Source organism: Saccostrea echinata, unplaced genomic scaffold (assembly GCF_033153115.1).
Source record: "Saccostrea echinata isolate AGI-Se365-2 ecotype Australia unplaced genomic scaffold, CSIRO_AGI_Sech_v1 ptg000054l, whole genome shotgun sequence".
NCBI lineage: Eukaryota > Metazoa > Mollusca > Bivalvia > Ostreida > Ostreidae > Saccostrea > Saccostrea echinata.
Genome location: NW_026889803.1, coordinates 16,835,167 through 16,979,345, shown reverse-complemented (window position 1 = coordinate 16,979,345; position 144,179 = coordinate 16,835,167). Strand labels below are relative to the sequence as shown.

Genomic DNA, 144,179 nt, shown 5'->3' with positions numbered 1-144,179 from the left:
TGCAATTAGTGAACTTCAATCCTGATCGAGTGTAAACTCAATTAAATAGCAATCCATATCACGATTGAAGTTCGGTTTTTATGAACTGCTTCTGTCTTTACCAATAAACTTTCAACAGTTATTCTTTTTTTTTTTTTGAGACTTCTTTACATTAAAATGCACTTATCCAATCGAACAAGTGCCCAGCAATATGCACTAGTCTGTAATTTTTTTTTACCGGTGTCGGACAAGTGTTAATGTCAAGCCCTGAAACTTCAACTTCATATTCATCTTAATAAATTTTGGGCCTGTTAATTATACTTTCTTTCTTCCTATTGGAAAACTCGACATCAAAATTTCAAATGTCATTAACTGTTGACTTAAAGCTTACTGCTTTGCCTGTTCTTTTGGAGACTCTTTCACTGGCTCCTTTGCATTCTCCAGGGTTTTATTGGTCACTTCAGCCAAAACCCGTTTAGGTTCCATTCTGAAATCAGAATGAATAATAAAACAATGTGCTAAAGTGATGGAATTTAATGTAGAAAGGAGGCTATGAAAGGCACAGAATATTAAAGGCATCTCAAAAAGTTGAATGATAATATTGAGTAATGATTATTTCATGTCTAAAGAGACTTTTTTGTTTGACCTTTGTAGGATATGCAATATTGTTTCATTATCTTTTCTGTAGAGTAGGGCTTGAACAGTCAGGGGTGAGACTGAAATCCGTCATTTCTGAAAAATGATGGATAATCGTCATATTTACTAACTATGTATTTTCGTCATTTTTGTCAATATGACTTACTATCGTCATATTTTCTTTTTCAACTTAATTCTTCTATCCTGGTTACATAAAAGCAAAATTTGAATTCACTGCTGAAGGAAGTGTTTACGCAAGTTTCATTTCATCCGGGTCACTAATTACTGCCGACCACGTGCGTTAGAACATCAACATGAAGGTGAAAGTTATTATTTAGCGGTAAAATGTCGAATTTTGGTAGAACTAATTCGCCATTTTTACATGGCTTTTAGTCCTATAAAAACATATAGTACACTGTCTGGAAGAATAAGTACTTGTAGAGAGAAGTCTCGACAAAAAGTTAAAGCCATAAAAAAGTAGTGCGCCCCGTAAAACAAGCGAGATATTTCAGTGCGCCCAGACCCTCCATTTTGAAAAAAGACGGAATGTCTTCATTTTTGTCTTCTTTCCTATTTAATGCAAATAAATTGACAAATAACTCTTCCACTCTTATTTTTGCTTGGGAAATTTGTATTGTCAACATAACCAGTATTGTAGTCAACTGTGTTAGAGAAATGAAGTTTGTTTACGATGTTTTTTGTCCTTTTTTCGGTTGGTGGATCTAACATTTTTCAAAGAGAGGTAACTCGGTATTCTAGAAACACTCTAAATTTTTATGACTGTTTTTTGTCATTTTCTTAAAAATGATGAGTTTAAGTCATAATAAAAATTTTATTTTATGACTGAAATCCGTCATTTTTAAAATGACGGATTTCAGTCTCACCCCTGACTGTTGAATGATATATTGATTTTGTGTGAAGACGATACACATATTGATATGTATGTTGAAATATCAAAATATCGCAAAAAAATTCAAACTTATTTTATCTTTGTTTACTTAACATTTTGAGTTTAATATTTAAGATAAATTAAAATATGCTACATATAAATATTAGTATGAAATACATAATTATCAACACCACTTGTGTGAAATAATTTTTGTTTTACACCAGAAATAAAGTTTCTGTGAATAAATGATTCTTATTTATGAAGAAATGTTTTGTTCAATTCAATACAAAAAGATTTTAAAACAAATACAAAATACATTACATATCATTCCATGGCTCAAATACCATGACATGTATCAATATAAAAAAGTATCACCCCATCCCCACTGTAGAGTACAAATATGTATCCAGTGATGTAATTCAAGTTATTCAATTTAGATTTCTTTCATTCAACTTTTTGAGATGTGTTTAACATTCTGTACCCTTCACAGCCCCCTTTCTACACCACATTTTCATGAGAGCTTTTAATTACACATAACTGATGTCGACCGCATCAATAGCTTAGTATCTCTGAATTGTTTTACATAGTAAACAATACTGAAAGGGAAGAAAACATTCAAAACCCATTTCTTATTTTGGCTCCAAAATATGTCACATAAGAGTCCTACATAAATCATCTCATTATACTGAAAATCACACAGTAAGATGTAAAATCACCTGTAATTAGAGCTTATAGATACATTAATTTTTCAACAATACATTCAAAAACAGTCGGTATTATGAGAGATCGGGTGTAGTTCAGTTCTGGAGTACGCTCAATGTTTTCAGTTTTGAACTTACCTTGAAAACCGCTCTCAACAAAGTGCCCGGATGAAAGAGCTGACTAACATACGCAAAAGGCCACCATTTGGTATGCTCGCGTCATTTACGTTATGCAAGGGATTCCCTGAACATTTATTTCTTAATGATTTAATAACCTTACAACAGTTACGATACGGAAATGGGGGAATGGGGCATTAATTAGTTTTCTTTTTTCATTAAAAAATAATTATTATTTCTAGGCATAATTAGTTCGGATTTTTAAAGATTTCGGATCCAAGTTAAGGTTTTATAATGAGTGGGAAGACTTCCGGTTGAAAGTGAAAGTAACATGTGCTCCTTGTGGCCTTGTGACTAAATTAGTGAATATCTATTGAATATGACTTAATCGTAGAACATTGATATGAGGAAGAATAATGATCGATGGCTACGGCAAGTGATATAGATCTGAGGCATGAAGGAACTGTATTTGATTGCCCAATATGTCTAGAGAGGTTAAAAGTTCCCAAATATCTTCCATGCCTACACACATTTTGTGAACAGTGTATTCACTCATATATTGAAACATGTGTTGGAACATCAAGAAACAGTGATGCACAAACCTTGAATTTTGAATGTCCTGTATGTCGACAAAAAGTTGTTGCTCCGGAGGCGGATATTACGCCAGAGAATTGGGCAAATAAACTTCCATTAAATCACATACTGATATCACTGCTGGATAACAAAGACAAATTGACATCTACCTGTGATCAAGAGGAGAGTGTTTTATGTGAACCATGTAAACGTGTCAAAGAGAGAAAAAATGCCAAATTTTACTGCAGTAATTGTGATGATAGTCTTTGTGAAACCTGCTTTTCATACCTTCACAGACGCATTCCTCATTATAAAAATCATACCATTACAAATATCTCTGCATCTCCACATAAGATATTCTCAAGTTCCATATTAGAAGTTGATCACTGTAGTATTCATAAAAATAAACCTTTGGATTTTTACTGTTTTGATCATGAAAAACTGGGTTGCTGTGTTTGTTTTAATGCAGTGCACCAAAATTGCATGAATGTTAAATCTGTGGATGAAGTTGTAGAGAAAGTAAATCCAGAACATATTGATACTATTTTCGCAACAATGAAAGCAAAGACAGAATCTGAAATTCAGAAAATGAACAGAAACTTAGATCATCTCAAAGACCAGCATAAGAGGATTCAAACAGATGTAGTTTGTCTTGTAGAAGAAGTAAAGAGCAAGTTAGATGGACTTCAAAACAAGTTTCTGAAAGATTTTGAAGTGACACATGAAAATGAAAAGTCCAAATTGTCAAATACACAGATGTGTCTTGAAAATTTTTTAGAAACTCTTACAAGATCAGCTAAGACACTAAGGGCTACCAGCAGTGGCTCTAAAAGACAGATGTTTCTCACAGCTGAGTGGATAAAGACACAACTACTTAAAGATTTAGTAGACATTGAAAAACAGAACAAACATCAAGGTCATGTGGAATATGAATGGGAAGAAGATTCAGTGCTGAAAAGCATAAAGAACATTGATACTGTTTTTAATGTTCAAGTAAAAAAGGATAGAAGAAGCATCATTCCGGAACTGAGAAAGGGAGTGGACTCTTTGAAGAGTATACATGTAATAAGTTTACCAAAACCAAAGACATCACCGATGAAAGATCCAGCATCGATTACGGTGAATCATGTGGCATCATATTGCGTCAAATGCCTGGAAGATACAGTCACACCCTGGATTACAGGAGGGGTGTTCCTTGAGAATGGATCATTGATTATTGTTGACAAACATAATCACTCAGTAAAGGAGGTGTCTCCAATGGGATCTGTCAAAGTTTTGTTTTCCAAGAAAATGGAAGACATCAGAGGGATATGCAGCTTTGGGAGAGATGAGAAAATATTTGTTTCCATTGGTGAAAACATCTCTGAATTTTCAGTCTCTCCAAGTTTTAAATATTTAAAAGATTTTAAAACTGAAAAAATGGAAATGTATCAACTGATGTTAATGAATGACTGTATCTACGCTCATACAGGAAACCCATGGTGTGTAAGAGTAATTCAGAAAGATGGAACAATTTCAAAAACTCTGAGTGGTAGTAATTGTGGATTTGGATTTTTCACCCTCTCCTGCAATGCAAAAACAATTATTTATTCAAAATCAGGCTCTGTTATATGTGATGAAATTAATAGTGGTGAAGAGGTTTTTCACTGTTCACAAACTCAAACCAGAATTGCAAGGAAAGGTGCTAAAGGAATTGGTGTTGATATTTATAATAATATTTATGTTTGTGACTGTAAAGAAGGGTCTGTTGTACAGATTTCTAAAGATGGTCAGCAGATCAGAAGAATTTTACCAGCTTTGCATGTTATCAAGAAACCATATGCACTGTGTTTTGATAAGATTGGGAAGAAATTTTTCGTTAGTTCATGGCTAGAGACTCATAGTATGATTGAAGTGTATGAATTAAACTTGTAAGCTGATAAGATAAACACAGTAAAAAATATGAGGATTCTTTCTTTATGTTTTGAGATCTAAGATTTGGGGCATATTGCTTTTGTCTTGTCTAAATATCTGGAACCAAAGAGGTTAAAGACATTGTAATTCATAATTTGGCAAAGATAAAGATATACAAGAGAGCTTTCATATTTAGCAGTCACCTTGTAGGGATGCGCGATTTTATCGGTATACCGGTATATCGCGATTTTTTATTGCGTGATACGTATCGTGATACGGAGACTAAAGTACCGGTATTTGGTACATAACTATAAATTCCGGAAATTATTCATTTATTTGTTCAAACTATTGAATGACAATTACAGGAAGTGTACAAAATGTTGAAAACAGTTAAATAACGGCATTCAAGCATGTTTACATTAAATAAATAAAGATTTTAAAAAGTAATGTTATGCTTTTAGAGCATATTTTTAAGAAATATTAAGGAAATTAATTTGAAATTGTAGTAAAAATTGTGTGTAAAAATATCACGATTTATCGTGATATTTTTGGGAAAAAATCGTGATATATCACGATACGAAATTTTTGCCGATACCCATCCCTATCACCTTGTCAGTCTGTTAGTTCTCCTGCCCATGTGTCTATGTCTGGGGAAGGTCAATTAAGGTTAAGGTAAAACAAGATGTGTTTGTGAAAGACTGATGCCCCTGTATGGCAACTTACACCGAAGGCTAAATTTTCTCAAATGCAAATCAAATATGTCGGTACCCAAAGTAAGGTCTTGTCTTGAGAAATATATCTGTGAAATATTTAAGCCCTAGCAGCAACCATTGAAAAGATATCATATGGAAAAGGTTAAAGTTTTTCAAAAGTAATTCAAACATCAAGGTCAAATGGTCAAAATTAATGGTGCCCAAGGAAAGGCCTTCTCACAAGAAATACACTAGCTGCAATAATGTAGCCCTCTCCGATTTTTTTTTTTTTTTTTTTTTTTTTTTTTTTTTTTTGGGAGAGGGCTACAACTCCTTAGGATCTCCGTAATGGTGCAAGTGCGGGAGTGATTCACTACCGCACAGATTTCGGCTCAAATTATCAGTAAGTGGATATTTTATTAACATATTCTACCTGAACTCATAAAATGTAGTTATGCAAGACATGAATTGATCCAAAAATATACAGAACAATCCGTATATCGGTTATTTTTCGTGTATGTCAACATCACAACTTGAATTTATCCGCCACGTTTACTGACCTTGATCGATTTTATTTTGGGACAACCAATGAGAATTCGGGATCTAGGGGAGCGGATCGTTTAGGATTTCCCTTATTTTAAGCATGAATATCACTGTTTATGAAAAAAAGATCACATGGGATGCTTTTATTTATTGATGTTTAGTGATATTATACAACACAAACATTTATTAACACCGACATTTACTTTATCAAGTGATTCTAAATTTCAAGCGCAAGTCTCCGTACATCACGCGAGAACTGTCATGGCTGCTGAAGAGAACGACTGGTAAACACGCAGATTTATTTTACTTGGTTTTCGCTTATAAAGGGCTATGATGTTGATACTGAATAAAAATTACGTCTTATTGGAAGTAAGTTGAATGCAAAAACAATTTATTTTGCCTGCAGTCGCCCGTATCTAAAAAATATATTTGCACCATTACGGAGATGGAATTGTAGCCCTCTCCTGAAAATATCAGATTAAAAAAATCGGAGAGGGCTACATTATTGCAGCTAAAAATACACTTGTGAAATATGAAAGCCCAGGGTTAAAGTTTTTCAAAAGTAGGTCAAAGGGTCAAAGTAGTTGGTTTTCAAAGAAAGGTCTTGTCACAAGAATTACACATTTAAAGTATGAAATCCCTAGCACCAACTGTTCAAAAGTTATGGCAAAGGTTAAAATTGGGTAAGTATTTGCAAACCTGGGTCAAACTCCAAGGTCAAATATGATGGCACCCAAAGAGAGGTCTTGTCACAAGGAATACAAATGTGAAATATGAATGCCATAGCTCTAAGCAATCAAAAGTTATGGGCAAGGTTAAAGTTTTTGCGGACAAACAGACAGCTATGTCTGTTCTTTCAAGAGTTACACGGCGAGGTAAAACTTGCGTATTTTCCAGCATTTTGTGGTTATTTTTGTAATTCTGGGGTTAACCCCACAAGCATGCAGTTGGTTTATTCATGTTTGATATGACAGTGCAAGGTTAAAAAACCTAAAAATAGACTTGACCCCATAAGAACTTTCAGACATAATATTGGACTTGTCTGTAGTAAATATGGACATGCAGAACCTCGTACAAAATTCATCCCACTCTGTAGTAAAAAATATGAACATAAAACTGCAGTGTGAAAGAATGTACAGAAAGACCTTTGGACATACAGTCTAGACGAACTCCAAAAACAGCGTTTCCGGAAGTAAGAAATTGAGACAGAAAAAGACTCCGAAAAAAGAGTTCGCGCATGCGCAGACACACAAAAAATGGCGATTTTTCAGCAAAAATGATGGGTCTACAAAAACTGTCCGTGCAAAGTTTTGGAAAGTATGGCAATTATACCAGTACTCAGAAATGCTAAATAAGAGGCTTCGGAAGAGACCGTATTTGTCAGATTTTAGATTCTATTTGCAAATAAAGAGATATTTACTTTCAAAGTTGACGTTTCAAGTCAGATCAATTATGTGAAAAAATTATACGTTTGAGAATTAATTATGCCTAAAAAAGGGGAAATATATTTAAAATGGAACAATATATATTGTATCTGTTAAAAACTTTTACACATTTTACACATATATTATTATTTCGGTATTTTGATTGTGTTCGACATCTGAATTGAAAGCGTGAGTTCTCACCATCGTTATTTACCGATTTTTTTATCAAATACGAACATATATTATCATGAAAACATTTTTAAACCATTATCTATCAATTTGAAAACTTAAAAAATCACTCTTTTGAAAAAATTAACGTCACAACAGTCTTCTAAAAATGAACCTGTTCATATCTCTGCTCCGTGGTGAAAATTGTGCATTTTCTGATTAAATAAATACAATTTGGGTGTCTTCGAAATAAAATTTAGGCATCTTTATTGTAGGAAAAACATAAATTTTAAATCAAGGTGACAACATATTAATTAAAAAATTAATTCTTACCATCATCGGGATATTCTGGCAAAGTCTTATAAACACACTGTTCGTCTACTTTTCTGTATTTTTCTACATCGGTATAACAGTAGCATGTCGTTTTCTATTGAAATTATAAAGCGGTATCTATATACATTTATTGCTTAAGTAGTTATATGTTTCTGTTTTCCCGAAGTCAGTTCTATTTTTCCAGGCAAATCAGCAGAAAAATGTGTGATTAAATAAATGGATTACATAGAGAATGAATTATTTTGACGTTTTTATAATACTGAAACAAAAGTTAAATCAAGGCTTTGATCACAAAGAAACAGCTTTATACGAGGGTTGTCCCAAAATTTTATTCCTGAAAAATAATATTTCATTTAATTGAGCGATTTTCCTATGTCAACCCCCCCTCCCCCCCCCCCCCCCCCCCCCCGCCACCAATTTTATTGAATTTTAGTTCACATGCAGGTTTTACATGTTCATGCTATTTTTTTTTTTTTTTTTTTTTTTTTTTTTTTTTTTTGGATAATTCTATCTTTCAACTTGAATTGAATTATGTATCTACATGTGTGTGTTAGCAAATGTGTTGATAAATGTTATAATTGTTTATAAGGTTTGAATCTCTATTCAACATTAAATCATTTATTAATTAAGCTTTATGTACATGTTCATCATCAAGAACAGTGTGTTTTGTACTGTTTTATGTTTGTTTCAAATAAAAATGTTGAAAACTTATAAACACGTTTAAGTGTTTATTTATTTTGTAAATTAAACACGTTGAAGTGTTTAAAAAATGACGTTTAAACATGTTTAAGTGATTATTATCTGTTGCATCGAATAAACATGTTTAAGTGTTTAGGTTGAACGTGTTTATTAATAAAACATGAAATGTTTAAATTTTAAACACGTACGGGTGTTTATTTAGTAAACTCCTTGTGTTTATTCAGTGTTTAATCTTTAAACGTTTTGTGTTTTTGAAGTGTTTAGTATTTAAACAGAATGAGAAGGAAGTATTTAAATATTAAACCTCATGTGTTTAGAATTTAAACATTCTAACGTGTTTATTTCTTAAACACTTCACGAAGTGTTTAAATTTTAAACGTGTTAAAGTGTTTATTATCTGTGGCAATTTGGTGTTTTTTTTTAAAACACTTATTTTTTACAGTGTATACCTTAAATAATTTAAAAAGATTAATTAAGCAAGTTATTTCGAATCAATAAAGGAGAAAAATCTGCATATCAAACCGAAGGCGGACCTTTTATTATAGAGGCAGGCCGGACCTTATATGTTATCGTATTAGGTCCCCCCCGGACCTTTAAACGAGGCGGACCAAATATTATGCGACACCGGCAGTGTTGAATTGATGTCGTATATCCAAAAACACTTTATAATGCAAGAGTTGGAAAGCGATAAATGAGTCAATATCCACTGTATAATTTAATAAGTTTAATTATTCATTCAACAAAAATTAAAATAAAGTCACAATGTACTAAATACGGCCATTTAGCGGTCGTATATTTGAAGAAAGCGAACTACTATCCATTGTTTGTTTACATCGGACGCCATTTTGCCGCAATGCATGATGGAGCCAAAGATTTCTTTTTTGGAGTTCACGCCATTTTTGTAGTTCGTCTAGACTGGTTAAACGCAAAATTTGAAGGATGGAATACGGCCAAGAGAAACACTATCTTCCTGGCCATATTCATGGCAGAGCATAAAACCCCAAAGAAATAAGCAATTTTGATATTGTAGTTAGTAGCTTGCGTGCTTTTTATATAATGCTAATATCAAAAATTTTAATTCTGTTTTTGCCCTAATTACTTTTCGTCTTCTGTCCTCAAAATCCCTTCATTCTTTTAGCGTATAATGTTGATAAAGTTAATGAATTAATTTGATTGTTAAGAATACTCTTTAAAAAGTATTGTTAAAAGGCATATTTTTCCAGTATTGACATAAATTGTAAATTTTGAATAATTTGAACTACTGGCAATTTGAAGTCAATATGTAGCGAGGGGGAAATATTCTATACCGAAGCAAAGTTTTAGAGATCCATTTTCGATTAACAAACAGTAGGAAAAAAGACTTAAAATATGTAAATATGTAGACTTGATGTTGGGCATTTTATCTTAAATGTTATGCACGGAAAGGGGAACGTGGGGGTGGGGGTGGGGGGTGTTGTTCCATACCCACTTAAACAAAAAAATTTGACTTGCAAATACAAAAAAAAACCCAACTAAATTTGTTGTTAAAAAAACAAAACAAACTCTTCTTCTTATATATATATTATATATATAAATGACTTTCCTTGGCATTTTTCTTGGGGTCTGTGTTTTCTAGGGAGGGGGTGGGGGGACCAAGATAATCATTTCCTTACTTTCTTATACATATTTGAAAACTGAAAATTCGTGGGGGTGGGGTGGGGGGGGGTTGTCATTAAATTCACTTATAGCTATGAAACTCAAAATAACACCAATGTACTAAATGGAAGAATTGCTCTTTATTATATGTTGTATTATGTCTGTTATCTTATCTGTAATTATACATGTTATATGTTTATGCCTATTGGGCCCTGATCTGGTAATTCTATACCGTATATATTCGTCTATAAGTCGGATTTTTGGGAGTTAAATTTTGAACCAAAAGTTTAAGTCCGACTTATCATGCTTATATGCGAATCCTAGAAAATATGGAATTTTTCTGGAAGAGGAATTTACTAATAGTATAACAACTTTACGTTTGTAAAGATCGGAAAATATTCTAATACAGGAAATGAAGATCTAAGGTTACCACCTGCACATAAGACAAGTACTTAGAAATTTAAATGATCCTGTATTTGTTGAAATTGTTAATAAAAGATCAAATATGTCTTACCCCAGAATACACTTTGAAATACTGGCAAATACAATAGATTATTAATCTAAAATTGGTAACAGATTCTATCAAAAACTTGGATCCCACCCATCCCCATCCTCACAACGCCCAGGGGCGTAGGCAGGCCCGTAGCAACGGTTTCAAAAGTGGGGGTTGGGCGCAACTTCCCCAAAAAATCTGACAAGCAAAAAAAAAAACCTAAACTGACCACCAAAAGTGTGTGTGTTTTTTTTTGGGGGGGGGGGTAACTTCCCAAAATCAACTGACAAGCATAAAAAGGGAAATTTACTGTCCAAATCCTGGATTTTGCCAGTGTTAACATCAAAAATGGGGGGGGGGGCAACAAGCATCCAAAGGAAAATTTATTATAGCAAAATATACTCAGAAAAAAGTGCCCCCCCCCCCCGCATTCTACGGGCCTAGTAGTTAGAACTTTGAACTCTTTCAAAACTAAGTGTAGGCACGTGCCTAATGGCAGCTACGCTCCTAACCCTCTTCAGGGTCCCGAGTCCACACGGGTCCTAATTCCACACGTGGTAGTCCCACGACCACGTTAAGGGTCCCCTGATGTTGTAAGGATGACCCACCCCCGTAAATTAGCTTCAATTTTTTTAATTTCAAAATAATGATTATTAGAGTTATTAGAGATCTTTAGTTACAAGAGATTTGTAACATGTACATGTAACCTACACGTACACGTTTACTTCCTAGCAATTTACTTTAGCTACGCGTAACACCGGAAGTGCTTGTAGCAGACGTCGAAACCTCAGAAATGGGAGATTTGAGGTAAACAATAAACAAATTAACTTTGTAAGTCTTGAAATAAGTTATGAAACAGGAAACTAGAAATTATTTCCGAATTTTAGCGTATATTTAAAATTCGAAAATACACAAAACTTAAAAAGTTTCGTAGTAAAACGGGGAAACCTAAATTTATGGTCATAAATATCTATAAGTTTTCATAATTTCTTTTTTCAGTATTGAAAATCTACTATTCTTGCTAGATGAGGGGCTATTTAGGTTTGATGAATTCCTCATCTTAGAGTCCAGAATAGATCATAATAAATCCCCTTAGCTAATGCCAGGCGGACCGAGATTGAATTTTTCTGCCTTGAGTGATGAGCAATGTTTCTCTTTATTCCGGTTAGATCTTATACCTGTGTAACTATAATATCTGACTGTTAATACATATAATTTTTTTTTAAAATTAACTACCAGAAGTCCTAATTATAGTTACGGTAAAAAAAGTTTTTTATGTTGCATGTAGATTCAGCAAATGTGATGTTCGGCGTATGATAGATACTTTGAGGATTCCCAGCAAAGTTGCGTGCAAAAATAACAGCATAGCCACTGGACTAGAGGCATTTCCAGTATTTGGAAGGAGTGAATCTGAATTCAGTCTCATTTTAATTCGGTATACTATAGTAAATTATGTTTCCTATACATATATGTACTTTATCCTCGGTCTGGTCCAGTTTAATAAAAAAAATATGCACACCTCTGTTTAATTCAAATTATTCAGACGCTGAATTTCATCTATGCCACGCACTGAAACAACTTAAATTCTCTAAATCAGAGATGGATCCAGTTTACCAAAATTTACGACGACTTTGGCAATTTAAAAAAAAATAACTTAAACGTGTCATGGTACTTGTAAGTATAAAGCTTAAAAATTCAAATATAATAAAATATACTAGTAGGTCGGTGGAGTTTGATTAGAGCAAACAGTAGATAGAACGTTCTATCGTTGAAATGATATTGTCCTACGGACCCGGTTTAACCCGTAAGGGCTTGTCCCGAGACACAGATTATTCTAACTAAGCAAAGAGATATGCGCACTGCATTGCTTATGCAAATCGGGAAGTTATCATGAGCAGGTACATGTAAAGTTAACGATATGTATTAAATTAATTATAATACTTGTTATTTAGGGCGAAAGTTAAGCTTTTGGTCAAATCATGTACACAGGTACTCAGCCCCCCCTCCTTCTCTCTCTCTTCGAAAAATCACATGTTAAAAAATCGTCCAAGGAAAAGAAATTTGATTAACATATTTTGATTATTTTAAATTTTCAGTCAACTATTCGGGTTAAGATGTCCAGTGCAAAGTTGATTTTCTTTATTAACTTCAGTTTCACACAAGCGCATTTACCGTGAACAGTGTTCTGAGTAGTGTTATGAGTCAAGACTGAAATGGCTGACAATCCTCTTCCAGATATTTCACTGATTTGGAATATTTCAATACACGAATTACTCATAAAATGGAGAAAAATGTTTCTTTGTGAGTATTTATTATATTAATTGTTTGTTTTGCACGTGAAATGTATTTGTAATAGGGAGAGAGATTTGCTATACATGTGTAGTAAGTTTAACGGTAAAGTTAATCATCATATTATACCAGCGGCCAATGGATTCATAAAGAATGCATGGTTTAGTATAGATAAAGTAAGAAGTGAGTCTATTTTTGTTTAAGTCACCCCTTAGAATTTATGGGGGGGGGGGTGTTGTTTTTTTGTTACATTAATTATACACTTACATAGATTTGACGAAGTGAGCTTTTGTACTTTGGCAAGATTATTGTATTTACTACATGTACGCGTATTTGGTTTTATAAATTCGTTTATGTAACCCTGATAAATATAAATGGGAAAATAAGGTATAAGGCCTAATATCCAAGAATTTTAAGTCGCTTGATCTGATTATAAACAGGTCCGGCACAATCTCTTGATTTAGCGATATAGCTTGATTTAGCTATATAGCTTTATTAAGCTATTCAGAATAGCTTGATTTAGCTATTTTATCACACTTTTTTTCTCAAATGTATTATTTTCTCAGCATGCACTCTTCTGAAAATAATGCATGTAAAAATCACTCATAAAATTGTGTCTTCTTAAGAGACTTTGTACTCAAAGTTCTAAAAGTTTTGGGGCTATATAAAGCAATTGATACAGTTAGATCTCAAATGAAATTATAAAGGAGGTCAATTATGGTCAACAAAATAATTGATTGGTAATAATTCAGTACAAGGAGAAGCAAGCATACTTATCCATGCCTCAACGCACACAAGGTAGTGTACAATTACCCAAACAATGGAAATTCATATTTTGCTTAAAAGTATTCAAATGCTGCAATGTTGCAACTATCTTTGATTTTGGTTGTTGTTTTGATTGCCTATAGTACATATATGAATAGTCAAATACTTGCGACTTTTTGTCTATTTTGCACAAATAACATTTTTGTTAAAAATTGCATATAAATAGCTTTATCAAGCTATTTTGAATAGCTTAATAAAGCTATATAGCTATTTCAAGCTATATAGCTTAATCAAGAGATTGTGCTGGACCCGATAAATATCTATAATAAAAAAAAATCTGGTCGTTCGTGAAAAATAGTTCCTCCATGGAAAGTTTCCACTTTCGTTAAATTTTATTCTCAGAGTCGGTGTCTTTTAAAAGATATATTAATATTAAACTTTTAAATATATAATGTTGGGCCGCACACACACACAAATATTGAGAGAATGCAAAGCTTGCGCATGTGCAATGGCTTTGTATGCAAATCGCACGATGGAACTCAAACGAAAACGAGATACATGTACACCAAAATAACTGGGCTTAAAAAAAAGAAGCCCAGATAGAGAAAAAAGACAGAAAGCAGTGGATTTATATAGAAGAGAACACAAGGGAGGACATGCGAGAATCGCGGGGGCTGAACTGCAATTCAGAACATAATACAGATTATGTCAAACGGTAATTTCACGTGTTTCTCAACTCGGGGGTTGTTTAGCTTTTGGAAATCACGCTGTCTCGCCCATTTAAATATCTATAGCGTGTTCGTTTTGTCAACATGGTTTTTGACAAAAATTTCTTTTATAATATTTTCTTTAACCGAAATAAAACCAGTTGGATGATTGATTTTGATTTTTAAACATATTTTCTGCATATATATATATATATATATGTACTTTTATTGTGTAAGAAAAACATGCGTCTCAATCGGACCAAGCGGCTTTAACATCTGCTTATTTATACGAGAGGTATATATTTTAGCATTCTAAGGACATGGACAAAAACGTCTTAAAACGAATGCAAAAATATCAAGTATGTTATCGTAATATATGGCATATTTATAAGCATTGTGGATTCAAGTAAGTAAAAAATTAAAGTTAATTGCAAAAGAAGGTAGATGTTTTTTTTAAAAATATTATTATGAATATATAAATAATGAGCATTGATGACTGAATGTTTTTAAGCCGAAAGTTTAGTTTTCAGCCAAATTATTTACACCCCACCCCCCATCCCCACCCCCGAAAGATACTATATCGAAAAAAGATTATAGAATTGGATGAAGAAACTTTCATTATTGTAGTCACAGTTTACTTATCATTTTACAATATTAATTGCATACCCGGTTTTATCTATTAGCCCAAGAGTTTTAAAAACACGGATTTGTACCACGAGCAGCGTACCGTGAACATTGAACAGTATTCATAGAATATAAATTGCGGACAATTCTTTTCTACATATTTCTATAATTTCAGTGCTCATGAAGAATTCTTGATACGGATTACTTATACAGAGGAGAAACATTGCTTTTTGTGAGTAATTTTGATGTAAAATGTTGCTTTTGCATGTGATATGTATTGTGTAACATGGAGAGGAATTTTTAAGTAGGTTTAACGGTAAAGTTAAACGAACAATCATACAAGTGGCCAGTGGAAGTTAAATAAATCGCGTTTCTGTGTAAATGGTTTAACAAAGATATAGTTAGAAACGCCTTTTCCCATTTTTCTCCTCTTTACCTTAGTTTTTCGGTTTTTTAAAGATTTGGTTGTTGTGAGTTTGACAAGATTTCTGAGAATTATTTGGTTTTAAGGATTCGTTTGTTAATCCTGGTTAGCATTTTAAGACTATATGAGATGCATTTACATGTATTTATTTACACTGTATGTATTTACAGGAGCTACATATATAATTCAATGCAATGTATGAGTTTTTATTAGTTAATAACGAAGTTTTTAAAAATACCCTTATTTAAATGTTAAGCTTTTAACTAAGTTATGTACAGATGTAGTCCCCTTCCCCTCAAAAGATAACTATACCAAAGCAAAAAATCACATTCAATAATAAAAAAAAAAGCGCAGGACCATCATTAGGTTTCTGGAAAGGAGGTTGCAGGGGTATTGGGACAGGGGGTGTCTTTGAGGGGAGCAAGATTTTTTTTTAATGGGTACCATTTTGAATTTTTCTGTTGGATTAGAAGTCTTTTTAAAAAAACAAACTTGAGTGAACAAAATCTAGAGCATAACCCTGAACAGATGAAAAATGAATTTATTTCGTTTCAGAAATAATTTTTTTTTTTGAGATTTCTTTTTGAAGAAAGGGGGGGGGTTATGACCTTTTCTGAGAAAAACTTGAAATGATTTTAATTGACATATTTTTTATTATTTTAAGTTACAAAGTTGAATTACAAATATTCACTGCAGAATTGAATTTATCCGTTAACCTCAGAATTTCAAAAAAGACATTTTTGTACACAATTTTGATATCAATAGAATGATGGCAGACAGTCTTTTTCAAAATATTTCACCGATCCAGAGAATTTCATTATGTAAAGTACACAGAAGAAGGAGAAATTTCCTATTCTTAAATTATAAATTGTTGTTTTTGCTTGTGAATTAATATATTTAAATGCAGAGGGTTAACAGTAAAGTAAAAGAAACAATCATGTCAGTTGCCAGTATTAATATGAGCTGCATTTTTGAGAATTTAATTCTGTTGTTAAAATGTGCTATTTTGATGAATTCTTTCGAATTTAAACCTTTTTGTCAATTTGACTTTAATAAAGTATAAAATTGTTTCAGAAGAAAGACTAATGTACAATCGAATATTTGGTATTATTTTAAGGAATCAATATTGTACAGGACAACAATAATGTAATTTTGCTTTAATCAAAGCTTATAGATACTATTTCCATCGCAAATATGAATAACAGAAGTTTATAAACGTTCTTTTTTTCTGTCTTTGAAATAGTTAATTACAATTTTGCAGCAAAAATTCCGACATCAAAGTTGCAGCTCATAAAAACCTGTTTTTGTGAAAAAACTGTATAGTATAGATATAGTTAGAACCGAGTTTTATTCAGAGTATCAAACAAAAACTATTATCAAATAGGACTTGTGATTTCCCGAGAACAGTGTTAGCTAACGATATATCAGGGTTTTGGTTAAATGTAGCATGAAAATAGAGTAATTACTAGTAAGCTAAAAATAAATTTCACTATCTATCCCTCTAATCATGCTTCTACAAATGCTCTTCATTTTTCTGATAAATTTAAAAAGGTATGCATGTTTAAAAATGAACCCTTGGCGTGACATTCATGTCCTTTGGACATTGAACCCTGGGCGTGGCATTCATACATGTATCCTATGAAAACATTTCTAGTTTTATCCAAGGGATACCAAGGAATTTTGAAATTGATTTCTATTTAAGCTACTGACTTTCTGGTTGAAATTGCCTATTGTTTTTAATGTAACTTTGTTATCTATATATCATCTGTATAAACCTGGATGTGGAAACTAAATTCATATACCCTCTAATATTTTGTATAAGTGGATTCACATGCATTGCTTGGAGTATATAGTTTTTTTCACATCTGTCTTTCATCTTTCTTTCCTTGTTCTTTAATCCTTCCTCTGTCCGCCTGTCACACTTTGCTTTAAACCCTCCCCATTTTCTGTCAATTTACCTTATCAAATTCTTGAATGAATACTTTACACAACTTTATATACCCAGATAAGTCTCTGTGAGAGAATTTCAATCATTCTTAAGATATCATATTATGTAAATTTGCTGTCTCAAAAAATGAGATTTAATTCATTTACCTGCTAGTTTAAGCTAAGATTATTCTAGTTATAATAAAAAAAAAACAACAGTACTATTTAAGATGAATGTCAATTAAAAATAAAAATTATCCTGATCTTTCTACACTGGGATTTGATTCCCTGTTGTTTTTATCATAACTTGATCAAAGCATAAAGGTTTCTCCTTTGACATCCTGACTGAGACTCTGTTTTAACAGGAGGATGGTAACATTAAACGGGATCCCAATCTGAGGAACAATTTCCATAATTGTCAACAGACGGTGGGGAGCACGGCAGGGAATCAACTGCAGCCAAGTAGAGAAGAAACGGTAAGATTCGTGTGATAAATTCTGTCATGTTTGGATTTTGTTGGCTCTTTCTCAGTAAATTCCTTTGACATCTGGATATTTTTATTATCAGGAAGAAAAAACAGAAGGACCCAGGTCATCATCCAGGGAACCTCATAGAGAATTTTTTTTTCTTTTTTGATTAATTTCTTTGTCTCTTTTTCTGTCTCTTATCCACTATCTACTATTATATGACTAACCATTTCCATTCCCTTCCCCTACACCCTCTCTTACACCCTTTCCCTAGCTAAATGTCCCCATTTGATAACTTATTTTTCAAATAATTTTCTTTTTCTTTTTTTTTTTAAATCATGTATTGGTGAATTTCTGTAATATTTGTAGTTGTTTGATTTATTTCTAATCTTCTATAAGTTGTATATTTTTAGGAACTCAGACGAGTGACGACACAGGAGGACTAAGGCCAGACAAAAGATAAAAAGGAGCCCATTGTCCAGTTATGAACAGAAATCAAGATTGGCCAAAGTGGTATGTAATATATACTGCATCTGTTACAATTTTGATTTCCTGTTGTTATGCCACGCCATAAATATGAGCGGGGCAAATAGTGTTTGTCATGTCTGTCTTCCGTCCTTCCATCCTTCCGTCTGTCCTTATGTCGTGCTTTCTGTTTAGCTCAGTTCAAAGCTCAGTATCAAAGAAACTATCCAAGATATTTTTATCATGACTTCATACGCTGATAGATATTGATAAGAGCTACAAATGTATGCACCTTCATCAACATTTTTTGACCTTGACCTTTCCTTTGACCTTGACCTCACTTTTCTTAAATTAGTGTTTAGCTCAGTTTTAAAGATATCATTCAAGATAGTGAAATCAAACTTCATATGTTGATATATACTGATGAGAGCTATTTAACTGCATCAACCTTTTTTTACCTTGACCTTTCCTTTGATTATGACCTCACTTTTCCTAAATTAGTGTTTAGCTCAGTTTTAAAGATACCATTCAAGATAGTGAAATCAAAGTTCATACGTTGATACATACTGATGAGAGCTTTTCAACTGCCTCAGCATTTTTTTTACCTTTCCTTTGACCTTGACCTCACTTTTCTTAAATTAGCGCTTAGCCCAGTTTTAAAGAAACAATTCAAGATTTTTTTTTATCAAACTTCATATGCTGATACATACTGATGAGAGCTATTCAACTGCATCAAAATTTTTGGACCTTGACCTTTCCTTTGACCTTGACCTTACTTTTCTTAAATTAGTGTTTAGCTCAGTTTTAAAGAAACCATTCAGGACAGTGTTATCAAATTTCATATCCTGATACATACTGATGAGAGCTATTCAAGTGTATCAACATTTTTTGACATTGACCTTTCCTTTGACCTTGACCTCACTTTTATCAATTTGTGTTCAATTAGTTTTAAAGAAACCATTCATAATATTCTTGTCAAACTTCATATGCTAATACATACTGATGTAAGCTTTTCAACTGCATCAACATTTTTTTTACCTTGACCTTTCCTTTGACTTTCATTTATTTTAAATTAGTGTTTAGCTCAGTTTTGAATAAACTATTCAAAATATTTTTATCAAACTTAATATGCTGATACGTTTTTGTGAGAACTATTCAACTGCATCAAAAATGTTTGACCTTGAACTTTCCTGTGACCTTGACGTCATTTTTCTTAAATCTGCATTTTTCTTAGTTTTAAAGAAATTATTTAAGATATATTTGTGTAAGCTTATGCACTTATACATAATTTGGTGAGAATTTGTCATCTATATCCAACTTTTTAGATTTCAATTTTAAGAAACTATTCAAGATATTCTCATCAAACTTCATACACTAATACAAATGTTCATGTTGCATTATTAATATACTCTCGGTGTGGAATTCATGTCCTATAGACATATTTCTAGTTTTAATCTAACTTGGTCTGAGCAGTTAGGTTTTTCCTTTGAATTCCTGACTCTCTGTGTTAATAGGAGGATGGTTATGCAAGCCTGGATCCCAATGTGAGGAACAACTTCCATGATTGTCAGCATGGGTGGGGTAAAGGGCAGGGAATTATTTGCAGCCAAGCAGAGAAGAAAGGGTAAGATTTGTGTGATCAGCTATGTCTGGATTTTGTTGGCTCTTTCTCAGTTCAATTCCTTGACATCTGGGTATTTTTATTAGCAAGAAGAAGTTTAGATTCAACTGAAGCACATGGTAAGGAGGAGTCTGTCTCTCATTCAGCTGCAGCCATCATTGAAAGATGAGGTAAGATTTGGGCTCTTCTTCCTGCACTCTTTCCCCATTGTTTACTTGTCAATTGATGTTGACTTAGTTGGGCTTTGAACTCTTGACTTCCAATTGACAGAATGCAGAAAAGAAGGACCCATCCTAAGGAGCAGAAGAAGGACCAAGGTCATCATCCAGGGAACCTTACAGAGAAGTTTTTTTTTCTTTTTGATTAACTACTTAGCCTCTTTTTCCATCCCCTACCTACTCTAACACAACTAATTATCTCCCTTCCCTTCCTCTACCACCTCCCTTACTTCCTTTCCCTAGTTAACTGTCCCCATTCACTAACTTATTTTTCCACTAATTTTGTTTTTTTTTCAAAATTAAATTTCTGTGAATTTCTTTGATATTTTTAATTGTTTGATTTTTTACTAATCTTTTCTGAATTGTGTATTTTCAGGAACTAAGACGAGAGACGACACAGAGGGACTAAGGCTGGCAAAAAGACAAAGAAGAGCTCATTGTCCAGCTATGAACAGAAATCAAGATTGGCCAAAGTGGTATGTAATATATACTGCAACTGTTACAATTTTGATTTCCTATTCTTTAAATTCTAACTTGATCAAAGCAGTTAGGTTTTTCCTTTGAATTCCTGACTCTCTGTGTTAATAGGAGGATGGTTATGCAAGCCTGGATCCCAATGTGAGGAACAACTTCCATGATTGTCAGCATGGGTGGGGTAAAGGACAGGGAATTATTTGCAGCCAAGCAGAGAAGAAAGGGTAAGATTTGTGTGATCAGCTATGTCTGGATTTTGTTGGCTCTTTCTCAGTTCAATTCCTTGACATCTGGGTATTTTATTAGCAAGAAGAAGTTTAGATTCAACTGAAGCACGTGATGAGGAGGAGTCTGTCTCTCATTCAGCTGCAGCCATCATTGAAAGATGAGGTAAGATTTGGACTCTTCTTCCTGCACTCTTTCCCCATTGTTTACTTGTCAATTGATGTTGACTTAGTTGGGCTTTGAACTCTTGACTTCCAATTGACAGAATGCAGAATAGAAGGACCCATCCTAAGGAGCAGAAGAAGGACCCAGGTCATCATCCAGGGAACCTTACAGAGAAGTTTTTTTTTCTTTTTGATTAACCACTTAGCCTCTTTTTCTTTTTCCATCCCCTACCTACTCTAACACGACTAATCATCTCCCTTCCCTTCCTCTACCCCCTCCCTTACTTCCTTTCCCTATAGCTAACTGTCCCCATTCGCTAACTTATTTTTCCACTAATGTTGTTTTTTTTTTTTGAAATGATATTTCTGTGAATTTCTTTGATATTTTTAATTGTTTGATTTTTTACTTATCTTTTGTAAGTTGTATATTTTCAGAAACTTAGACGAGAGACGACACAGAGGGACTAAGGCTGGCAAAAAGACGAAGAAGAGCTCATTGTCCAGCTATGAACAGAAATCAAGATTGGCCAAAGTGGTATGTAATATATACTGCAACTGTTACAATTTTGATTTCCTATTCTTTAAATTCTAACTTGATCAAAGCAGTTAGGTTTTTCCTTTGAATTCCTGACTCTCTGTGTTAATAGGAGGATGGTTATGCAAGCCTGGATCCCAATGTGAGGAACAACTTCCATGATTGTCAGCATGGGTGGGGTAAAGGACAGGGAATTATTTGCAGCCAAGCAGAGAAGAAAGGGTAAGATTTGTGTGATCAGCTATGTCTGGATTTTGTTGGCTCTTTCTCAGTTCAATTCCTTGACATCTGGGTATTTTTATTAGCAAGAAGAAGTTTAGATTCACCTGAAGCACGTGGTGAGGAGGAGTCTGTCTCTCATTCAGCTGCAGCCATCATTGAAAGATGAGGTAAGATTTGGACTCTTCTTCCTGCACTCTTTCCCCATTGTTTACTTGTCAATTGATGTTGACTTAGTTGGGCTTTGAACTCTTGACTTCCAATTGACAGAATGCAGAATAGAAGGACCCATCCTAAGGAGCAGAAGAAGGACCCAGGTCATCATCCAGGGAACCTTACAGAGAAGTTTTTTTTTTCTTTTTGATTAACTACTTAGCCTCTTTTTCTTTCTCCATCCCCTACCTACTCTAACACGACTAATCATCTCCCTTCCCTTCCACTACCCCCTCCCTTACTTCCTTTCCCTATAGCTAACTGTCCCCATTCGCTAACTTATTTTTCCACTAATTTTGTGTTGTTGTTTTTTTTAAATGATATTTCTGTGAATTTCTTTGATATTTTTAATTGTTTGATTTTTTACTTATCTTTTGTAAGTTGTATATTTTCAGGAACTTAGACGAGAGACGACACAGAGGGACTAAAGCTGGCAAAAAGATGAAGAAGAGCTCATTATCCAGCTATGAACAGAAATCAAGATTGGCCAAAGTGGTATGTAATATATACTGCAACTGTTACAATTTTGATTTCCTATTCTTTAAATTCTAACTTGATCAAAGCAGTTAGGTTTTTCCTTTGAATTCCTGACTCTCTGTGTTAATAGGAGGATGGTTATGCAAGCCTGGATCCCAATGTGAGGAACAACTTCCATGATTGTCAGCATGGGTGGGGTAAAGGACAGGGAATTATTTGCAGCCAAGCAGAGAAGAAAGGGTAAGATTTGTGTGATCAGCTATGTCTGGATTTTGTTGGCTCTTTCTCAGTTCAATTCCTTGACATCTGGGTATTTTTATTAGCAAGAAGAAGTTTAGATTCAACTGAAGCACGTGATGAGGAGGAGTCTGTCTCTCATTCAGCTGCAGCCATCATTGAAAGATGAGGTAAGATTTGGACTCTTCTTCCTGCACTCTTTCCCCATTGTTTACTTGTCAATTGATGTTGACTTAGTTGGGCTTTGAACTCTTGACTTCCAATTGACAGAATGCAGAAAAGAAGGACCCATCCTAAGGAGCAGAAGAAGGACCAAGGTCATCATCCAGGGAACCTTACAGAGAAGTTTTTTTTTCTTTTTGATTAACTACTTAGCCTCTTTTTCTTTCTCCATCCCCTACCTACTCTAACACGACTAATTATCTCCCTTCCCTTCCTCTACCACCTCCCTTACTTCCTTTCCCTAGTTAACTGTCCCCATTCACTAACTTATTTTTCCACTAATTTTGTTTTTTTTTCAAAATTAAATTTCTGTGAATTTCTTTGATATTTTTAATTGTTTGATTTTTTACTAATCTTTTCTGAATTGTGTATTTTCAGGAACTAAGACGAGAGACGACACAGAGGGACTAAGGCTGGCAAAAAGACAAAGAAGAGCTCATTGTCCAGCTATGAACAGAAATCAAGATTGGCCAAAGTGGTATGTAATATATACTGCAACTGTTACAATTTTGATTTCCTATTCTTTAAATTCTAACTTGATCAAAGCAGTTAGGTTTTTCCTTTGAATTCCTGACTCTCTGTGTTAATAGGAGGATGGTTATGCAAGCCTGGATCCCAATGTGAGGAACAACTTCCATGATTGTCAGCATGGGTGGGGTAAAGGACAGGGAATTATTTGCAGCCAAGCAGAGAAGAAAGGGTAAGATTTGTGTGATCAGCTATGTCTGGATTTTGTTGGCTCTTTCTCAGTTCAATTCCTTGACATCTGGGTATTTTATTAGCAAGAAGAAGTTTAGATTCAACTGAAGCACGTGATGAGGAGGAGTCTGTCTCTCATTCAGCTGCAGCCATCATTGAAAGATGAGGTAAGATTTGGACTCTTCTTCCTGCACTCTTTCCCCATTGTTTACTTGTCAATTGATGTTGACTTAGTTGGGCTTTGAACTCTTGACTTCCAATTGACAGAATGCAGAATAGAAGGACCCATCCTAAGGAGCAGAAGAAGGACCCAGGTCATCATCCAGGGAACCTTACAGAGAAGTTTTTTTTTCTTTTTGATTAACTACTTAGCCTCTTTTTCTTTTTCCATCCCCTACCTACTCTAACACGACTAATCATCTCCCTTCCCTTCCTCTACCCCCTCCCTTACTTCCTTTCCCTATAGCTAACTGTCCCCATTCGCTAACTTATTTTTCCACTAATTTTGTGTTGTTTTTTTTTTGAAATGATATTTCTGTGAATTTCTTTGATATTTTTAATTGTTTGATTTTTTACTTATCTTTTGTAAGTTGTATATTTTCAGGAACTTAGACGAGAGACGACACAGAGGGACTAAAGCTGGCAAAAAGACGAAGAAGAGCTCATTATCCAGCTATGAACAGAAATCAAGATTGGCCAAAGTGGTATGTAATATATACTGCATCTGTTACAATTTTGATTTCCTATTCTTTAAATTCTAACTTGATCAAAGCAGTTAGGTTTTTCCTTTGAATTCCTGACTCTCTGTGTTAATAGGAGGATGGTTATGCAAGCCTGGATCCCAATGTGAGGAACAACTTCCATGATTGTCAGCATGGGTGGGGTAAAGGACAGGGAATTATTTGCAGCCAAGCAGAGAAGAAAGGGTAAGATTTGTGTGATCAGCTATGTCTGGATTTTGTTGGCTCTTTCTCAGTTCAATTCCTTGACATCTGGGTATTTTTATTAGCAAGAAGAAGTTTAGATTCACCTGAAGCACGTGGTGAGGAGGAGTCTGTCTCTCATTCAGCTGCAGCCATCATTGAAAGATGAGGTAAGATTTGGACTCTTCTTCCTGCACTCTTTCCCCATTGTTTACTTGTCAATTGATGTTGACTTAGTTGGGCTTTGAACTCTTGACTTCCAATTGACAGAATGCAGAATAGAAGGACCCATCCTAAGGAGCAGAAGAAGGACCCAGGTCATCATCCAGGGAACCTTACAGAGAAGTTTTTTTTTCTTTTTGATTAACCACTTAGCCTCTTTTTCTGTCTCCTATCCCCTACCTACTCTAACACGACTAATTATCTCCCTTCCCTTCCTCTACCCCCTCCCTTACTTCCTTTCCCTAGCTAACTGTCCCCATTCGCTAAACTTATTTTCCCACTAATTTTGTTTTTTTTGAAATTCTATTTTTCTGAATTTCTTTGATATTTTTAATTGTTTGATTTTTTACTTATCTTTTGTAAGTTGTATATTTTCAGGAACTTAGACGAGAGACGACACAGAGGGACTAAAGCTGGCAAAAAGACGAAGAAGAGCTCATTGTCCAGCTATGAACAGAAATCAAGATTGGCCAAAGTGGTATGTAATATATACTGCAACTGTTACAATTTTGATTTCCTATTCTTTAAATTCTAACTTGATCAAAGCAGTTAGGTTTTTCCTTTGAATTCCTGACTCTCTGTGTTAATAGGAGGATGGTTATGCAAGCCTGGATCCCAATGTGAGGAACAACTTCCATGATTGTCAGCATGGGTGGGGTAAAGGACAGGGAATTATTTGCAGCCAAGCAGAGAAGAAAGGGTAAGATTTGTGTGATCAGCTATGTCTGGATTTTGTTGGCTCTTTCTCAGTTCAATTCCTTGACATCTGGGTATTTTTATTAGCAAGAAGAAGTTTAGATTCACCTGAAGCACGTGGTGAGGAGGAGTCTGTCTCTCATTCAGCTGCAGCCATCATTGAAAGATGAGGTAAGATTTGGACTCTTCTTCCTGCACTCTTTCCCCATTGTTTACTTGTCAATTGATGTTGACTTAGTTGGGCTTTGAACTCTTGACTTCCAATTGACAGAATGCAGAATAGAAGGACCCATCCTAAGGAGCAGAAGAAGGACCCAGGTCATCATCCAGGGAACCTTACAGAGAAGTTTTTTTTCTTTTTGATTAACTACTTAGCCTCTTTTTCTTTTTCCATCCCCTACCTACTCTAACACGACTAATCATCTCCCTTCCCTTCCTCTACCCCCTCCCTTACTTCCTTTCCCTATAGCTAACTGTCCCCATTCGCTAACTTATTTTTCCACTAATTTTGTGTTGTTTTTTTTTTTTGAAATGATATTTCTGTGAATTTCTTTGATATTTTTAATTGTTTGATTTTTTACTTATCTTTTGTAAGTTGTATATTTTCAGGAACTTAGACGAGAGACGACACAGAGGGACTAAAGCTGGCAAAAAGACGAAGAAGAGCTCATTATCCAGCTATGAACAGAAATCAAGATTGGCCAAAGTGGTATGTAATATATACTGCATCTGTTACAATTTTGATTTCCTATTCTTTAAATTCTAACTTGATCAAAGCAGTTAGGTTTTTCCTTTGAATTCCTGACTCTCTGTGTTAATAGGAGGATGGTTATGCAAGCCTGGATCCCAATGTGAGGAACAACTTCCATGATTGTCAGCATGGGTGGGGTAAAGGACAGGGAATTATTTGCAGCCAAGCAGAGAAGAAAGGGTAAGATTTGTGTGATCAGCTATGTCTGGATTTTGTTGGCTCTTTCTCAGTTCAATTCCTTTACATCTGGGTATTTTTATTAGCAAGAAGAAGTTTAGATTCACCTGAAGCACGTGGTGAGGAGGAGTCTGTCTCTCATTCAGCTGCAGCCATCATTGAAAGATGAGGTAAGATTTGGACTCTTCTTCCTGCACTCTTTCCCCATTGTTTACTTGTCAATTGATGTTGACTTAGTTGGGCTTTGAACTCTTGACTTCCAATTGACAGAATGCAGAATAGAAGGACCCATCCTAAGGAGCAGAAGAAGGACCCAGGTCATCATCCAGGGAACCTTACAGAGAAGTTTTTTTTTCTTTTTGATTAACCACTTAGCCTCTTTTTCTGTCTCCTATCCCCTACCTACTCTAACACGACTAATTATCTCCCTTCCCTTCCTCTACCCCCTCCCTTACTTCCTTTCCCTAGCTAACTGTCCCCATTCGCTAAACTTATTTTCCCACTAATTTTGTTTTTTTTGAAATTCTATTTTTCTGAATTTCTTTGATATTTTTAATTGTTTGATTTTTTACTTATCTTTTGTAAGTTGTATATTTTCAGGAACTTAGACGAGAGACGACACAGAGGGACTAAAGCTGGCAAAAAGACGAAGAAGAGCTCATTGTCCAGCTATGAACAGAAATCAAGATTGGCCAAAGTGGTATGTAATATATACTGCAACTGTTACAATTTTGATTTCCTATTCTTTAAATTCTAACTTGATCAAAGCAGTTAGGTTTTTCCTTTGAATTCCTGACTCTCTGTGTTAATAGGAGGATGGTTATGCAAGCCTGGATCCCAATGTGAGGAACAACTTCCATGATTGTCAGCATGGGTGGGGTAAAGGACAGGGAATTATTTGCAGCCAAGCAGAGAAGAAAGGGTAAGATTTGTGTGATCAGCTATGTCTGGATTTTGTTGGCTCTTTCTCAGTTCAATTCCTTTACATCTGGGTATTTTTATTAGCAAGAAGAAGTTTAGATTCACCTGAAGCACGTGGTGAGGAGGAGTCTGTCTCTCATTCAGCTGCAGCCATCATTGAAAGATGAGGTAAGATTTGGACTCTTCTTCCTGCACTCTTTCCCCATTGTTTACTTGTCAATTGATGTTGACTTAGTTGGGCTTTGAACTCTTGACTTCCAATTGACAGAATGCAGAATAGAAGGACCCATCCTAAGGAGCAGAAGAAGGACCCAGGTCATCATCCAGGGAACCTTACAGAGAAGTTTTTTTTTCTTTTTGATTAACCACTTAGCCTCTTTTTCTGTCTCCTATCCCCTACCTACTCTAACACGACTAATTATCTCCCTTCCCTTCCTCTACCCCCTCCCTTACTTCCTTTCCCTAGCTAACTGTCCCCATTCGCTAAACTTATTTTCCCACTAATTTTGTTTTTTTTGAAATTCTATTTTTCTGAATTTCTTTGATATTTTTAATTGTTTGATTTTTTACTTATCTTTTGTAAGTTGTATATTTTCAGGAACTTAGACGAGAGACGACACAGAGGGACTAAAGCTGGCAAAAAGACGAAGAAGAGCTCATTGTCCAGCTATGAACAGAAATCAAGATTGGCCAAAGTGGTATGTAATATATACTGCAACTGTTACAATTTTGATTTCCTATTCTTTAAATTCTAACTTGATCAAAGCAGTTAGGTTTTTCCTTTGAATTCCTGACTCTCTGTGTTAATAGGAGGATGGTTATGCAAGCCTGGATCCCAATGTGAGGAACAACTTCCATGATTGTCAGCATGGGTGGGGTAAAGGACAGGGAATTATTTGCAGCCAAGCAGAGAAGAAAGGGTAAGATTTGTGTGATCAGCTATGTCTGGATTTTGTTGGCTCTTTCTCAGTTCAATTCCTTGACATCTGGGTATTTTTATTAGCAAGAAGAAGTTTAGATTCACCTGAAGCACGTGGTGAGGAGGAGTCTGTCTCTCATTCAGCTGCAGCCATCATTGAAAGATGAGGTAAGATTTGGACTCTTCTTCCTGCACTCTTTCCCCATTGTTTACTTGTCAATTGATGTTGACTTAGTTGGGCTTTGAACTCTTGACTTCCAATTGACAGAATGCAGAATAGAAGGACCCATCCTAAGGAGCAGAAGAAGGACCCAGGTCATCATCCAGGGAACCTTACAGAGAAGTTTTTTTTCTTTTTGATTAACTACTTAGCCTCTTTTTCTTTTTCCATCCCCTACCTACTCTAACACGACTAATCATCTCCCTTCCCTTCCTCTACCCCCTCCCTTACTTCCTTTCCCTATAGCTAACTGTCCCCATTCGCTAACTTATTTTTCCACTAATTTTGTGTTGTTTTTTTTTTTTGAAATGATATTTCTGTGAATTTCTTTGATATTTTTAATTGTTTGATTTTTTACTTATCTTTTGTAAGTTGTATATTTTCAGGAACTTAGACGAGAGACGACACAGAGGGACTAAAGCTGGCAAAAAGACGAAGAAGAGCTCATTATCCAGCTATGAACAGAAATCAAGATTGGCCAAAGTGGTATGTAATATATACTGCATCTGTTACAATTTTGATTTCCTATTCTTTAAATTCTAACTTGATCAAAGCAGTTAGGTTTTTCCTTTGAATTCCTGACTCTCTGTGTTAATAGGAGGATGGTTATGCAAGCCTGGATCCCAATGTGAGGAACAACTTCCATGATTGTCAGCATGGGTGGGGTAAAGGACAGGGAATTATTTGCAGCCAAGCAGAGAAGAAAGGGTAAGATTTGTGTGATCAGCTATGTCTGGATTTTGTTGGCTCTTTCTCAGTTCAATTCCTTTACATCTGGGTATTTTTATTAGCAAGAAGAAGTTTAGATTCACCTGAAGCACGTGGTGAGGAGGAGTCTGTCTCTCATTCAGCTGCAGCCATCATTGAAAGATGAGGTAAGATTTGGACTCTTCTTCCTGCACTCTTTCCCCATTGTTTACTTGTCAATTGATGTTGACTTAGTTGGGCTTTGAACTCTTGACTTCCAATTGACAGAATGCAGAATAGAAGGACCCATCCTAAGGAGCAGAAGAAGGACCCAGGTCATCATCCAGGGAACCTTACAGAGAAGTTTTTTTTTCTTTTTGATTAACCACTTAGCCTCTTTTTCTGTCTCCTATCCCCTACCTACTCTAACACGACTAATTATCTCCCTTCCCTTCCTCTACCCCCTCCCTTACTTCCTTTCCCTAGCTAACTGTCCCCATTCGCTAAACTTATTTTCCCACTAATTTTGTTTTTTTTGAAATTCTATTTTTCTGAATTTCTTTGATATTTTTAATTGTTTGATTTTTTACTTATCTTTTGTAAGTTGTATATTTTCAGGAACTTAGACGAGAGACGACACAGAGGGACTAAAGCTGGCAAAAAGACGAAGAAGAGCTCATTGTCCAGCTATGAACAGAAATCAAGATTGGCCAAAGTGGTATGTAATATATACTGCAACTGTTACAATTTTGATTTCCTATTCTTTAAATTCTAACTTGATCAAAGCAGTTAGGTTTTTCCTTTGAATTCCTGACTCTCTGTGTTAATAGGAGGATGGTTATGCAAGCCTGGATCCCAATGTGAGGAACAACTTCCATGATTGTCAGCATGGGTGGGGTAAAGGACAGGGAATTATTTGCAGCCAAGCAGAGAAGAAAGGGTAAGATTTGTGTGATCAGCTATGTCTGGATTTTGTTGGCTCTTTCTCAGTTCAATTCCTTTACATCTGGGTATTTTTATTAGCAAGAAGAAGTTTAGATTCACCTGAAGCACGTGGTGAGGAGGAGTCTGTCTCTCATTCAGCTGCAGCCATCATTGAAAGATGAGGTAAGATTTGGACTCTTCTTCCTGCACTCTTTCCCCATTGTTTACTTGTCAATTGATGTTGACTTAGTTGGGCTTTGAACTCTTGACTTCCAATTGACAGAATGCAGAATAGAAGGACCCATCCTAAGGAGCAGAAGAAGGACCCAGGTCATCATCCAGGGAACCTTACAGAGAAGTTTTTTTTTCTTTTTGATTAACCACTTAGCCTCTTTTTCTGTCTCCTATCCCCTACCTACTCTAACACGACTAATTATCTCCCTTCCCTTCCTCTACCCCCTCCCTTACTTCCTTTCCCTAGCTAACTGTCCCCATTCGCTAAACTTATTTTCCCACTAATTTTGTTTTTTTTGAAATTCTATTTTTCTGAATTTCTTTGATATTTTTAATTGTTTGATTTTTTACTTATCTTTTGTAAGTTGTATATTTTCAGGAACTTAGACGAGAGACGACACAGAGGGACTAAAGCTGGCAAAAAGACGAAGAAGAGCTCATTGTCCAGCTATGAACAGAAATCAAGATTGGCCAAAGTGGTATGTAATATATACTGCAACTGTTACAATTTTGATTTCCTATTCTTTAAATTCTAACTTGATCAAAGCAGTTAGGTTTTTCCTTTGAATTCCTGACTCTCTGTGTTAATAGGAGGATGGTTATGCAAGCCTGGATCCCAATGTGAGGAACAACTTCCATGATTGTCAGCATGGGTGGGGTAAAGGACAGGGAATTATTTGCAGCCAAGCAGAGAAGAAAGGGTAAGATTTGTGTGATCAGCTATGTCTGGATTTTGTTGGCTCTTTCTCAGTTCAATTCCTTGACATCTGGGTATTTTTATTAGCAAGAAGAAGTTTAGATTCACCTGAAGCACGTGGTGAGGAGGAGTCTGTCTCTCATTCAGCTGCAGCCATCATTGAAAGATGAGGTAAGATTTGGACTCTTCTTCCTGCACTCTTTCCCCATTGTTTACTTGTCAATTGATGTTGACTTAGTTGGGCTTTGAACTCTTGACTTCCAATTGACAGAATGCAGAATAGAAGGACCCATCCTAAGGAGCAGAAGAAGGACCCAGGTCATCATCCAGGGAACCTTACAGAGAAGTTTTTTTTTCTTTTTGATTAACCACTTAGCCTCTTTTTCTGTCTCCTATCCCCTACCTACTCTAACACGACTAATTATCTCCCTTCCCTTCCTCTACCCCCTCCCTTACTTCCTTTCCCTAGCTAACTGTCCCCATTCGCTAAACTTATTTTCCCACTAATTTTGTTTTTTTTGAAATTCTATTTTTCTGAATTTCTTTGATATTTTTAATTGTTTGATTTTTTACTTATCTTTTGTAAGTTGTATATTTTCAGGAACTTAGACGAGAGACGACACAGAGGGACTAAAGCTGGCAAAAAGACGAAGAAGAGCTCATTGTCCAGCTATGAACAGAAATCAAGATTGGCCAAAGTGGTATGTAATATATACTGCAACTGTTACAATTTTGATTTCCTATTCTTTAAATTCTAACTTGATCAAAGCAGTTAGGTTTTTCCTTTGAATTCCTGACTCTCTGTGTTAATAGGAGGATGGTTATGCAAGCCTGGATCCCAATGTGAGGAACAACTTCCATGATTGTCAGCATGGGTGGGGTAAAGGACAGGGAATTATTTGCAGCCAAGCAGAGAAGAAAGGGTAAGATTTGTGTGATCAGCTATGTCTGGATTTTGTTGGCTCTTTCTCAGTTCAATTCCTTTACATCTGGGTATTTTTATTAGCAAGAAGAAGTTTAGATTCACCTGAAGCACGTGGTGAGGAGGAGTCTGTCTCTCATTCAGCTGCAGCCATCATTGAAAGATGAGGTAAGATTTGGACTCTTCTTCCTGCACTCTTTCCCCATTGTTTACTTGTCAATTGATGTTGACTTAGTTGGGCTTTGAACTCTTGACTTCCAATTGACAGAATGCAGAATAGAAGGACCCATCCTAAGGAGCAGAAGAAGGACCCAGGTCATCATCCAGGGAACCTTACAGAGAAGTTTTTTTTTCTTTTTGATTAACCACTTAGCCTCTTTTTCTGTCTCCTATCCCCTACCTACTCTAACACGACTAATTATCTCCCTTCCCTTCCTCTACCCCCTCCCTTACTTCCTTTCCCTAGCTAACTGTCCCCATTCGCTAAACTTATTTTCCCACTAATTTTGTTTTTTTTGAAATTCTATTTTTCTGAATTTCTTTGATATTTTTAATTGTTTGATTTTTTACTTATCTTTTGTAAGTTGTATATTTTCAGGAACTTAGACGAGAGACGACACAGAAGGACTAAAGCTGGCAAAAAGACGAAGAAGAGCTCATTGTCCAGCTATGAACAGAAATCAAGATTGGCCAAAGTGGTATGTAATATATACTGCAACTGTTACAATTTTGATTTCCTATTCTTTAAATTCTAACTTGATCAAAGCAGTTAGGTTTTTCCTTTGAATTCCTGACTCTCTGTGTTAATAGGAGGATGGTTATGCAAGCCTGGATCCCAATGTGAGGAACAACTTCCATGATTGTCAGCATGGGTGGGGTAAAGGACAGGGAATTATTTGCAGCCAAGCAGAGAAGAAAGGGTAAGATTTGTGTGATCAGCTATGTCTGGATTTTGTTGGCTCTTTCTCAGTTCAATTCCTTGACATCTGGGTATTTTTATTAGCAAGAAGAAGTTTAGATTCACCTGAAGCACGTGGTGAGGAGGAGTCTGTCTCTCATTCAGCTGCAGCCATCATTGAAAGATGAGGTAAGATTTGGACTCTTCTTCCTGCACTCTTTCCCCATTGTTTACTTGTCAATTGATGTTGACTTAGTTGGGCTTTGAACTCTTGACTTCCAATTGACAGAATGCAGAATAGAAGGACCCATCCTAAGGAGCAGAAGAAGGACCCAGGTCATCATCCAGGGAACCTTACAGAGAAGTTTTTTTTTCTTTTTGATTAACCACTTAGCCTCTTTTTCTGTCTCCTATCCCCTACCTACTCTAACACGACTAATTATCTCCCTTCCCTTCCTCTACCCCCTCCCTTACTTCCTTTCCCTAGCTAACTGTCCCCATTCGCTAAACTTATTTTCCCACTAATTTTGTTTTTTTTGAAATTCTATTTTTCTGAATTTCTTTGATATTTTTAATTGTTTGATTTTTTACTTATCTTTTGTAAGTTGTATATTTTCAGGAACTTAGACGAGAGACGACACAGAGGGACTAAAGCTGGCAAAAAGACGAAGAAGAGCTCATTGTCCAGCTATGAACAGAAATCAAGATTGGCCAAAGTGGTATGTAATATATACTGCAACTGTTACAATTTTGATTTCCTATTCTTTAAATTCTAACTTGATCAAAGCAGTTAGGTTTTTCCTTTGAATTCCTGACTCTCTGTGTTAATAGGAGGATGGTTATGCAAGCCTGGATCCCAATGTGAGGAACAACTTCCATGATTGTCAGCATGGGTGGGGTAAAGGACAGGGAATTATTTGCAGCCAAGCAGAGAAGAAAGGGTAAGATTTGTGTGATCAGCTATGTCTGGATTTTGTTGGCTCTTTCTCAGTTCAATTCCTTTACATCTGGGTATTTTTATTAGCAAGAAGAAGTTTAGATTCACCTGAAGCACGTGGTGAGGAGGAGTCTGTCTCTCATTCAGCTGCAGCCATCATTGAAAGATGAGGTAAGATTTGGACTCTTCTTCCTGCACTCTTTCCCCATTGTTTACTTGTCAATTGATGTTGACTTAGTTGGGCTTTGAACTCTTGACTTCCAATTGACAGAATGCAGAATAGAAGGACCCATCCTAAGGAGCAGAAGAAGGACCCAGGTCATCATCCAGGGAACCTTACAGAGAAGTTTTTTTTTCTTTTTGATTAACCACTTAGCCTCTTTTTCTGTCTCCTATCCCCTACCTACTCTAACACGACTAATTATCTCCCTTCCCTTCCTCTACCCCCTCCCTTACTTCCTTTCCCTAGCTAACTGTCCCCATTCGCTAAACTTATTTTCCCACTAATTTTGTTTTTTTTGAAATTCTATTTTTCTGAATTTCTTTGATATTTTTAATTGTTTGATTTTTTACTTATCTTTTGTAAGTTGTATATTTTCAGGAACTTAGACGAGAGACGACACAGAGGGACTAAAGCTGGCAAAAAGACGAAGAAGAGCTCATTGTCCAGCTATGAACAGAAATCAAGATTGGCCAAAGTGGTATGTAATATATACTGCAACTGTTACAATTTTGATTTCCTATTCTTTAAATTCTAACTTGATCAAAGCAGTTAGGTTTTTCCTTTGAATTCCTGACTCTCTGTGTTAATAGGAGGATGGTTATGCAAGCCTGGATCCCAATGTGAGGAACAACTTCCATGATTGTCAGCATGGGTGGGGTAAAGGACAGGGAATTATTTGCAGCCAAGCAGAGAAGAAAGGGTAAGATTTGTGTGATCAGCTATGTCTGGATTTTGTTGGCTCTTTCTCAGTTCAATTCCTTGACATCTGGGTATTTTTATTAGCAAGAAGAAGTTTAGATTCACCTGAAGCACGTGGTGAGGAGGAGTCTGTCTCTCATTCAGCTGCAGCCATCATTGAAAGATGAGGTAAGATTTGGACTCTTCTTCCTGCACTCTTTCCCCATTGTTTACTTGTCAATTGATGTTGACTTAGTTGGGCTTTGAACTCTTGACTTCCAATTGACAGAATGCAGAATAGAAGGACCCATCCTAAGGAGCAGAAGAAGGACCCAGGTCATCATCCAGGGAACCTTACAGAGAAGTTTTTTTTCTTTTTGATTAACTACTTAGCCTCTTTTTCTTTTTCCATCCCCTACCTACTCTAACACGACTAATCATCTCCCTTCCCTTCCTCTACCCCCTCCCTTACTTCCTTTCCCTATAGCTAACTGTCCCCATTCGCTAACTTATTTTTCCACTAATTTTGTGTTGTTTTTTTTTTTTGAAATGATATTTCTGTGAATTTCTTTGATATTTTTAATTGTTTGATTTTTTACTTATCTTTTGTAAGTTGTATATTTTCAGGAACTTAGACGAGAGACGACACAGAGGGACTAAAGCTGGCAAAAAGACGAAGAAGAGCTCATTATCCAGCTATGAACAGAAATCAAGATTGGCCAAAGTGGTATGTAATATATACTGCATCTGTTACAATTTTGATTTCCTATTCTTTAAATTCTAACTTGATCAAAGCAGTTAGGTTTTTCCTTTGAATTCCTGACTCTCTGTGTTAATAGGAGGATGGTTATGCAAGCCTGGATCCCAATGTGAGGAACAACTTCCATGATTGTCAGCATGGGTGGGGTAAAGGACAGGGAATTATTTGCAGCCAAGCAGAGAAGAAAGGGTAAGATTTGTGTGATCAGCTATGTCTGGATTTTTATGCCCCGCCATGAATATGGCCGGGGCATATAGTGTTTGTCATGTCCGTCTTCCGTCCTTCCGTCCTTCTGTCCTTCCGTCTGTCCTTCCGTCACACTTTGCGTTTAGCTCTGTTCAAAGCTCAGTTTCAAAGAAACTATCCAAGATATTTTTATCAAACTTCATATGCTGATAGATATTGATGAGGGCTATGCAACTGTATCAACATTTTTTGACCTTGACCTTTCCTTTGACCTTGACCTCACTTTTCTTAAATTAGTGTTTAGCTCAGTTTTAAAGATACCATTCAAGATAGTGTAATGAAACTTCATATGTTGATACCTACTGACGTAAGCTATTCAACTGCATCAACATTTTTTGACCTTGACCTTTCTTTTGACCTTGACCTCACTTTTCTTAAATTAGTGTTTAGCTCAGTTTTAAAGATACCATTCATGAAAGTGTAATCAAACTTCATATGTTGATACATACTGATGTAAGCTATTCAACTGCATCAAAATTTTTTGACCTTGACCTTACTTTTGACCTTGACCTCACTTTTCTTAAATTGGTGTTTAGCTCAGTTTTAAAGATACCATTCAAGATAGTGTAATCAAACTTCATATGTTGATACATACTGATGTATGCTATTCAATTGCATCAACATTTTTTTGACCTTGACCTTTCTTTTGACCTTGACCTCACTTTCCTTAAATTAGTGTTAAGCTCAGTTTTAATGAAACCATTCAAGATATTTTTAACAAACTTCATATCCTGATACATACTAATGTAACCTTTTCAACTGCATCAACATTTTTTTTGACCTTGACCTTTCCTCTGACCTTGACCTCACTTTTCTTAAATTAGTGTCAAACTTCATATGGTGATACATACTGATAAGAGCTATTCAACTGCATCAATATATTTTGACCTTGACCTTTTCTTTGACCTTGACCTCACTTTTCTTAAATTAGTGTTTAGCTCATTTTTTAAGAAACCATTCATAATATTTTCATCAAACTTCATATGCTTATACATACTGATGTAACCTTTTCAACTGCATCAACATTTTTTGACCTTGACCTTTCCTCTGACCTTGACCTCACTTTTCTTAAATTAGTGTCAAACTTCATATGCTGATACATACCGATGAGAGCTATTCAACTGCATCAATGTTTTTTGACCTTTACCTTTCTTTTGACCTTGACCTCACTTTTCTCAATTTGTGTTAAAATGTTGCATAACTAATACACCCTCGGCGGGGCATTCATGTCCTATGGACATATTTCTAGTGTTGGCTCTTTCTCAGTTCAATTCCTTGACATCTGGGTATTTTTATTAGCAAGAAGAAGTTTAGATTCACCTGAAGCACGTGGTGAGGAGGAGTCTGTCTCTCATTCAGCTGCAGCCATCATTGAAAGAAGAGGTAAGATTTGGGCCCTTCTTCCTGCACTCTTTCCCCATTGTTTACTTGTCAATTGATGTTGACTTAGTTGGGCTTTGAACTCTTGACTTCCAATTGACAGAATGCAGAAAAGAAGGACCCATCCTAAGGAGCAGAAGAAGGACCCAGGTCATCATCCAGGGAACCTTACAGAGAAGTTTTTTTTCTTTTTGATTAACTACTTAGCCTCTTTTTCTTTCTCCATCCCCTACCTACTCTAACACGACTAATCATCTCCCTTCCCTTCCTCTACCCCCTCCCTTACTTCCTTTCCCTATAGCTAACTGTCCCCATTCGCTAACTTATTTTTCCACTAATTTTGTGTTGTTTTTTTTTTTTGAAATGATATTTCTGTGAATTTCTTTGATATTTTTAATTGTTTGATTTTTTACTTATCTTTTGTAAGTTGTATATTTTCAGGAACTTAGACGAGAGACGACACAGAGGGACTAAAGCTGGCAAAAAGACGAAGAAGAGCTCATTATCCAGCTATGAACAGAAATCAAGATTGGCCAAAGTGGTATGTAATATATACTGCATCTGTTACAATTTTGATTTCCTATTCTTTAAATTCTAACTTGATCAAAGCAGTTAGGTTTTTCCTTTGAATTCCTGACTCTCTGTGTTAATAGGAGGATGGTTATGCAAGCCTGGATCCCAATGTGAGGAACAACTTCCATGATTGTCAGCATGGGTGGGGTAAAGGACAGGGAATTATTTGCAGCCAAGCAGAGAAGAAAGGGTAAGATTTGTGTGATCAGCTATGTCTGGATTTTTATGCCCCGCCATGAATATGGCCGGGGCATATAGTGTTTGTCATGTCCGTCTTCCGTCCTTCCGTCCTTCTGTCCTTCCGTCTGTCCTTCCGTCACACTTTGCGTTTAGCTCTGTTCAAAGCTCAGTTTCAAAGAAACTATCCAAGATATTTTTATCAAACTTCATATGCTGATAGATATTGATGAGGGCTATGCAACTGTATCAACATTTTTTGACCTTGACCTTTCCTTTGACCTTGACCTCACTTTTCTTAAATTAGTGTTTAGCTCAGTTTTAAAGATACCATTCAAGATAGTGTAATGAAACTTCATATGTTGATACCTACTGACGTAAGCTATTCAACTGCATCAACATTTTTTGACCTTGACCTTTCTTTTGACCTTGACCTCACTTTTCTTAAATTAGTGTTTAGCTCAGTTTTAAAGATACCATTCATGAAAGTGTAATCAAACTTCATATGTTGATACATACTGATGTAAGCTATTCAACTGCATCAAAATTTTTTGACCTTGACCTTACTTTTGACCTTGACCTCACTTTTCTTAAATTGGTGTTTAGCTCAGTTTTAAAGATACCATTCAAGATAGTGTAATCAAACTTCATATGTTGATACATACTGATGTATGCTATTCAATTGCATCAACATTTTTTTGACCTTGACCTTTCTTTTGACCTTGACCTCACTTTCCTTAAATTAGTGTTAAGCTCAGTTTTAATGAAACCATTCAAGATATTTTTAACAAACTTCATATCCTGATACATACTAATGTAACCTTTTCAACTGCATCAACATTTTTTTTGACCTTGACCTTTCCTCTGACCTTGACCTCACTTTTCTTAAATTAGTGTCAAACTTCATATGGTGATACATACTGATAAGAGCTATTCAACTGCATCAATATATTTTGACCTTGACCTTTTCTTTGACCTTGACCTCACTTTTCTTAAATTAGTGTTTAGCTCATTTTTTAAGAAACCATTCATAATATTTTCATCAAACTTCATATGCTTATACATACTGATGTAACCTTTTCAACTGCATCAACATTTTTTGACCTTGACCTTTCCTCTGACCTTGACCTCACTTTTCTTAAATTAGTGTCAAACTTCATATGCTGATACATACCGATGAGAGCTATTCAACTGCATCAATGTTTTTTGACCTTTACCTTTCTTTTGACCTTGACCTCACTTTTCTCAATTTGTGTTAAAATGTTGCATAACTAATACACCCTCGGCGGGGCATTCATGTCCTATGGACATATTTCTAGTGTTGGCTCTTTCTCAGTTCAATTCCTTGACATCTGGGTATTTTTATTAGCAAGAAGAAGTTTAGATTCACCTGAAGCACGTGGTGAGGAGGAGTCTGTCTCTCATTCAGCTGCAGCCATCATTGAAAGAAGAGGTAAGATTTGGGCCCTTCTTCCTGCACTCTTTCCCCATTGTTTACTTGTCAATTGATGTTGACTTAGTTGGGCTTTGAACTCTTGACTTCCAATTGACAGAATGCAGAAAAGAAGGACCCATCCTAAGGAGCAGAAGAAGGACCCAGGTCATCATCCAGGGAACCTTACAGAGAAGTTTTTTTTCTTTTTGATTAACTACTTAGCCTCTTTTTCTTTCTCCATCCCCTACCTACTCTAACACGACTAATCATCTCCCTTCCCTTCCTCTACCCCCTCCCTTACTTCCTTTCCCTATAGCTAACTGTCCCCATTCGCTAACTTATTTTTCCACTAATTTTGTGTTGTTTTTTTTTGAAATGATATTTCTGTGAATTTCTTTGATATTTTTAATTGTTTGATTTTTTACTTATCTTTTGTAAGTTGTATATTTTCAGAAACTTAGACGAGAGACGACACAGAGGGACTAAAGCTGGCAAAAAGACGAAGAAGAGCTCATTGTCCAGCTATGAACAGAAATCAAGATTGGCCAAAGTGGTATGTAATATATACTGCAACTGTTACAATTTTGATTTCCTATTCTTTAAATTCTAACTTGATCAAAGCAGTTAGGTTTTTCCTTTGAATTCCTGACTCTCTGTGTTAATAGGAGGATGGTTATGCAAGCCTGGATCCCAATGTGAGGAACAACTTCCATGATTGTCAGCATGGGTGGGGTAAAGGACAGGGAATTATTTGCAGCCAAGCAGAGAAGAAAGGGTAAGATTTGTGTGATCAGCTATGTCTGGATTTTGTTGGCTCTTTCTCAGTTCAATTCCTTTACATCTGGGTATTTTTATTAGCAAGAAGAAGTTTAGATTCACCTGAAGCACGTGGTGAGGAGGAGTCTGTCTCTCATTCAGCTGCAGCCATCATTGAAAGATGAGGTAAGATTTGGGCTCTTCTTCCTGCACTCTTTCCCCATTGTTTACTTGTCAATTGATGTTGACTTAGTTGGGCTTTGAACTCTTGACTTCCAATTGACAGAATGCAGAAAAGAAGGACCCATCCTAAGGAGCAGAAGAAGGACCCAGGTCATCATCCAGGGAACCTTACAGAGAAGTTTTTTTTCTTTTTGATTAACTACTTAGCCTCTTTTTCTTTCTCCATCCCCTACCTACTCTAACACGACTAATCATCTCCCTTCCCTTCCTCTACCCCCTCCCTTACTTCCTTTCCCTATAGCTAACTGTCCCCATTCGCTAACTTATTTTTCCACTAATTTTGTTTCTTTATTTTTAAATGATATTTCTGTGAATTTCTTTGATATTTTTAATTGTTTGATTTTTTACTAATCTTTTGTAAGTTGTATATTTTCAGGAACTTAGACGAGAGACGACACAGAGGGACTAAGGCTGGCAAAAAGACGAAGAAGAGCTCATTGTCCAGCTATGAACAGAAATCAAGATTGGCAAAAGTGGTATGCAATATATACTGCATCTGTTACAATTTTGATTTCCTATTGTTTTAAATCTAACTTGATCAAAGCAGTTAGGTTTTTCCTTTGAATTTCTGACTCTCTGTGTTAATAGGAGGATGGTTATGCAAGCCTGGATCCCAATGTGAGGAACAACTTCCATGATTGTCATCAGGGGTGGGGTAAAGGACAGGGAATTATTTGCAGCCAAGCAGAGAAGAAAGGGTAAGATTTGTGTGATCAGTTATGGCATGTCTGGATTTTGTTGGCTCTTACTCAGTTCAATTCCTTGACATCTGGGTATTTTTATTAGCAAGAAGAAGTTTAGATTCAACTGAAGCACGTGGTGAGGATGAGTCTGTCTCTCATTCAGCTGCAGCCATCATTGAAAGATGAGGTAAGATTTGGGCTCTTCTTCCTGCACTCTTTCCCCATTGTTTACTTGTCAATTGATGTTGACTTAGTTGGGCTTTGAACTCTTGACTTCCAATTGACAGAATGCAGAATAGAAGGACCCATCCTAAGGAGCAGAAGAAGGACCCAGGTCATCATCCAGGGAACCTCACAGAGAAGTTTTTTTTTTCTTTTTGATTAACCACTTAGCCTCTTTTTCTGTCTCCTATCCCCTACCTACTCTAACACGACTAATTATCTCCCTTCCCTTCCCCTACCCCCCCCCCTTATTTCCTTTCCCTAGCTAACTGTCCCCATTCGCTAAACTTATTTTCCCACTAATTTTGTTTTTTTTGAAATTCTATTTTTCTGAATTTCTTTGATATTTTTAATTGTTTGATTTATTACTAATCTTTTGTAAGTTGGATATTTTCAGGAACTCAGACGAGAGACGACACAGGGGGACTAAGGACGACCAAAAGATGAAGAAGAGCTCATTGTCCAGCTATGAACAGAAATCAAGATTGGCCAAAGTGGTATGTAATATATACTGCATCTGTTACAATTTTGATTTCCTATTGTTTTAAATTTAACTTGATCAAAGCAGTTAGGTTTTTCCTTTGAATTCCTGACTCTCTGTGTTAAAAGGATGGTTATGCAAGCCTGGATCCCAATGTGAGGAACAACTTCCATGATTGTCAGCATGGGGTGGGATAAAGGGCAGGGAATTATTTGCAGCCAAGCAGAGAAGAAAGGGTAGGATTTGTTTGATCAGTCATGTCATGTCTGGATTTTGTTGGCTCTTTCTCAGTTCAATTCCTTGACATCTGGATATTTTTATTAGCAAGAAGAAGTTTAGATTCACCTGAAGCACGTGATGAGGAGGAGTCTTGTCTCTCATTCAGCTGCAGCCATCATTGAAAGATGAGGTAATATTTGGGCTCTTCTTCCTGCACTCTTTCCCCATTGTTTACTTGTCAATTGATGTTGACTTAGTTGGACTTTGAACTCTTGACTTCCAATTGACAGAATGCAGAATAGAAGGACCCATCCTAAGGAGCAGAAGAAGGACCCAGGTCATCATCCAGGGAACCTCACAGAGAAGTTTTTTTTTTCTTTTTGATTAACTACTTTGCCTCTTTTTCTGTCTCCTATCCCATACCTACTCTACCCCACTAATTAACTCCCTTCTCTTCCTCTACCCCCTCCCTTACTTCCTTTCCCTAGATAACTGTCCCCATTTGCTAACTTACTTTTCCACTAATTTTAATTCTTTGAAATTATATTTTTGTGAATTTCTCTAATATTTTTAATTGTTTGATTTATTACTAATCTTTTGTAAGTTGTATATTTTCAGGAACTCAGACGAGAGACGACACAGGCCAGCCAAAAGATGAAGAGCTCATTGTCCATCTATGAACAGAAATCAAGATTGGCCAAAGTGGTATGTAATATATACTGCATCTGTTACAATTTTGATTTCCTATTGTTTTAAATCGAACTTGATCAAAGCAGTTAGGTTTTTCCTTTAAATTCCTGACTCTCTGTGTTAATAGGAGGATGGTTATGCAAGCCTGGATCCCAATGTGAGGAACATCTTCCATGATTGTCAGCGGGATGGGGTGTGGGGCAGGGAATTATTTGCAGCCAAGCAGAGAAGAAAGGGTAAGATTTGTGTGATCAGTTATGTCATGTCTAGATTTTGTTGGCTCTTTCTCAGTTCAATTCCTTGACATCTGGATATTTTTATTAGCAAGCAGAAGTTTAGATTCAACTGAAGCACGTGGTGAGGAGGAGTCTGTCTCTCATTCACCTGCAGCTATCATTGGAAGATTTGGTTAGATATGTGCTCTTCTTCCTGCACTCTTTCCCCATTATTTGCTTCTTAAATGATGTTGACCTGGTTGAGCTTTGAACTCTTGACTTCCACTTGATAGGATGCAGAATTGAAGGACCCATTCCAAGGAGCAGAAGGACCCAGGTCATCATCCAGCGAGTCTCACGGAGAAGGTTTTTTTTATTTATTACCTTGTCTCTTATTCTGTCTACTTTCTCCTACCTACTCAAACATGACAGCTATTTTCATCCGTTTTCTTCCTGTCTGTCTTAACAGGATGATGGTTTCTAAAGCCTGGAACCCATTGTGAGAAACAGCTTCCTTGTTTGTGAGCAGGGTGAAGCCAGGGAGCCAAGCATAGAAGAAAGGTTAAGATTTGTCTAATAAAGTCAGTTCTGATTAGATTTGTATGGCTTTTTCTCAGTTGATATGAAGGCTACAAATTCCTATGATATCTTGATATCTTTTTTAGTTGGAGGTGGATAAGGATCACCTAAAGCACATTATGAGGAGGAGTTTGTCTTCTATTCACCTGCTGCTATCTATGGAAGATACAGTAAGATTCAGACTCTATTTCTTGCATGCTTTCATGATATTCTTGTCAGTTGATGCTTACCTTCATACAGGTGAATGTCAGATTATGTTGCTGAAATTTTCTTATTTGTTGTGTTGAATCACTGATAATTTTCTGGCACTGTTTTATTTTTTTTCAGGCACTTGGAAGTGGAACACATGAGGACTGACCAATAGAAGAATAGGAGTCCATTGTGAAGATATGATCAGTAGCCAACATTGGCCAAGGAGGTAAAACGCTGCATTTTTTGTACTTTTTGATCTTTGTTTTCAATGTTGCTTATCAAAGCAGGATACACATACTTCTTTGACCTCCTGACTTTCTTTGTCAAAAAAATTTCTTAAACAAGCCTCAATCCCAAGGTGAGGTTCATCCTCATCATTTGTCAGAGATCTGGAGAGCCAAGATTAAATGCAGGCATGACAGCCAATCAATGAGAAAACTCTGATTTAATATAATTAAATTTCTTTTGCTTAAGGAAGCTCCAAACACTAATGAAAAATGCTCTTTGGACTGAGAGAAAAATATATCATATAAAGGAGCAACATATTCATTGTATGTAGTTCATTTTCAACATAGGGTACCTGCCTTATTTCTGCAGGAAAAATGTTCAAAGACAATGAACTATTTGTGAACAGAAATCATTGTTGTTTACTTGCACCGGAAAAATTAATGGAAATTATGTATTCAATTACTTAATCTTGGTCTAACACAACAATAAGAATACTTTAATTCATACGAAAGTGTGTCATTAACTGTAGATTCCCATTTATTCTATTTTTCTTCTAAGGGCAGATCACTCTAACTCAATAAAACTGCCCTACAAATAGAACTCTTTAGTGTGCAGTGTTTAGAGCTTCCTTAATATCTTTTGTTGGAGATGATGATATCTTTTGTCAATTATCTTAAATAAGCATTGTAATCAAGGCAGACATCTATGGCAAGGTGACATCACCTTCTAGGAAATGCATCGTGAGCTAGGATGAACTGCTGCCAACTACAGAAGTACTGGTAAGGAAAATTTACAATGTAAACAATCAGCAAACTATTTTTTCTATTTATAAATCAAACTACTATTCAATTTCTATTTCAATTTTTCTTTTTAAACAGACAAATAATAGTAAGGCTGCCCTTGATCTCAAGATGAAGAAGAGACCCTTAACAACCAGCAAAAGTGAGGAGATTTCAAGGATTAACTAGACAAACCAAGAAGTAACAGTAAGATAAATGTCTGAACACTGCACTCTTTCTATTTCTATTGTTTCCCTCTATTCAGAAACTTAATTTGGGTTAAACTTAAATCTTTTTGTTGGTTTTGTGATATCATTAATTGTAATTATTTGTGCTCAATTGTCAAGGTTGAATTGCTGACCACTAATTATATATTGAATAATATCCACTTTCTGGTTCAATTTAAATAATAAACTAAATTGTGAAATTCATGGCTCCAGGATTCTGGTGTTAGGGCAGAGTGAGAGACTTGTTTTGGAAATATCACTATCTGGTTGAAGTTATCAAAACATAAATAAATATGTTATGTTTTGGCACCTCATCTATGAACATAAAGTATGTTGTCCTCTTCATCCCATGAAATATTTACATCAATCAACTGAAAGAGCTCAATGTTGCTCCATTGCAAACAATATAAATAAATTTATAGGACTCCATTGATAAGGGGTGCATTCATGATTGTAGCAGATACATAGCTCCACCTAGCCTCTATGATCCTTAACAATGTGGTAGTTTGTCTATAACTAGCATTAAATCATACAGTGCGTTCAATAAGACCTAGCATATCCAACCTAGCAGCTAAGCTTGCTGCTACAATCCTGAATGCAGGCCTGATATTGAAAATGCATTAACTCTTTGAAAATGATAATAAATAGCAAGTGTGCCTCTGACTTAATTGTGAAATTCATAGCCCAAGGGTCAACGGTGCTGGTTCTAGGTTGGGATGCTACTTATCATGTACTGAATATAGTTAAAACACATCTTTTTCTCCTCTGTTCTTAAGCAATTATCAGGCAAACAAAGTTCATATTCGTATTAAACAAGATTGTTTAAACTAGATTAGTAAAATTCATGACCAGCAAGACAGGTCCAGTTGCTACTAGTGCTTCATTGACTATGTATAGGGAAAGTTCTACTCTACTTTGAGAGAAGTTATACACCTTTGATTATTCACCAATAATAATAATGTAAGTGATGGTCACTTGATTTACTTTAAATAGTAAATAGATAAACATCTGGAAAAAATCCTTATATTCATACACTACATGTTATTCAAGGAACAGATGAGGCCAAATAAACAGGATTACACAAGGTTTGATTCGAATGGTTTACACAGTTTGCATGTAGAAGCTAGGTACGTTGTAAACAAAGATGATAGTGAAATTAGGAATGTAAATAGCATTTCGGTGTTAGCTGAGTTGATTCTGAAATTTATTTCAATATTATTCATTGACAGGAAATTGAAAAAAGGAACTTGTAAGGCAATCCATGCGGAATAAAGGAGATGCATTGTTTTACTGTGCCTACAGAAGATAGAAAGCGAAGGAGGTGTATATATTACTTTTTTATCAAAATGGACACAATAAATGAACTTACAGAACCTAATATCTAATCGACGATGCTGAGCAAATGTTGCATAAATAACTCCGTCCTCCATGGCTGTATATGTAACATTCATCACCCAGATCAAGGAATCACCCCATCAGACAACGTCAGATGTAACTGAGTGAATTCTGAGGTACATATATAGATCATGCACTAGCTACTGGATTAAGAGAATTCTCAGGGCTTCACTTCAAATTCTTGCCATATGGAATGTGTGTCAATGAAGCTTAACAACAAAGACCAGAGATGTTATATACTTTTCAGAATGATGGATTATCAAGGTGACTCAGTTTTTCCTGATAATCGGAATGTTGTGTGAAAACTTACGGAAACAGTTCATATTACTTCTGTGATATATTTTATGGAATTGCTCGTGAAAGAACAGACTGAAAAACAAAGGCTTGCTCATTTTCAACAGAAGTACCTTAAGAGTAAAAGATAATGCAACTATTGACCAAGATTACTTAGGTTCACTGTTATATCTGAAAATGAGACCACCTGTGTTAATAAGAATCATTTAAGAGAGTAGTCAATCATTTTCGAAGTTAATTAACACCTACTTCACACCAAAAGTAATGAGCTCTAATTGTTATACATTTTTCTCCTTCACTTTTTCCTTTTTTAAGTTTATTGAGCTATGTTGACCTAAGATTGTTATTACACTTATGTATGTGTCTTATACATCATTTTTTTTCTTCTTGTTTTCTTTTTTTTGAACAATTCTTTTAATTTTATACATGTATAAAGATGTTTTAAGATAAGTTATTTAAGCTTAAAAGCAAGGGAGGTATTTTGATCAGTGCATGTCTGAATATTTATACTTAACAGAAACTATTTTTAGTTCACTGATTTTCTATGATATCCTTAGATTGTTTCTATACTTAGGTATCTCTTTGTATCTTTATGTCTTTTTTCTTTAAGTTATTTAAGCTTAAAAGCGAGGGACATTTTTTAATCAGTGCTTGTCTTCCTATTAAAAGCAAAGGATGTATTTTGATCAGTTCTGGTCCGAATATTTAAGCTTGAAAGCAGGGGAGGCTTTTTAATCAGTGCTTGTATAAATATTTAAGATTTAAAACAAGGAGGGTGTTTAGTGCTTTTCCGAATATTCACATGTAAATTTAAATTCGAGGGAGGTATTTAGTGCTTGCCTGAATATTTAAGCTTAAAAATGAGCTAGTGTTTATGCCTGAGTATTTACATGTCAGTTTAAATGCTGTGGAGGTATTCATTTCTCCCCTGAATATTTATGTTTACAAACGAAGGAGGTATTTAGTTCTTGCCTGAATATATAAGATTTTTTTGTGCCTGCTAAATATTAAAGCTTAAATGTTCAGAAGCCATTTAGTGCTTTTATGAATAATCTCAAAAGCAAGGGAGGTTTTTGTTGCTTGTCTGAATATTTAAGCTTAAAAGCAAGGAGGTATTTAATGTTTGCCTGAATATATAATCTTTAAAGCGGGGGAAGTATTTTTTTTTTTTTTTTTTTTTTTGCTTTTATTAATATTTTAGTTTTAAAATGAGGAAGGTACTGATTATTTGCCTGTATATTTAAGATAAGAAATAAGGGAGGCATTCAGTGCTTGTTTGAATATTTAAGATTAAAAGCAAGGGAGATATTATTTTTTTATTTTGCTTACCTGAATATTAAAGTTTATAAGTGAGGGAAATACTTCGTTTAAGTCTATAAGTGAGGGAGGTATATGGTGCTTGTTTTAATATATATAAGCCATAAAGCAAGGGGTTTTAAGTGCTTGCCTGAATATTTAAACTTAAAAACGAGGGAGGTATTTGATGTTTTTGTGAATATACAAGTTTAAAGAAAGGAAGTTATTTTTGCTTATCTGGATATTAAAGCTTAAAACCTAGGAAAGTAACTAGTGCTTGTTTGAATATTTAAGCTGCAAAGCGAGTGAGGCTTTTTAATCAATGCTTGTTTAAATATTTAAGATTTAAAACAAGGAGGTTGTTTAGTGCTTTTCCGAATATTTGCATGTAAATTTAAATGCGAGGGAGCTATTTAGTGCTCGCCTGAATATTTAAGCTTAAACATGAGAGAGTATTTATGCTTGAGCATATACATGTCAGTTTAAATGCTGTAGAGGTATTCATTTCTTCCCTGAATATTTATGTGTACAAACGAAGGAGGTATTTAGTTCTTGCCTGAATATAGAAGCTTAATGCGAGGGATTTTTTTTTCGTGCTTGCTAAATATTAAAGCTTAAATGTTAGGAAGGCATTAAGTGGTTGTATGAATATTTAAGCTCAAAAGCAAGGGAGGTTTTTGTTGCTTGTCTGACTATTTAACCTTAAAAGCAAGGAGGTATCGGTATTTAATGTTGGCCTAAATATTTAATCTTTAAATCGAGGGAAGAATTTTTTTGTTTTTCTTAATATTTAAGTTTTAAAATGAGGAAGGTACTGAGTATTTGCCTGTATATCTTAGATTAGAAGTTAGGGAGACATTCAGTCTTCTCTGAATATTGAAGTTAAAAAGCAAGGGAGATATTTTTTTTAATTTTGCTTACCTGAATATTTAAGCTTATAAGTGAGGGAAATACTTCGTGCTTACCTGAATATTTAAGTCTATAAGTGAGGGAGGTATATGGTGCTTGTTTTAATATTTAAGCCATAAAGCAAGGGGGTTTTAAGTGCTTGCCTGAATATTTAACTTAAAAACGAGGGAGGTATTTGATGTTTTTGTGAATATATAAGTTTGAAGACAGAAGATATTTTTGCTTATCTGGATATTAAAGCTTAAAACCTAGGAAAGTAACTAGTGCTTGTCTGAATATTTAAGCTTAAAAGCAAGGGAGTATCTTGTGCCTGCCTGAATATTAAAGCTTAAATGTTAGGAAGGCATTTAGTGCTTGTATGAATATTAAATCTCAAAAGCAAGGGAGGTTTTGTTGCTTGTCTGAATATTTAAGCTTAAAAGCAAGGAGGTATCGGTATTTAATGTTGGCCTGAATATTTAATCTTTAAAGCAAGGGAAGTATTTTTTTGTTTTTCTTTATATTTAAGTTTTAAAATGAGTGAGGTACTGAGTATTTGCCTGTATATCTTAGATTAGAAGTTAGGGAGACATTCAGTCTTCTCTGAATATTGAAGTTAAAAAGCAAAGGAGATATTTTTTTTTTAATTTTGCTTACCTGAATATTTAAGCTTATAAGTGAGGGAAATACTTCGTTTAACTTTTTAAGTGAGGGAGGAATATAGTGCTTGTTTTAATATATATAAGCCATAAAAGAAAGGGTTATAAGTGCTTGCCTGAATATTTAAACTTCAAAACGAGGAAGGTATTTCATGTTTTTGTGAATATATAAGTTTAAAGACAGGAAATATTTTTGCTTATCTGGATATTAAAGCTTAAAACCTAGGAAAGTAAATAGTGCTTGTCTGAATATTTAAGCTTAAAATCGAGGGAGAATTTTGAGCTTGCCAGAATACTAAAGCTTAAAAGCTAGAGACGCACTTTTCTTTCTTTCTTTTTTTTGTAGATTAAAGTGAATTTTTTTTCAGTATTTCCTTACATTGAGAGATTTTTTTTAAATTTCTCTCTTTTTCTATGTAGATTTTTTTTCTTTCAAGGATGGTTTGTAAAAAGACTGACCAGTCCCCTTCCTTCCTTTTTTCAGAGGAAAAAAATGGAAGGAAATATTTCAAAGGCTATAAAAATCCCCCTCTGTACCTTAATTTAACTATGAACATCGAAAAGTTTGACTTCTTTTTGAAGAAATAGAAGTCTCCCTCGTACAGACTTTTACTTAGACAGCATGTATTTTCTTGTTACATTTTTAAAAGTATTATTATATACTGGGTAATTTCTGTGCAACAAATTGTTTGCAATTTCCCCCCGCTTTTTCAGTTCAATTTAAATAGCAATTTGATATTTTGATATCTTTATTTTTCAAAAACTGCAAAATTTTACAAAAATTTAATAAGTGAAAATTGGGAGGATAACGAACAGTGATAGAACTCATAAAAACCTACAAGCAAAACAAATATGTGAACAGGGCATAAAACACGGAACCTCGGAAATTCCAAAGGTGGAATCAGGTGTCTAGAAGCAGTAAGAATCCCCCTGTCCACCGGTCACACTCACCTTGAGCCCTATGCATTGTTCAGGTAGCCGGAATATTCCATAGTCAACTTCAATGAAAAAAGGCATTACAATTTTTAATGACATATATCAGTCATAATAAACACAGAAATTACCCAATATATGGTATTTTAAAGAAAGATATTCTTTCTTTCTCTTATTATTATTATTATTTTGCAATGTTTAACAAGGCATTTTTTTTCTTCCTTTCCTTTTCGAGTGATTTATTTATTATACATTCCTTTTCCAGTTTATTGTTCTTTTCCTTTTAAATGATATTTGATTAATATTTTAAATCTCATCTTTCTTTCTCTTATTTCTACTTATTTAATTAATATTTTTATAGCTAAATGGAGCATTCCATTTTCTTTAATCCTTTTTGAAAAGTTTGAAGTACATGTAATGATTTTTCCTCTACCTTAATTTAAGTTGTTTTTCTTTCAGTGATGTGTTGTAAAAAGGACTTCTTTTTTTAGAGAAACAAGATAGCATATCTCAAAGGCTATAAAAACCTCCCTCTGTACCTCAATTTAGCTATGATCATTGAAAAGTTTGCTGTCTTTCTGAATGAAAAGAAGTCACCCTTGCAAAGATTTTTATTTAGAGACCACATCATTTTAAGTATATTTCCTTTTTTGTTTTCTTCTTTTTTTAAAACAACTTTATCATATAATGGGTAACTTCTGTGGCTCAAATCCTTTGTACTTTTTCAGTATTTTCAATTTTATGAAAGCAGCAATACTATTTTGCTGTGATTTCAAAACTGCAAAATTCAGCAAAAATTGAATGAATGAAAATGGTGAAGAAAACGAACAGTGATTGATCTCATAAAAATCTACAAACAATACAAATCTGTGAACAGGGCATAAAACACAGATCCTTGGAAACACCAAAGATGGAATCAGGTGCCTAGGAGGAGTAAGCATTCCCTTTCGACCGGTCAAACCCGCCCTAAGCCCTATTTATATTGATCAAATAGACGGAATATTCCGTGTCAAATTTAGTGAAAAAGCAAAAACCTACCAATTGGTGTGAAATATATATCAAAATAAACACAGAAATTACCCAATATATGGTATTTTAAAGTAAGATATTCTTTCCTTCTTCTTTCTTTCTCTTATTTTTTTTTTTTTTTTTTTTGGCAATGCTTAACGAAGAATTTTTTTTCTTCTTTCTTTTTCTTATGAAGAATTTATTTTGTTGGTACATTCCTTATCAAGTTAGTTTTTTTCCGTTAAATGATATTTTGATTAAGATTCATCTTTCTTTCTCTTATTTATACTTATTTACTTTATTTTTACAGCTAAATAAAGCATTTCTTATTTTATCCGTTTTAAAAGTTTGAAGTACAGGTAATGATTTTTCAAGCTTTTTTTTTTTTACTCTACCTTAATTTAAGTTGTTTTTCTTTCAGTGATGTGTTGTAAAAAGGACTTCTTTTTTAGAGAAACAAGATAGCATATCTCAAAGGCTATAAAAACCTCCCTCTGTATCTCAATTTAGCTATGAACATTGGAAAGTTTGATTTCTTTCTGAATAAAAAGAAGTCACCCTCGCAAAGATTTTTAGTTAGAGACCACATCATTTTAAGTATATTTTCTTTTTTTTTTTTTTTAACTTCTTCTTTTTTTTTTAAACAACTCTATCATATAATGGGTAACTTCTGTGGCTCAAACCGTTTGTACTTTTTCAGTATTTTCAATTTCATGAAAGCAGCAATACTATTTTGCTGTGATTTCAAAACTACAAAATTCTACAAAAATTGAATAAATGAAAATGGTGAAGAAAATGAACAGTGATTGATCTCATAAAAATCTAAAAACAATACAAATCTGTGAACAGGGCATAAAACACAGATCCTTGGAAACACCAAAGGTGGAATCAGGTGCCTAGGAGGAGTAAGCATTCCCTTTCGACCGGTCAAACCCGCCCTAAGCCCTATTTATATTGATCAAATAGACGGAATATTCCGTGTCAAATTTAGTGAAAAAGCAAAAACCTACCAATTGGTATGAAATATATATCAAAATAAACACAGAAATTACCCAATATATGGTATTTTAAAGTAAGATATTCTTTCCTTCTTCTTTCTTTCTCTTATAATTCTTTTTTTTTTTTTTTTGCAATGCTTATCAAGATTTTTTTCTTCTTTCTTTTTCTAGCGAAGAATTCTTTTTTTGTTGGTACATTCCTTATCAAGTTTGTTTTTTCCCTTTAAATGATATTTTGATTAAGATTCATCTTTCTTTCTCTTATTTCTACTTATTTACTTGATATTTTTATAGCTAAACAAAGCATTTGTTTTATCCGTTTTAAAAGTTTGTAGTATATGTAATGATTTTTCAAGTTTTTTACTCTACCTTTATTTAAGTTGTTTTTCGTTCAATGATGTGTTGTAAAAAGGACTTCAGAGGAACAAGATGGCATGAGATATCTCAAAGGCTATAAAAACCTCCCTCCGTACCTCAATTTAGCTATGATCATTGAAAAGTTTGCTGTCTTTCTGAATAAAAAGAAGTCACCCTGGCAAAGATTTTTATTTAGAGACCCCATCATTTGAAGTATATTTTCGTATTTTTTTCTTTTTTTTAAAACAATTTTATCATATAATGGGTAACTTCTGTGGCTCAAATTGTTTATACTTTTTTCCGTATTTTTAATTACATGCAAGCAGCAATACTCTTTTGGTTTGTTTTCAATCTGCAAAATTTTAGAAAAATTAATTACGCACAAAAATTACCTGATAAGGGGTTTTTATTGTAAGCTAGATATTTTCTTTTCTTTTCTCTTCTCTAATTATTATGATTATTATTATTTTTGTAAAGCTAAGTGATCCATTCTTTTTCTCTTCTTTTTTTTTTTTAAATTAAGAGCCTTTTTTTTCTTTCTCTCTTATTAAAGTTAGATTTTAAAGGATGTTTCGTAAAAGGACCAGTCTGATCAGTCCATTTCCTCTCTCTTTTTTCCAGAGGAACAAGATGACAGGTCTGGAGATTTCTCAAAGGCTATAAGATCTCTTTATACTTTAATTTTACATTAATTTATGACTATAAACATTATTGATATACAACTATAAACATTATATTGATTGATATCTTTAAACATTATATTGATTTATAACTATAAACATTATATTGATTTTTAACCATTATATTAATTTATAATCTTAGAAATGGGAGTATTTTACTTCCCTGTGAATGAAAAGGAAACGGTTCTTAATTTTCTTCCTTTTTCTGAATTTGTATCTAAGTATATCACCGTTTCAGGCAGATATTTATTCACTTTCATATTTTAGCAATTTATATACGAAATACCTCCCTGCATCTGCTTACTCTTTATATATTTAAATACTGTAATAAAAACTTTTTTTGGTTATGGTAGTAAAATTTATAAATCTGCTTACATAATACAATTGCATCTTCAAAAATATGTATTATTCTCTGACAAATAAAATTTTGTTAGTATTTTGACATTGATGATTCTAAAATGAGCCCAAATGATTACCACTAGACATCCATTATGTGTAGAAATTTTAACCAGCAATTTTATTCTCTTGTTGTCCATGAGTTTGATTTATTTTATTGTTCAGTACAATGAAGATAAGACTAAGACTTCTATATTCCTTCTATATGGCCTTTCTAATACATGCATTTTTGAATGCATGTAATAACATTATGTCTCAGTTTTGCAAAATAGCTGAAATACAAATACATATACTTTCAATGCATAGTTACTGCAAAAATATGATCACTGTACATGTCTTATTCCCTGAATAGGGAGGATGTATATGTAAATATGGTTCGTTGGATGCATAATTACTGAAAAAAATATCACCACTGTATATCCGAGTTTTTTTTCAATTGAGGGAGAGACATGCAGATACATACATTTTTGAATAACTTAAAAAATATACAAGAATCATCACTTTAAGTTATTTTCTGACTAGGTGAGAAAGAATCCAGTTCATTTTCTTTTCTTTTTTGACAAATTTAATGCATCATTGCAGAAAAAAAATATCAATGGCCTTCTTCTTCTTCTCATTATTAATTGGGGAAGAGACACTCCAGTAAAATATTTTTTGCCAAAGAAAAATGTGTTTTGTTAGAAAAAAAAAATATGGAATTATTATACAAAGTAAATAATTTTTTCATACCGATAGAGATATGCCAATACATTATTTTTCAAATTTTAAGCAAAAAAGTGGGGAAAAAATATAGTGATCATATTGTAACATTATTACTTTTTTGGTATTTTATTAAACAGTCCAATATACATAATGCATATTTTTTTTATAAATATTTTCACCTTTTTCTTTTTAATTTTGTCTAGAAAGACCTCACAATGCTTTATTTACTACCTATTTTATTTCTATGCAATCAATTTTTATTTTTCTATGTTAGAAATACTTGATACTCTTTACAATATAGCATGTTAAATAACATTTTAAAAAGAAAAGAAAAATGTAAGGAAAACGTATTAATAATACTTTGAATCTTTGTTTAGCACATATAAATATTATGCACCTTTTGCAACTACATTAGAATGTCTGGTACACAAAGGTTTTCTAGAGATTCATTTTTTTCCCTCTAGTTTTTCCTGTCTGAAAAGCATGGAAAGAGATTTAATTGTAAAGCATGCAAAGCGATTTAATTGTAAATTGTCTTTTTCCATGGGTTTTATAGAGTTTCTTTTTTTTCCCCTAGTTTTTCCTTTCTGAGAAACATTTAAAGTGATTTAAAGTTACTTTCTGAATAGATGAGAAACTAAACAAATCATTCATTTTCTTTTCGACAAATTTAATGCATCATTGCACACAAAAGATATCCATTTTCTTCTTCTTCTCGTAATTATAAATTTGGGAAGAGACATTCCAGTAAAATCATTTTTGACAAAGGACGATGTGTTTTGTTAAAATATATATGAAATCACTATACTAAATAAAATATTTTTTCATACTGGGAGAGATATACCAATACATTATTTTTTCAAAATTTTATGCACAATTGCTGAAAAAAAAATATCGTGATCATATTGTAACAGTATTACCTTTTTGGTATTTTATTAAGCAGTCCAATATACATAATACATGTTTGTTTGTTTTTTAATATTTTCACCTTTTCTCCTTAATTTTGTCTAGCAAGACCTCACAATGCTTTATTTACTACTTATTTTATTTTAATATTTTTTATGCAACCAGTTTTCATTTTTCTAATGTTGAAAGTACTTGGTGCTCTTTACAATGTAATATATTAAATAACTTTTTTACGACATTTTGCGACTACAATAGAATTTCTAGTACACATAGGTTTTCTAGAGATTCATTTTTTCTCTAGTTTTCCTGTCTGAAAAGCATGCAAAGAGATTTAATTATGAAGTGTCTTTTTTCATAGGTTCTATTGTTTCTTTTTTCTCTCTAGTTTTTCCTTTTTGCGAAGCATGAAAAGTGATATAATTGTAATATATTTTTTTATTATATAAAATATTGATGTTTTATGATTCACATCAAAATAAACTTTGCTATGTGACTTTCTTGTCGAGATTTTATTGATATTTCTTGTTACGAAGAAACTGTAAATTAAAACATAATATATGCAACTTGAAATATTTTTGATTTGATACATCGAAAGAAAATTAAATATACCTACTTTGCCATGCTGATTCACAAGAGATAATTGCTCTAAAAATACTAAGTAGGTTCCTAGATTTGATCAAACTAGGGCCTGTTCTTGGATAGGAACTTTGTCAAGAATATTACAAGTGTGCAGACGGCCATCTGCAGCTTTTTGACCTACGCGCACTCTACTGAGTTCGCTAATTATTATTGTAAAATTTTCTTCAAAACATATAAAAATTTACCAATCTAATTCATAACAACTCATGGACATCCTTTCATCTTCAAATGTAGGTGAACTGGTTTATCTTATTATTGACATATGGTTCAAGTACCTGTACAGTTGTATTTTTTCAATTCAAACAGGAAGAAAGTAGGTAAAACAAGTACACCTACATAATCAAGAGCATGGTCCCAGTAATTTTTTTCTACCTAAGGTTGAGAGGTACAGAAAATATTATAGGAGATACCATTTGTTATTTAAAAAGAAAAAAAACGTGGATTTCAAATAAGACTGCATACTTTTCAAAAATGGAGAAAAAAAAATAAAAATAAAAGATGGGGATGTGCAGTTTCGTTAAGATTTTCTTTTTGTGCTGAATGCAAAAACATACGTAGTTGTAAACAAGTGGAATATCAGAGGCGAAGTGCACAGTCCAGACATCAATCAATTCCTAGCGTTTTTGTATACTTTGGCTACATTTAAACAAAATTTAAGTGTCTCTGTGAAAATAAGATCATGTACGTAATTAGGGGAATTCAGTGGGTCTTCATATGGTGCAAAAAATTGCAATACCCCTTAGCAGCTAATTTGCGGTGAAAATAATGTAAATATTGTATAATATATACTATTAAGGTTTCTGGATGGAGGTAAATGCAAAATTTACAGCATGATAATAGGCTGAAAATTTTGCATGTACCCCATGCAGTAAAATTCAAAATTTACACATGATAGTTGAACACCCTCCCTTTTACCAGTTTTTTTAATTTCATTTGGCGTTTTTTTTTTTAATTATGTGACGAACTGGAAGCAAAATGCAATGGCAAACATTGTAAACATTGCAATGTTACTGTCCTCGCTTTCGCAAAAGCGGGGGGAATGATTGTTTTGCTCCAGGCAGACTTGTTTGTAAAAAAAAAAAAAAAACCAAACAAACAAAAACAAAAAACAAAAACAAAAAACCCCAAAGTTTTACACATGATAGTTGAACACCCTCCCTTTTACCAATTTTTTTTAATTTCATATGGATTTTTTTTTAAATTATGTGACGAACTGGATGCAAAATACAAAGGCAAACATTATAAACATTGCAATGTTACTGTCCTCGCTTTCGAAAAAGCGGGGGGAATGATTGTTTTGCTACAGGCAGACTTTTTTGCATATCAATATGACTAATCATACCTTTGCTGTGTTTTTAAAAAGATTTTTCTTCATATGTATTTAGTAAAACCACCCTACCAACGGGGTCATGATTTTTTAACAAACTTGAATCTAAACTACCTGAGGATGTTCCATATTAATATGACTAATTAGAGCTGTTCTTGAGATGAATATTTTTTTTTTAGATTACAGTTATCCCCATATATATTCATATGCAAAACTTTGATTCCCTATTGTGCCCAACCTTATCCCCGGAGGCCATGATTTGAACAATCATGAATCCACATTTACATGATTACTCAGGGGGTTTTACTGTTTGAGAAGATAATTTTTAAAGACTATTTTCTGTATATTCCTATTTAAAACTTTGATTGCCTACTGTTGCGCCACCCCCCCCCCACTCCATTCGGGGTCATGATTGGAAAAAAAATTTATTAATCTACACTACCTGTGGGCGCTCCTATATCTATACTACTAATCATGGCTTTGCTATTCTTGAGAAGTATTTTAATGAAGCTTTCACTTAAGATTAATTTTTTCTGGCTCAGTGGTTCTTGAGGAGAAGATTTAAAAAAAAAGATGTCGCTAAATTTTCACTAGTTCTTAATTATCTCCCCTTGAAAGAGAGTGTGGCGCTTCATTTGAACAAACTTGAATCCCTTCCCCCAAGGATGCCTTGTGGCAAGTTTTTTTTGTTGAAATTGGCATAGTGGTTCTTGAGGAGATAAAAATGTGAAAAGTTTACGAAAACAACAACCACGACGACAGACAACGGACAAATTTTGATTGCAAAAAGCTCACTTGAGCTTAGGTGAACTTAGAATAGTTTAAGACCACTTGAAGACCAAGACTGAGCTTTAATTTTGGCGTCTATGAAGGATTTTGTATGAAGGATGAATTTCATGTGGGACTAATACAGATAATACAATATTTATCCATAAAGAATCATTACCTGATGTTCTTAACCATTCAATGGCAGGCCGCTTGTTTGGTACAATTAATATTCAAGCGAAGGTTTCACTTTGTGTTAGAGTCGAAAAGTAAGGAGTTGATCGTGATGTTTTGGGATTGAATCCCACTATGGGATGTAAAGACCGGTCTATACCAACTAATAAACCTTATTGCAGTAGAGGTAGTTACAAAAACAAAACCTCGCTGAGACAGATGACTGTACATGCACAGTTATATTATCTGTTTATTGGTATATTTGCTTTTATGTGTAAAGTTTGTGGTCCTTTTAATTTGTTAATAGGTTTGTTTAGCCGATTATTTCATTAAAAATGTTCAAATGTTAATTATTCTAAATGGATTGATAGTACGTATCTCAACAATGGAAAAACTTTATATGTTTATTTAGAAATATTATGTAACTACAAACAAAACAGCATAGACTACAGAAGCAAACCTATAAAGCTCTAAAATAGTAGCGTCTTCCTTTGATGGTTTTCTGGAGTTTTTCGAATTATAAAATGGAACAATGACTGGGATCTAGCGAAAGCGTGGGATGGCTAAGCTCTGTAAACTTTCCCATCTTCAAAATTTCCTTTACATTTGTAGCAGCGTTGTCAGGTACAATAAAAACAACCTGGACACTGGTCTTATAGAGAAGGTTTTCCCCTCTAAAATCTTTTCCCCCGGAAAACTGACTCTAGAGGAGGATCCCCCCCCCGGAAAATAGGCACTAGAGTAGGATTTCCCTAACGGAAAAATGACTCTAGAGTAGGAATTCCCCAACGGAAATCCCACACGAGATTCAATTTTCCTGGAAGGGAGGGGGGGGATCCGACACTGTTTAATAGTTATAGAGTGCGATTCCCCCCAGTGCCATATTTCCCTCCATAAAATATAATGACTGTACATATGTATGAGGGGGAAGGGGGACGAAATTGTGTTACCGGTGATCCTTCTTCAAAATGGTGACCCGACCAGTTCCATTAATTGAAACATGGAATTATAAATTTCATTTTTTTCAGTAACCGTCCAACCAATTTTTTTAAAGCATTAAATCTTACTCTTTTCATCTGGTCAAACTGGTTTCTATAAAAAATGGCACAATGTAATCGGTTAGACAAATTTTAACTGTGTCCATAGAAACACAAATGATTTTTGTTTAAATGGGTTATTTTCTTCAGTTGAATTTCAAACTACATGTACATACGTGTCTCTCCAGAATTCTGGTGTTTAAATATAGCTGCATTCCGTAATTACAGATAACATTGGGGTCCTATTTGAGGTATATTGATATGGGATGAATCTATCATACATACTGACAAACTACTAAAAATGATCATAAAACAATAAGCCTATACGATGCACAATTATTTACAGTATTTTGATTCATATATATGCGTAAATACTAATTTATTTGAAATTTTTGTTAATCTTTTTTCTTTTTTTTCCTCGCAAGATTTGAAGTTTTTAGGTGACGTCAAATATACGCAGAATTAATTTCAGCCAACCTTACATTTCGAATTTTGTACATATTTTAAGAAAGTAAAAAACTTCACTTCAAATTATACTGTATATGGAGATCTTTAGAGAGTACATTGTATCTATGTCATTCTCTATCAAGGCAAGAATAGTTGGTTTTGGGGGGAACGAATTTTAATAGTTCAACATGGCAAAATTATACCCCAAAATTCTCAGGGAACAGATTTCATTGCTAAACGCTAACAGATCTCAAAAAAACAAAAAACAAAAAACAAAAAAAATAGAGTGCTTCTGAGTATATCAGTTTCACACCCCAAATTTCTCATACTCACCGAGTTGCGCGTATGCCAGCTGGCTCTCCACTGAAATGAACTCGGCCTCTTTCGCAGCTCAACTTCCGGTTTGCAGTACCTATTTGACACTCTTATATCATGTTGAGTTCACCATCAGAAACAGGGACGTGGCATCGTTTTTGAAAGGGGGGGGGGCAGCCAGAGAAAAAAAAATTTCAACTTACCTGAAAAAAACTTGACATGCAAAAAAAGGAAAATTGTCCGAACTCGAAAATCTTATTTCGTGGGGGTGGGGGTGGGGGGTGTCAAATTCTTTCAGTACCAAATTTTATTCATACACTACTACAAAACCCTTATTTCATTATTCTACAACAAAAAGTGGGGGGGGGGGCAACCGGCCTTTCAATTCACATTTCAAATAGTAAAAAAGTCTTTGGAAAAATGGGGGGGGGCAGTCCCCCCCCCCCTGTTGCTACATGCCTGAGAAAGGAAGCATACTACCACTTGGCAGAAAAGCACAATGTTTTGTTCGAAAGAAAATTGGGATGGACGACCATCTCTCTTTTTTTTTTCCAGACCAGCGAGCTACAGATCTGCAGCTGTCTTAATTACATATTGTTACGACAACTGGAGAAATTAATCAGCTGATAGACTTAATCATAATTTAACTTAATGTAAAGAAATACTATACAGAACAATTTATTGATGATTGGAAAATTTAAATGCATAATTCACCGAAGTATTTAAATTAAACTTATTGTGTTATCTGGTATTTTAGAAATAAAATATTCTGACAAAGTACTTCATTGTTTTTTTTTTTCAATGATCGGTTTTTCATATAAAAAAAAAGAACAAAAAAAAAAGAAAAATATTGTAGAACTTCTATTTCAAGGATAATAACACTAACATTTTTTTTCATCAAATATCTTGGCTTAAATAAGTGCCTCTCTCACTTTAGAAGTGATACGTGTATTTCTTTAATTTAACCAAGCCACATAATTTGCATCGTCTCTAGCCACGGTCCGGAGTCCGCATATAGCTCTCTCCTCATTCCAGAATGGGAGAGGATCGTACATTTTGGTGGAGAGCGAAAAAGAGTAACTTTACAATTCAGTATAAGTTTTTGAAAAGTTTTAGAAATATTAAAAAGGTTTTGTTACTGTAAAGTTTCTGCAAGAGCGAAAAAGAGTAACTTTACAATTCAATATAAGTTTTTGAAAAGTTTTAGAAATATTAAAAGGATTTGTTACTGTAAAGTTTCTGCAAACATTTTCAAGAGTCTATTTTTACATTTTATCATGGACGTCAATTTCACTCGGATGGCCTAGTCGAGACGTGTATAATCCCAACTTAATTTGTTAATAACTGACCAAAACATATAAAAAGTTTGCACTATATCTTGATTATGTAATTTTGTGCAATTCATATTGAACTTCAAAAGGAATATCCAAGTATGGCATGCACTCATATATCTCACCATTATGGGTAATCATTCCTATTCAAAAACAAGAGGCCCTTGGGCTACATCGCTCATCTGAGCACTGGCTAAAAACAGGAGACCCATGGGTCACAATGCTCACCTGGTTTATTATAGTCCTACTGTTCTTCACCAGACCTCCCCCCCCCGTAATACTTATTGTGGCCCCCACCCTACCCCTGGGGGTCATATTTTGAACAGTTTAAAATTTACACTACCCCAGGATGGTTCCACATAAGTATCAGCTTTTCTGGTCCAGTGGTTCTTAAGAAGAAGATTTTCAAAGATTTTGCCTAGTATATATTTCAACGAATAACTTTGATTCCCTGTTGTAGCCCAACCCTACCTCCAGGGGCCATAATTTGAACAACTTAGAATCTACTCTACCCCAGGATGCTTCCACGTAAGTTTCAACTTTTCTTGTCCAGTGGTTCTTGAGAACACGATAAGGGAGGTGATAAGAATTTATTTGTTATTTATTTATCAACGTTAACTTAGTTTGTGTAACTGTATAGATTATCTCTATCCTCGGCTTTTAAAATATGAGAGAAGGAGACTTGACCTCTCTCGGCAGCGCCTTCCATCCAGGGCTACTCCTTGATGAGCCATCATCAAATTTTCTGAATTTTCTGCCCACTTATTTACCGAGTCCCCTGAAAAGGGATTAACACTCAACACTTCTTTTCCTTCATGGAAAAACGGAACTTTTTTTTCTTGACATGCTTTCAGTTTCCTCTCACAGATCGCTACAAAAAAATTTACAACAGATTTCAATAGAAGATTAATTTATGAAATAAGACAAATTAAAATTTCCTTGGACCCGGGTGTATATTCGAAGGGGGGGGGGGTGTCCACAAGCACCTGTGGATCATTTGTGCCTGTTTGTACAGTGTAATTGTGCCCATGTTCTTTTCTTTACCGGTCTGATTAAGTGTATGCCCCCTTTTAAAACATGGATCTAAGTGAATTAATTTTGAAATTATTGTAAATTGTATGTTTAATGCAGAGGGTTATTGAATGTAGCTGCGATTGTATTCTTTAAATAAACAGACAGAAATCATATGTTTACATACATTTTAATATGAGTCCTTGGTGTTCCCAAAGGGGGAGTCCATTTGATTCTGATGGGGGAGGGGGAGACTGGCAGATTTTGGAGAGAATCTGTCCTAAAAAATGTTGAATATAAATAATCTGTCCTCGACAGGCAAGAAAATAAATTTTCTGTCTTTCACCAGTGCCCCCCCCTCCCCCCCCCCCCCAATCCCTCACACAATTTCACACATGAACGAAATAGAGTTTTTTCCTTCTCCTTCTTTGGCTTGTTAGACTTTTTCAGAAAGGAAGAAAATAAATAATCTGTTTTTGGTAATTTTCTTGAAAATAAATAATCTAAAGTTCTCGAAAAATTTAGCTACCCCTTCCCCTCAGAATCGACGTCCCCTAAGAGGGATAGGGGCCCGGGGGATGGGGGTGACAATCGGTTAATAATAGCAAACATTTGATTTTGACTTAATTTATTAGTTGAACTATTTAAGAAATAATGTATCATTTTTAAACATCTATCGGGATATAAATACGGGTTGGTCACGAGATCAAATTCCATAAAGCCCGAAGGGCTTTATGGTAAATTTGATCTCGTACCAACCCGTATTTATATCCTGATAGATGTTTAAAAATGATACATTATTACTTATATTTACATTTATGACTTATTCATATTTTATATTTTCCTGATTATAAGTTTTAACGTGTGAAATGTTTTATTTTTCAAACTCAACGGCACGTATTTGATCCATTGATTGCGCGTCAACCCTTTATGACGTCACTGAGAAATTACGTCGAACGTTTATGACGCGAGGAACCCGTGTTTATACGGATATAGATACGCGTTGCTTTTAATAGTGTTATTTAAGAAATAAGGTATCATTTTTAAACATCTATCGGGATATAAATACGGGTTGGTCACGAGATCAAATTCCATAAAGCCCGAAGGGCTTTATGGTAAATTTGATCTCGTACCAACCCGTATTTATAGCCCGATAGATGTTTGAAAATGATACCTTATTACTTATATTTACATTTGTGACTTATTCATATTTTATATTTGCCTGATTATAATCTTTAACGCTTGAAACGTTTTATTTTTCAAACCCAACGGCACGTGTTTGATCCACTGATTGCACGTCGACCCTTTATGACGTCACTGAGAAATTACGTCGAACGTTTATAACGTGAGGAACCCGTGTTTATACGGATATAGATACGCGTTGCTTTTAATAGTGTTATATAAAAGAAAACATTTGCAAATGTAAATATATAAAAGAAAACATTTGCAAATGTAAATATCTTAAAATAAACATACAAGTTTACGTGTAGATTACCCCCTACAAGGTCAAAACGGGTACGTAAGAACACATATTTTGATTACATCGTATGTACAGGTTTGGTCGAAACGGTCTCTAATGTTCCTGGCTGCGGAGCGGATAAATTGATAAAATTAATATGCGTGTCAATAAATGCATGATCAAGGTTATGAATAATGTACAAATAATATACTATTGTAAATACATGTATATGCGTTAAATATTAAATCGGATTATATCTTGTTTGATAACGAAGTTTGAAATTAGAACTCACTTCTTGCTTCCGGTTTAACTTACGACCGGGAAAATCTTCGAAGCATGTGTGAGAGAAGGAGCAGTAATGGCTACGTCGACTGACAAAGGGACAGTATTTAATTGTCCAATATGTTTAGAAAAGTTGATAATTCCGAAGTATCTCCCTTGTCTCCATACATTTTGTAAACTGTGTATACAATCGTTTATTATAACATTTGATAAAAAGGGGGAGTCAAAGAAGCAGGCTTATTTTGAGTGTCCTGTATGTCGACTTGAAGTTCCTTCTCCAGAGACTAACATATCTGCAGAGGAATGGGCAGACAAACTGCCAATAAATCACCTTCTGCTATCACTTCAAGATGCAACAGAGAGGCCAAATGATGCACAGGAGGACATTTTGTGTGAACCCTGCAAACGTGTTGACGAGACAAATAGTGCGAAATTTTACTGTAGAGACTCAGAGTGCAGAGATAGTTTGTGTGAAAATTGTTTTACATTCTTTCACAAGCGCATTCGACATTATGAATGCCACATTGTTATGGATATTTTGAGGTGTTCACAGGAATTAATTCTGATGAGAGAAATGTGGGATGTGGAAGACTTATGCATGCTTCATAAAAACAAAGCCTTAGAAGTGTACTGCTTTGACCACAAAGTTCTCTGTTGTAGCATTTGTTTTGCTACACAGCATAGAAAGTGTAATGAAGTTAAATCACTTGATGAAGTTGTAGAGGAAATGGGGGAAAATAAATATTTTGGTAGTACAATGTATTGAATCTGCACTGACCACAATAAAAACAAAGGCAGTTATGGAAGCTGAAACTACTATAAACAATTGTAAAGATCTTGAGGATAAACACAAGGAAATTAAAGAAACAGTTGTTAATCTTGTTGAAGAAGCCAAGTGCAAGCTCGAAACACGACGAGACAAGTTTCTCAAAGAATTTCATATAATACATGATGATGAAACAGCTTTATTGTCGAACACACAAGCATTTTTGGATGGATTTTCAAAGGCTCTTTCAAGATCTGAAAAAATACTTAGTTTTTCAGCTTCCAGTGGTAATAGGCGACAAATGTTCCTAACAGTAGAAAGAATTAAGATGGAAGTATCTAATCATTTGGATCAGCTTGATAAACAAATCAAAGATCAAAGTCAAATTAATTATCAATGGAAAGAAAATTTAGTCATCAAGAACCTTTTTGAGAAAAACAGTCTTGGAGATCTTGAAGTTCAAAAGACAAAGAGAAGCATAACTGATGATCTGAGAAAAGAAGTGGATTTATTTAAAAAGACCATCAGTTTTATACCAAAGCCACAGAAATCTCTACCAGAAAATTCTCTACCGGTCAGTACAAACAAAGAGACATTGCCTGTAACAACCTCAAGACAATCAAACGGTGCAAGCAAAGTCAATGCAAATCAAGAGGAGACATTGAATGTGCCAATCTCAAGACAATCAAACGGTGTAAGCAAAGCCAGTTCAAACCATTTCACATTGAATACTAGTATGCCAACTCCAAGGCAGTCAATGAGTGCAAGCAAAGTCCCATCAAGTGTGCTGATTCAAAGAAAACCAACGAGTTCAAAACAAACACATACAGTATTGAATAATATTGATTCAATTTGGAATGACCCACTATTTGCTAATGTTAGTAACTGTGAAAAGCGCAGATCCCATCCTCAGCAAACAGGGGGGGAGAAAAAAATTAATTGCAATCAAGACACTCATAATCACTTTTGAAAAGACACTAGAGCATGACCAGACTTTAAAATCTGACTGAAAATTTAATCGATCCAATATATTGTTTTTTGATTTTGAGTGACGGATACTTGATAGGTGATACAAAAGATACATTCGATCAAATGTTTCAATAATGATGAGGAACTATAGGACTTGTTCAGGAAGACTAAGTATGATCAAAGAAGGTTCTTTACTTCTCGTTTTTTGTCTGACAAATTTTAATTTCAGTTCTTTGTATGTTCAGTGCACAGGACAGGTATTCTGTGTTATGTGGAACCTTATTTGACAAATATTGCTGTTTTATAAACTGATATTATTTGATTTGGTTGGACACATTTAGATTCACTTCTCTTAATACATGTTGGACATAAATTCTGTGCATTTTGGGTTAGACTGTTTCTGTCAAGAATTTCCGAAAGTAAATGGGAGATATTTTGTTACTGTATTGAAATTGTTAATTATTATTGATTATAATATTAAAAGCCGAAAAGAATTTGCCATCTGATTAAGTTCACAATAGGTTGTTTTTACTTGTACATTTGTATTACATGTATTAGCTGTTCCTGGGCCCATATGGCCCACATTTTGGCAAGACATAGCAAGATTTCCAGTATCGCATGATAACAAGTATATCAACTGACAAAAGTTTTCAAGAAATAGTACAAAACAGTGTTATCAATACAAAAATGTCAAGGCCATAATACATGCACAGTAAAACATTCTTATAGCAAATAACCTTGTAATGAATTAATGCTTACAGTGAAATGGTTTTCATTTCCTGTGGCTTTAAAAATATTGTGAACTAAACGGATGTAATTAAGTTGATAACGAAGCAAAATTGTCCATCCTTGGCACTTAAATATAATAAGCATATTTTACATTATATGTGAGGACTATGTTTTTTTTTAACATTGGTCTAATATCTATGACAAAATCAAAGGGAACTGGTGTATATATGAGTAATGTTCACTTACCATTCCTTTGGAGGAATCAATATATGGCATACAAGGGTGCACAGTAATTGCATATGAAATGAGCATATTGCAAGGTTTAAATTTAACAGCTTAAAGTGAGCAATTTTTTGTTAAAATTACAGTGTTTCCTAACATTCCATATTAAAAGGAACTGACTGATTCATGACCAAAACTTAAAAATATTTTTTTTATGGTTGAAGCCCTGTAATCAAAAAGGTAGATAAAAATTTATTATGATCCTGTTTCAGTTCGAAATGCACAGATTTAAGTGACAATATTTAAAAACAAAAGATGGATATGATGCTCTGATAAGAGAGAATTCTCACTGAGATAAATGATTACAGGCCATTCCTGAAAAATTGTGCCCTCCAAAGTATGCTGAAATCGTTTGCGTTTTAATTAAAAATAATAAATTTCTTTTAAACAATCATAATTTTTTATGAGTGAGCAGAGGGATTATGAACCTTTAAGGAGAAAAAGTCCTCCTCAAAAGCTATATTTATGAGAGCTTGATGGTCATGGTTATTTTAGAGACTGTTTATAAACCATATGAAAAGAGCTCTTAAAAAAAAAATATTAAAAAAAAAAACTACATGAAACTCAGCTTGAATATGTGTTTTTTCATAATTATTTAATGGCTAGAAAAATTATATTTCATATTTTTAAGTGGACTTGTTTGGTAATATGTTAGACCCCCCACCCCTTGAACTGAACTTAACATGGTTAATGTTATAGATGATATAACAAAACATTTCAACATTTACAATTGCAATATTCTACATATATATACATGTACATGTATATAATGTGTTGATATTTACACTTCCCTTAAGTCCTTTGGATGAGATTGTCAAAACCTAAGTACTGGTAAGCAGTAACCCCTCCTATAAGTGCCAAGTACAGGACTTAATTTGCAGCCTTCCACCTGCATTTGGTGATGTCCCTGCACGAGTAAAATATTTACAAAGGGACAAACTAAACTCCAGTTTTCACCTGCAATAGGTATAGAAACTATTCATACTATAGTTGAATTCTGGACAATATGTACATGTACTTGCCACCAATCTGAAGACTTTTCTTCAATAAACAAAAATGTCATAATTATGTAAAACGATTTATTACTATATTTGTACTTTCAATAAAACAAAATTGACAACAAAAACAGATTCTAACAGTATCAGTATTTTTTGTTCCATCTATTATATCATCATACTGATCATATGATATACATGTATTATCATAATGATAAAGGATTTACATGTTATTAAAGACTGCATATTTAAAGTTAACTAGACACTATACACTTGATCATTAAATGATGATATATACTTCATATTTTGTATAAAATACATGCAACATACAACAACCTTAAAGCTTGAAGCACTATTCAGTCATGAAAAAATAAACAAGTATATCACAGAGAATATCAAAGAAAGCAAAAACAAACAAAACTGGCACAGTACTAAATGTTTGTACCCTTAAATCTTTAAATGAAGACTAAAACATACCTTGCAGCTTTCATTTATACATGTATTTCTCATGATCATTCACAAACTAATACATGATGTATGTACAGAGCTCTTTCATACTTTCAATTAAGAAGACCATTTCTACTCTTCACTTCCATACCATTTCAGGTTCCTTGTTAAACTTTGTCAACAGGATCTCACATCATCTCAGATATAAGCAGTGCATTTAAAAAATTTCTACAGAAAGTAATTTCACATGGTGAAGCATTGTTAAATGTTTATGTGATAAATCAGGATCAAACTACTTGCATGCCAACAAAGTAAAGCTTTGTAGAACTTACTCAATAAAAGTTTTCATACCTATAACTAATACCTTACAAAGATTCTCAAATATTTACCCATTTGTCCTGATGTTTTACACAAATATTTCAGAAATGGATATTTGTCTCTTACCAAAATATGACACTGAGGTGTTCAAATCTCATGGACAATTAGGTGCACTCACGAAAATATAAAATCTATTTACTCTCTTTGGTGGACATGCTCATAAGATTGATTTGTATTTGCATGCAAACATGACCCAGGTTGCTACTGCATTTTCAGGGTAAGGGTAAACTTTAACTCGTACGCCAAGACGAACATGGTCTCCTCTACAATTGATGATTTCTTCACACACCGGAGACCTACAATTGAAGAAAAAATTAAATAAAAAAAATTTGAAGTTTTTATTTACTAATTAAAAAAATCATTCAACAATAATACAGTAAAACTTGGTTATACAGAACTCACTTATAAAGAAATCTCGATAATAAAAATTTTTTTTTGAATCCCATAGAAGACTTTTCACTATGTTCCTCATAGTGATATAAAGAATCTTGGTTGTAAGGATAGAAAATTGGAGGTTCAAGTGACATCCTTTGAAGTGTTCTGTTTAAGACTTTACTTGTGTTTGTTATTAATAAATGATAAAATTGCTATTCCATTGGGTATTGTCTATTTTTTATAAAAGCAGCAAAGGAGTAAAAGTTTTAAAAACCAGAAGTCTCTGCTGGTCTGTACATATAACAAAGGAAAAGTAGCACTCGAATTTGAAACTTTGCAACATGCAGCAATAAATAGAATTGTGTAACTTAATGTAGTCTACTTGTTTGCCAAGTTATGTTCAAGTCAAACAAAAACTGTAGCAGGAGCAGCATTTTGAAAGTATTTCACAGAAATTTTTATTTTAAGTAACCATGGCAACACCATTCACTGATAACAAAAACCGATATACAGTATTATGTATCGTAGTGTAGTCTAATTGTGTGCCAAATTAGATTGAAATCAGACCAAAACTGTAGCAGGAGTAATGTTTTAAAAGAATTTTACAGAAATTCCTATTTTTAGTAACCATTGCAAAACCATTCATCAAAATCACAAATCAATTTATCAAATGTATCTTAGTGTAGTCTACTTGTGTGCCAAGTTATATTAAAATCAGACGACCTGTAGGAGGAATTGAGTTTTCAAGGACTTTCACAGATATTTCTATTTTTAGTAACCATGGCAACACTGTTCATCGAAATCAAAAACTGATGCATTAAATTTTGTATTTAAGTGTAGTCTACTTATATGCCAAGTTATATTAAAATCAGACAAAAAACTGTAGCATGAGTAGCATTTTAAAGGAATTTCACAGAAATTTCTATTTTTAGTAACCATGGCAACACCATTCATCATATCAAAAACCGATGCACTAAATTATGTACCTTAGTGTAGTCTACTTGTGTGCCAAGTTATTTTGAAATCAGACAAAAAATGTAGGAGGACGGACAGAAGACGGACACCTTACTATCTCTGACCAGTAGAGCTAAAAATGACACTTGCTAAACAGAAATCAACCACTGTCAAATGTACACACATATGCCATTGTTTCAAAACAATTAATTGTGAATGTACTGTCAAAGAGACTAGTAGAATCATAATGCCTTACTTTAAACATGTGGCAAAAGTTCGTCTGGCATTTCTGTGAGAGAACTGTATGGGGTAACCCTTAAATGTATGGCCATCTGGTACAGCTTGCTTGATGGAATCCTGGAATTCTTCATTTCCTGCTGTGATTCCTGCATTAAAAAAGAAACTGATTGATTGCTGTTTTATGTCCCATTCAAGAATTTTTTCACTCATATAAGAGATGTCACCATATACCGGTGAAGGGCTTCAAATTCAGACCTTTACTCGGCACTCAGGGCCATTGAGCAGTGAGGGATCTTTATACTGTCAATGCCTGCCATGACACAGGGCCTCGGTTTTTAAGGTCTCATCTGAAAGACCTGGAACTTTCCCTTCAAAAATGCTGAGCGCTTGGCAAAGAAACAGTTGCTACCTATTTTTTATCGACTTAGGTAAGTTGTGGCTAGGGTTTGAACCCACAACCTTCAAATCACAGAGAGAGCAATCTACCAACAGCTACTGTGATGGTAAGAAAAAAATGAAATTCAAACATGGACTAAGAGCATTTCTTATGGGCTTAATAAATCCTTTTGATCCAGGAATAAAACCTGGGCACTTAGCAGCAAAGTTGATAGCTAACCACCGTTACAATTTCTCAGGACAGTGTACACCTTTCATTCCAAATTACACAGAAATCTCTTCAAAGCACTTTCGGACAGACATATACAAATAAAAAAAAATGAATTCCCCTCCCAACAGTTGGCAAAGTTAAAATTTATTGGGGCAAAAAACCCTTTTTTTTCAGGGCATTGTAGACTTTACTTAGTATTATAGAAAATAGATAAAGATGTTCAGCAACATTTGAGAAAGACAATTTGATATCATTTAGTGTAGCTAAGTACTGTAATGGCCTGCTTGCATGTACAATACATGTACTGTACGGTATGTAATGACACTTTATATACCTGTGACTCTTTCCAGTTCATAAGCTGCTAATGCTGGTGTCAGAAGATAGCTAAGTTGGTCATCAAAATTGGTGGTGAGCCCCAAATCCTAAAAATAAATTCTGATCTTTATTCAAATGCATTTATAAAATTGTTGTTCATAGTAATCCTTTTTTTCCTTCAAAAATCTACATGTATTTAAAATTAGGCTAGGGACATAAATTACATTAATTTGAAAATATATCTTTCATGTACCCCATGCATACATTTAGCCTAAATCAAGGTTCCTTAGAAAACTTACCCTCCTGTGTTCGTACACCATGACCCTTAACTGTTGTTCAAGGTCATTGCTGACAAGGGAGGAGTCCAGGCTGGAGGCACATAGGGGAGGCATGGTAGGCCACGTAGGGGAGGTTCCTGGCCCACACACTGAGAGGATGGCATCCTGGGACATTGATTTCCAGTCTGCTTCATTACTCAGGTTAAATTTGCATACCTCCACTGAATCTGATGGCTAAAAATTCACAGAAAAATACTACATGAATATTTATTAATGGACAAACACAAACAAGTAGCATATGTTTATACTCTAAGTATAAAATATACATGTAGGTCTGTACTTGTAGGTATATATGTACCCTTTAAAAAATTCTACCGTTTTCCACAAAATAAACAAAATTATTATTCAGTACTATAATGCTTGATATGCTTAACACATGTAATACATACAGGAGGCTGATTAAAAAATCAGCCAATCAGCATTCTTCATTAAAATCACATCAATTAAAATTTGAGGAACTACTGAATAATTTTCTCAGTTAAGCCTCAAATCAATATATGTTTGAACTTACAAACATAACAAACCTGGTTATTTGCATAAAATGAGACATGATTGAACACACATCCAACTGTCTTGTATGGGTACTTTGGACGATGCTGTTTGTCCATTGGTGGGGCATTTGGGTCAATTGGTAAATGTATGTACCTGATTAAACAAAGTGAGTGAAAACATCAAGAATTTTTCCATGAATGGCTGGAACAACATAGCTACAACTGAATTGTTTTAAATGGGATGATATCCCCCCTTGGTGGCACAATCAAAACGTTGTATATTCAAATCATTGCATGGACAAAAGCATCACCAAATAATCAAGTTTGCATCCTATGTTATTTGTAATGAAATAAAAAAAATTCTCCAGAATTACTTAAGTAAAAATGTAGGTAAGAAGCAGTCTCAGACAAAAAAAATATTAAGGGAATTTACCTCGCAGGTTTGTTTCATATATATATATCTTGCATTAGCTGTTGTTTTGATTTTCAGATATGAAATAAAAGCTTCATAAAGCATCATCATTCTGATTCCTAGTACCTGTGTCCATTCAGACTCTCCCAGAAAACAATAGTCCCCTCCACGCTGATAGTGACCACCCAAGCATGGACAGCACCCTTAGATTTTGTTCCCACACAGACATAGGCATCCAGTCCAAAGCCCAGAAGAAGACTACAGAGTAGTGTGGCATGATCCTCACAGTCCTACAATACATACATAGCATAAGGGAACACAGAATAATTTAGTGGAATGGCTTCATGTCATTGAAGGATAAAGTGCACATATTATATGTGTAAGTGGTCTGGATTTCCAAAATATTTAGCATCATCATTTGGAGGATATAACTTTGCTTTATTTGGTTCTGATTTTGATGTTTCTCTCTAAGACAGACATAAACATCTGGTCAACATACCACATGTGGATGAAACTTAAAAATTAAAGGTAGTCGATTCCGAATGCTCATTGTCACACATATATACATGTAAATGGGTGAATATTTCTTTTCTGTGCTTTCAATGACAACAGTTACACCTACCCCTTTGTTTCTACACAGGAACGCATGCACACTACTCCACTGTTCTGTTCTGCCTCCAGCCCCTAACGACTGAATTTTCTCATGGTGTATAAGGCTGACAAATCTTGCTGCATGTCTTGCTGAATCCAGTAGTCGACCTCCCCTTAAAGGCTTCAGGTAAGAGTTGACTGGTCTGTTCACCATATTCTCATCCTATATGAAATAATAAAATGAAGACTTGTGTGGCTCATTTGGAAACTTCAATCAAAATAGTATGATTTAATGCCAAAATATCACTCATAAGGTTGGAGAGGGTAACTTTTAGCATCAAATACTGTAACCAACAATTATTTGTGACATTTTGTCGGTTTGAAATCCATCTGGGACCACAATTTTTGTGACTAAGGAAAAGTTCTACATTAATGCAATTATGCATACCCAAAATAATGGTTCACAGCAAGAAATATTAGCGAGTAAAGGAAGATTGCAAAACTCACTCGCAAAATAAAGTTGGTTTACAGTAATAAAAATAATGCTATCAATAAAAAAATATGCAAAATGGAATCAGAGTTAGATCCAACATGTAGCATACTGCATGAGGGGATCAAAGAACCTAATTCTCATAAGATTGTGCCCAACTTCACAAACTTTTTAATAAATCTTTGTGTTCCTTCAGTTAAGACACAGCTAAATGCGAATTTCCTTTCTTCTTCAGTAAAGTTCCGCTGAACAACTTCAGCAAAATAGTTACACATCACAGTTTGTATATAGTGTTAAAAATATATTTAAGCCCTGGCTTAGAGTAAAATAAAGTACACGTAAGAGGTGAAAATCCTTACCTGAGCAAATATTTTGACCAGTCTGTCCTGATGAGCTGGTCTGATTTGCAGATATTCCTTCCACCATTGTTTGGCATACACTAAGAACAGCCGCTCCCTTTCTGCCTGTCTGCTTTTCTCGAGGCTTATCTGTGCCGCTACAACATCCTGGCCAAAATTTTTTGTAGACTTGGGGAAAAGTTCCATCATAATCTCAATGACTCCAGCTGGCACCTTGCTTTCATTTCCTAAGAATTTGAAAAGAAGCAACCACTAAACACTTGACAATGTGGAGAAAAAGTTATCCTTGTAATATATACAGTTTACCATATAAAAGTGTTATTTTAGTGTCCAGCAAATTAATTATTAAAGTGGGTCTTAGCAGAATCATCTTTACTGATCTTGGGAATAACTCTATTTATTTTCTTTGAAAATATTTGTGAGATAATTATATCGACTTTTATTACTAGCACTGCAAAGACCATCCCTTATAATTCCAAAATTACAGCTATAAAATCTCATTATATGGTACACTGATTCTATGAAACATTGCCATGTTAAAAAATCCAGACATTTTAACCAGAACCTCCACTAAAATGTTACCAGTAATAGTAATAAATTAATTACAAGGATCCACGATATCCATTTTTTTTTTTGACATTTCAATTTGCTTAATATCAACCTGATTTGATCCTTTTTTTAATGTTGTGTTGAAAACATTCCATACCAGTTCCTTTGAGCTCTAACATCATGGATATTCTGTTTCCTGAGGAGGCCAGTACCGTTCTCCACTCAAAGAAGTTAGAGGACACCAGACTGGTCTCTCCCGAGGCTTCTGTCTTGATCAGAACAATGTGGATGGGATCACTGATGGACAACATGGTGCTAGCATCTGCCATCTTTCCTGCTTCTCCTGTTGGAGATAAATACAAAAAATTATTTAGAACACTGTTACCTACATTAACTCATTCATATTTATTCATATTTCACTCATTCATATTTATTAAATCCTACTTCTATAGCTGTACTTATGAGTCCCAAAATTTAAGAAAGAAAATACAAATTACAGTTGAACTTCAGTCTCTCAAACACGGATATCTCGAATACCATGGATATGTCAAAGTAATTTGGAAGTCCTTACCACATATTTCTTAAGTATTTTACCCTTGATATCTCAAACCCTTGAACATTTCAAAGGTTTTTCTTGGTCCCATCGAGTTCAAGATATCAAGGTTTGACTGTACCTGTATAAATAGAAAATTTTAACTTGACTAAAAACAGGAACCACATTACCAGATGACTCTTTGTGGAGTTCCAGCAGAAAACCTTCATCTATGGTAGGTTCACATGCACAAGGAATGGGACGGGATTTGAACCGCTGACCCCGGAAGTAAATATGAAATGTGAAGAAGGATGACACTTGTCCAGGCATGGGGTCACTTTCATCAATGTGTTCCAAGAACGCTTTACCTCCTTTTATTTGGAAATAGACATATCTTCTTGTTGGGTCTATGTTCACTGCAAAATAAATGAAAACATGGGTATGTATAGCATGGTAGTCAGATATATATGTATAATAAATCTCTCAGTATGAGAGAATTCTAAAACTTGTTAAGAACTTCCATTTGACAAAATCAATTCTTGAGCATTCATATTTACCTTTCTTTGTGGGTAACTGAGTTACTTTATCATCCTTGTCCAAGAAATGAGTTGCTGGAGTTGTGCCCCCTTGCTGACCTCTGAATTGCAGCTGATGCAGAATGTCATCTACAAGTCCTTGTTGTTTCAGTTTATGTAACAGTTCCTCTTCTCCCACTTTACCATGCTGGCCCATGAAGTCATGCTGTATCGTGTCGGAGAGGATGTCTCGGATTTTGTTCTGTATGTCCATCTATAATAATCAACAAAAAAAGGGTAATTTATTTTTCATTTTCTGGAATGACTTTAGAACACAGATTTATTATGCGGGGCTGCAATAAAGTTTATATCTTTCATTGCAATTACATATTAAGTGCTGAAACATGTAAGTGAAATACAAAATGGGAAAAAATAATTCATTGCTTTGCCATGTTTATGGGAACTGAACAACCCAATATGCATCACAAACTATTATTATCTTTAACAGGTCCGACACAATCTCTTGATTTAGCTATATAGCTTGATTTAGCTATATAGTTTTATTAACCTATTCAGAATAGCTTGATTTAGCTATTTTATCACACTTTTTTCTTAAATGTGTTATTTTCTCAGCATGCACAAAAAGTCGCACCTTGATGCAGTGATTATATTCAACCCTGAACTTTTCTGAAAATAATGCATGTAAAAATCACTCATCAAATTGCATCTCCTTAAGAGACTTTGTACTCAAAGTTCTAAACATTCTGGGGCTATATAAAGCAATTGATACAGTAACTTCTGCAATGAAATTACTGTATACAGGGAAATTTTCGCCCCCGTTTTATTTTTGCCCCTTTCGCCCTACACACAAGTGGGCGAATTTAAAACGGGGCAAATTCAAAAAATCACAGTATAATTTGTTTGACAGAATAATGACATGGGCGAATTTAAAACGGGGCAAAATTGTTTGCAAGAGTGAGAGGGCGAAAATAACACGGGGCGAAAATAACCCTGTATACAGTATAAAGGAGGCCAATTATGGTCAACAAGATAATTGACTGGTAATAATTCAGTACAATGAGAAGCTATCATACTTATCCAAGCCTCAATGCACACAAGGTAGTGTACAGTTACTCAAACAATGGAAATACATCTTTTGCTTAAAAGTATTCAAATGCTGCAATGTTAGAACTATCTTTGATTTCGGTTGTTGTTTTGATAGCCCATAGTACATATATGAATAATCAAATACTTGCGACTTTTTGTCTATTTCTTACAAAAAACATTTTTCTGAAAAACTGCATATAAATAGCTTTATCAAGCTATTTTGGATAGCTTAATAAAGCTATATAGCTATTTCAAGTTATATAGCTAAATCAAGAGATTGTGCTGGACCTGTTTAAGGCAGGTCACTTGTTCATTCTCACAAATCAATCAATGCAAATAATGTCATCAAAATACAGAACTTATTAGCATTACGTATTAGTTTTTCCCTACTTTTTAGATAATATTTTTCATGATTTATAACAGATAACTAAAATCTATCATAATTCTACTCTGCTTGTAATACAAGCAGCAGCATGTCTATGTTAGATCCAGACATCTTGCATTACCCCATTTTTATACCTGATTTAGTTGGGAATGGATTATTTGCTTAAGCTCTGTGATTTTCTCCGGTGGAAGAGACATTTTGCCGTATAAAACTCCGTATGACAATAAACAACTTCAACAAGTTCTGCATGTGTTTCGCTTTGCCTTCGTTTGTTTTTCACCGCTTCACGCCTGCGCAAAATTAATTCGATCCCGATCAAAACAACTCCATTTTTCGGGATCGAGATTCAAAATGGGAAAGAAAATCTTCGCAATCGCAGATGCAAAGATGAGAAATCCCATTTTATCATGTTTCAGAAGACACATATACAGAGGAAATCAAAGATTCTTTCAGTCAACATGCTCCAATTCTACTGCACCTTCAGTTGTTTCATTTTCTGGAGTGAAATGCAAAGTAAGGATGATGTTTATATATTTTCGAATTGCCTCTGTAAGTGTTGCATAAGCACGATATGAATCTCTAATTAGAAAAATTTTGTCTTGTGATAGGACCTCATCGCAGTTAGAATTGATGACTTTCACATTTTATTATCTTCTATTTAGATGTATATAACCAATATTTATTTTTATTTAATCTTTCCATCTAGATATTAAATATTTTTAAAACCTTTAAGCCCAATTGGACAATTTTGAAACATTCGTTTATTGGCATAGCATAGGGCAACATAGGGAATTACTTTACTTTACCAGTCCCCAGGAAAATGCGCTAAAATATAGTGTCGCCGTATGCAACTTCAGTACATATGAGATCGCGTGAGCGATCGAAAAAAATTAAAAGTATGAGGTTTTTAGCTTTTTTGACCCCAAAATTGAATTCTACTGTTAAAAGTTCAGTTTACCACTTCGTTTTTAAACGAAGTTTTTAACCTCGTTTTCTGATAAAAGTGATTAATATTGTTTATTCAGTGAAAAGGAGACGAAAAATAATTGTCAACAAAGCGCGTGCGGCGCATGCTTAGTGCCGTTTCTTTCGAACTTAGCCATTTTTTTTTTTTCATGTAAACAAACCAAAGAGATGTCGTTTTAAAAAGCTGAATTAACAGCTGATTAAGATCTTGCAAAAAATACAGATGCAACTGAATTTCTTTATTCATCTAAAAAAAAAAAAACAAGACACTAACCCTAATCCCTTGGATAGTGTGCGAGGACTAACCCAGATCTCCCGGGCGGATGCTAGACTAACCCATGTGCGAGGACTAACCCTAATCTCTCGGATGGATGCGAGACTAACCCAAATCAGTTGAAATCTTGTGTAAGGACTAACCCTAATCTCTCCGGTGGGTGCAAGACTAACCCTAACCAGTCAAAAAATGTGCAAGACTAACCCTTATCAGTTGAGTGACGCAAATCTTACGTCATAGTGCACTGAGCGCGCGGATCTTGCGGATCTGGGGACCGGTAAAGTAAAGTCTACCCCAACATAGCAAACAGAATTAGCATATACATATAGATTTTATTTGTCAGACATATAGACTTCATTCTCAGATATTGCCTTAATATGTTGATGGTGCGACTGTTGGGGCGAGCGCATTGTTCACTTAATTTTAAGATCCGCCTCTTCAAACTGCATGAGAACATTTGGAATGTCTAGACTGTGATGTCACATGACTTCCTTTGTTAGCTGCATTTCCATAAACGAAGTTTGAAAAGTGCAAAATTTTTACAAAAAACGTTTAATCTATTATCTGTATGCAATATCCATTAAATTAAGGTGAGTTTATTTTTTGTGAATTTTTAGTTGTTGTTACCGTGAGAATGAAGTTGGCAGCGAGAACAACAAGCGTTGCATTGTGGGTCCAGAGTTACTTAATAAAAAATTCTTTTGAATGAATGTGCTGTAGTCCAAATTTTCTCTTCACACAGGCATTGTCGTTAGAGCTCGCAGTGACAAGCAGAGCTTCGCGCCACTCCCTGTGCTCACTATAAAAAAAAGGTACCTGGTAATGACATAGTGGGAAATCAGTAACCTACAGTAGTTGGTCCTTTTAAAATAATCCTGCAAAGGCAAATAACTTTGGAAACATGAAATATGGGTATGTGTCTGGTAAATATGAAGTGTAGCATAGCTAAATGGAACAAATCTGCTCTGGCACTTCCTTGATATCATGATACTTAGCTACAAGTTGCTTAGGCTTGTTAATCTGCTATTGTAACATTGCAAAATATGTGAGAAAAATTCTGTCATTAAATGAGTCCTTGGGATGATACAATTTTATTACTATTTTCTTTGTGTGATGGTCAGACAGTTTCAATCACCACTGACCAGATAGCTCAGTAGAGCACCTGTCTAAAGTTCAGGGGACCCATTTTCATATCTTGGTCATTTCATGCTGTGTCATGCCCTGGAGGTTAGCCTGCTAGGTTTGGTGTCTTAGGAGGTGAAGACATTTTAGGATTGAAGAATGTGGTAGCCAATCAGGTTTCATCTCTGTGGACCACATAGCTCAGTAATGGTAGAACACCTGCCTAGAGTTGGGGAGGTGGGGGGGGGGGGGGGGGCTCGGTTCAATCTGTCATATTTTCTCCCTTCCTGTTATTTATATGATTAGGCAAGACACAAAGTAACATATTTATGTCCCTGATTAATCCAGATCCTTTTTATTAGCAATACTGATTTACCTCAAGCTTTGTTTTAAAAGTAATTGTAAACTTAAATAAAAATGTTTCATAATCTGCACCATTATTTTTGGCCCCCACTTTTTTTCTTTCTCCATCTGCATATTTCATTCAGCTTCTCTACCCTCTTCTCTTTTCCTTAAGTGGGGGACACAAATTCTATATTTTCACTAATATTTGTTAATATGTTGCAGAGGTGTGCTGAAAGACAGACATGCCACTCTTGGTCAAAGATAATGACGGCCAGGACATATCTACAAGGGAAAGATTTACATATCATTCAATACAATGGTAATGCATTTAAATAATAATACATCTGTGTTATTGTGTATTAATTAAAACTTTTCATGTATTTATTTGTGCAGTACTGATTTTTAATTTGTAGATTGTTCTGTCTTCTTGAATGAAAATTAACTCACAAAATATATTTAAATTTTGACCAAGGTCTACACTTCTTGTATATGTCATCTTACATGAAATGTACCAGTACTTATGCTTAGAAAAAAAAGAGTGTAAATTTTGAATGCAGAAAATCTACTTTAATTGTAGAAATGAAAGAAAAGATAACCATTAATTCTTTAAACAAGAAACTAATGCAAATGGTAGACAGTCAAGTGTTCAAATTCTATTTTAAAAAGACAATAATTTACCCTTACAAATCAATAAAAACTTTAGTTTCAATAAATTTTTAAAATTAAGCATTGATGTTAAAAAATTCTGGGGAAAGAATTAAACCACCTACCTACTCATTCTTTTTTATCCTGAGTTGGGAGAGGGCAAGCCAACCTTATTTTAAAGATGGTCTAGTGTACATGAAACATATATCCTGATTTATCAGTGTTTAAAGTATGAGAGCAGTAGTTTGAGTAGGTCCCCTATTAGATGTAAATCATATACGGTACCAATTTTGATGCACCAGATGCGTATTTCGACAAATGTCTCTTCAGTGATGCTCGAGCAGAAACATTGGAAATCCAAAATATTAAATAAAAAAAACTTGGAAGAGCTGAAAAAAGGTGCCAAAGACTGGAGCCAAATACGTCGAAGGATCAGATCTATGCATGAGGGAGATAATCCTTAATCCTTAAACAAAATTATGGATGCATTTGTATAGACATTGTCAGTCTGTTAAAGTTAATACAATGTACATGCATTCTAAAGGTTAAGTTTTTATACACATTTCATTGTAAGGTATATGTATATACTTAGTTTTTGTTCCAGCTAAGAGGAACTTTAGTACCACTTGTATAAAGCTGGAAAAAGAAAATGAGAAAAAAGATGAGGAAAAAGATGACAAGAAGTCAGATGAAAGGGATCCCAAAAAAGAGAATCAAGGAAAAGGGGATAAAAATCAAGATGTTTTTGAACTTGGATATTTAGATGGTGAGAAACATAAATTTTCTTATTTGATTCATTGTCTTCAAAAGTAGACCTTGCTGATAATGTGTAGAGTCATATATACATTTCTTCATTGCATTGGGAATAAATGTCTTCATTCTTACATGTATGTTTATATGTACTTTGCATTGTTATATTTTTGACTGTTGGCCAAAGACAGCTTTGCGATTGTAAATATATATTGTTTACCAGTGTGCCTGTTAGCCGTTTGTTTGTCTGTCTGTGTGAATTTTTCAAAATGTTAATCCATTCCTTTGGTTCAATTTCATTAAAACTTGGTAACTTTCAAAAATCATAATCTGTGAAGTTGAAATGAAGCCTTATTATACTGTAAATGACAACAGAAATCCATAGACTTTTGGTAACCACATAAGGGGTTTCATTTCATTCATTTGTTTGCCAAAGAGTGGAGACTCAACATTAACAGATTAAGGCCTATGGGCTTCCTGAGTAAGTTTATTGGAACACCGTGCTTATACAGATTTATCCTTCTTTTTAGGTGCATCAGACTCCTTGCTTGCTTTCCTTATCGTTGGTCTCTGTGCATATTGTCTTTTTGCGGTAGATGACCCCGAGGACCAATTTTCGTACAGTGGTGAAATTCCATGGACAGAATTTCTGGACTTGATGAAACAAGGAAAAGTAATCACTGTTTAAAGTTTTATCATTCTATGTTATGTAAGCTAAAAAGATAAGTTTAAATATTGGGATAAATTTTAATGAACTACAAAATTACCATTATTTTTACTCTTTAAAGAGACCTGCACCTTTTGGATAATTTCCCAAATCAGCGTAAGCTCGTTTTTATCTTTAAAGACACATTTTTTGCATAGGTATGGAATGAACAAAACAGAGGCAATTGCAATTTAAGAGAAAGAAACCTTTTTTTTCAAATTTTTAAAGCCATTAATTTCAAATAAAATTCCACTTGGCATTTTAAATTGGGATCTGGTGATCTAAAATTGGGTGAATATTCAACTATGAGCCCTTCATTAAAAATTGTGAAATTCATTTTCCTTAAGTTCTTGGTTCTTCTTATTTATTCCTAGAAATTCAGTAGTCATAATGTATGAGAAATAATTATAAGCTCTGAGCCTTCAATCACAGCTAAAGTGAGCATAATATAATAATCAATGTCATGTGACAGTCAAGGCCAATGGGAATTTTCCTTAAAATAATCAACATTCACAAGTCTGATTCAGTTTTATTACCGTAGTTACCAATGTTTTTTTTGATAAGCAACATTTAAAGATTTCATTAAATACAATAGCAAATGCAAAACACTTTAGTTTTGCTGAGGATAGGAAATTGATATGGTATGCAGATCATTTTCTCTGAGCTTGTTTATTTTTCATAGAAAATTTTTGTATAGTGGGATATAATATTATTTCTCATGTTAATTTGAATCTTTTTCAGGTTAGAAAAATAGTAAACCTTGAGAGGGCAGTTCGTGTATATTTAAATGAAAGTTATTCTGGAGAACATGTAAGATTTTATTTTAGGAGATTTATTTATTTAATTAGGAAATGTTGTTCGTTTTAATGCTAATTACATGTACCTCCCACTCTTATCAAAGAGACTGTTGATTCAGTTTTAACCTCTGTCTACAAAATTGGAGGGACGTTAGAATTTTACTCATGTATTTTTTCTGTCTTGCTTTTCATCTCTCTGAAAGATATTTCAATAAGTTTTAAAATGATTTCAATAGAATTGTAGGAAGAAGTGTGCCAAGTATGTTGATAATATTGATAAAAAGTTTTCATTTTTTAGATCAATATTCCTAGTGGTTGCTGGGCAAAATTACATACAGATATGCCGTTCTCTAGTTTTGCGTCTTATGTCAGAAATTTAGAAAAACAAAACAAGACTCCAAATCGAGTCATCCTCAATGAAGGCATGTAAGTAATAATAAGACATTTCTGTTTGAGGGTTTACAAACACTATTTCAAGTCCCCATATTTACACATAGATGGAATCTAATTATGAAGATTGTGTAACCAACGAAAATCTGCTACTTGAATTAAAAGTCTTTAAATTTCTTAAAATATTAAAGATTATTTTGTACTTTATCGTAAAATTTCATTATTTTTATGTCTGCATTGATTTATGTATATGTATGTTGAAAGTGGCCCTGAATTTTGTTTTCAGAAAAACTACTTCAGTGCTGTTCTTGGTATTTTTGGTGGCATACAGTGCTGTGATTATAAGGAGAATGACAATTTTATCACAGATGCAAAAAAATATGAGACAGCACATTAAACCAAATGCAAAACCAACAGTAAGTGAACGGCTTTAAATGTAAATGGTGTGTTTCACTTTCCTTACTAAAAATACTTCAATACATACCTGTATATTTAAACAAAACAGAAATATTTGTATCTGAAAATACATGAATAGAGACATAGCATCTGTTATTTTTAGCTCACCTCAATGAAGTTGGGGGAGCTTATGTAATACTCTTGGCTTCGGTGTTGGCGTTGACGTCAGTGTTGGCGTTGGTTTCGGTGTCTCAGGTTAATGTTTTTGGAGCAGATTTTTTTTCAAGTACTTCTATGCCCTATATCAATCAGGGGTGCAAGGAGGATGCCTCTAGTGGTATTCATTGTACCAGTCAAGGTTTCAGATGCTGCAATTTCAGCTAAAGAATGACCAGGTTAATGTTTTTGGAGCAGGTTAGAGTTTTTGGAGCAGGTTAAAGTTTTTGGAGCAGATCTCGTTTCCAAGTAACTATAAGTCCTATGTTGACCAAACTTGCATGGATGATACATCTAAGGATGTACACTACTGAACTTGCTTCGGATGCTGGATCTGACCTATATTTTCCGGATGAGTGACCAGGTGAAAGTTTTTGGAGCAGATCTGATTTCCGAGTAACTATAAGCCCTATATGGACCAAACTCGCATGGATGATACATCTAAGAATGCACACTACTAGACTTGCTTCAGATGCTGGATCTGACCTACATTTTCTGGATGACTGTCGAGGTGAAAGTTTTTGGAGCAGATCTCATTTCTGAGTAACTATAAGCTCTATATTGACCAAACTTGCATGGATAATACATGTACATCTAAGGAGATGCACAGTACTGAACTTGCTTCGGATGCTTGATTTGACCTACATTTTCTGGATGAGTGACCAGGTTAAAGTTTTTGGAGCAGGTCCATTGCCAAGAAACTATAAGGCCTATCTGAACCAAACTTACATGGATGATGCATCAAGGGACGAACACTTTCAAACTTGCTTCGGATGCTTGATTTGACCTACATTTTCTGGATGAGTGACTAGTTTAAGTTTTTAGATTAGTCCATTCCCAAGTAACTGCAAGCTCTATCAGACCAAAATTGCATAAATGTTCCATCTAGAGATGCACACTACTAGATTATTAGTTTAGTGTGGGACTTTGCCATACTTAAAGACAACATTCATTGAGGTGAGTTCTGTAATCTCTGATAACCTATGTTTATTATTTCAGGTAAATGCTGAACAGAAAATGGACAACAATAATTTTCTAAATTTCATGATGGTTGAAGAGGAGAATGTCCCTGTAGATGACAAGCCAAAGTTCAAATTCAAGGACATTGCGGGCATGAAAGAAGCTAAAATAGAAGTGATGGAGTTTGTTGATTACCTGAAGAATCCCCTAAGATACCAGGTATAATATTTTCCCTGTATTTGTACCAGTCATACATTTCTTAATTTTTTTAACCATGAATCACAGATAGATAAGACTGGTGCAATATGATTATAAGTTAAGTTAAAGTCATATTATATTGCAGAGATTGGGTGCTAAAATTCCACATGGAGCATTATTACTAGGTCCTCCAGGATGTGGGAAAACACTTTTGGCTAAAGCTGTAGCAGCTGAAGCTGATGTACCATTCTTCTCAAAAGCTGGGTCAGAGTTTGTGGAAATCTACGGAGGTGGGTTTTCCTACTGGGAATAATTTCCAATGATAAGTGCTCAGTTTTGATAAGTTGATGTAATATGTTTTTCCAGTAAAACATGTATGTATTTCTTGGTGGACTTGAGGATATACATACTTGAAGTAGGTTTGATTTCAAAGCATACAGTTTTTGAAACTTTATGGATGTAAAATATGGTATAAAAATGTGGCATCAAATGAAGAAACATTCATAACAAAAGATGTTTGATTTGACACTTTTTGAATTTTGAACATATTAACGTATTTTGGACAATTTAACATTTGTTTAAAGCCAAATTATATGTAAATTATCCCAATCTAGTCTTAGTTTGTATTGTTTATTTTTCTTTGAATTCTTAATTGTCTTACAGAACTGTGCATTAATATTTTAAAGTGCATGTAATTGTATTACACACAACATTTATTAAAATGCTAACATAATATGTTTTTACATGTATGTCTCACAAAGTGTCTCACAAATATATGGACCGCTCTCTGGGAAAAAGGGTCTTAATGACAAAATTTTCGAAATTGACTTTTTCAAATATTTCAAATCTACAACAAATTTAGGACACACAGTCAAAATTTGAGCATTTGATTTGCTACAGTTTTAAAGCTATGCGTATTTTATCACGTAATGAAAAGATAACGTCATTGACGTTATTCAAGAACGTCATCTTTGTTTAAAAAAATGATGTCTTAAAAACACAGACTTTCAATAACGTTATCTTTATAAAAAAATGACGTCTAAGAAACAGAGACTAAGATTAATTTGATGATAAAATAGAATAACTTAATTTTTTCCTTACATTTTGAATAAAAATATCAGTAAGCACATTTATTAAATTATAAAGTGTGTGTGTTGCACAGCGAATGACATTATGTTCATGTATATCAAATTAATTTCATAAAGGTAGATTACAAATCTTTTTTTCCATAAAATAACTATGATTACAAAAAAATAGGGAACTAAATACAAAACAAAGCTAAGTATCATTACATGTACGTTATTCAAGCGGTTAACAGACCCGATGGGAAAATGCATGCGAGCGTCAGCGATAAAATATCTGGTCTATTCTGGTTACAATTTCTCGTCTTTTAAAATGCTGATCTTCACTTTTGCTATGAATGACATTTATTCTTCTACGGACATAATACCAGGCTCTGTACTTTGAAATCAGTGGTAATTTTGTATTTCCCGTAGAGGCTTAGAAAAATCTTCTTTTCCAGCAACTGTCATGCAGGATACTCAGGAGCTGAGATTGCGACTGAAAACTGGTCCACAATTGTTTCAGGCTAATTAATGAATTAGTCTCTTCAGTTTTTTGATTAAAACAAATCCACCAACAATGCTGCAAAATGTATGACACTGAACTTGCATCATATACCGATTTGTCCTGCTGTCCCGTCAAAATTTGCCACATAAAATACATTTATTTCAATAATGATTTTTTTTTTGGCCGTTGCATTTATCAGTATGAATTGTACATGTAAGTTCTATATTCAGAAAACGACTAGTTCAAATAATGGAATCTGGCCCATGAGTATTTGTACCTTCACACACTATAGTTTCATGTTAAGAAATTAAAAAAAAAGGATATCGTCTATTTGGAAACCAAAGATCTGGATTTTGCAGAGTCTCGATTATAGAGAGGCCCCATTTGGAGAGCATAGCGAGAAGCGGAAAATCAGTTCTTGTGATGTCACTGTAGAATACTACATGGTGTTCGAGAGAAGTTTTGAGCGTTGAAACTGCCAAGCCTCTGTAAATAAACCAGAACTCTATTTAAATGATGTTTGCCGAGTTAATAATTAATGAACTAACACGCAAAAACTGATCTTTTTATGTATCAGTTGAAAACGATGTATTTAAAAACAGCTTATAGAAACAAAAAAGTTACATTATTGGTAACATATAGTGCATATTAGAATATAAAAAAATAGGGAAAAGGTGACTCGAACTCAGATTTAAAAAGAAAAAAAAAAACTGGAAAAGGGGGGTGTCCATACCCCAAGTGCCTATGGTCATTAAGCCCGGTTTTGTCAGAGAGCGGTCCATATTTCATGATGAGAAAATGAATTAACAGCTCAGTGATTTTTTTCTCACCCTATTAATAAGCAATATGTAGGATGTGAAAAAACTAATAATAAATGAAATATTGAAGGTTTAAGTGTAAGACTAATGCTATTTTTTTTCCAGGTCAAGGAGCTTCAAGAGTAAGAGAGCTTTTCAAAATGGCCCGAGCCAAGGCCCCCTGTATCATCTTTATAGACGAATTGGATGCGGTTGGAAGAAGCCGCAGTGGCATGGGGTTGGTAACATGATGAAAGAATTTTGTTCATAATTTTTGTTGATAATACCAGTTAGCTGCTGGTCTGTAGGTCACTGGTCTGAAGAAATTTGGATGGACAACCAGATACTCTCTGGTCACGAATCCCAATATTTTCTAGATCACTGAGCAGACCTGAAGCTAAATCCTGTACATCACTAATTTTTTGCGACACCTTATTTTCGCGAGATACTTATTTACTGTTATAAGCAAGACAAAATTTTCATGAATTGTGGTTATTGCTCTATATAATCTTTTCGAAATTTTAATATAAGCAAGAATGAAATTTTCGTGAGCACACTGTCTCATGTAATTACACGAAAATAAAGTTCTTGCAAATGAAAAGTGATTTACAGCACCATTTGATAGAAGGACAAACTACTGAAGCTGAAAGTGCTAAGGCTGGATGTTGTAATGGGAAGGGAAACTGTTTGTCTTTATCCTAGATATTCAAGGATTAGCAAAAATATATACATGTATGTTAAAATTACATTAACTACTGTATACAAAATTATTTTCACCCTATAACACTAATGAATTTGCCGTGTTTTGCCCAGACACCATGGTGTTTTAAGAAAGATAATTCTGTGTCTGTTGAATTTGCCCACTGATGATGAGGGTGAAAATAAAATGTGAGCGAAAATTTTCCAAGTATTACAGTATTCATGTGTCAGTGATTTCTATATCTCAATGAATGAATAGTGATTTTGCCATGAGTTTGTATTCACTGAATGATATAAGAGGATAAAATGTAGTAGCGTAATGTAAAGCAGTTTTTCTAAATGATTTTGATTTTAATTTCTAGAGCAATCAGCAACACAGAAGAAGAACAGACTCTAAATCAGCTCCTGGTGGAGATGGACGGAATCAACACTACTGAGGGGGTCATCATGTTAGGGGCCACCAACAGGGTAGACATACTGGACAAGGTAGTGTATTAACTGAGGGGGTTATCATGTTAGGGGCCATCAACAGGGTAGACATACTGGACAAGGTACAGTGTATTAACTGAGGGGGTCATCATGTTAGGGGCCACCAATAGGGTAGACATTCTGGACAAGATACAGTGTATTAACTGAGGGGGTCATCATGTTAGGGGCCACTAACAGGGTAGACATTCTGGACAAGGTACAGTGTATTAACTGAGGGGGTTATCATGTTAGGGGCCACCAACAGGGTAGACATACTGGACAAGGTACAGTGTATTAACTGATGGGGTCTTCATGTTAGGGGCCACCAACAGGGTAGACATACTGGACAAGGTACAGTGTATTAACTGAGGGGGTCATCATGTTAGGGGCCACCAACAGGGTAGACATACTGGACAAGGTACAGTGTATTAACTGAGGGGGTCATCATGTTAGGGGCTTCCAACAGGGTAGACATACTGGACAAGGTACAGTGTATTAACTGAGGGGGTCATCATGTTAGGGGCCATCAACAGGGTAGACATACTGGACAAGGTACAGTGTATTAACTGAGGGGGTAATCATGTTAGGGGACATCAACAGGGTAGACATACTGGACAAGATACAGTGTATTAACTGAGGGGGTCTTCATGTTAGGGGCCACCAACAGGGTAGACATTCTGGACAAGGTACAATCTACAATGTGTATGTGATTTTTTAAAACTTCAATTAAGCTGAAACTGTTACCTCTGACAGCAGATTTGAATTAGTGGAACCATCAAGTGACACAAGTACCATGTATCTCTCTAAAATGCATGTGTAAAAAAGTTATTTCACTGTAAGTGAACTTTGGGTTGTTCACAATTTGTGATTTTCATAATAGTTGAAATTGAGTTGCAAGATACAGATTTCATATCACTTCTTTTAAATATTGTTTTACTTTATAATTTAAAACTATAAGAGAAAAAAATTTCTTCTTTGTAAGCATGAATTCATTACAAGCATGTTTGTGTAACCATGTTTTACTGTATTAAAAAATTATGTAAATTGTACGATGATATCTAAATAATGAATGCATTTTATACTGTTCCCTTTAGGCCCTGCTCCGTCCAGGAAGATTTGATAGACACATCCTTATAGATCTTCCTACAGCACAAGAAAGAGTGGAACTTTTTGAGATGTATTTGGCAAAGATTAAGACAGATTTTTCGATTTCGGAATATGCACCACGACTGGCCCAGCTTACACCTGGAATGTCAGGTAGATAAAGCCTGTATTTTCACTTTATCCTTTATTTATTGGCAAGATTATTTTACAGAATTTATGTTGTATTTACAATGAAAAGGTATTTACACTTCAGTAACCTTGATCTTGTCCAGGTCATGTAGGCCCACCATTAGAGATCATAAACTTTGTGTCAAGTATGGCCTTCGTCAATTTCTACATTACAAAGGCTCAGATAAGAGTGTAAACTTTTGATTACTGTGACCTTGTTTAATTGACCTAGTTTCAGGTTCATGATGTACCCCTCAGGTCATAGTTATTATTTGAACTAAATATGACCTTGAGCAATATTGGTAATAACAAATTGTGGCTTGAACACATATTTTATCATAAAAATTGCCTTGCATTTACATGGAGAGGCTATAGTCTTGCTTTCATGGAGGGAGTTTTACTTTGTACTTTTGATGGTTTATGAAAACTGCCTTTCTGGCATTGACATTAATTTGGTCCATGCTTAACCTGAATATTTACATCAACTAAGCAGCAATAAAACTTTTATTGCTTAAAGTATAAGAATACAGGAGAATAAACGTTCATGTATGACAAGTATTTCAGGAGTACATTCTTTTTCTAAGGTACATGTACGTGTGTATGTACCGGTATTGATTAAATAATACATGTAAATTTGACAACCAACCAAAGTGATAAAACAACAAAAGACATAGGTATATAAAATACTTTTATCAAATATCACAGGTGCTGACATTGCCAATGTATGTAACGAAGCAGCCATTTATGCTGGTACCAATAATGAGAATACTGTGTCCAGGAAAGACATGGATTATGCTCTACAGAAGATCATAGGAGGAACAGAAAAACGATCGTATGTTAGGGATGCCCACGAAAAGAAAATAAATGCTTACTACGAGGCAGGAAGAGCTGTTGTGTCATGGATGACAAAGACTTCTGATGCTATACTTAAGGTTTGATGTTGGTAGTGTAGATTGGTGTACTTCTGTGTCCATGCATTTTTAAAGATATTCAAAAAACAAACTTTATTTTACATGTGGAGACTATCATTTGTTATATTTTACTGTAAATATTAGCTTTATTATTTTCATTTCTGAACTGCTGACAATGCACAGTTAGGTTTCGGCTATAATCTGCCTTTCATATTTAAAGCGGCCCCAAAACCCCCCTACCTCAGACACCCCTAGCTATGCACCAAGATGTATTCATCATTTTATTTTTTTATACTTATTTTTTTTTTAACTTATTTAGCCTGGAACTAAGGACGATGTAAACTGAGTATTCCTGCTGATTATAGTTATGACTGCTTTCTTAAAATAATTGTGGACATGTTTGTGAGACAGAAAATAAAAATGTTGTATGGATGTTTTCAGATTTCAATAGTACCCAGAAGTAAGTACAGATTAGGACATTATCAGTATTATAAGCCAGAGAGAGACCTTCAAACTAACGTGGAGGTAAGACATTGCTTTTAGGTCATATGTAATGTACATTACAAAGTTCCTTACCAATTGATAATTTTTCAAAATATTCTTAATTTTGAAATCAAAAAAAAAAAAAAAAAAAAAATCACTTGTCCTTGGACAAAAAAATCAGCATCCTTTACCAGGCATTTTAAATAAATATATAAGAGAATGAAAACCCTTGCATTATTCAAAGAAAATATGCAAAAATTATTAAACATATATCTTTGGCTGGTATTTCCTCAAAATTTGTTCTGGAAGAGGTGTACAGCATCAATTTGCACATAAGTCTTTCAGTTATTGGAACTCTTCATTTATACAGAGAATAAGAAAATAAAGTTCAAAACTACATTTAGTATGTCCTTAATCATCTTCGCAAGCTAAGAGTTTCTGATAGGCTACTCTCCTCATACTCTTATCATGAGGTATCAGAAACCCTTGGCTAGTGAAGATGGTCTTTAATTAACTTAAATAATACCAAATGATATCTTAATATGTGAAAAATGGCGTGAGCTCTTCTGATTTAGTTGAATTTTGACTAATGATGTATACATATGGTCTTGTCAGGGAGATAATTGTCAAAAATTTTTTAGTTCCTCTTGTAGATCCTACAGTTAGCTTTTCCGATTACAGTAACGTTAATTCTGTGCATGTAAGTCTTATTTGGCATAAACTTGTCATTTTCCTCTCTAGAACAGCTGTGTGCCAAGTTACCAGTCTTTGCTTTAATGTACATTTACATGTATAAGGACTGTTGTTGATGTATTTGAGATTGATATATTTTGGGATGATATGATATCAGTATAGTATTTGAGAACAGTTATATTAGCAATATTTCTATTTTAACTAAAACTGGAGGTAATCTTCTGCATGATAAAAAAGAAATAAGATCATATTTGCAGGAGGACTCTCATGATTGTTGGAGATATTGAAATCTAACTAGTCTGGTTTTGATTTCATTGTTTCAATCTCTTTCTAGCTTTTTGAGATGTGTGTACTTAAGTAAAATGCTTTTTTTGGTTGTTAGTACAGAATTAATGTTGCAGCTGTTGCAGAAAAAACACATAATGTATGCAATTTTTTTCTGCAATAGCTGCAACGTTAATTCCCGTACTGATAAACAAAAAAAGACAGTTTATGTTTATATCTGTACAAATAATCATTTAAAGTAGATGAAATATTGTATTATTAATATGTATGTCATTGTATGCTTCATTGATGAAACAGCCACTGCTCAAGAAATCTGTAGAGTTGATATGCTTAGCGGTGTTTACTGGCTGATAAATGGCAATGGTTTTCTTAAGAAATAAAGGAGATAATATTCAGTGGATGTACATGTAAATATATTTAGCTGGCAGCATTAGTCTGGTTATGCCTCAGTTTATTTTATTTCATTAATACCATTATACATCTGTTTCAATCTTTCTTTAGCTGTTTGAGAAGATGTGTGTACATTTAGCTGGCAGCACAGCAGAGGCACTGATCTTCAATCACCACTCATCAGGTACGATACTTCAATATTTAAAACTAACAAAATTAAGTATAAACGAGACTAATTTTTCTTATTGTAGTAGATTTGACAGTGTACATTCACATGCACACTTTTGTTTCAGCTGCAGAAAAAGACCTGGACATTGTCAAAAAGCTGGCCTACTTACAAGTCCGAGAGTTTGGGATGAATGACAGTGTGGGCCAGATCTCATTCCATTTTGAAGAGGGTGATGAAACAATGCCCAAACCTTACAGTCAGTATATGGAGAACTTAATTGACAGGGTGAGGAAATACTGGAAATTTTACATTTACAATTTATTCATGTTTTACAGAGTTCAAAGTCAAAAGGTAAACATTATTGACATATAAAGCATACTGAGGGGCCCTGTATGACTTGGTCAGTTATCATACTGACTTTGATATAACAATTTTATTTCATATCCTCATGTCCACAGTTAACACAACTAACTTTGTTTCATCAGCTCAGAATATTTTGTTTTATTATTAACAGGAAGTAAGAGCATTGGTATCAAAAGCTAGTTTACAGTCAAAGAAAATCTTGGAAGAAAATATGGATAAAGTACACAAGGTAAAATTAGTTAAATTAATGAATGTACAGTGAAGACAATGTTCTGATTAGTGCTCACAGGGATCTCTCTCTCTCTCTCTCTCTATATATATATAGTTAAGTTTTGGTGATATCATGATTTACTGCCCAGAAAACAATGACAAATTTGCTGCAATATGAATCAATTAAGTACACACATTGTAAGTGAGGAAAGTAGTCCACTTTGGATTATTCAGAAAACAAATTCTGTTTGCAGGTTGCTAAAGAACTTATGGAAAGGGAGACTTTGTCATATGAAGATATTGAGAAGCTCATTGGTCCACCACCCCATGGAAACAAAATGCCAGAGGAATATATGAATTTAAATGTGCCATCGAGTGAAACACCTACCCCTCAAACCATATAAATTTTGACTTATTATCTATTGAATCTTCAATTGTCTTTCATGTGCGAGTGAGGGTGTGAACAAGAGAGCTTTGTAGGTTATTTATATCTGTTTTTAATGTTACAAGTCTGAACTGAAAAATAAAAGTTAAAAAAAATGTAAAAGTATTAGTGTTATAGGATATAGATAAGAATACTTACAATGGAGCTATTCATTTAATACACAATACATTCAACTTTAATCTCAATTAAAAACACATGACAATATATAAATAGTATAGGATATGTGCTTTTTCTCCCAGTTTGGCAATATGAAGAAACTGTGACCCTGTTGATAGAAGTTATGGCAAATTTGTAAGTAAAAAATTGGAAAGGAATTTATCTTATAAATTCATTTTCAAGATTTTATGGCATGTTACTGCATGTGGTTTTTGGCTAATTATCTTTTTATTTCCGGAAACTAATCAATTGTATGAATATAGGAAACTATGGAGTAACAAAAAGAATGGACTTCATTCTTCAGGAAATGATCGAAAGATGTTCTTAATTATACCCAGGCCTCTTCCTGTCTGGATATAAGTAAACAAAAAGCGCTTTTTGTCAATGGTGATTATGGCGGTTGTTTTAATTTTTGGAAGTTAAATAGAATCCCAGGAAACAGCCGATTGAATGAAAAGTTGTCACAAATAGTGAAAATTGTAACATATTTTAAGGGAAAAATAATATTCTATATGCTGTCTACTTTCGCTAGTACTTGTATATTGTTGTAGGTTTATTGTATACTTTACTAGCGTATTGAGCTATCTGGAGTTTGGGGACAAATCGCAAAGAAAGTATAGCTGTATACAATATTTAGCTGAATTTACTGCATTTTTAAAAACATTGTGGCAACCTAATCGGAAACTGGAAATATGTATTGTCAAGGATATTTTAAATTTAACTGAGTGACAAATGAAAAAAAAAAAATAAATAAAACACCATATGGATAACCGTCGTATGGCAATTGTAAACTTTCAAATTTATGGAATTGGATAGAGAATAATGGACGGGAATTTTTCCAAACAACAGAAACTGAGAACTGAGTGTCGTAACACGAAAATAAAACCTATATTTTGTATGTGATAGTCAGAATGTTTGTTTGTGTGCGGTAGGGGCGATGGGGTGACAGTCTTATAGGACTGCTTTCCTCAGATAAGCTGCCGTACTCTTCCTATCCACTTGGATTCATGTTTCCTGTCTAAGTCCACAGTCTTTCTTAGCAATAGGTTACACTGCTGTATAAATTAATGATGAAACTGAAAAGGGGGGGGGGGCGGATCCGTATATGAAACACTTTTGAAAGAAGAGAGAATATTTCCAATCATTAAAAAAGTCCCTCAACACCTTTGATGAATATGACTTTTTTCGGTCTGTCCGTTTTATAATGACCATCCGCCAACATAAAAATCCGTCCAAATTGAATTATAGGTGTGTTCGACATGGAGATAAAGTAAAAATCAAGTCAGCCTTTAAAATTAAAGCTATATATGGCGTATCTGAGCTAAAAAATAAAAATTAGAGATTGAGTGTAGATGAACATTTTGTTATTTGCGTTCAGATTGAATTTTCACCGATTTTGAACTTGAATAACCCCACATTTCTATTGTTAAATTGACTTTAAACTGTGTCTGCTATTTAAATGTGGAGTCGGTAAATAAATCGGTTATTGTTTTAAATTTCTAATATCTATGAAATGCGATTGATCTAAATTGTGTAATTTACAGGAAAGTCCTATCTTTATACAAAGTAATAAAACAAATAGAAAGATCTTTTTAATTTTAGTTAGTCTGAACTTATAAAAAAAAAAAATACGCCATATATGACTTTAAATGAGTTTAGGTCAATTTTAGGTAAAATATAAAACATGCAATGAAGAAATTATGTCTGTATTCATCAACCATGTTTCCTTTTACGACAGGTCTTCATCCTGACAACATTTACATGTATTACAAAAATCAGGCGACGTTATTCATATAAACAGGTACAATGCAATATAGAGTGGAGAACTCTGAACTATTTGAATTATTCAAGTGTGGGTGTGTTCAGAGATATATATTAAATAATACAGTTTTAATTATAATAAGCTAGATTTTAACATAAATCCCCATCTCCTTGAACTTGTTTCTTCTTAAATAATCACAAATAAATAAATTTAAAAAAATAAATAAATAGAACAATTAAAAAGGAGGGTGAAAAAATTATGAAATGTAAAAAAAAAAAATTTAGATATAACGTTGCTTTATAATTTTCGATTTAGATTCTAAATCATTGGTTTGTGTTCAAAACATTCATCGTTTACAAATGTACTTATTAAATAAGAACCTAGCTGTTACAGAAAGAATAAAAAATTGTTTGTTTTTTTTTTTAATTGTGGTAGTCATGCAGATGGAAATTATTATACATAATGAAATGAATCCGTAGTAGGAAAGGAGAAATGCATGAAGAAAACATATGGCTGGACCGGGAATCGAACCCGGGACCCCTGCATTATTAGTCAGGTGCTCTAACCACTGAGCTATCCAGGTTATATCCACGGTCCGTAAATCCCAAACTTCTACAGAATCTAACAACTTTTTAAAATTCTGATCTTTTAAATCAGTATTTGAGTGAGACTGCATCCCGTATTATTCATAGTCTGTTCCTCCTATTATGCATGGTCAAAGACTGACTTCTTTACAATTCTTCTGGAATAATATAGAATTAGATAACTCTCTATTGAACAATTCAATTACCTGATAAACTTAGACGCAGCCCGGGCAAGAAATTTCATATTAATTATCAGATTTATCTAATTAATATTTTGTTACACATCATCTCACTTTATACCTCAGCATGTGCTCTTCATCAACATTTGCCCCCTCCCTTTTCAATGCGCTTTTTTTCTTTTTATATCTGTTGTTTCTTTGCAATCTTTCAGAATTTGCCTTTAGGGCTTATATCGTGTTATAATGATATAATGAGTAATACTTCTGTGTATGATCAATACTTTTACTTCCTTTTTTCTTTCATCGTCTTTTTTTTTTAAGTCTGCTTAATAGATTATATATATAATACCCATCATTGTTCTATATATACATATAGTACACTAGTCTTGTAACCTTGACTCTCTTGAAGCGGACTTGTATTATAGACAATGTCTGATGTCCAGTCAATTTATGTCTTTACCATAATAAAATATTCATTAAATTAATAATATAGGATAACAATAATTCGTCTCTCTCTCTCTCTCTCAATTTTAAGTCGGGAACGAAATCCTTCTATTATATAACCATTCTGCAACGAAATATTGTATATTGAATGAAGTTGATGACGGTCATGTGAGAACACAGCCAATGTTACATTTTGTAATTATGTCTGTATTTTAAACAGTTTAAAGGAATTCTTATTGCCACTAAAGGTCAGAATGTAGCCCTTTCTACTTTAAAGAACTTATTTTACTGAATTAACAACATTCCTTATAGCCTACTTTTGGTTTAATCAGCTGAGAATGGTTTGAATATGAATTTGAGATACGTATAAATTCATAATGCTCTATGTAGCTTTGAAGAACAGACAGAAATTTCAGACAGACAGATATATGTTGATTATTATGTCTATAAATATATCTAATTAGCAAGACCAAATTCAACTGCCGCTTACTTAGTAACTGTCACTCAGAAGGAATAATGAGGTCTAAATATATTGCTGACCTTGGGCTCAATCATTCAATGTAGAAAGTCTCGTGACGGTTGTGTTCATGTCTGTGACGAAAAACAGTGCATACAGATGATACACAACGACCCTTATTATTAAATGTTCAGGAAATGATAAACAATTGTTAAGTTCGAGGATAAAATGTTTACACCTAAGAGATACACTTATGCGATGTAAGTATGAAAAAATTACATTTTTGCACTGAATTTTTAAGAATAACCTAAACCTGGTTCAAGAGAATATGGGATTGTTATTTAAACGGTAAATGTGTTTTGGAAGAGTAACAAATATATACCTTATTTTCTTTACAATACAAAGAAAAAAAATGTACAAATTATTAATTCAAATAGATCGACTCATGACTGTAATAAGATACAACAGATCACATATTTTTCCGAAAGAGGCCAGGATTCATTTATTGTATTTATTAATTGTACCCTCTATATATATATGCCGAATAAACATGACAGATGGCATGAGAGCTGAGAGAGAGAGATAGGGGATAGTTTGAAAAATATTCCTATGGTCAAAATCCTATTTTTTCCGGGAGAAAATTAAATATATGTAAATAAGAATGGGTACATTCTCGTAAGGGCAACGGGTACAATTAATCTTCCATGTGAGCCTAGAGGAGTTAGCGTTTCAAGGGAGTGTGTGTGTTTGTGTGGGGTGGGGGGGGGGGGGGGGGGCTAGAGTCTGATTTGTTAATTCACTAATACTAAAATACGTAGAGTCTTGCCCTAGTTCCCTTCCTGACTTCAAAGTGCTGTTATTCCCCTTTGACTAATACCAGGACACATGTATATATATTTATTAATAATATGCATTTACCATAAAATTTTGATCGACTTCGCTGCAGTGAAAGCTGGTATTTTTGGAGAGGAGTTTCCGTTGATATGTATGTTATATTGTAATGCTTTATTTCAGGCCATGGTGGAATTTAGGAGGAAAAATTGACAGTGGTTTTGTGTATGCGATGGCCAAAAAAACTGAATCACGCGAACCTGTGTTACTGGATGCCGCCGAGGCTTCAGATGACGAGACCAAACCTATATATTCTGATTCTTACCGGGTATGTACATGTAGATATCATTATTTATATATCGTTTTTTTTTAAGCCGGGAAAGGAGAGTAAAGAGTTGAAATTTAGATAATGGTTAAAAGGTATATATGCTACTTAACGTATAAAAAATGCACTGATAGATAAAATGCTTTTATGGAGAGATTACCTATTTTCACGTCTATTTTTGGGGGTTGGGTGTGGGTGTGTGGGGGAAGGGGGTTAAAATAAAAGGAAGGAAGGGAAGGAGCGGGTGGTCCGTCATTTATGTTTTAACATGCTTTTTATATCATCAGGGTCTCTCCTATGCCCCGAATGTTGCTTATATAAGGAAACCGCCAAAGGATTTCCGAGCAGGAGTTCTACTTAGTGCCATTTTCTGTTTTTTACCACTGGGTTTATTTGCGTTATATTACTCATGTAAGGTAAGCATAAACCTTTTTGCTATAACTTAGAACTTTCATATGTTCACAGGAAAGAGCTTAAAATATGTTTCAAAAGACAATCTAGATGGGAAAAAAATATATGCTAGCTTATTGTCTGTTCAAATTATTTTTTAATATAAATAATAAAATATAGTAAATGATCTTTTCAGGTTAATAAATTGTACCAGGTAGGCGATCTATCGGGTTCCAAAAAGGCCTCGGAGAAGACACGTTTTCTAATAAATTTAACCTTACTACTAGGCTCTTTGCTATGGTTTGGTGGAATAGTGGGCGTGATTTTATTTGCCAACAGATTTCACTGATAAATTTTTTTTTACCTTCTCTAGTAAAATATTTTTCACAATTTGCATGAAAACATCAGTCCTCAGAATGTCTTTGGTAGCTAGCATAAATCTCAGATCATATTAGTTACTGTTTGGTTTTTTTAATAACAATATTTATGAATTTATCCCAAGATATATTTCATGCGCGGATCTGGGGGGGGGGGGGTCAGGGGGTCCAGACCCCCCTGGAATTTGCAGTTATTAAAAATATATACTGAAACAAACATAAAATGACTTTGGAACCCCCCCCCCCCCCTGAAAAGGTGGATCCCACCATCACTACCACGAAATAAGTGTTTTTTCACGTTGGGGAAATGCATTTCACATTGTTTTCTTTTTTTTTTTCTTCTTGCCAAGAAATTTTTTCTGGGTTCAATACGTTTGGAAAGGGAATTTAGTTTTTTTTTTCCTTGTCAAGGAATTTTTTGGTTGGAATTTTCTTTTGACCGGGATGGACCCCCCCCCCCCCCCCCCCCGGAAAAAATTCCTGGATCCGCGCCTGTTTTTAAAGCTACTGTTTATATAATCGGACCTGTACTGGTGTTTAAAACCTTTAAAATGCATTGATATTATATATTGTAGTAATGTAAATGTAATGGTATGTCGAATAACAATCGGTGCAACAACCACTCAGCCAGAAACTCAAATCCTGCTAAATACTTGCATTTTATGTTCACAATATATATGTATACAATGTACAGTCAAACCTCGTTATCTCGAACTCAATTGGACCCCGGAAAAACTTAAAGATATCCGAGGATTCGAGATATCCAGGGTGAAATACATAAAAGAATAAGGGGTTTGGACTTCCAAATCACTTTGACATATCCATGGTATTCGAGATATCAGTGTTCGAGATACCGAAGTTCAACTGTAATTACACATTACATATACTAGTATACAATACGTGTACACAATACATTACCTCACAATAAGAATCTTTCTACGCATTTAAAATACCTTATCTACAAAATGTCAGCTGATGTATTTCTATTTACATTATCATTTACTTGTAAATTAATTAATTCATTTTTTTTTTTTAAATTTTTTTATTTCATTTGAATGCACCGACACATTATATTTACATTATCATTTACATCTTGTAAATTAATAAATTCATTTTTTTTTTAAATTTTTTTTATTTCATTTGAATTAAATATACAAATGTACATGTACTTCAAAGACTTTGAATTCCCAGATAACACAGGTGTTTAGCATTGAGTACTATATGTGTATATACATTGATGACATGATCTGTTCATATTATTATACATTTACACATGTGTAAATAATGTTTATTTTTTATTATATTTGTTATTAAAATAAAGAAAAAGAATCTCTTTTTCTGTTCCTTAATTTTTTTTCAGGAAAACCCTCTCTTATATTCTCTACAAGAAATGACATTTCTTATGTTATATTTCCCCTTAAAAACATACAGAAGGGGTGGAATGAGTGTCTACAGATTCGGAAATAAATTTGACATCTTACTTTTTACACAAAGGTTTTACAAACAATAGGCAATAAATCAATATATTTGTAAACATTGTTCAAAGAAATTGAAAGGGGAAAAGTCTAGTTGCTGTTGTAATTCCACAATTAAATTTTCTTGCATTTGATATCAAACATGGCCTAAAATAAATTTTTGATATAGATCTTGAAACAAGCACTCGAATGAAAATGTCTGAAATCTCGCTGCTCATCGAATTCGATCATCTGGGCTCCAAGAATTTCTGTTATTATATAGGCAACCTGCATCATAAACATTTTTTTTAAATTTCTGAATTAAAAATAAAAATCTTAATGCATAAATTTTATCTCTGCATTTCCAATTTCAATTTTACTGAGGTTTATAACAATACCTACCTAGTCAGTACTTAAGACTTTCATTTCACGTGGGGTATGCAAAGGCGCCACAAATACCCATTCTGAGAAAGAAAAGAAATATTTTACTCCTTCATTGTCTCGTACAACTTATCTTGATACATTTAATGAAAAATTTTATCAACTTACTTGTTCGTTGTGATAATTTTTTCAACAACAGCACCCTCTATACCTTCTCTCTTTTTCTTCCGAAAGAACCAAAATGCGAGAACACCCAGGATAAAAGGTTACATGCTAGCAAGAGCGGCAACTGCAAAAGATCGATAAATAATTTATTTTTCAAAAGTCCACTGAATGCATGTTAATTATTACTCCTGCCACTGGCACCAAAATAAGTATTTTCACATGTGTGTAACTTTTTTATTCCGTTGACATAATAATTTCTTCGCATCTTTCCAAATCACGCAACAATGCACTAACCATTTGTGTGAAATTATTACAGAAGCTGAAAAAACCGATGGTAGACCAAACATCTTTAAAATCAAGAGCTGATGCTGAGCATTTCAATTTTGTAATTTTTTTAAACAGTGTTTAACGTCGTGAATCACTACAAAATGTCATCGCACAAATTAATTGTAGCATCCCATTTGGGTCAAAAGCTGTACTTCTTTTCAGACGCACCATGATGCCGATGTTGTTTACCGAATCTGCAGAAGTAATCTATACAAATATATCTCTGCAGTTTTAATAAATCGCTCTGTATTATCATACTTTTGTTGTAAAGTCCTTTGATTTTTAGATATATACGCATGTTCTTTGTAAGATATATATCCTCACGACTTCACGAAAGCTTTCCTAAAAAAATATCTACCTTCACGTCTTTTCCAATGGACGGGTCAGTCTCGCTATAATGAAGGTCGATTAGAAGATTTTGATTATACCTAAAAACTTACATGTCCAATGTAATGTTGTAAATTTAGAATTTACTTGTTTGTCAATACAAAATTTACAACAACCACTGCCTACTCAGTGGTTCAATGCATATAAACCAGCAGTACGTTGTCAATGCAGATTTTTTGAAGTCCGAGTCGGTACTCATTTCCATTTTCGATATTCGGACACTATCTTACATTTCTGAAACTTCTCAGCAAAATTTTATCTGAAACGGATTTTTCGCATTTAACATCGCCTAAAACGTTAACCTTAACGTTGATATAGGAACCCAGAAATGACGGTAAAATATTGAAATTTACTTTCTTTACACATGTCGAAACCGTCGTGACAATGACAAAGGTGGGGGTGGGGTTGATTAAGACAGTTGGCTTTTGTGGAAAGGCCTCTCTAGTTGCATAGAATTGAAGTTTACTTTTTTCCAAAAGTAACACCTGATCAGTCGTGTTGTCAGGAACGTCGTTCACAAGCAAGCGCAAATAAACAGAAAAGGTTGAATACATCGTACAAAGCAACTGAAGCAGTCGATCGGGAAACAATCGGAACGAAAACCTATATAATTCAGTCATCTAATATTGTTCCATCTTACTTGGGTGACGGACAGAATTTGTTTTAAGTATTTACTTGTTTACGCAAGTTGCATACGGCATTTGATAGTAACTTCGCTGCAAATTTTTCTTAAAGTGCCCATATACATTTTCTAAAGTAACCCTGAACATTGGTTCCAGAAAATTACACAGCCTCTGATCACAAGTAATATTTGTGTGAAGTATGAAGTTCCAATTTTTGTCCATTATAAGTTATTGAATGGACATGAATTTAACACTTTTTCTTTGAGTGACTATGAACTTGCCGAAATAACCTTGAGTAAAGGTTATGACATATCCTAAGCTCGAGAGTAATCTTTGTTTGCAATACAGCATCCAATATGCTTCTATTAACTGGACACAAATTGATACTTTTTTCTGCTAATGACCTTGAGTAAAGTTCATGACATACCTTCACGGCTGTGAAGTACTAACTTTCATTGTGTCTCTGTTAGAAAGTTATGGGCCAGACAGTTCTTCTCCTAGTGACCACGAACTTGATCAAATGACCTTGGGTCAAGATCATGACACACCCACAGGTCAAGCAATCTTTGTATTAAGTGTGAGCTTCTGGAGTGTTTCCTCATTACACAATATGGTCAGGACACGAATTATACATTTTTTTTTAAAAAGTGACCTTGAATTTGCATGACATACCTTCAGCTTAATCATAAGCAATCTTTGTATGAGGTATAAACTTCCAATGTTTCTCCATTAAAAAGTTATGGACTGGATTATGATTTTCACTTTTTCTGCCAGTGACCTTGCATTTTCTGGAATGACCTTGGATCAAGATCAGACATTCTTTTAGGCCATAATCAATCTCTGTGACAAGTATGAGCTATCAATATTTCTCCATTACAAAGATTTGGCCAAACATGATTGCACAGACAGACACTGCGTTCCTCTAGAACTCCCTTCCCCTTTCGTTTGCGGTGGTATACACAGCATTGTTTACTACTATGTGTTTATATTTTGCGAGTTTTAACTACGATTACGATTGACAGCGCAAAAACACCGACAATCATAAAATCGGAGGGAAACAAAACCATCCTATTATTAGGTCACAAGGTAATCACAGTAGTTAACACTCAAATCTCGGATAAATATAGAATGCCGGACTATATTGTTCACATCACTGCTTGGCATTCGGGGACATTTGCGTTCGAGATATTAGTGTTCGAGATACCAAAGTTCAACTGTATTTTAATTCGCTATATATTTTTTTTTAATCAAATGTATATATTGAATGAATGTATTAAAGAACACTATAAATGAAAAGCATTTTGTGTCATTATATGAGATATGACGGTTGCCAGCATTACAGGAAAATTCAAGGACGCACATACTGGCGTCACGAAAATTTTTCTACAGTGATGGCTATACCGCCACATCCTCTACGATGACAATAAAAACGCAATTCATTGCTCATAAGAAATTCACTGTTCCTTCTGAGTAAATTTTCTTTTGTCCTTTACCAAACAAAAAAGAATGCAGGCGTAAAAGGCAAGGACAATCCCGCTCTGAGACAAGATACAATTTCTAAAAGATCACAAAAAAATTATATTTCTCAAAAATTATGTTAAGATCATCTTTTACATATCTGATTCCTTCATGTTATTCAATTATTTCAAGATAAATAATTTATCTTCCATTTATGTTTTTTAAGTATGTGAAAGGAAAAAAAAAGAGCCTCATATATGATTCGAACTCAAACCATAGCTCGCGGTAAGGCATATTAAACGCGTTAACCACTTCACTACGGTGTCTTTTCACTGGAGTGTGTCAGCATGGTTTAGATAATTAAATTTGATGAAGAACATCATTATTTTTTCCCAGAAATGTTCGATTTTCATGTAGAATGGGTTCAGACTCCTTTCTTTGAAACATAGATTTTACATTCATTTTCCCATTATTTAAACATTTATGTAGAATGGAAACTTGACCCATTCATATTCAAAAATTATTTCAATGGGTCAAATAGACCCATTTCCCATTAAAATAAATGAATCAAAAGTGTTAAAGATTACATTACTGAAAACATAATTTTTTGAAAAGTCTGTAACTTTTCAATGAAATTTGAAAATCGAGAAATATATTTTGTCTTAGAGCGTGGGATTGTGATCGCCTTGTACGCCCCAATTCTTTACAACTTTCTCGCGTACGATTAGCGATAACGTTGGCAGTCGTGACTTTCTAAATAAGCATTTCCAAAGTAGTTTCATGTGTGCAATTCGATAAATACATCTAATAAGAACCAAATGTGTTAAAACATTTCCATATTTCAATATATTTTTTTAAGTAAATATAACTGCGTTGTCCGGTTTTATAGTATCCGCACACAAAATCAAACACCTGAGACTGTGTTGTTCGAGTCGATATGGTGCGCATTGCTATTTTTTTCTATACATCTTGATCTATTACGAACAAAAATCGAAACGGATCAGCATTTTATCCACTTACCTCGTGTTCATCCTATGTCAGCTCGGATGCCAGTCGTCCATGATGCTCAGGAAACTTGTTTAACTCTTATTTATATTATAACGTTCCTTTTTTAACGTATATTTTGATTTCACTAATCACACAAACAGCACCTTATGGAAATATGTAAAGCACTTATATTTATACTTTTATAATTCATAAATTAAGATTTAAGACAGTGATTGAAATCGTATGTGTGTCAAGTATGATGTTGCAGCTTATAGAATGAAAGTTTTTGGTTATAAATTTATTGCTTTTTTGACGTGTGTACAGGTTTTTCCAATTTTAAATTGCATATCAACCGATGTCTTTGAACCGACTTGATTTAGTGAATTAAGGCTGGCCAAAATTAATTCTACGTTTAACGTCACCTTAAAACTTCAAAACCTATGAGGGAGAAAAAAAATTTAACACAAAAATTTTAACCAAATATTTACTCATTTATATGAATCAAAATACTGTAACTTTTTGTGCATCATGAATGATCATTTTTAGTAAATCTGTCAGTTTAAATGATAGACTTATCCCAAATACATAGGGCATAAATGTTGTCTATTCCTATAATAGTTATTAGTATCTAAAAGTAAAAGCAAACCGGAATAAAAACCTTTGAAAAAAATACCGATTTGTTTGTTTTTTTTTTTGAAGTGCCAATTTTCCAAAACCTACGAGCGCGGGTGACGTTAAACATAAATTAATTATGGACAGTCAAAGGATACCTGTAACAAATCAAAAGCCTGCTTTAGTTCAAACTTTTAATAATGTACATTTTATTTTTTTTAAGGCACATTTGCCGAATTTTTATAATTTTGTGATAAAACTTCTTTCGAATCTCTAAAATGTAACGTTCGTGTTCCGTTCATTTTTATCACGCCAAATTGTATTTTCTCGGAAGATGGTATTCACAAAAGAAATTCACAAAACGCAATAACTCTGCCTTATTTTATTCATACATTAATTTTAAGCCTTAAGACTTTTGCGAACCTTTTTGTTTTCTTTAATTTCAATAATTTTTTTTTTTAAAAGAAAGGGTTTTTACACACCTTTAAGTGCTTAGTGGCAAGTATTAACTTCCCTACAATAATATTATAAATAATTTAATTTTAACAAGCAATTCCTCAAAAGCATTTTCATAAGCTCACACTTCCATTTACATTCTAATATAATAACCACCCTTCATGAGATCCGTCTTCATTTTTTTTAGCAGAACTGTAATATTCGTCTTCCGTCAAAGTTTGCGTTTAATTCAAAGACACTATTCTCAGAATTTTCTATCAAACTTCTGGTGATGCAAATGGATGAAAGATATTCAAATTCATCATTTTTTGACCTTGACTTTCTTTTTGCCCTTGACCACACTTTTCAAAACTTTGTGTTTAGCTCAGCTTCAAAGAATCTATTCAACTTATTTTTAGCATACCTTACATACTGATAACATCTTCATCAAAAAATTTTTCACTTTGACCTTGACCTTTTTCAAAAATGTGTGTTTAGATGCTTTAAAGAAACTTTTCTCGATTTTTTTTTTTTAAATCAAAGTTGAAACCTTATATGCTGATACATGTTGAATAGAGCTATTCAACTTCGTGAACACTTTTTTTTTTACCTTGACCTTTCCTTTCACCCTGACCCCACATTTCAAAAAATTGTGTTTAGCTCAGTTTCAAAGAAGCTATTCGAAGACATTTTTAATAAAACTTCATAAGTTTGTACATATTGGTGAACCCTATTCAACTGCATCGACATTTTTTACCCTTCGACCTTGACTTCAATTTTCTCAAATTTGTGTTTTGCTCAATTTTAAGAAACAAATTAAGATATTTTTTATCAAACTACATATGCTTATACATATTAATGCTTTTGAACTGCATCATATTTTTTTTAATTTTGACTTTCCTTTGTCGTTGACCCTATTTTTCTCAAATTTGCATTTAGCTCATTTCAAACAACGTATTCAAGATATTTTTGCGCAAGCTTATGCACTTAAACAAAATATGGTTAGAATTTATCAACTGTGTCCATTTTTTTTTTTTACCTTGACCTTTCCAATGATCTTAGTCTTTAATATTCTTTGTGTATAAAATTCAGTTTTAGAGAAACGATTCAATATATTTTCAACAAACTTCATACACTAATACAAATGTTACATTCCTAATGAACCCTGAGCGGAACCTTCATGTCCTATGGACATATCTTTTTTTATTCAAACAAGTCCTTCTACAAAATTTTAATTCTGAACCTCGGAATATTTTGTGTTGCAAAGTTGCAAATGAAACTTGCTCGAAGACTGACCACTTTTAATTTTCATTTGCATCACAAGAAACCTGCTTGCGTATCGTGTACTCTGTCAACAGTATTTTTTGCTCATTAAAAGTTATATCGGTATATATATTGTGAAAACTGCCCTTAACTAATCTTGACTTTTGATTTTGAAAGTTACGTAGCGATCATTGGACAATTTCAAATATAGTATATATGTCATTTTACATCGGATCCCTTTTGTATTCATGTTATTAGATACAGGTGTAATGGTTACCCGTATATTGTGTGGTGCATCTTGCCAATGTGTTAAGTCCCGTAGAATATTCGGTACACTCTAATATTTTTCTGCAAATGAAAATATTTAAATGGTTACATGTACATATTTTAATTCAATAATTTTCACGAAGCACAGTATAAAAGTGCAAAGCTTCCTTTGCTAAAACAGAGAATCGCAGGGTGCTACAATTTAAAATGTAGGTCAACTTCTTTCGACTGAGATAAAATACTGAATATGATTTATTTTTCTGTTCTTTAGATTTCTATTTCCTTCGAGTGTACCACTACCAATTTCGGATGCAACATTTACTCTATTGGTTAAACTATGTATACATAATTCTTTGGGGTGAAGCACAAAACAGATTGGTAAGCAAAGCACTGTTTTTTAACAAAATTTCTAATTCAAATTTTTCACATTCAAACACTGACACTCTATCATACATAATTTGTTAATCATAAACCATTTTCAAATTACACAAATACGAAAATGTTTTGCATTTTTTTTTTAAACCTACTTGCTTTTATTTTTTTCAAAACCTGACATAGAATTTTTTTTTCTTTTCGTGGTGAAGTAGTATGCACTATTCCAAAATGCTGCATAAAATTTTGTATTTTTCCAAAAAAGGCCTAATATTCCTGTCAATGAATCTCTAAGAAATCCACAAACTTCTTTTTACCATAAAGGTACACAGATTTTGCTATATTCTAATTTTCTAAATAGGAAAGCCTGTTTTATACCTTTTTATTTCTTTTATTCATTACTTATTTCAGTGTGTAGATGATTAACAGCAAAGCAAACAGCTATGAATGATGATAAAACAGTGTGAAACTGAGCTGTACAAAACAACATTCCAATTTTTCTAAAGAATGGGAATTATGAAAGTGATGAATTAAAATGTTATTCTCTTGGGGTATGATCTAAATGACTTTATTACATGAAAAGTGATGTGTCAGTGAAATATTGGCAGAGGATCAATATCGCCTCATTCCTTGCCCTGGGACCCCGGGTCTGGGGGGTGCAGCTCCAGGTCCACTCCCATACATGAGCCTCTGAGAAGGCTGCATTCCTCCAGGGCCTCCTTGACCTCCAACCTGGCCATGCTGCTGCATGGGAGCACTTCCAGCCATCCCTCCATAACCTCCTAGACCCTCTCTTCTTATGGGCTCGCCCTCTCGACTCATGATGCCTACTCCCGCAGGTTTACTTGCTGGTGGTGAAGATATATTCTTCAACAGATTTGGGCCACTTTGGATAAGGTTATCAAGGGCTTTTTGAACATGTGGATTATCAAAATTGATCAAAGAGGACATTCCAGATTGACCACCTCCCCCTATAGGGCCACCATTTCCCACTCCTAACCCTGGACCTGGTTTTGGGGCTTGAGGTGCACCAGATTCACCTGGACCATTAAGAATACTTAGGATTTTGGCTTGAAGCTCCTGCTGCTGCTGTTGCAGGCTGTTGTCTTCCTTCCTCAGGTCCCCCGCACCATATCCTGTAAAAATAAGATTATTCACACTAGAATCATTGTGAAAAACTACAGAATATTACAAAGTTGATAAAACTTGAAAAAAAAATCTTCGTAAATACAAAGAACAGTCTATAATATATGTTTACCTGCTTCAGGTGGCCTCCTTCCTTCTGTGTCAAGCATTTTATCTCTTCTCTCCCTCAGATACCCAATAACTTTGTCTATTTCCTCTAAGGTTAACTGACGATTGTCAGCTAACAAGTTTAACAGATATGTTATATCAGGTCCTGGGGGCAGAAAAGGGGGAGGAGCTCGGGCAGAAGGGGGAGGGGCGCCTCTCTCGGGTGGAGGCGCAGCCGCCGGTGCGGCTTTTTCTCGAGCTGTTTGCATGTAGGTTTCAAAGCTGCGTCCAACCAATGTTATTGCATCTTCAACCGGCATGTTTCTGTGTTCTAATTGGAAGGAAATAAGATTTTGCAATGAGAGTAACTTGAAAAGATGACCTTTTTAGTTGAAGACATGGACTTATTAGACACAAAATCGTAACTCACCCACTGCAATCAAAACATTTCAGGAATAGAAAAAGTTTCCGATTTGTAAACTAATTGCTTTTAGTATTTTATAAGGAAGGCTACTTTTTTGTTTTGTTTTTTTTAAATTGTTTTATTTTAAATCTTTTTATTGCATCGTAAGATCCCAATAAAATTGTTTCACTTTTTTTTTTTAAGTTGAATTTTTCAGTTTAATTTTTTTTTTCAGTTTTATATTCTCTCCATGTTTTGTTTTATGTTTTATTTCATTTTTATCATTCAAAATATTAGTTATCCATCTCATACAACCATTGAAATCAATTCAATGCAGCCACACACATTTCACTCATCAAACTTCTTTTAACTTTTAAGCTTTAAACTTAAAACGGGTAACGGTTTGATTTGGATTTTTTTTTCTTAAAAAACCTACTAAGTAGTTTGTCAACATGGAAAGCGGTAAACTGTTTCATTTTATGGAAATTGAAATCACACACATCCCTCATCTCTCACTTACTTATATAAAAGTTTATATCAAACTTTACTCTCACATAAATATAATCTGTATCACATTGCTTAATGCCAGCAATCCGGTCGGTTGATCACTGTACCTTTAAAACTCAAAATTTTACGGTTCAGTTTTTTTTTTTGGTTTTTATAAAAACCTATTTAGAGTATATTCTAAAAGCTTTAGCAGCATTTATCAATAAAAGTTTATATAGATTAATAACTGAAGACAAGAAAATGTCGGTAAGAAATGTAGATTTATATCTATTTTACTACTCAGTGTAATCGCCTTCAAGACTCCATGGCAATCCATAATTTATTGAACCTTTGCACGGTAACATAATGCAAGGTTGCACATGATTCAAGATTTGAAGACTAACTACATGTGCACAAAAGTTAAGCAGTAATTGGGAAGGGCTTGAGCCATGCGCCATAGTCACACTGAAGTGAAAAATAGAGCATTAAATCAATCAATGGTCGTGCCAAGGTGCGCATTCAATTTTTTAGCGATATTATTTGGAAATATTTTGTGTACTACTTTCTTGTTTTACTTTCATTTTAAATGCAGTCAATTTTAAAACAAAAAAATCTCATTGGTTTGACAGTTGCGCCATAGTCCCATTGACCTTTTTGGCCTTCCCAATCACTGGTTAAGTTTATCTTTATGGCAAATATGTTGAAAACAATGATTTTTACACCACACATTTTATTTTGTTTGATTTATTGTTGATCAGCAATTGGCACCACAATATCGTTCCATGTTTATTTCGTTATGTATTATCGGATTTTTAATTTTTTTTAAAAATTTTTTAAATTTTTTTTTTTCTATTTCTTTTTTTAAATAATATTGTTCCAATTTAAAACTACAAACTGACTTCAATTTCTCTGTCAATGTACACTTTCAGCAAATATATGTCTGATCATTTGTGATATTTCAATGAAATTTTTGTCTAGTACAGGCCATTAAGGTTTTTTTTTTTTTTTTTTTTTTTTAACAAATCTGCTTGGTATTAAAGAACAGCATCAAATAAAGAGACTTTCTACGATGCTTACATAACAAATGGTCATATATACATACATGTATACAGTAATCAAAATAAAATCCCCCCCCCCAATTTATTCCCTATTTTGACAAATTCAAAACTTACCCTGTGGGGTACCATGCAGGATATTAAGAGTCAAAGACTGGTGGACCTCATTTTGGCTGTTGATGACAATAGCAAACAGATGCCCCCGTTTGGAGGCCTCCTCGATCATCTGGGGTATGGTGCGGTCCTCCGGTATAACAGTCAAGACTGCTGTCATGGACTTAGCAACTAGTTTCCTCTCAATAAATTCTCCATAGCCTCTGTGGAAAGTACACAAATAAATCAGTTATACTTATAACCTATTACAATGCAGTCAAACCTGGTTACAAGGAACATGCTTATAATGAATTCATTCTTATGGTAGTTGTTTCCATTCCCTGTAATTAGGACTGGGTATTGGCTAGATTTTTCGCATTGCGATATATTGCAATATTTTTAACTGTATTGCGATATGTTTTGCAATATTTTCAATGCCAATTAAAATGACATTTTCTTATTTTATTATCTTCCATTTACATGCAGAATGTACATAACTGTGTTAACTGACCACGAAAAAAATATCTAGTTGATTGCATTATAGTTATGCATCAAAATACATGCATTTAGCAGCTTTTGCCTTACTATTTGCTAGGATTGCAAACATTTCTGACAACTTATACTGCATAGTTAATTATAGAAAACCTGAGTCCAAACAGTATATCGGTACTACAAAAACGTATTACAATATATTTCCATTTCTATTCGTTTTCTCTGATATAAGTCTTTGAAAGTTAGTTGAGTTGATTTCTTGATCATTCTACTGAAATGTAAATTTCGCCAAGCAAAAGGTCAGGTGCTAAGAAGGCCTAATATGCATGTAATTCTCTTGCAGCTGACTTTGTGTTTGACGTCAGTGGGTGGGGACTATTGAAATTGACACGTGAGGCCTCATGTAATTTAAATCTATTAGTCTACATTGTTAAAATGTAAATTTACAATTTTAATTCACAATGAAATGGAAATATAAGGAATCACTGTCTAGTTAGTAGAGTATGCCAGGGACATCAACAATAGTTGGAAACGTGGGATAATTTATGCATAACGGGCTTTGCCCGTTATGCAAATTATCCCACGTTTCCAACTATCGTTGATGCCCTGGCATACTCTACTAACTAGACAGTGATTCCTTAAATGATATTTTTTCCTATTGTACCACAACATATTGTAATATCGGTATTATTGTCCAGTCCTACCTGTACTCATAAAATTATTATGAATTTATCGGATATTATGAGTTACAGTCACATGTATGCAATGTTAAATTGTGATTAATATGCAGATTATGGTAGACTGATCACTGTTTTTTGGGGTGGAATTTTTTTAAAGGGGGGGGGGGGGTTACTTATTTTATTTTCAGTAAACCTTGTTTACCTAGATGTTATGTATTCTGAAAAATTGCCTATTATGATGTAAATTTATGGTTCCTTTCATCAAAATTTAATTGATGTTTAGTCCAGAATGCTGTCTTATCTGACCAATTTCTTTGGAACCAGTGGTGTCCAGATCAGACAAGTTTTACCATATAATCTATTTATTTACCTTTTTTCATAGAATCTTTTAAAAGTAATTTAGTTAATAAATGAGTATTTTATTCAAAATTCATTTCATAAAACGTCAACATTCAGTGAAAGTAAACTTCACCCTGGGACAACTCTAACTTCAAAACAAACCTCACTTGAAGAGAGTTATTAATTTATCTTTATGTGCAGATAAAGATTTGGATCTTCTGCAGCATTGCCTGCTGTAAGATAATTGGCTAATTGTATTCGGCGCGTCGGCGCGCCAGCGCATCCATCTCAACCCGATATCACAAAAGTATTTTCTCCCTGCATTAAAACACTCAAATGACATCGATTTTCTTTATGATTTAAGCATTATTGGTTATATTCAAGTCGACAGCCCGAGCCCGATTGTATTTTTTTGTTGGGTGGATCCAGAAATTTTTCCCTAGGAGGTGTTGGCTCAAATCGCAAGGGGAAGAGGTCCGAGGCAAAGCTTTAGTAATTTTACTATGTCAGTTCAAATAAATTTGAATTTTCCAGGGATCCGGATCCCATTTGATCCATGCATGCCTTACCACAATTTGTGCTAGAGTAATCCGAAATATACCCCAATTTTTTGAGTTGGCCTATACTTTCGATTTCTCTCTCTCTCTCTCTCTCTCTCTCTCTCTCTCTCTCTCTCTCCAAACATTAACTATATACATGTATAGCATTTAAAAATATTTAGTGCTTTGGTTTTTATAAATTTTCTTTATGTATAACAAAAATTTACCGGTATTACGTAATGACCCTAGACTCTAGAGTTTAACCCCCTTTTTAGAGACTTGATTATCATGGCAATAAGCTGCAAAACATTGGTATCAGTGTTTGACAAATATTCCTTGTTACGTATTAAAATATTACTACTACTAAAAATTAGTTTGTTCTTTATTTGAGCAGGGGGAGTAACTTTAGTTACAGATACATAAAGTCCTGCCTCCCCATATTGTAGTCTTTTAAACCACTTATCTCATTACAAATCCAATCATATAAAATACATCTACAATGGTTCCATCAACATTCCTTAAACATTAATTTTTGTTTTGTTTTTGTTTTTTTTGTTTTTTGTTTTTTTGTTTTGTTTTGTTTTGTTTTTTTTTTGTTTGTTTTGCAGAGTGAAAATTAAGATAGAATTTGATGGTCATTAAAGTAAGAAGCATATCAAAAAGGTTTATGATGACCTGTGTTTACGAAATACTGAATCATTCGCTGATTGCACAAAAATTTATGCCAATGAAAATTGATAAAACTAGTGTATTAATTAGTGGCCATGAATAAAAGAAACAACAGGCAGTTAAATAATGGTATCAGGTTCGTTCGCCCTATCTACCTGTTCGCATGAGTCCGTTCGCGCAGGGTCCGTTCGCCATTATTCTTGTTCGCCCTATATCTCGTTCGCCCTATTATATATACAGTATATAGTAAATATCAACATTTATTATTAATTTTATTAAATATTTTACTTGGTGTTTTTTTCAAATGTTGCTACAGTATTTTTTTTTATTAACCGTAATCTTAATGAAGTAATTCAAATTTGATATTTATGCTCTTTACATGCTTAATTGATTTAATTATACTTAATTATACTTAATAATGTCACTGTAATTTAGGGGATCATACAATCTGCGTTATGTTCAATTAAAGGACTGAGATGTTAATTTCTGTTGGTCTGCTGGGTTTTTGATTAGTACAGGTATAAATTACCGGTATAGTTGACCACATGCATTCGTCTGTTGTCTCCCGTGTGCAATTTATGTACCAATGTACATATAATTTATTTAAAAAATCCATTGGTTAATTATTCAATTTCTGCAATATAAATAAGGCGAACGGACCCTGTGCGAACAAGTGATGTTGAAGCTTCAAAAACAAAATTCCATCTATAAAACTTTCTTTTTAGCCGAGCGCATTGCTCGTAGAGCAATAGCCGGTTTATGTTACGGTGTTCAACCGGAAATACCGCTTCCTCACCGCCAAATTAAATATGAGTAAGAATATAGTACGTATGCTCAACCACCTTTGAAGCAATACAAACACTTAATTAAACAAATTTAATTTAACTAAGAAATTCTCTTAAAAAAAAAAAAAAAAAAAAAAAAAAAAAAATGATAATATACTTTCTCCCCTTTTCTTCAATAAATTATTTGTTTAAAAGATGCGATAGGTAATTTCATCAAGTCTGCCAGCTTCACATTCTATAGATAAAGGTTGTGTTACCAGGCTAATGCGGGGAGCATGTGACCCGATGCACACCTTTATGCAAAACTCCCCGCTGAGGACCCGTCTGTGTATATTTGACCTTGCTGCATCAATGTAAATTCAAACTGCATTTTATTTTATTTTATTTTTTAAACATTTTTTATTTATACTATATGCCATAAATATATTTTTGTGTTACATATTCTTCCAGTGTCTTGTTGTTATTCATCTGTAATTACAATGTATGTTTCATGTAAAACGGACTTGTTCACTTCTCTGTAAATGAGCCCGGCTCTCTGTACTTCTAAGTACTTTGATTATTTATGATATCGAGCCCGATGCTAACAATATTGTATAAGCGATAATTTATTTTATAAACAAAATCTGTTGCGCGAGCGCGCCGACGCGCCGAATACAATTAGCCAGATAATTAATCTCAAGGGACACTTTAGTTATCAAACTTTTCTGATAAAAGATTTCTGAAGTAACATTAGGGCTGTGTATTGAGCAAAATATTTCGATACGATACGATATTTTATAAAGCGATATGCGATATATTGGATGATTTATTAAGTCTTTCAAAAATGTCTTGTAAATGACATTTAATGCATAAATTTGATAAAAACTGGGTGAGTTTAACATAACATGTATTTTGTAATAGTTATTTAAAATGTGCTATCTCCTTAATGTTTATTTCATTATTGACCAGTTTTAATTCAAGATGGTTAAAAATAATCTTTGGTAACTGAAATTCCCAACTTTTTCACAGAATTATAAGGAAAATTGCCTGTCCGATACGTATTGGAAGTTATTTTTTCGATACGATACATTCCTGAATATCAATACGTATTGAATATTCGATATATTGATACAGCCCTAAGTAACATTACATATCTCTTTACCCATTCATTCTTTCTAAATGAGATTTGAAGCTAGATTGCCCATACCAAGCCCCCCATCCAGATATTAAACAGAATTCAATTTAAAATATGTCTTACTGCCTGCTAATACAAAAAGCAAATTTAAATATGTGTTTGTGAAACACTGATGCCCCCCTCCCCCCTCCCTGGCAGCTCATAGCCAAGGTTAAAGTTTTTTCAAAGTAGGTGAAATTCCTACTTCAAGAACAGTCAAAAATGCTGAACCCAAAGAAAGGTATTGTCACAAGGAATACAGCTAAAGCACCAAACATTCTGAAGTTATGGCCAAGAACAAAGTTTTTCAAAAGTAGGTGAGACTCACAAGTCAAAAAGTTGGTACTGAAAGAAAGGTCTTGTTACAAGATATAGCTGGATTACACGTGAAACTTGAAAACCGTCGCATCAATCTTTCTGAAGTTACATGTATTATCAAAGTTAAAGATTTTCATAAGAAGGTGAAACTCCCAGCTCAAAGTCATGAGGCAGAGTTGTCCAAATTTTTAAATCATTGTCAGACGCTTGCTTTTAAGTCAAAAGTTCTGTTGGACCAGTCAAAGTTTTGTCAGATCAGATACATGTACATTACTTTGCACAGAAAGGAAAATAAATAAATGCACCAAATTCCCCTTTATTTTGTCCTTTAAAATGCCTTTTGACTTTATTATGATCTCAAGTTTTCTTTTCTTAAGACAGAAAGTCTTTAATCAGAAACATAAATGACATGATTTTAATATAATGTCTCTGCTTTTACAAATTTGATTGACCATCGTCACCACATGGCCATCTCAGCTTTTTTTGAGACCTTCATCTGCGCACCCTGATCTCAATCTTTTAAAATTTGTATCATACCTAATTTTTCAAACAGTCATTTGGACAGAGTTATCAGTTCAGACAATTTTTCACTGACCTTGTTGACAGGACCAACAGTTTTCGACAACTCTGTATAAGGTAAAAATGTTTGTACTTAAAAAACCATTGAATACACATGAAATGTAAGAGCCCTAGCACCAACCATTCAGAAGTTATGGTTAGTTTGTCAAACATAGTTAAAACTCCAATGTTAAAGTAATGACATTCAAAATCAATGGTACTCAAAGAAAGGTCTTATTACATTGAATACGTGTGAAATATGAAGGCACTACCACCAACTGTTCAAAAGATATGACCAAGGTTAAAACTTTTGCAGGCAAAAAGAGAGACCAAAGATTATATCCGAATCTTCTCTATTATGGGGGCATAAAAATAGATTTGTGGACAGACAGGGTGATTAATTACAGAGCACCTGCAAATCCTTTTTTGGCCCTTAATATACTCCTACAGCAATCTAACTATTTTCTCTAAATCTTAAAGAAATTTTTCCACATCTTTGATGTAATAGCTTAAAGAAAACATTGGTTATTCATCAGCAAATCAGTTCCCTTACTTCATTTTGTTATTAAGCAGGACAACTTCTACATCTGCAGGGGGTGGAGGTTTTCTGGGGGCAGGTGCAGCATCGTAGTAGTCCCTGTAGTATGGATCTCTGTAAGGGTCTCCATAAGGTTCCCGTCTGTATCTGGAATGTGAACAGTACTTGCTAATTGGTAATAAAAGTTAAACATCTACATGTATCAATCTCAAGTTCATGAACATACATGTATATAAAGATACAGTGTTCCATCAAAGATACTATTTAGAAGAGAGCATATTTCCAAAATTAGATACATAAAATTTAAAATCTAATAACCTTCAATCCAATTTAAGAAACACTGGTTTTTCATTCATTCTTTAATTTTATTGTCAAGTTATGTTACTGCACATGTAGAGCATATATCCATTACTTTGTTCAATGCTTGCACATGACATTAATACATACATGTTTCAACATTGCATGGTCAACTCGGCAGATGGTCACAAAAAAAAATCCTAAAAATAAACTGTCTCCAGACAAAATAGTAGACTAAAAGCCTGTCTGTTCTGGCTTATTTTCTTCAAATGCATATCATCTCATGAGTTAAGCATGGTGTAGTGTTAGCTAAGACTTATGAGGACTTGTCTGTCTTGAAACATGTTTTAAATACTAAGTATTTAACAAACCTGTATGGATCATCTCTGTATCTATCAAAATATGGGTCATCTGGAGGTGGTCGTCTGTATGGATCAGAGTAGTATGGATCATCTCTTCTAAAAAAGTTAAAATTAATTGGAATAATATGGTTAGCAAATGGGAAAATCTAAAATACATCAAATATTATTCAGAGTATTACATATTCAGTAGCTTACAATATTTCTTATTTATTCTACTTACACAGACTTGGAAGCATTACACAAAATTCAATACTTTTGATAGAGGTGTTTCCCATAAAAAAAAAAAAAAAAAAGCAAACAGTATTGAAATGTTCCCTTAGCAACACTTCAGCTCATGCTTTAAACTAAGTTTTTACCTGGATGGAAGCTGTTATACCTTAATCAAGTTTTTGCCTGGGTGGGGGCTGTTATGCCTTAACTAACTTTTTACTTGGGTGGGGGCAGTTATGCCTTAACTAAGTTTTTACCTGGGTAGGATCCTTATGCCTTCAGCGTTTTTTTTTTTCCTTATATAACTGGTACCAATAAACGGTACCATTCCCAATGCCAAAAAACTTTAATTTTTCCCAATTTTGAGACTAAAAATTCCCAAATTAACTGCCAAAAAAGACTACGATGACATCATATTTCTTTTTATATGAAACGTACAAGTTGACTAATTGTTTCACTTCCGCTTGAATCGAAAGTAGAGAATAGTCGTAATATATGGCTGGACCTGTGGTGTAGACAGTATAGTGTCATATATTTTGTACAAATTGAAAGCATGAAAATGCGAAAACAAGGGATATTGATATGAAAAAACAATAAATACTTCTTGTTTATTCTTTAAAACATGGAGTAATAGGTAATGAGGTTGGAATAAACGCAAAATACGTTTCATTTGTTTAAATGACAAAAAATACTCCCTTGTTCTACTTCCGATGCTCTTTTTCCCAATTGAACCGGTACCGGACCTTTCCCAATAGGTAGAAAAAAATCGCTGGCCTTAATTATGTCTTAACTAAGTTTTTACCTGGATAGGGGCCGATATGTCTTTTCAAAGTTTTTACCTGGGTGGGACCGTTATGCCTTAACTAGGTTTTTACCTGGTAGGGGGGAGTATGCCTTAACTTTTTTTTTTACTTGGGTGGGGGCAGTTATGCCTTAACTAAGATTTTACCTGGGTGGGGGCAGTGCTGGGTCTCTGTAGGGATCTCTATATCTGTCCTCATAAGGGTCGCCACGAAGTGGTGAACGTTCCCGTCCCTCCAATGGAGCTCCTGGGGGTGGACGTCTCCCTCCTGCTGGTGGGGGATACCTGTTAAATTTCAAAGAACAACAGTGATGTGCACTATTTGGTTTACAAGTATTCAATTTTAAGGTTCATTAATAGATATATGAAAAAAGTGAAAATAAATAACAGGTCCCACATTTTTACTGCATTGATAACTCAAATAAAGGTAAATATTTCACATCCTCATTGCACATTACTTAATTACAGAACCTACATACTTTTGTTGAAGCTACAACTAAGACTATAAAAATTCGGACAGGAAAATTGAACAAAATGTGATAAAGGAAAAAGAAAATTCAAACATGCACTAAAACACTACATTCCTGGCAAAATCAAAATATGCATTTTTAAACACCACATCCTCAGAGATGGCAAACCTACTCAGTGTGTGATATACCCTAAACGTCATAGGGATGTTTTTTTTTTAAAATAACATGATAAATCATCTAAATATATCATTTTTTAAGGTATATCATGCTTTCTAGCATTTTTGACAATACTACACTTAAATATTGAAACTAGGAGGGTCTGAAATGTAAACCATTTTTTAAAAGTATTTTGGGAATTTAAATACTGTCATGAGATTTTTAGCAGTAAATATTGCCTGATTTTTGCACAAAATTGGCAAACAGTAAAAAGAAAAGAAAGAAAAACAACTTTGAATTACAAACAACATACACAAATGTTGCATTAAGTGAATTTCTAAAGGGCAACCAATTTTTTTTCAATTTGAGGGAATAAAGGATGCAAAGTTGTATACCTCATTAAAGGGTTTTTATCACATATTTAATTTTTTTTAAAAATGAAACACAATTATATACTTGAAACAAATAATTATCGTTTAATTATGAAATAACTTTGAAAACAGTCATAATTAGGTGATAAAATGCCCGTAATACAGAGTTCTCGAAGTAAAAATCTCCACTAATTAGATAGGGGTCACGTGGTACTGAAACATCATAGGTGTCAATGGTCAATTAGAACTCGTAAAGCTTATGTAAGAAAAATGTATCAAATAGATTTAATGTTAAATAATATACACTACACAAAAAGATTGGTGGAAATTTTGACATCGACAATATTCTTTTAGTTATAGATGGTCAATCTTATGTATGAACGTCTAGCAGAGAGAAATAACCAAGAAAATATGTCAACAATAGGAGAGGACACCAAAGACGAAGCCGTTGACAGGTTGGGACTTCCGACTAAATAGAACGAATAACTTAAGTTGGACTTCGTAAATATTTATAAATATGAGAATGTTAAAGTCAATTTCTTCATTATTTTAATAACCTGTATATATATATTCTATCTGTTCCAGTGAATATCATGTACTAGAAATGACATTTCTTCAACACTGTTCAATGGCGCCATATGCCATTACGAAGTTCACAACATTCCTACTTGCATGTACTAGATTCTGTGCGACTTCAAAAATGCATGTTGGGTATTTTTTTACCATTTTAAAAAGGTACCATGTTCTTATACGGGCATAAACGATTGTTCTGAATGGAGAAAAAGGCCTCACATTTGCAGAAAAAAGGGTCCCCTTTCACTTCTCGACCAAGTCCAGGAAATGTGAAAAAAAGTCTTCCTAAAACCTTTCTTGTGCACACTTGTGCATCCTAAAGCCACAAATTATACCTCACTAGCTGTCAATCATCCAATTATCACTTATTAATTTACTAACAGGTTTAATAGACACACAAATGAGCCGTTTTGTATACACAATAAGTACTTGATTTTGACCAGGATTGAACCTATGACGTCAGAGCAATGGCGCATAACATTGGCGATCAAAATATGCATACTGAGAAAGTCAAACTTTGAATCACTGAAACATCAACAATATTAAATTTTTAGCTAAGATTTTTAAATATATGATTTTAAAAACATGTAAACTTTGTCATATCAAAAAATTTTGAGACGTGATAAAAACCCTTTAATGTTAAGATTATATTCCACCATGCAAACCTCTGCACCCCTCCACACTTTCATTACAATGTCTACTCCCCTATTTCCCTAAGCCCTGCATTTTGAATGGAGACAAATATCTTGAATCAAAACGTGTCACAAATTCAAACAGGACTTTGAATCAAGATGGCGACATGCCACAGGGAAATTCTATGTCATAAGAATAAAAATACTTGGTTGAATTAACATCAGGAAGAGACAACCAAAAAGATCTCCAAACTTCAGCCTCTACAATAGTGTGGTAGTACATTGAATTCAAAGTCTCAAACTGCAAACAAAGTTTTTTCAACTGAAAATGCATGCAAACAGATCTGGTGAGATTTTGCCATCTCTGAGGTCAGTAAGGCACACCTGTCTTCAGCTGGTGGCCCAGGGGGAAGCCCTTCTCTACTGCCTGGTTTGGGGGCAAATCTTGCAAAACAAACATTTTTCTATTTTCAGACTTTATGCTCTAGTTACATTTGCATTAAAAACAGATAATTTCAGTAGTTACAGGGAAAATATTTTTTCTTAAAAATCACTAACAACTATCCATTTTGAGACATTATATTTTAATGTTACAGTTTAAATTTCAGTGTTAGAAGAATTACCTGTCTGCGTATGGTCCTGGTGAAGACCCACGAGGACCAGGCCGTGGGGGTGGTTTACCTCCTCCTCTTCTGCCTTCCAGGGCCATTTTAACGTCTACAACATGACATAAATGTATTAATAGCAAGTCTCCAATGAGACTGTAGCTCTACTGGTTTCAATTCTTGCTTTTATTAGTTTAACATAAAATTTACAGGATTAAACATGTTCAATAACATGACACTTTCTAGTTGTATAAATTTTTATTCAAATCAAACAGATGATTAGGATATTGGAAGAATTTGCAGAATGATAGCATCACGAATGATACATCTTGAAGCAGTCTTCTTGTGTGTTTAGACTATTTTGATTTATTTTGATTTCAGTCTCACATTTACAAAAAGAATGTTTTGTGGAAAAGTGAGACCAAGATCAAAAGCGAGCCGAGATTGAGATCAAAAGTGAGCTCATTTAATTTTTTCTTTTAAAGATCTTCCATCAGTGCTGCTAAAAATTGCTCTTACTTGGAGTTTACTCTTCCACCTTAAATATAATTTTCTAATACTACTTACCAAGTTTAAAACCCTTTAGGAGGCCTCCGTCTTCGTTCTTTACTGCTTCTAATCCTTCCTCTTCACTGGAAAACTGCACAAAACCAAAGCCTCGTTCGTGTGTGGAAATGCCTACAAAATACATATAAAATCACAATCTGATATCAAGTCATACTTCACTGATAAATTTTGGATGTAACATAATCAGATAATTAATTAATAGAATACTCAGATAAGCCTTTAGAATTATACAAAAACTAATGAATTTAAAACTGAAGGAAAAAAAAAAGATTGCAATTTATTTTGATGACGTGTTTTAGTATTACACACGTTACAGTATTGGTAACCATATTAATAACTTTCTTTTTCAAACAAAAGTGATTTTTCAAAAATTTACAAGCATGTAGAAATCATATCACAGCACAGATTCTAGGTTCCTTGTTTAAGGTTCCTGAAATTCATTATTCTTACCAAGGTTTGAAAACACTACCGTCTAACAACGCGTTGAATTCGTTTGCACTGCCAAGGTTACGAAAACTCAAACAGCAACAAGCAAATTCAAAAAACTTGACGAAACTTTCGCGAAAAACAAAGTCACGAGAGATATAATGTCTTCTACCAAAAACTGATACCCTTTTTTCATTGCTACTAAAGCTATAATAAGAATAATCAGTTAATTCTGCAATAAATATCATTTGTTTTATTATGATAAGGTTCAATAGAAACTGACAAGGATTTTGGTTTATACATGTATTCATGTGTATCTCCAACATGCATATTATTTTACTAGTCCAATTTTAAAATACATGAAAGGCATAAAGACTTTGAAACTTGAAGACTAACAAAAAAAAGTATATAGTTATACATGTATATGCATGCAAACATTGTTTCTTTTATTACTTAAATGGATTTTTCACTAAATTCATGATGAAGAAAAACAATAAGTTTGAGTATTTTTAAAAGAATTTTAAACATGAAATAGAAATTAAACATACTAGTTAAATGTAACAAAGGTGTAAAAAGTTTTTAAATAATTGTAGAGACTGTGTGCATTTTTAGTTCCTAACTTGCATATTCATTATAACTCATGAAACGCATACCTAGAATCTTTCCATATTTGGAAAACATAACTTCCAGTTCTTCCTTAGTAATCTTATCGTAGGGTAAATTCCCGATAAAAACTCTCGCTTTCATGAGTCCTACATCATGAATATTTGTTGAACCATGTATTCCAGGCGACTTTTCCCTCTGTTCTGAGCGAGATCTGCTGCGACTTTTGCCACGGCTTCTACTTCTGCTGCGAGATCGTCTTCTTGATGTTGAGCGTCGAGAGCTGCTCCTAGGCCTGTAATGCCTCCTTTGAGAGCTTCTTGATCTTGACCGTGACCTTGACCTTCGCCGTCGTAGAATAACTTTTAGCGGGCTTCTCCGTCTGATTCTGGGATAAGCTCGAATGGGACTGCGACTTCGACTTCTATCTCTGTCTTTTGGTATGACTCTACCAAATCTATCCAGTCGTATAGGACTCTTTGAGCGCGATCGGGAGAGGGATCTAGACCTGGAGCGACTGCTACTCCCCATGATTTGAAATTATTTACTGCAAAAATACTTCAAACTGAAACCATAATTTAGCAAAGAAGATCCTGAAAAATAAAAATGACTTCGGTAATTATCATTTTCAATATATTTAATACACATTTAATGACATCACACAAGTCTATGAGCTGTAACAAATTGCTAATGCTTTACCTTTTCACTTTGCATGATGGACCTCAGAGCAATCAAACTCATGATTCAAAATAAAACAACGCGAATTCTCTCTCGCACTCATTTCACACAATTTGACACAAAAATGCATCTGTGAAACACAAAGCCTCTGGTTCAAGTCCTTTCTGACCTTGACTCATCTATAAATCTCTTACTAAAACTGTGCAATTACATGCTTCTATAACCTTTCCAAAGTAAAGGTATTTATAACCAGAGTAAAAACTGTGGACAAAGAAACAGACAGACTCTTCACCTCTAACTTGGGGGGGGGGGGGGGCAAACATATGTAAAGTACTGAAAAGTTCATTAAACTGATCATGTACTGTTTTCAAACAAAAACAAAAAAAGACCTTAAATTATATCCATACAAAACATCAATTTTTTTCACGATGTAATTTCATTAATCTATGCAATAACAATGGTGAGGGAATTTTTTTTTTCTCAGAGACCAGTGATATTTTTGATACAATCCATCTCTCTCTCTCTTTATTTTGCATCTCTTATCTCAATCCCAATCATTCAGGGTAGCAAAATTTTTTTGGTAGTTAAATAACCCAATAATTGAATTTGGGGGGAAGAATAAATATTCACAAAGGATTAATGAGCAAACAACATCATGAGCTGAGTTGAGCTGATACAATGGCCAATGACAGTGTCAACAAAAAGTAAGTGATTCAACATTTTCTTGACTATGCCCCTTCCTCGTTTCAACCCCAAAGGGAAAAAAAGCAAAAATACATTTAGAAACTTTTGAGTTTTATATACCAATAAAAGTAACTGCCAGTTATAAATTTGAAAAAAGGTGTTCTCATTCTGTATTGATATATTTGCTTCCTGTCCTTGACACTGGGCCTAAAGAACACTTTGAGATGAAACCATTCCTAGATTTTTTTCTCTTTTTTTCTATGTTATTGGTTTTGGGGTAATGAAAATTTTAATAAACATACTGAAATTCCACAAAAACAAAGATCTGCAAATTTTCAGAATTCTCTACTGGGATCTGCATCTTCATTTTTAAGTTTTGTACCAAAGATTTGGATTTTAAAAACTAGTAGTTTTTTTACTTTATAATTTTGTTACAAATAAAATTTTCAAATGATCATGACAAATATTATAATTATTCTAATAATGTTGTGTTTTTGTGCTGTTCAGTTGGATTATGTGTGTTTTTCTCGGATAGAAACGTGCTAATCTACAGAGGATAGAAGGGATTCATTCAATCATATTTAAATCTAGATCTCACCCAACATCGAAAGGGAAAATGTAGATATTGATTAAAATCAAGTGTGAATCAAGATACCCCCCTAGAATCCAAGATGGCTAGTGGCAAACATAAATATGTTTTTTAAATCTGCTAATTTCAGCAATTTTTTATTTTCATTTGAATAAGTGTATTATGACAGACATAGGAAAACACATAATGCACAAAATAACACCATCATGAACCAAGGATAAAAATATATGGACACTTAACATAAAAAAAAAATTGAAGTAGTCTCATTATTCATCTGAAATGTGTATTTTAGAGGCTCCTAAGGGATAATTTAAGCATCATACTTTAGGCGAAAGCATATTTAAAAGATCTGAGGTGATAAGTTGTTAAAATACCGGGAAGTAATTCGAAAATCAAAAGTTGAAGTGAGGAAGGGGTCCAATATGGCGTCCTCCGTGTTGTTTTAAGTATTTGGTGTGTTATTTTCTTTTACATACTGAGAGCACGATAAACTCAAAAATTAAACCTGTGGAACCCATTTTGCCCATCTTGCCAATGGCAAAATGGAAAATGCATCAGTTATACTTAGCTATCATGCTATAGTGGGTTACCAAATATTCTTCTGCTTGCTCAATTCTGACATTTTCTCAATACAGAGGAACAAAAAATAATCCGGGTATTCCCAAATGTAAAACTACCGAAAAAAAAACATATAATATGTACATAACACAGATCTATGAAAATGGCCGACTGTTATCTTGGAACGCATGTCTCGTGTCTGCTTCAGATTTGCGTTTCGTCAACGTTTCATGCAACCTACAAATAATTTACTTTCGAACATAAATGCGCATACCTAGTAGGCCTAATAAAGTCTAAATTCTCTTCTTTCTGTTTCTTCTAATTCGGCAGTGATCATGTGCGGTCTTTCTCCATTTTGTAGCCTCGATCTTACTATTGTAACATTTTACTAAAACGAATATTTATTGGTCGGCCACTAAGAAATACAGCCAATCACACCCGAGTTCACTGAAATATCGCAAAAGCCGGATCCAGATGAAAAGAAACATACAAATACACTGTTCAGATGGTAAATATTGTTTTTTTTTTTAAAATATCTGATGTTTATAGCAACATTTTAATTAATATGTTAGAAACGTCTAGTTATTGTTATAGATAATGTATTATTCAAAGACAACATGATCGAAAACTATGAAACATGTTTAATCTATGAATCTTTAAAAAAAAATGTAAACAAACTACTACTACCTTAATTGCAAAGATCAAAGAGATTCCGTGGCCATTATTCTCCAGTAAATCACAAATGTCATCAACAAATTATCAATAAATTTTAATCGGATTCCTCTAATTTTGACTGTGTTCACTAGGAAAAGGAAAGAGTTTAGATATCTTTTGATTGTGATGCAAACTGGTGGAAAAAATCTACTTTGGATTCAGATTTCATCGCTCTTTTTCTAATGCTTGAGTTACAAATGAACGAGGAGTAGCATTCGATTGTGACATCAAAAGACACTTCTGCTGATGCTCAAATCTAGCATCTGCATTTCTCTATATGGAAGTTTATATGTTTGCTATAGCAGAATAGAAATAATTCCCTTGTCATTGGAATATATACATGTACCCCTCAGTCTCATGATTTCAGGCTTGGTTTTTAATTTGCCAACAAATCTCTCTACTATTGAGGTATATTCTCCAACAAATCCGACAATGCGAGAATTATTGTTGTTATTATTATTGTCTAGTTATTATTATTATTTAGTTATTATGCCTCCATCATGAATATGGCTGGGGCAAATAGTGTTTGTCACGTCTGTCTTCCATCCTTCTGTCTTTCCACACACTTTTTGTTTAGCTCAGAGTGAGTGAGTTTCAAAGAAACTGTTCAAGATATTTTTATCAAACTTCATATGCTGATAGATATTGAAAAGAGCTATTCGACTGCATCAACATTTTTTTTACCTTGACCTTCCCTTTGACCTTGACCTCACTTTTTTTAATAAGTTGTGTTTAGCTCAGTTTTAAAGACACTATTCAAAATATTTTTTTTTTATCAAAACTTATATGCTGGTACAAACTGATTAGAGTTATTCAACTGCATCGACATTTTTTTTTCACCTATGAAGTTAATTAATACCTGTTTCCAAAATGTTTCATATTTCATATGAATTTTAATAAAATTATCTTGAACATGTTGAATAGTTTCTTTGAAACTTAGCTAAATACAAATTATAGAAAAATGAAGTCAGGGTCAAAGGAAAGATCTCAACATATTTTTAGCATGACCTTTCTTTGACCTTGACCTTTTCAAAAATTTGTGTTTAGGTCAGTTTCAAAGAAAGTATTCAAGATATTTTTATCAAACTTATATGCTGAATCATATTGGTGAGAGCTGTTCAACTTCATCAACATCAACTTTGACATTAACCTTTCCTTTGACAAATTTTCTTTAATTTGTTTTTAGCAAACTTTCAAAGAAACGATCTAAGATATTTTTATCAAACTTCATGTGGTAATATACATTTGTGAGAGCCATTCAATTCACCAATATTTTTAGCTCACCTCAACGAAGTTATGGGGAACTTATGTAATACCCTCAGCGTGGCTTTGGTGTTGGTGTTGGCGTCCCAGGCTAAAGTTTTTGGAGCAGATTTCTTTTCAAGTACATGTACTTCTATACCCAATATTAATCAGAGATGCATAAACGATGCTACAGTTCTATTATGTTTCTCTATACCAGTCAAGGTTTCAGATGCAGCAATTTCAGCTAATTAAGAATAACCAGATTAATGTTTTTGGAGCAGGTTAAAGTTTTTGGAGCAGGTCTCATTTTCAAGTATTAATTGTAAGCCCTATGTTAGCCAAACTTGCATGGATGATACACATCTAAGGATGCACGCTAGCTAGCTTTGGATGCTGGATCTTACCTACATTTACAGGATGAGTTACCAGGTTAAAGTTTTTGGAGCATGTTCATTCTAAATTAACTTTAAGCCTTATGTTGACCAAACTTGAATGGATTATTCATCAAAGGTCTAGGATGCACACTACATGGCTTTGCTTGGGATGCTGGATCAGACCTACATTTTCCAGATGAGTGACCAGCTTAAAGTTTTTGAAGCAGGTTTATTTTTAAATAACTATAAGCATAATATTGACCAAACTTGCATGGATGATACATCTAAGGATGCACATTACAGGACTTGCTCCAGATACTAGATCAGACCTACATTTTCCAGATGAGTGACTAGGTTAAAGTTTTGGAGCAGGTTCATTATAAATTAACTATTAGCCCTATGTTGACCAAACTTCCATGGATGATGCATATATGGATGCATACTACTGTTTCAGATGCTGGATCAGACCTAAATTTTCTGGATGAGCATGATGAGTGATCCAGTTTAAAATTTTTTCAGCAGGTTCATTTTAAAGTAACTATTAGCCCTATGTTGACCAAACTTGCATGGATAATACATCTAAGGATGCACACTGCCAGAGTTGCTTCAGATGCTGAATCTGACCTACATTTTCCAGATGAGTGACCAGCTTAAAGTTTTTGGAGCAGACTCATTCCAGTGTAACTTCAAGCCCTACATAGACCAAACTTCCATCGATAATGCATCAAGGGATGAAGACTCTCAAACTTGCTTCAGATGCTGAATTTGAATTGCATTTTCTGGATAAGTGACTAGTTTAAAGTTTTTAGATTAAGTCCATTCCCAAGTAACTGCAAGCCCTAGCTGTTTAACAAAATTGCATTTTGCATCTAGGGAAGCACACTTCCAGATTATTATTTTACCTTGGACTTTGCCTTACTTAAAGAAAATTTTCGTTGAGGTGAGCTCTGTAATATTTGACAACCTATGTTTTTGACCTTGACCTTTCCTTTGACCTTGACTGTACTTTTCTCATATTTGTTTTTGGCTCAGTTTTAGGAAACAAATCAAGACATTTTTATCAAACTTTGTTTGCTGATACCTTTTGGTAAGTGTTATTGAACTACATCAAAACCTTTTTGACCTTGACCTTTCCTTTGACCTTGACCTCCCTTTTCTAAAATTTGCATTTAGATCAGTTTCAAAGAAACTTCAAGATATTATTATGTAAGCTCATGACTGATACATATTTAGTGAGAATTCATCAACTGGGTCATATTTTTTTTCCTTAACCTTCCCAATGACCTTTCACTTTTCTATTTATTATATATAAAACTCAGTTTTAAAGAAACCAATCAAGATATTTTCATCAAACTTCATACAGACTTCATACACTAATACAAATTTTCATGTTACATTGCTAATGAACCCTGGACGGGGCATACATGTCTTATGGACATATTTCTAGTTGTTTGTTTTTTTTTCAAACTGGGAGCAATTCCCCATGAACAAAATAGTTGTAACATGTGTGATTAGGCAAATTAAATTAATTTATAGTTTCTCAGGCACCTCTGCATCTGGTCAAACACTGCCACATTTATAAATTTTATTGACGTATGGAGAAGGGAAATAACTCAATTTTCCATTATTCCAAGTTGAGAAAAAACGTTTTTATTTGATACACAATAAATTTTTGCTAAAAAGATACTTTATGAATTAACATAATTGATATAAAACTGTTTGGAATAACATTATCAAAAGTTTAGTATTTGTTAATATTAATATAATAGTATATAAAACTAGAACCAGTTGATATCATGATATCGTTTTCTTGACTGACATGAGAAAAGACCTGCCTGCCGCATTAAATTTTGAAATTTTTGGCCTTAGAAACTTAGGTTTTTTTGGGTTTTTTTGGCCTTACAAATATTTTCAGTACTGTTTTATTATTATTGGGCTTTTCCCAATATATTTTGTTTTGTTTTGTTTTTTTTAGAGTTGAAGGCACTTCAAAAAAGAATTGAAGACATAAAGAGGCGATTGCAACCATCAGCAAATACATGTCAACCTTGTATACCTCCAAAGAGGGAAACTTTGCGTAAGAATAAATCACACTCCTTCATGAATGATATATTTATTAGCTCACCTGAGCCGAGGGCTCAAGTGAGCTTTTCTGATCACATTTTGACTGTAGTCCGTCTGTCTAGCTGTCTGTCTGTCTAACTGTCCGTCTGTAAACTTTTCACATTTTCGACTTCTCCAGAACCACTGGGCCAATTTCAACCAAACTTGCCACAAAGTATCCTTGGGTAAAGGGGATTCAAGTTTGTTCAAATGAAGGATTATGCCTTCTTCCAAGGGGAGATAATCATGAATTCATGAAAAATTAATGGCATCATTAAAAAATCTTCTTCTCAAGAACCATTTTGCTTGAAAATATGAAACTAATGTGGAAGCATCCTCAGGTAGTGTAGATTCAAGTTTGTTCAAATCATGACCCCCGGGGGTTGGGTGGGGCCACAATGGGCGATCAAAGTTTTACATAGGAATATATAAGAAAATTTTTGGAAATCTTCTCAAGAACAGCAAAGCCATGATTAGTCATATTTATATGGAAGCATCCTCAGATAGTGTACATTCAAGTTTGTTCAAATCATGACTCCCGGGGGTAGGGTGGGGCCACAATGGGCGATCAAAGTTTTACATAGGAATACATAGGAAAAGTCTTTAAAAATCTTTTTCTCAAGAACAGCAAAGTCATGATTGGTCATATTTATATGGTAGCATCTTCAGGTAGTGTAGATTCAAATTTGTTCAAATCATGACCCCTAGGGGTTGGATGGGGCCACAATGGGTGATCAAAATTTTACATAGGAATATGTAGGAAAAATATTTAAAAATATATTTCTCAAGAACAGCAAAGCCATGGTTGGTCATATTTATATGGAAGCATTCTTAGATTGTGTAGATTCAAGTTTGTTCAAATCATGACCCCCAAGGGTAGGGTGGGACCACAATGGGCGATCAGAGTTTTACATAGGAATACATAGTTAAAATCTTTAAATCGTCTTCCCAAGAACAGCAAAGCCATGATTGGTCATATTTAAATGGAAGCATCCTAAGGTAATGTAGATTCAAATTTGTTCAATTCATGACCCCCCAGGAGAATTGAGGGGCCATAATAGGGGATCATAATATCAATAAAAATTTTCTTCTTAAGAACACCAAAGCCATTATTTGTCATATTAATTCAAAAGCATCCCTATGAAGTATAGATTCAAGCTGGTTCAAATCAACCCCCCTCCCCCCCCCCCCCCCCCCCCCCCGTACCACTTCTATATTTAAACTTTTCAACCTTTCAAGACTGAACGGATTTCTGCTTTTTCCTAGCCATAGTGCTCAGGTGAGCGATGTGGCCCCTGGGCCTCTTGTTAAATATAAGATCTCCTCAGATGCTTAGGTCACCTATTGCTGTATGTTTTTGTCCATAGTTGTGTGTAGTCAATCATGCATTTTTTATCACATTCAGCTTCTTCGCTTAAACATCTGAACAAATAGTATAAGCAGCACCTATGGTAAAAGGGGAACTTAGACTTAAGTGAAATGAAACTAATTTGCAGACAACAGCAGTTTGACAATGTAATGTTGAACAGCATTTTTAGGTCACCTGAGCTGAAAGCTCAAGTGAGTTTTTCTGATCTTATTTTGTCTGTAGTCTGTCTGTCCGTCAGTCCGTCTGTCTGTCTGTAAACTTTTCACATTTTCAACTTCTTCTCCAGAACCACTTGGGCAATTTCAATCAAATTTGCCACAAAGCATTCTTGGGTGAAGGGGATTCAAGTTTGTTAAATGAAGGGCATTGCCCTCATTCGAGGGGAGATAATTCAGAAATAGAGATAATTTGGTGGCATGATTCAAAAATCTTCTCCTCAAGAACCACTCAGCCAAAAAAGTTGAAACTTCCAGGATATTTTCTTTACATAGTTTAGATTCGAATCTGTTCAAATGATGATCCCTGGGGGTAGGGTGGGACCACAATGGGGGATCAAATTTTTTTCATAGGAATATATAGGAAAATATCTTTAACTAGAAATATGTCCATAGGACATGAATGCCCCACCGAGGGTATATTAGTAATGCAACATGAAAATTTGTATTATTGCATGAAATTTGATGAGAATATCTTGAACAGTTTCTTTAAAATTGAAATTGAAATCTAAAAAGTTGGATATAGATGATAAATTCTCACCAAATTATGTATAAGAGCATAAACTTACATAAATATATCTTAGATGGTTTCTTTAAAATTAAGCAAAATGCAAATCTAAGAAAAGTGAGGTCAAGGTCACAGGAAAGTTCAAGGTCAAATGTTTTTGATGCAATTGAATACTTCTCACAAATACGTATCAGCATATTTAAGTTTGATAAAAATGTTTTGAATGGTTTATTTAAAACTGAGCTAAACACTAATTTAAGAAAAGTGAGGTCAAGGTCAAAGGAAAGGTCAAGGTAAAAAAATATTGATGCAGTTGAATACTGTACAGCAGGAAATTAACTCGCAGAGTTAATATTCGCTATATTCGCGGAAATAAAAATTCCGCGAATTCAACATACAGTGAATAATTCTCCAAAAATTGATAAGGATAAATTGAAATATTACCGATGTCTGTGATTAGATTCGTTAACTTTATTTCTTTTTCCTTGCAAACATAAAAGCAGTAATTAATATAGCGGAGATGTAGACTGTCTTCCTAATTAGGCGAGTGTACGGATCGATTTATTTACTAAGACGTACTGAGTTGTTTTTTTTTTTTAAACTTAATTGATAAATAAACATCTATAACTAACATTTAATTCTGCCACCCAGTAGAGGTGCGATGTAATTATCTGTAAAACATGTAGGCCTATTGTTAGATTTCACCCGTGCGTATCACTCAGTCCTATTATCTTTAATCTAAGCACTTACGTAGTAAAGACAACACTGTTACACATTAATTCAATTTTATTAACAGTTTAACATTTTGATTACCGGTACTGACAACTTATTTAGATTCAGGGAGATTTGAATATACTGCAGTAAACACTACTCTGTACTCTACTCAAAACATACCTACATGTATGAACGAACACCAGCCAAAGGGCCTTTTTTTACATGAATGTATTGGATACGACTTGAAATCACTTGAATAAATCACTCGAGTATAGATACGTATTTCAAAAATATTTAATAAAAAGAAAGAAAGAAAACACGAGAAAGAAAGAAAATTTATCTGAATACGTAATATTGTAAATCGTACAACATTTTGTCTTCTAATCGGGATCAGTTCTATTTAATTGGGTTCAGAATCGACATAATACGCAAGGAAAATACTTTCAGTGTGGAAATTTTTTTTGTATAATTTTTCCTTTCACGAATTCAAACGACCGTGATTTGCTGCAAGTTGAACAAATCGCGATCTTTTCTGACCACGATTTTAACCTGCTGTACAGTAACTTACATCAGTATGTATCAGCATATGAAGTTAGATACTAATTTAAGAAAAGTGAGGTCAGGGTCAAAGGAATGGTCAAGGTCAAAAAATGTTGATGCAGCTGAATAGCTTCTATCAGTATGTATCAACATATGAAGTTTGATTACACTATCTTGAATGGTATCTTTAAAACTGAGCTAAACACTAATTTAAGAAAAGTGAGATCAAGGTCAAAGGAATGGTCAAGGTAAAGAAATGTTGATGCAGTTGAATAGCTTACATCAGTATGTATTAACATATGAAGTTTGATAACACTATCTTGAATGGTATCTTTAAAACTGAGCTAAACACTAATTTAAGAAAAGTGGATCAAGGTCAAAGGAAAGGTCAAGGTCAAAAAATGTTGATACAGTTGAATAGCTTACATCAGTATGTATCAACATATGAAGATTGATTAAACTACCTTGAATGGTATCTTTAAAACTGAGCTAAACACTAATTTAAGAAAAGTGAGGTCAAGGTCAAAGGAAAGGTCAAGGTCAAAAAAATGTTGATGCAGTTGCATAGCTCTCATCAATATCTATCAGCATATGAAGTTTGATAAAAGATCTTGGATAGTTTCTTTGAAACTGAGCTTTGAACAGAGCTAAATGCAAAGCGTGATGGAAAGACAGACGAAAGGATGGAAGGACGGAAGACGGACATGACAAACACTATATGCCCCGGCCATATTCATGGCGGGGCATAAAAATCTTCTTCTCAAGAACAGAAAAGCCATGTTTAGTCATATTGATATGGAAGCATCCTCAGGTAGTGTAGATTCAAGTTTGTTCAAATGATGAACCCTGGGGGAAGGGTGGGGCCACAATAGGGGATCAAATTTTTACAAACAAATGTACAGGAAAAAATCTTCTGCTAAAGAACAGCAAAGCCATTTGTTATATTCATATGGAAGCATCCTCAGGTAGTTTAAAATTCAAGCGCCCCCCCACCCCCCACCCCCACCCCCTGTAAACTTTTCAATACTGAACTGATTTGTGCTTTTTCCAAGCCAATGTGCTCAGGTGAGCAATGTGGCCCATGGACCTCTTGTTATTTTGGACCATGTGACTTTTAATCAAAATCATTTCAGCTCAATATACTTATTTTTCAATTCGGCAAAGGATGTTTCTAAAATTAAAAATTATTTTGTAAAGGACTGTCCTGTTTAGTAAGCCAGCCCCGTAAATTGAGCACACATGTCAAAATGTTTAGGCCTCTCCATCTTAGCTGCAATAATGTAGCCCTCTCTGATATTTTTTGTTCTGATGTTTTCTATTTTCAAATCTGATGTTTTCTGTTTTCTCTCAAAAAAAAAAAAAATAAAAAAAATATAATCAGAGCCATTGATCATACTGATGAAATATCATTTGATAAAAACTTCAGGTACCCGTGAATCAAGAAACATGTCAGCAGAGCAGACCGAGGGTAAATATTGTTTCAGAAATAGAAAATAATGTTGATTATGTCAATACATGTATTCTTTTATGTTTTCCAGCTTCTTTTTCATTCTGCAATAACATCGATAAACACACAACTTTTTATTTTTAGAAAATATCCTCATTCAGGCCAACAGGAAGCAATTTCAATTTTGGGGGTGGGTGGAGGGGGACACTACCATATTTTTTCAGCTGGGCTGGAGGGTAGGGGGCACTAACCAAAGAAAAATTCCTTGACAAGCCAAAAAAAAGCCAGGGGTGGAGGTGGGGGTGGTGTGGTGTGGGATGTTCATGTCATTAGTTGTAATTATTGAGGTAATATTAGTATACTATATATCAGCTCCCCACCTGCACCCCTCCCCCCTTCTGGAGAATATTCCTTTCATAGTTCAAACAAACTGAATTGTCACAATGAAATCGATTTCCAAGGAATGAAATGATGGAAATGATACTTTATCTGTTTAACAAAACAGTTAACGAGTATCGTTATGGGACTAAACAAGATTCTAGATCATTTGCAATTCATTACTAAGGCTTTTGTACAAGAAATTAGTAAGATCACCAGGAAAATTCTAGAGTCTTGCTGTAATGTCTCAATGATTAACATAGATATGTACATATGTAAGAGCATGCTTAAAAATTTAAGAGAGAATAAATCATTTAAAATATATGGAAATTTTCATAATTTTGAAATTACTTTAAAGCTTTCTCTTCAAATTTACATGTAGATCATATGAAAGATTGAACATGTTCAATAAAAGATTTTTTTCCATAAAAAGTATCAACAGGATATGGAATTATCTGACATATATATACTTGTTTATTTAATATGTACTGTATCACAAACAGTGGAGTCTTAGTCTGGTATATTTCTTTCTGTTTTATCATAGATTTGAAGGCATTTGAAAGAAGACTAACTGAAGTAATTGACAAACTACAACCTACAGCAAGGCTTTGGAGAAGTAAAACTTTTACATTAAATCTCACTGACAAGTTGATGCATGAAGATACATGTATTTTAGACAGGTTGAAATAGCTAATGCAGATAATTTTATAGTTCTATTTATTGGCCTTATGTACTGAAAACACTGTTGAATATTTATAACCCAAGCAGATTTGTCCTCTGTGATTTTACAGCACCATATTTCTTTTGATTTATTATATGTGTATAGAAATATACAGAATATCCACAGACTTTTGTCAGTATTTTCATCTTTTATGATGTTAGTTGATCATATTTATCTCATATCAGAATAAAGAAAATCGAAAGAATGCTAAAATTTATCAAAGTAGAATTTTTTTCGTGGCCTTGTATTTCTTACAATTCCTACATCATACATGTTTTTTTTTTCAGTGGTACTCATCGCAATTCCTACATCATACATGTTTTTTTTTTCAGTGGTACTCATTGTTATCTCTGTGTGTACAGCTGTAGGAGCCTGGACCTGGCTCTGGGACTCCCAAACAAAACAGGTACTTATAATTACTGTAAACAGGCAATGTTTAGTTAAACATTAAACACTATCCTCCCAAACAAAACAGGTACTTATAATTACTGTAAACAGGCAATGTTTAGTTAAACATTAAACACTATCCTCCCAAACAAAACAGGTACTTATAATTACTGTAAACAGGCAATGTTTAGTTAAACATTAAACACTATCCTCCCAAACAAAACAGGTACTTATAATTACTGTAAATACTATCTTCCAATACTAAATAGGTAATGTATAGTTAAACATTAAACACTATCCTCTCAAGCAATACAGGTACTGTACAGGGGTAGACAAATAGAATTTTTCAGAACTTGCCCTTGGACAGGTTACCATCGTAAAATTACTTGTCCTGCCAAAAAATATGCTTGTCCCACCTCTTTCTTAAATAAGACGAAATTAAAGCAGTATCATTAATATTTTGGACTAATCTAGACCCCAAATCACTTAACTCTCCCAAGGAGCATTTCTAATTCTAAGAAGATTTCCTATAAGTTTGTGCGTTGTGCATTGATTATTATAAAACTTAACATTTTAATGTTAATGTATGTACTTATACATATCACTGTATTATCTAAATGAAAACAAAAATAATATGAAATTATGAAAAACAATTATGACAAACACTCATGAATGTTGATTGAGGGTTCGACTTCATGACTGTTTGTATGTTCGCCAGCCAACAACACCAATAGTATTTTAAAAGCAACATGTGTTTGTATCGTGTGTATTCACGGAATGAATTTTACATTTGGACAATGAAATGGTCTAAAATCCTCTTCAACTTTTTTGACATGATGACGTTGATATCATACCTGCTATGTTTTACGTGTTGTGAAAAGTTTAACAACACATGAATTGGCTAATTCTAGAGGAGTTCCGACTGAGTATTCTATGTAGTGGTCAACTGCATCGAAAATGGATAGTCTTGTGTGGTTCTTTGTATTTAAACAGTGATGAAACTTTTGAGTATGTGTTTTTTTTTTAACTGGAAAAGCACTTGTCTGCGGGCAGGTACCACTAATCTAATAACTTTCCCGCCAAACAAAATTGGTTGTCCTGGGCGTCGGACAATGCTATTTGTCAAGCCCTGCTGTATATTAAAAACTATCCTCCTCCCAAACAAAACAGATACTATATAATTAAGCACAATCCTCCGAAACAAAATGACACTATCCTCCTTAACTAAATGGACACTGTATAAGAAACAGTAAAATAAGAAACTGTATATTAAAAGCTATCCTCCTCCCAAACAAAACAGGGACTGTATTATTGGTTACATAGTTTTGTATTGATAGGGTACGGGATGATACCTGGTCAGTAAAGGCAAAGCCTCGCCAGGTATGAAATTTATAACCAGGTATCATCCCGTACCCTGTCACTACAAAACTATGTAAGAAATTTTCCCCACCGATAAAATATTTATTGTCTTTGTTTTGTAAAATTGTTTTTCTCACGATATATGTTTCGTACAATGCCTATTATAATGTCACATTGTGTTATGTGACGTTGTTTACAACTGTTTTGTGCTGTAATAATGTACTGACAGTTTTGAAGACTTTCAATAAAGGGAGAAAAAATTTCCATCTCATTATTACATTAGTTAACTGTTATTCATGTATTGTCAACAGACACTCAGCAAACCTTGTGAACTCGAGTTGTTCGAACATTACAAAAGAACGATAATTCCATATCAACCATATATTGATTTTCAAGCAACTAGGTATAAGTATTACACCCCCTTCACGTGACAGACTTCAACCAATCGTAAGCCAGGATTTCATAGAAAAATCAACAGCGGTGGAGTAAAATGAAAAACTATAATTCCAAACAAATCAATAACTGTAAAAGTACTTTTTTCCTCGGGGTCATAATTCCGTGGAATCACAATATCAGTTTAATCCACTGGTAAAAAATTACGTGGATTCTTTACATGTCAAAAAAATTATAATCCCCTACATTTTAAATATGAGAGAGAAATTACGAATTTTTGCTCAAATGCACCTCTCCTGTTTTCAAAGAACATCATCTTTGTGAGTACAATGATCAAACGACTCGGAACAACATACGTATGGGGTACGTTCCCCCAAAGCTGCACTTCAGATCTTCTAGAAATGACGTATTTAAAATAAAGAATGTATTAAAAATGAATTTTTCTGAGTGTTACACAGATCAATTTCAAATGAGTTGATATAGACTACCAGGTATTCTTACATACTAAAAGGTACATGCGCTGCATTGTTTTAGCCTATCCTCAAAACCTAAAAAGTACTGTATTTTTATACCCATTCCATCCAAATAAAATAGATTTTGTATCTGTGAAATAAACGAGAACAGTGTTGTTTTACCTAATCCTATGAAACTAACTGTACAGTATTATGTTACATCCAATTTATTCCTATTCAGGCACTTTTTTTATTATTTATTTGCCTTTGCCTTCAGACAAATTCGGTTGGTTGGATAAAAAAGTTATTATGAAACCGTGAACATTTCCACCGGTAATATCAATAAACTGTCTATGTAATTTAACCGAACTATTAAACAGGCAAAGTATTCTTATATATTTTTAATCGTTTCAAACTGAAGTACCTGTAGTGTATGATACCCATTCCTTCCAAACAGAGCAGATACTATTTTGTTCTATCCCTATCCTCACAAACTAAACAGGTACTGTATTGTATCAAACTAAATGGATACTGTTTTGTTATATCCTATCCTATCAAACTGAGCAGGTACTGTTGTGTTCTATCCTAGCCTATCAAATTAGATTGGTACTGTATTGTTACATGTATATCCTATCCTATCAAATTAAGCAGATAATGAATTGTCATATCCTATCCCCATAAACAAGTCAAAGTAACCAAAAATGCTTAATGTACAACATTATAATGTGTGCTTCATAATTCATATGCTTTTACTATAGATTGCAGCTAAGAATTCCCAAGATTCCTTGTTGATGGCAGTACTGTATACATGTTAGATAATATTTTTACAATTGCAGATCTCACTTACTCAGTCCTTGATGAATCATCCATTTTTCACAATCAGCTGTTTTTTCCTCATTCTTCTGTTTCTTTGTGGAATCCATAAAAGAGTTGTTGCACCCTCAATGTATCCTTTTTATAGTATAAATGAAGGTGCTTTAATATTTGTGTTATGTTTCATACAACACTAAAACATTGATTTTATTGCTAATTTGCATTCAATGTAGTATCTGATTTGAATAAAACTTGGAACATTTAACTACTACATTAAAAAACATACTTGGGTGTATCTATTTAATTTTCAGTCTTTCAAAATATCACAGGTTGAAACTTGAAAGTGTTGGTCTCTTTGACTCAGGAGAAAGCAAGGGTATTGATAACATGCAGCTACCTACAGAATAGCCAAATTCTTGCTAAATTAAATTTAGTTCAATATTCTATTGAGGTTGAAAATGCTTGTATATAAAGTACATCTGTAAATGACGAAAAAAGTACTTAACCATGCTTAGTATTGGATCCAGGTGTCGGCAAGTTTTAACAGACTTCAATATGTCATGTGATGAGGTAAGAAACTCATTTTTTTTTTCTTTTATGTTGTTATTTGAATTTTTATTCTGTTTGAAAAATATCTATAGACTGTGCATCATAATTCATTCACCCTTCACTCACCTTATAATTAACGTCATCTTACCATATTAAATATTAAAGAAGTGAAAAAAAAGTTCCTTTATAAACAGGAAGTAGTTTAAATTAGAGTACTGGTTCTGTATATGTAAGGCATAACTGTCTAGTTTTTTGGTTTTATGGTGATTGTGATCAAACAGTCTGCTCACATGATAATTTAAGATAAAATTAGCATGTGAGGAGACTGTTTGATAATCATCATAAAACCAAACAAAAACAAACTATTCCTTTTATTTACATTTTTACCTGATCCTTGATTCATTAAAAAAAAACAAGATGTGTTTGTGAAACACTGATGCTCATGTAAAGCAGTTCAAGGCCATTGAAGGTTAAAGTTTTTCAAATGTAGGTCAAACTCCAAGGTCATTTGGTTAGGAGTTAAAAATGTTGAAACACAAAGGTTTTGTCACAAGGAATACACATATGAAATATAATAGCCCTAGTAAAACCATTCAGAAAATATGGCCAAGGTTATAGGGAAGGAAAAAGTCTTGTCACAAGGAATGCATAAGTGAAATATAAAACCCTTAGCAGCAACTGTTCAAGGGTTATAGAGAAGGTGAAAGTATTTTCAAATGTTTGTCAAACTCCAATGTCAAAAATGTTGGTACCCAAGGAAAGGTCTTGTCACAAGGAATATACATGTGATACAGTCAAGCCTCCTTATCTCGAACTCAATGAGACAGAGAAAAAACTTCGAGATATCCAAGGATTCGAGATATCGAGGGTAAAAAGTAAAAAATTCACCTTGACATATCCATGGTATTCGAGATATCCATGTTCGAGATACCGAAGTTCAACTGTATATGAAAGTCCTAGAAGCCACCATTCAAAAGTTATGGCCAAGGTTGAAGTTTTTCAAAAGATGGTCAAACTCAAAGGTCAAAGTTGAAAGGTCAAACATGTTGGTACCCACAGAAAAGTCTAGACACATGGAATACACATATGAAATATAAAAGCCCTGGCTCCAACCAATCGATAGTTATGGCTAAGGTTAAAGTTTTGTAAATTTTTGCAAAAGTAGATAAAACTTCAAGGTCAAGAAGTCAAATAAGTTTGTACCTAAAGAAAGGTCTTGTTAAAAAGGATACACATGTGAAATATAAAGGCACTAGCACCAATCATTCAAAAGTTATGGGCAAGGTTTAAATTTTTGCAGACAAACAGATGAACAGATTACAGACAGACAGACAGCTAGACTGACAGGCAGACTAAAACCTATATACCTCCAAATCTTTGATTACAGGGGCATAAAAAATGAGATAATTCAAAAATTAGAACTCTAAGTCTGCAAACCCCACCAAGTATCACTACACCAACACACAGTGAGAAGGCAGTTCTGTTGCATGATTCTTTTTTTTTAAAGACATCTATGTTCCAATGATGAGCAGATGGCTTTATGAAGATATCTAGCTATTTCCTTACATGTAGTTTCATCCTGGACAAAGACATTTGAAAATGTAAATATTGTTAGATATTTTGTAAAATTCAGATTTCATGGTTCATGACTTTTCTTTGCAGACGGGGAAGTTAATTCTAAAACCACGACACATATAGCATCTGCACGTGACTAAATATGTCTCACACTCGTTGTGCATACAGCAACCTACCATTCTGTTCTGCAGATTTATCTACAGAGCAAGCAAACAAAACAATACATTTGATGCCAAGTGATGATACCAAACAGCAGTCAGACTTTGGAATATCATCCTGTTGTGACATCATAAAGTGCTAAATATACACAGACATTGCTTTTATCTGAACTAGTTCATAAATTATACCAATTTGTTGTTACTTATCATGTGTTCAAAAACAGAATTTTGATGGGTATGTGTTTATATATAAAATTATTGTTGAAAGAATGAGGGTGAATTTGATTTGATTTTGGTGCACTTGAAAAGTGAAAAATTCATTGATCCATTCAAGATATTTTAGCATTTCTATTGATGTATCAGGTTCCTATGATATAGCAAAAAAAAAATATTTTCCCAGTATTATGTTTTGATATGCTAAAATGTGCCTTGAAATATGACTAGATGAGTCATTTGGTACCATCTGTTCTTTTCTATGTGTCCCCAGGCCTGTAGGGAGCAATTTTACTTTTGGTTTGATCTTTGCATGGAGCATTCAATCAAGTTGTTTGTCAGCTTGATTTTACATACTGATCTATTTAAGATTTTAAAATAAAATCAAATTTTGATTCTGTTGCACTGAGAGCAAAAGCCATTTTTTCCTACCCACTAAAACTTTAATACATTTGCATTTAACTATTTCTTACTTTATTGAAGTGTTCAACCCTATGCTATCCTATCTGTTAAAATAAGCAGACTTGAATATTGCAATTTTTTGACAAGTTATTTCAATTTCATGTTACATTTTCCTATGTGGATAACTTTCGTAATGTCTGTCCAGCTGTGGTCAGCCGACCAAATTGTCTGCTTGACTGAACATTCAAATTATGAATGATTTTTGCAGATTACATGCAATAAAAGCCCTTTGTCTTAGTTGATAGTTGTTCCTTTTTTCTCCTTAACTGATATTTCAAATGTATGGCTACTTCAGTGACACTGCAGTTTATATGGAGGAGAAGCTTTGTATGTAGTGATACACTTATTTTTTAATATTAGAATTCTGTTCTTTTCTTTGCATCCCAAGGCCTGTAGGAAGCAATTTCATTGTTTTTTTCGGGGAGGGGGACCAAACATTTTCAGTTTGGGTGGGTACTACCAAGGAATTTTCCTTGACAAGCAAAAACAAAAAAAAGATTTAAGATTTGTTTGTGAAATACTGATGCCCCCATATGTCAGCTTCTTCAAAAAGTAAGAAACTCCAAGGTCATGTGGTAAAAAAAAATTGGAACCAAAAAACGGTCTTGTCACAGGGAAGCCACAAGTGCATATATATTGAGAGCCTAAGCACCAACTGTTCAAAAGTTATGGCCAAGGTTAAATTTCTGCAAAACTCCACAGTCAAGGTTAGAAATGTTAGAATCCAAAGAAAAGTCTTGCCACAAGGAATAAACATGTGAAATACGAAAGCTGTAGCACCAACCGTTCAAAATTTATGGCCAAAGTTAAAGTTTTCCAAAAGTATACTGTAGGTCAAAATCCAAGGTCAAGGTTATTTGGTCTAAAGTGTTTTTACCCAAGAAAAAACAAAGAATACGCATGTGAAATATGAAAGCCCTAGCAAAAATCATTCAAAAGTTATGACCAAGGTTAACGTTTTACAAAAGAAGGACAAATGTACGTTAAACTCTAATGTCATGAGATCAGAAATATTGGTATCAAAAGAAAGGTCTTGATACAAGGAATAGACTTGTGAAATATGAAAGCTGTAGCACCAACCGTTCAAAAGTATGGCCAAGGTTAAGTTTTTGCGGACAAACAAACAAACCGACGGACAGACCAAAGACTATATGCCCAGAATCTTCGATTACGGGGGCATGAACAAAAAATGTCATATACCTAATTATAGGTCATACTTAATTATTAAAGGGGCACAACCATAAAGCAGCATTGTTTTCTATAGTACAGGGGAGTATACTATGTATGCGATGGGAGGGGGGGGGGATTCCTACGGCCATCGTCCCTTTGAAGAATAACAATTATTAGAATGCCTTTCCAATTTAAGGTAGTAGTAGCTAGGAAATAGGAATTCACTGCTCCTTGCCGTTCTTTCAGAATGTTGCTTTTTTGATTGTTGTCAATCAAAACAGTATTGGCGGGGTAGTCATAACCATATTATTTAATAAGATTTTAAAAGGGTACTACCATTGAGCAACCCAGGCTGATATCCAAGGTCTATTATGCCAAATCTTCCACAACCCTCCCTTCTTAAACAGTCTTCGACCTTGAAGACAAGTTCATAGGCCTTGTAGTTGTAAGGACTTACTAATTTACGCGTAACCTGAACAAGGCCGATGAACTTCTGTCTTCAAGGTCGAAGAATCTTTAAGGAGGGAGGAATGTAAACTGGGCTATATGGATCGTGGATATCGTCGAATACCCATGATTGGACTCGCTTCTCTTGCATCCTGCTAACCTAGCTGGATTTTCAACAATGGTCATTACGTGATATAGCACTTGATTAT

The 144,179-nt window shown here is 34.0% G+C and overlaps 7 protein-coding genes, 1 long non-coding RNA gene and 1 other non-coding gene across 12 annotated transcripts in view; 4 read left to right on the top strand and 5 right to left on the bottom strand.

Annotated features, from left to right (window-relative positions):
• The window catches only part of LOC133172342 (aurora kinase A-like), a 9,093-nt gene extending 6,696 nt beyond the window's left edge, over positions 1 to 2,397 (bottom strand). The window contains exons 1-2 of the mRNA XM_061307206.1: positions 2,344 to 2,397; positions 371 to 466 (exon numbers count right to left, since the gene is read on the bottom strand). Of these exons, the coding sequence (XP_061163190.1) occupies positions 371 to 465 (95 nt within the window). The 5' untranslated portion in view covers position 466; positions 2,344 to 2,397. The remainder of the gene's footprint in view (positions 1 to 370; positions 467 to 2,343) is intronic.
• Positions 2,398 to 2,682: 285 nt separating this feature from the next.
• On the top strand, positions 2,683 to 4,816 carry LOC133172338 (uncharacterized). Its single transcript, XM_061307202.1, has one exon. The coding sequence runs from the start codon at positions 2,746 to 2,748 to the stop codon at positions 4,807 to 4,809; it is 2,064 nt and encodes a 687-aa protein (XP_061163186.1). The 5' UTR covers positions 2,683 to 2,745; the 3' UTR covers positions 4,810 to 4,816.
• Positions 4,817 to 67,970: 63,154 nt separating this feature from the next.
• LOC133172101 (centrosomal protein of 76 kDa-like) lies at positions 67,971 to 77,295 on the bottom strand. Its single transcript, XM_061306910.1, has 12 exons — positions 77,120 to 77,295; positions 75,536 to 75,767; positions 75,170 to 75,394; positions 74,604 to 74,789; positions 73,898 to 74,124; positions 73,080 to 73,271; positions 72,584 to 72,747; positions 72,079 to 72,199; positions 71,516 to 71,728; positions 71,236 to 71,323; positions 70,311 to 70,440; positions 67,971 to 69,021 (listed from the first exon to the last, which is right to left on the bottom strand). The coding sequence occupies exons 1-12, from the start codon at positions 77,180 to 77,182 to the stop codon at positions 68,883 to 68,885; spliced, it is 1,980 nt and encodes a 659-aa protein (XP_061162894.1). The 5' UTR covers positions 77,183 to 77,295; the 3' UTR covers positions 67,971 to 68,882.
• Positions 77,296 to 77,308: 13 nt separating this feature from the next.
• On the top strand, positions 77,309 to 93,606 carry LOC133172100 (paraplegin-like). Of its 2 annotated transcripts, none has more exons than XM_061306909.1 (18): positions 77,309 to 77,498; positions 79,915 to 80,011; positions 80,942 to 81,103; positions 81,618 to 81,760; positions 82,535 to 82,603; positions 82,889 to 83,016; positions 83,267 to 83,396; positions 84,592 to 84,771; positions 84,896 to 85,040; positions 87,243 to 87,354; positions 88,178 to 88,301; positions 89,378 to 89,540; positions 90,261 to 90,487; positions 90,908 to 90,991; positions 92,429 to 92,501; positions 92,611 to 92,771; positions 93,001 to 93,078; positions 93,314 to 93,606. In XM_061306909.1, exons 1-18 carry the CDS (start codon positions 77,337 to 77,339, stop codon positions 93,461 to 93,463), a joined length of 2,388 nt encoding a protein of 795 aa, XP_061162893.1. In that variant the 5' UTR covers positions 77,309 to 77,336; the 3' UTR covers positions 93,464 to 93,606. The 2 variants fall into 2 exon arrangements, with proteins under 2 accessions (XP_061162893.1, XP_061162892.1); XM_061306908.1 differs by having other exon boundaries at positions 77,309 to 77,534.
• Positions 93,607 to 95,932: 2,326 nt separating this feature from the next.
• On the bottom strand, positions 95,933 to 96,005 carry Trnai-aau (transfer RNA isoleucine (anticodon AAU)). Its single transcript has one exon. It is a non-coding gene; the product is annotated as a tRNA-Ile (tRNA).
• A 1,244-nt stretch (positions 96,006 to 97,249) lies between these two features.
• Positions 97,250 to 99,152, top strand: LOC133205355 (synapse differentiation-inducing gene protein 1-like). Of its 2 annotated transcripts, none has more exons than XM_061341154.1 (4): positions 97,250 to 97,346; positions 98,101 to 98,245; positions 98,530 to 98,658; positions 98,829 to 99,152. In XM_061341154.1, the coding sequence occupies exons 1-4, from the start codon at positions 97,315 to 97,317 to the stop codon at positions 98,979 to 98,981; spliced, it is 459 nt and encodes a 152-aa protein (XP_061197138.1). In that variant the 5' UTR covers positions 97,250 to 97,314; the 3' UTR covers positions 98,982 to 99,152. The 2 variants fall into 2 exon arrangements, with proteins under 2 accessions (XP_061197138.1, XP_061197139.1); XM_061341155.1 differs by having other exon boundaries at positions 97,253 to 97,346; positions 98,920 to 98,983.
• A 921-nt stretch (positions 99,153 to 100,073) lies between these two features.
• LOC133205356 (uncharacterized) lies at positions 100,074 to 104,898 on the bottom strand. The gene is made up of 3 exons (XR_009723606.1): positions 104,825 to 104,898; positions 100,866 to 101,133; positions 100,074 to 100,751 (listed from the first exon to the last, which is right to left on the bottom strand). It is a non-coding gene; the product is annotated as an uncharacterized LOC133205356 (long non-coding RNA).
• Positions 104,899 to 108,105: 3,207 nt separating this feature from the next.
• On the bottom strand, positions 108,106 to 126,012 carry LOC133172337 (nuclear receptor coactivator 5-like). 2 transcript variants are annotated; one of them, XM_061307200.1, is made up of 11 exons: positions 125,939 to 126,012; positions 123,206 to 123,702; positions 122,127 to 122,237; positions 121,578 to 121,671; positions 121,339 to 121,398; positions 118,900 to 119,037; positions 117,750 to 117,836; positions 117,097 to 117,228; positions 111,035 to 111,234; positions 108,999 to 109,304; positions 108,106 to 108,876 (listed from the first exon to the last, which is right to left on the bottom strand). In XM_061307200.1, exons 2-11 carry the CDS (start codon positions 123,684 to 123,686, stop codon positions 108,353 to 108,355), a joined length of 2,133 nt encoding a protein of 710 aa, XP_061163184.1. In that variant the 5' UTR covers positions 123,687 to 123,702; positions 125,939 to 126,012; the 3' UTR covers positions 108,106 to 108,352. The 2 variants fall into 2 exon arrangements, with proteins under 2 accessions (XP_061163184.1, XP_061163185.1); XM_061307201.1 differs by lacking the exons at positions 121,339 to 121,398; positions 125,939 to 126,012 and having other exon boundaries at positions 123,206 to 123,772.
• A 92-nt stretch (positions 126,013 to 126,104) lies between these two features.
• Positions 126,105 to 142,593, top strand: LOC133172343 (nuclear envelope phosphatase-regulatory subunit 1-like). The gene is made up of 8 exons (XM_061307207.1): positions 126,105 to 126,172; positions 129,973 to 130,074; positions 134,873 to 134,914; positions 135,816 to 135,887; positions 136,325 to 136,398; positions 139,420 to 139,529; positions 139,912 to 139,966; positions 141,608 to 142,593. The coding sequence occupies exons 1-8, from the start codon at positions 126,139 to 126,141 to the stop codon at positions 141,641 to 141,643; spliced, it is 525 nt and encodes a 174-aa protein (XP_061163191.1). The 5' UTR covers positions 126,105 to 126,138; the 3' UTR covers positions 141,644 to 142,593.
• Positions 142,594 to 144,179: the final 1,586 nt, after the last annotated feature.

Bases quoted from the DNA above. Each gene is read 5' to 3' on its own strand.
- LOC133172338 (XM_061307202.1), top strand. From the start codon at position 2,746: ATGGCTACGGCAAGTGATATAGATCTGAGGCATGAAGGAACTGTATTT.
- LOC133172101 (XM_061306910.1), bottom strand. From the start codon at position 77,182: ATGTCTCTTCCACCGGAGAAAATCACAGAGCTTAAGCAAATAATCCAT. The intron at 74,790-75,169 runs GTAATGTGGTTC...TATCTCCAACAG, and splicing joins ACTCCACAAAGAGTCATCTG to GAGAAGCAGGAAAGATGGCA. The intron at 72,200-72,583 runs GTACTAGGAATC...TTGTTTAATCAG, and splicing joins GAGAGTCTGAATGGACACAG to GTACATACATTTACCAATTG.
- LOC133172100 (XM_061306908.1), top strand. From the start codon at position 77,337: ATGGGAAAGAAAATCTTCGCAATCGCAGATGCAAAGATGAGAAATCCC. The intron at 77,535-79,914 runs GTAAGTGTTGCA...AATATGTTGCAG, and splicing joins TATATTTTCGAATTGCCTCT to AGGTGTGCTGAAAGACAGAC. The intron at 88,302-89,377 runs GTAGTGTATTAA...TGTTCCCTTTAG, and splicing joins GGGTAGACATACTGGACAAG to GCCCTGCTCCGTCCAGGAAG.
- LOC133205355 (XM_061341154.1), top strand. From the start codon at position 97,315: ATGTTTACACCTAAGAGATACACTTATGCGAT. The intron at 98,246-98,529 runs GTATGTACATGT...TTATATCATCAG, and splicing joins TATATTCTGATTCTTACCGG to GGTCTCTCCTATGCCCCGAA. The intron at 98,659-98,828 runs GTAAGCATAAAC...TGATCTTTTCAG, and splicing joins CGTTATATTACTCATGTAAG to GTTAATAAATTGTACCAGGT.
- LOC133172337 (XM_061307200.1), bottom strand. From the start codon at position 123,686: ATGGGGAGTAGCAGTCGCTCCAGGTCTAGATCCCTCTCCCGATCGCGC. The intron at 121,672-122,126 runs GTAAGTAGTATT...GTCATGTTGTAG, and splicing joins CCTAAAGGGTTTTAAACTTG to ACGTTAAAATGGCCCTGGAA. The intron at 119,038-121,338 runs GTGTGCCTTACT...GAAATTTAACAG, and splicing joins GGGCCACCAGCTGAAGACAG to GTATCCCCCACCAGCAGGAG.
- LOC133172343 (XM_061307207.1), top strand. From the start codon at position 126,139: ATGAAAAGAAACATACAAATACACTGTTCAGATG. The intron at 139,530-139,911 runs GTATCCTTTTTA...AACCATGCTTAG, and splicing joins AGAGTTGTTGCACCCTCAAT to TATTGGATCCAGGTGTCGGC. The intron at 139,967-141,607 runs GTAAGAAACTCA...TTTTCTTTGCAG, and splicing joins TCAATATGTCATGTGATGAG to ACGGGGAAGTTAATTCTAAA.